The sequence below is a fragment of the Prionailurus viverrinus genome, chromosome C1 (assembly GCF_022837055.1).
Source record: "Prionailurus viverrinus isolate Anna chromosome C1, UM_Priviv_1.0, whole genome shotgun sequence".
Lineage (NCBI taxonomy): Eukaryota > Metazoa > Chordata > Mammalia > Carnivora > Felidae > Prionailurus > Prionailurus viverrinus.
In genome coordinates this window covers 54,665,409-54,809,587 of record NC_062568.1, presented here as the reverse complement: position 1 = coordinate 54,809,587, position 144,179 = coordinate 54,665,409, and the positions used below count along the sequence as shown (strand labels likewise).

The 144,179-nt window shown below is 41.0% G+C and overlaps 1 protein-coding gene across 1 annotated transcript; it reads right to left on the bottom strand.

Moving 5' to 3' along the window:
• Nucleotides 1-83,800: 83,800 nt before the first annotated feature.
• On the bottom strand, nucleotides 83,801-143,966 carry SP3 (Sp3 transcription factor). The gene is made up of 7 exons (XM_047870984.1): nucleotides 143,803-143,966; nucleotides 143,024-143,178; nucleotides 142,344-142,466; nucleotides 133,043-134,402; nucleotides 93,597-93,789; nucleotides 88,038-88,234; nucleotides 83,801-85,571 (listed from the first exon to the last, which is right to left on the bottom strand). The coding sequence occupies exons 1-7, from the start codon at nucleotides 143,807-143,809 to the stop codon at nucleotides 85,255-85,257; spliced, it is 2,352 nt and encodes a 783-aa protein (XP_047726940.1). The 5' UTR covers nucleotides 143,810-143,966; the 3' UTR covers nucleotides 83,801-85,254.
• Nucleotides 143,967-144,179: the final 213 nt, after the last annotated feature.

Sequence of the window (144,179 nt, the reverse complement as noted above, 5' to 3'; positions counted from 1 at the left end):
TTGTCAACCAAATTTGTCTCATTTAATGTCATTAAATAAAAAGTGGGGTTTTTAAAATGAAAACCCCCCTGATTGCTACAGATTTATGTCACTGATTTTAATATAACCAATCCAGTACTATCACGAGGGGAAACAGAGATAATATGCAAGAACAAAAGTGAGTAGGGGTTCTTTAATTCTTTTCAGTTAGATATTTGTACATTAATCTATAAAGGACAAAAAGATAGGATTTAAAACATTTTTTTTCATTTGAAAGGTTATTTCTATTTAACTCTCCTTTGTATTTTTTATTGACCACCTCCTTTATGCATTTTATTTCCTAGCTTTGATGTGCCTCCCCTAGCCATGTATTCCAAGAAGCATTTTCTGTTTGATTGCATAATTATTGCACTAAAACCCCTGCGAAAGTCTTGTGAGGAAATGCACTCAGATTAACTCAGATTTATGTAAGATCACAGTGCTCAAAAGTGGCCAACTAAGAATTAGAACCTCTGTTTTCTCCTTCCGAGTTTATAGATCTTTCTACCACATCACTACTACCAAGCTTTAAAAACACTCTGGAAATACACAGAACATACTTAGGAGACTAAGCATCTCCTTTGATTTGTGGTTTGGGGCCCAGTTGGTGAAGAGTGATATTTATTATCTCTTGGAGGTAACCTCTCTTTCTTGAGTCCATATTAATCTCCTCTGGAAGCTTTAATTCAGCAGTTAAAAAAATAGAAATTGCAAGGGTGCCTACAGCCCCCCAATGAGTACTAAATGGGCTAAACCTTCTTGTCCCTTCTCTTCCTCTGCTCAACTTTTTACCATTTCATGAATAAATTGGCCTAACTCAGTTTTGCTAACATGTAATATGAGAAAAGGCCAGCAGTTAATTAGGGATAAGCCTGTGAAAACTTGAGGGGAAGCTACATGTTTCAATTATATTAATGAACACACATTTGCAATCAAATCAAATGGATACGCATTGTGTCAAGTTTTTATAAGAAGAGAATTGCATTTCACATGCATGAAAGCAACTCTCTTGTAACTTACAAAATACGTGACTAAAAATAAGCACACAGGAGAACCATTAAAATACTTATTATTTGAGTTAAATTAGAATTCTATGAGGATGGCTTCATCAAATGATTTGCGTTATTTTAATTTCCTTTCACAATCAACCAGATTCAAATTACCCTACCTGCTGGTTACATGGTTAACCAAATGCTCCTTAAACATCAAACCCCATTTTTTTTATAACATTCGTCACTGATTTTTTTAAAGGTTTAATATTAGCTTGAAGCTAGCCTCTAAACATCCTCTGATTTTTAAAGTTGTCAACTCTTTCCCATAATATTTCCTAGAAAAAGAAACAGATCTCTGAGAGGCAAGAGCTTCATCTTTCAAAATGTTTTATGATTTAACAGTTGTCCTTGGAATTGAAAAAGATGATGCTAGACTCAGTTAAAAGTCAATACCTGTTCTTTAAAGTGTGCTAACTACGATGTGGAGCCTGACACTCAAAGTGTGCATGCAGTTCTAGTTTTTCAGCAGCCAGAAATTGACCATGGGTAAGGAACCACTTCACGAATTCAGTTTTATCATCCATCCCGTAAGTAGCTGTATTTCTTCAAGTGTCTTTGATACTTAAGAGCATTAATAGTGACTAATTGCAACATTCTCGGGATTTCCTGGAGCATTTCCTCTAGCACATGCATCGGAACCATGTTCTTCTGTAATGGGAAAATAAATTGAAAAAAGTACGTATGGCCGATGATTTCATTTAAAGCCAGGAAGAATTAGAGGTGGACCAGAATCTCGACTTTCTACCTTCCAAAGTCCAACCAGTACACCAGCAAGTAAGAGCAAGAGTTTATGTTACACAAGAGTTCTCAAAACGCTGTATGTTAACTGAATTTTTGTAAAGCGAGTCTCACTTTAAATACAATAGAGGATCTTGTTATGTAAGGGAATGTATTGTAAATAACTTGGTAGAGTAGAAAATTCTTTTGGAAAGGGACAAATTATACACTTAATGTATCTTTCACAAGGAAATAGAGTAAAACGGTACACCAGAACCTATTTCGGATTTCTTAAAGTAAGAAAAATATGCAACTAAGTCTCTGTATAAATGGGAGGTGAATTTTTTCACCACAAACATTCATAAACCACCAGAATTAGACACCAACAGAGTGGCAGATAGAAAGGAAAGGCTCACCTCTAGCAGCAGCATCTCCTTACCACCACAGGAGCTCAAGGTAGGCAAGAGAACCTCATTTGCCACTATTTCCAAAGCCCCCTATGTCCTTATTGTAAGCAACCCAACCCTCAAGCAACCAGGAGACTGATATTTTGAGGAAGATGCAACCAAATTAGAGGTGATTATCCAGTGTTGAGAGTGGGTTTCTTTGCCTAACAATCCCTACTTACTCTCTTGGATAAATACCTATTAAACCAACCATTGTGTCATTCTGTAAGGTCTGGCTTCCATTTTCATGCTTGATTCACCATTATGTCATCCTTAAAAAGAAAGTGGAGAGAGAGAACTGAAGAGAGACTCAAGTGTTGTTTAGGAGAAATACACCAATTATACCCTAGAGACTGACTCTTTTTAGTTGCCGATTTTATTCCAATATATCAATCATTTATCAAAACTTGCACTCTATATGTACAAGACACTGTGCCAGACTCTTTAGAGATACAAAATGTGTAAGGTAAATTGGAAAGGTTCAAATAGCGCGATGAAATGTTAGAAGACAAAGATAACCTTCTACTAGTGAGATGCGGGAAGAGAGAAAAAGGATGGAATTCAAGATGGCTTCATGAAGAAAGTGACACTTGAGAAATGGGTAGGGTCTGGACACGTGAACATGAAGGAAAGAAAACCTGAATGTAAAGAACCTTGTAGAATACTTTCCAATGTATTATTTCATGAAACCCTTACCTCACCTCCATGAAGATAAGCTGTGTGACTGAGACTCACTAGAAGTCCCCAATCCCTTTCTTTTTACCTTGCAGCTATGTTAGAACCAAGTTACTCAGTCTGGTCAATGAGATGTAGACAGGAGATATGCCTGGGAATCAGATGCCATGTAGTCCTCCACATTTTCTCCTTACTTATCAGGCAGCCAAATGCAAATAATCCCCAGAAAACGCGAAGGAGGCCTCAGACCATTGGGATATCACAAATGAAATGTACCTATGGGAACCTGTGTCATTACTTATGCTAGAATTCTCACCACACGCGTGCGCGCGCGCGCACACACACACACACACACACACACACACACAGTTGCTGCCTCTGACAATGGCTTTAGGCTTTTGCAAGAGCAGGAAATAAATCTTTATTGTGTGAAGCAATCAGGGTTTGGGGAGTGTTTGCTATAGCAGCTAGCATTAAGTGGCCCGATTAATACAGGGAGTTCCTACAACCTTCATCTTATAAGGGAGAAAAACAAAGTTCACAGAGGGAAGAGCATACACAAGAATGCAAGAAGCTAGAAAAGCATGGTAGAATAGCAGAGATAGTCCAAGTTCACAGCCCTTCATAATCAGACCCCACCCAGTTTTCCAGCAGCCCCTCTAGAACTTGCCATGTTCCCAACATGCCATGCTTGTGCTATACCACTCTGCTTATGCTGTCCTTTCCTTCAAGAATTCCCTTTCCTATCTGTGTATTTCAAACATCTACTAGTATTTCAAAGTCCAGCATAAAAGTCACCTCAGTGATTGAACCTCAATAGCACCCTCCTTATTGCAATGGGATGTGGTATAGATAGCGAGGGACTGGAGCCAGAGGAAGGGTTCACCTCTGACTAACATGACCCTACACAAATAATCCAAACTTCCTGAGTCTTTTTCCTCTTCTCTAAAATGAATTTAACCACCTCTATTTTGCAGGACCATTGTGAAGACAAGGTGAGACGGTGAATGAAAGAGTGCCACTGGTACACAGAAAATGTGAAACAATATTTGCTCCATTGATTCTCTAGCCCTTTTATGATTCTATTCATTCATATCTTTCCATGAAGATTGAACTCCAGAATAGTCAGAGCCTCATTTGACTCATCTTCAGAGCCTTCATCTAATATTTAGTAGATGTTTTAGTTAAACTGAAGTAGAGCTACATTTCACACACACACACACACACACACACACACACACACGAGGAGTTTAAATCCACAAAGGTTTTTTCCTTTGTAAAAATCCAGAGATGAGAATCGAGGGCTACTAAGGCCATTTCACAAATGAGTCAGGATCCCATGCTCCTTCTAGCTTTACTGCCTGCCACCATAAGGATGTGACCCTTGCTAGCCTTGTCTAAGATGGCAATTGGGCTCTAGGCAACATACTTATACTCCAAGTAGCACAAAGGAGAGAACGCGGCTCTCCCTAAATGGACACCTCCTGAAAGCTGCACAGTCACTTCTGCTTACCTATCACTGGTCAAAATGTAGTTGTGTGGCCCCACCCCATTGCATGGGAGGCTGGGAAATGTAGTCTTTAGTCTATGCTTCCATATGCCTAAGAATATTCAAAAGCTCTGTTATTGCCAAAGAAGACAGGATTTGTTACTGGTGGGACAACTAGTAATATCTGCTATATTAAATATACAACCATACTTTGGAAAGTTGATTATAGCAGTGATATCAAATATGGAACCAAGGGGCAAAAGCCAAGAACAAGGAGAATTAGGATATTATAACAGTAATACTTACCAAAGCTATCTCCTGCTGGGTGTTTACTTTGTGTCAGCCACTGTGGTAAGCTCTTTACTCACATTGGCTCATTTGCCACTACAATTTTTCAAAGCAGCATTAGAGTTCAGATTTTAGCAAAACATTTATCCTAATTTGGGATTGTTAGGTGCCTTAAAACAGCAATCATGATAGCTCATGATTGTGTGGATTAGAAACATGGGCCAGGCTCAGCTGAGGCAGATGGTCTCATCTGGAAGGTTCTGGACAGCTTCACTCACATGTCTGGAACCTGGGCTAACCTGAGACTGTGGACCTGAGTTCCTAAATGTGATCTCTCCAGAATGTCAGTGGTAGAGCAATAGAACTCATCAAATGACAGCTCAGTGCTCCCAGAGAATGCTTCAAGAGACAGGAAGGAGAATCTGCCACTTTCTTAAGATGTGGGCCCTGAAACTACCACGACACTCTATAATATTCTATTGGTCAAAGTAATCCCACAGCGTGTCCAAATTCCAGGGGAGGGAGCAAAGATCCCACTTCTCAGTGGAAGGTATGTGAAAGTATTTACAGCCATCTTTAATCTTCCACATTACCTTGCACTTGATCAGTAGCCAATAAATATTTATTGAATTGTTCACAGATTTGGCTCAGTTCTAGACAGCACAGTAAGAAGAGACGTTGAGTGGAGGAGAAGGAGTTCCAAAATGAATCCACATATTTGGGGCACAGGATCAGATTCTACATGAGGCAAATGAAAGTGGAGTTCATTCCAAAACATGAGGGAAGAGAGGTAGCCATTTGTCCCCATTTCCTATACTCCACCAATAGAATGAATTGGTTGATTGCTTTTTTGAATTAACTGGGAATGTCTCTGAGATTCAAGCTGATCACTCCCTCCAGTCCTACAGACAAGAAAACAAAGCCAGACAAGAATGAGTTATTGCCTAAATACAAGCTTCTTTGGCAAGTCTTGGATGAAGGGGGTAAAAGGCAGTTGCTGGAAAATGCCCCAGGGAGAGCTCTCAAGAAAAGCAGTACCTGACAGGTATCTTTTCTAAAATGTTTAGCAACTCCCTTTACAAATGAGGCAACACTGAAATCTTGATGAGGCAGTTCTTTCCTGCCAGCGACATTTTTACTGACAGCATGGTTCCAGCAAGTTGGGAAAGTCATCTCATTGTCATTCAGGACAAGTGGGGCCCCAAATAAAGGGTTGGGTTTACAGTTGGTCTCAACGTTTTCCATCGGAGGCTGGGTCTAACTGATCTTATATGAACCCTCGAGCATCCTGGACAACCCACATAAAACCAAGTAATTGCAGTGACGACTCCCATTCATCAAAATCAGACGGGAGTAAGTTCTGCTTGTCCTGATAATGACTTGAAAATGATAAGTTAGTGAAATGAGCACTTAGAAAGACTTTTCCTTTTCACCCCAACTAATTGGCCACTTCATTTGTAAAGGAGCCGTGGCTTTCTTTTAACTAGTTTTTCATTTCAGCCACTACAAGACTGCCTAGACCAGAAATCTTCCTAGGGTGCAGCTAGACCACACTTGTGTTAAGCTCTTTAGAAATGAGTTTCACATCCATTCCTGCCATGCCATGCAAATCCTTTAAAGGCTGTGAAAGTAAACACTAAACAGATCCAATCCTGTCAGAAGAATAAAAATGGGCTTAAAGGAATTCAGCCTGTGTATCTAATGAAAATCAGTAGTAACCTTTCCAGAAATATGATATATTGAATAATGTTTCTACCGTTTTCACTTGAATCCTTAAGGGAAACCTCTGTGGTACACTCACTGAAGGAAAATCAGTATTTGGTGGCTTTTGCTTAGCCAGTCTGAAAAGCCTGAAAGTTTCTGCATGTTTACAGGGAAGATGGGGTGTTGTGGGCATATGTGGGAAGGACCGATGCAGATTTAGCAAGTCAGCTAATAGCTGGGCAAATCGGACTTTTACCATAATGGTGCTATATGTTCAAGCATGTGGCGGACCTAGATTGACTGACCTGTGAGTAACCTCCTTTGACTATGTAAACGGGATCAAGCGAGTGACTTCACTGGTCCTGAATCAGTGATTAGAAGTAGTTATCCAGCCTCCACTTGTATGTAACCAACTCCTTTGAAAAAATCTCCAACTTCACCTTTTCGCACTCATAGAGAGTTTCCTTAACCCAAGTTCTGTCTTTATGGCAAGTGCCAAACTTCAGAGGACTGTCACTTGAACCAGCCAGCTATAATCTTCTCAGATTCTTGGGGGACGAAGAACTCAGACCATGAACGCTTCGCTACCAAGGCAAGCAGACCAACTAATACATCCATCGCTCCGTCAGCATTGCTCTCACCAAAGCACCAAAGCGTGACCTGGTTGCCCATACTCTCAACAGTGTTCAGGCTCACAAGAGATTCTTCCACAGTGTAGCAAGACCTGCCAGACCAGACAACATTGTGCAGAATAGCATGATGGTCAAGTGAACGGATTTGACTTTAATTTGCATGGAACGGAGCCCAGCCCTGCTACTCTCTAGCTATGGTAACTTGGGGCAAGTTATCCTTTATGTCTGGCTTCTGCATCTGTGAAATGAAGAGCCTAATGGATAGGAGGATTATGAGAAACCATAGGATCTGCACATGAAGGGCTCAAGAAATATGAGCCATCATTGTTATTTCAGTTGCCAAGTAATGTTCTTCACTTTGGCTGCCGGAAGGGGTGGGCCAGGGAGGTCCTGACTGCAAAATGCTCTTTCCTTGTCTAATTCCACTCAGTGACTAAATTCAGACCCTGATATAAAAGCAGAACTCGTTTTGCAGACAGTAAACATGAAATTATCTTTTTTCGATCACATGGTTTTTTTTCTCATTGAGGTAGAAAATAATTCTTTACAAAAATAACTTAATTAAACACACACACACACACACACACACACACACACACATTAAAATCTGCCCTGCTGGGCATCCATGTGCCCATACTTAGTAGAGAAAAAAAGAAACCTGAAACAAAAAAGGGGGAGGGGATCTCGTGAGATCGAGTCCACTGCAAACCATGATTGACAAACATGTTCAACCAAACTGGTGTCGAGGACAGGCATCGGAGTACAGTTTTAACACTTCTGTTGGCAGACAGGCTAAACAGGTCTTAATTCATCGGCATTCTTTGGTTGGAGCTTGAATTGAATATAGATTCAAACCGATTGCTCAGGCTAGTTCAGCTCTCCTGAAGCTTTTTGTTCTCACCTACATCTGTCAGAGAAAATGGTCCATATTTACCTCATGGAGAATTCCTCTTTTAGGATGTAAGCATGTCAAAACTTTGAGTGCGTCAGGATCTTTCAAAATCTCTAGGTACTGCACTTCCTAGGGGACAGCTGGAAGCCGCAAACATTCACAGCCTGACTGATTTTAACCCTTCACACTGAGAAGGCGATGTCGCGTTATAAATCGGGGGAGATTTCCACTCACCGTCTCACACTCCACGAGAAATATTTACCATCCCCATCAGCTGCTGCTAGCCTTTGAGCCGCTCTGTGAAAGGTGTGAAGGAGGGGGGCAAGGGGAACCGAAATTCAGCTGCCAACCTCTGTAGCAGAAAAGATTTATCCCTTGGAAAATGTAGGCTATCACTGTAGAGATCCACCCCTTAATGGCTTTCAACTCTGCAGAAATTGTTGTCAGGGAGACTGAAGCGGGTGCTTGTCATGCAGAGACCATCTTGTCGGCATGTTCACCCAGACCGGACGACTCGCTCTAAGGTATTGGTTTCCACATCCCATTTACCCGGGCTCCACCATAACCAATATGCAATCGAACATACAAAAGACCTGATCTTGCCCATTATTGATAGATTCACAAAGTGGGCCAGATGAGCCTCACAATCAACTCTCGGGGAAAATGCAGACATCTCTCCCTGGATGTGGGATTGTCGGCACAAAACGCTGTGAATTGTTCCATAGTCTTATGCTCCCTTTCTCTGAAGCCCTATAGCACTCATTATCCGCACCACACAATTTAGCGCTTGATTATATACTGCCTTGTATTGTTCCCTAATTGTTTCTCCACCCAGATAAGAGGTGGAGTTTCTTGAAGACATAATTTTTTCCCTAACATGATTTCTATAATTGCCAGTAGCTACTTCCCTTATAGCTCTGTCTAGTAATTTTTCTTCCTTCATCATGTGTACCTCAAATCTACTGAGATGAGGGGAAGTAAAAACCTCAACCACCCCCCCCCCACCAAAAAAAAATATTAGAAAAATAAGAAGTATCTGCACATATAAGCACAGCAAAACAATGGATATGTAGAAGAAAATATCACTAAGGTAAGAAATTGAGTAAACACTTGTTTCATGGGTTAGCAACCCCCCAGCCTGGTTTGAGCACACTTAAAAAAAACCTCTTCACTCTTCTGCGTCCCCCATCCTTTTCAACATGGAGAGGACAGTTTCTAAAATAATAACAATGACAACATACAGAAACACTGATCCAACTCGACTCTGAATTAAAGTTAGCATCGTATAATCCACACCCATGACTTCCGGAATTGATTGTTTGAAATGTAACTAGGACTTCTGTTTCTAGAAGGAATATATTATATCTCCCTCATTACAGCAAATAAAAAACCATCTCCAATAGTTTTAGAAAACCAGATGGTTTTCTTTTACCCAGACGCTTCTTGAAGGGCAGAATCAAGCTCATTGTGAATTCCTCTTTACACATGCAGTATGGGTCTTTAAAAAGGGGGAAATTAGGGGCACCTGGGTGGCTGAGTTGGTGAAGTATCCAACTCTTGATTTCGCCTTAGGTCGTGATCCCAGGGTTGTGAGATTGAGCCCCATCTTGGGCTTCACGCTGAGCATGGAGTCTGCTTACGATATCTCTCTTCCTCTCCTTCTGCCCCTCCCTTGTTCATGTGCTCCTCTCTCTATCTCTCAAAAGAATGAATGAATGAATAAATAAATAAATATAAAAGGGGGGAATGGTTCTTCACAGAACTGTTATGTAACAACTAGAAAAGATAAAATCCAATGCCACATGGATTCCCTGACCTTCCTTAAAATTCTCTACTCACAAGGGTGCCTGGATGGCTCAGTCGGTTAAGTGTCCGACTTCAGCCTAGGTGAATACAAGCCCCGCGTCGGGCTCTGTGCTGACAGCTCAGAGTCTGGAGCCTGCTTTGGATTCTGTCTCCCTCTCTCTCTGCCCCTCCTCTGCTCTCTCTCTCTCTCTCTCTCTCTCTCAAAATTAAACATTAAAAAAATTTTTTTTAATTCTCTATACTCACAAAGGATTTGTAGACTGGCAGGCAGGTCCTTCGAGAATAATACCCAGGTCCCCCTCACTTAGGAACCACATGTTTATATAGTGCAGAAAAAGCAATTTTGAAAACACTTCAGAAAAAATTTCTACAACCTCCTCTAAACCTCTGGTTTATCAACCAGCTGCATTAGAAAATGATTCTGCATCCTAGATGATTTGTGTTCCAACATGATGTGTCCAGGCTGTTCTGCCCCATCACCCCCAACCCCTCAGCTAGCACTAGGGAGTACAAAATGAGAATGCAAGGCCCCGTATTAAAAACGTTATTGAGAATTTCAAGATGGCGACAGCAGATCATTAAACCAAGAGCAGTGCCCCTTGTGACTGACTTCGGGGAAGAACACGGAGAGGTCTGGCAAGCCCATTTTCAGTCCTTCCTGGCTCAACATCTTCTTCTATTTCTTCAGTGTATTTCTTTGTTTTCTTGTTTACCATCTATATTCCCCACTGGAATGTAAGCATCATAGATCTTGTCTATCTTATCCAGCACTGTATCTCTAGCATCCATGCTGGCACACAGCAGACATTCAGTTATCAGGGAGAAGGGGACAGTGAGAAGGGAGGGCAGGAGGGAGGGAGGAGGAAAAGAAAGAGGAGGGAGGGAAAGACCACTGATTGTAGTTCATCCCCAGCTCTCCGACAGCCACTCATCTATTTTTAGTTGCCTTATTTCCCCTTGTACTTCTTGGGATCTCAGATCTATCCTGATAGGTAGGGATCAAAGAAAAACCTGGAGGGAGATAACAGAATATAATTAACATTACTAAGCACTTGCTAAAAGATCCTCATCTGTGCGGGTCCTGTAATACATAGACTCTCCTTTGTTTCAGCTAGAATCTTCTGGGTGAGAGAAGCAGACACCCATGATATCTGCCGTGGGACCCGGGTTGGACAGGGACAGCACCTGGAGTGAGAATGCCTGCTCTCCTGTGCTCGCTGGCTCTCTTTCTCTTGCACTCTGTTTCTCTTGCTCAGTCTCTCTCCCAGCACTTCTGCTTCAGCTGAAGCTTTTCTCTCTTACCCCCCAGCCTCCCAGATCACCCACAAATGCTTGCCCTGATAACCCCAGCTTTCACATGTTCTCTTGGGCCCTGACTCTACCTCATGACTTTTCAGCTGAAAAAGCCCACCTCTGGCCACTCATCCCAATATTCCAAATAGGCCAAATTCCCAAGAGAGTACCTGAGTGGTACAGCGGTAACAGGTAGCTGGCCAGGCCTGTGGATGCGCTGCCCTTGAATCAGACATCACTGATATCATGTGATATATAACTTGGCTGCCCAGGGCGTGTGAGCAGTGTAATTCCCGTTAAGTGAGTCTAGGGGTGGGATGACACCTTACATGTTTGTTTTACATGTCCTTGCAATAGCCCTGATGAGGTAATCATTGTTACCCCCATTCTGTCGGTATAGAGCTTGAAGACCAGAGAGGCTAAAGCATTTGCTCAGTTCCTACCAACGATAAGCATCATGGTCAGAAGTCAGGTACAGCTGAGCCTGCAAAGCCCCTACGAGGAAGCTGCCTCCAAACAGAGAGGAAGCCAGCAGAGGTGGCCCAGAATGCATGTTACCCACTCTAAAATTCAGAACTTCTCCTTCACACGCAAATCCCAAAAAGCTGACCTATCTGTAAGACTGCTGTAACTAAGTACTGCAGACTAGGTGACTTACCAACAGGAATCTATTGTCTCATCGTTCTGGCAGCTGGAAGTCCACAATCAAGGCATCAGCTGGGAAGCTCCTCCCTGAGGGAGCCTGTTCCATGGCTGCCTCCTTGGCTTGTGGTTAGTCATCTTCATGTTCACGTGGTGTCCTCCCTCTATTGTATCTGTGTCCAAATGTCCCTTAATAACTTCATTTTAGCCTCTGTGAAGTCCCAATCTCCCAATAAGGTCACATTCTAGGACTGGGGGTTAGGGCTTCATCATGTGAATTTTTGTGGCACACAATTCGGCCTCTAGCAGTGAGTGAATTGGAACACTCACAGAGCTCCTGCTCATTACACTGTTTCTCATGTTCTCAGAATCGGGGCCAGAGACAGCCAGGGACAGCAAAGGCACACACAGCACTCACATGCCACCGCCGTTATCAGGACTGACCCTGGCGTTGCTGGGGACTGCCTTCTTTAGTGCCTTGGAAGGACGAGGTCCACTCTTGCTTTCCTTCCACCAAGGATCTCCTGCCAGCCTGTTTTCCAGAAATAGCTGCATCCAACTGACCTCAGTGAGGCCTCCTTCCCATCTCACCACCCAAGTCTCCTCCTCCACAGCTTTCAGAGAAGGGCCTGACGGGAGCCAACCTCCAGTCACTAGTTGAGCCCCTCGCACAACAGAGGAGGCTCCTATATGCTTGTTGCGCCACAGATCAGGCAGGATCCTACTTTTTAGCAAATATCATCTACCCTGTTCAATAGGATAAGCAGATTTATCGTAAAACACAACTTCAGGAAACAGCCACCTACAAGGTGTGAATGCTGAGTGCAGCAATGAGGTTAGACCATGCGAGTCAGGGCGTGGTCCCCCACACCAGTAACACACATGCGGGGAGCCGTAAACACGAGCATAGATTGGCTAGTATCACCCTAAGTGGTTAACACAAGGGTTTGGACTTCAGGCTTAGCTCAAATTCCGGTTCTGCCACTGACCCTACAGCAGCGGGCAAAGTTTTTAACCTCTCTGAACTTCAGTGTCTTTATCTAGAAAACAGGTACAATTACACCTACTTTGCAAAGTTAGGGTAAGGATGAAATGAGGTGACGTGTACAAAATGCTAACACAGCCCTGGGCAGTGAAGACATGTTCAAACCGTGGCAGTTAATGTTATCATCACTCCAAACTTTTGCTTAACAAATTTAACTTGTTATTAAATTTCATCTTAATTTTAAAATTGGTATGAAATTTAACCCTAATAACAGGGATACCTCCTACCACCTCCTAATTTAATTGGCTTCAGGTGCATAGAGACTACCAATTAAATGCGAACAAGAAATCCAATGGATGGGTTTGTAAGTCGGTAGACTTACAATAGTATTTGTCAATCTCGCAAACACAGATAATAATTCTGATTTGACAAACAACCCCCAAGCATCTGTCATTTACCTGGCATATTTTAAGATAATGGTAAAATATTTTTATTTTTTATGGCTGAATAGTACTCTACTATGGGTGTAGAGCACATTTTCTTTACCCGTTCATCTGTTGATGGACACTTAGGTTGTTTGCGCAAAAACCTTCTTGTTTACAAAAGGTTTCCACGTACATCAGCACATGTGATGCTCACAAAGGCTGGCACCATCTCCGTTTCCATCCTACAAATAAGAATATGGAGGCGGAAAGGTCATGTGCCTTGCTTGTCTGAAGGTCAAACCAAGGTTACATGCATTTAACATCTTCGGGCCGGCACTACACTTTCTCTTGTTGCAACAACCAGGAACGGTCCCGGGAAGCCTGCTGGGTGAGGGCAGCTTGGGAGAAGACGAGGAAAAAGAGAGAAAAGAAAATTGTTTTGCATGAAAAACAAATAGGACTTTAATGAAGGAGAGAAGAGAGCACGTGGCAGAGCAACATGAGCACGTAGATAAAAGCGGACATTTCTTTAGAAATGGGAATCTCTGGAATGAAAATGTTTAAAGATCTTCACATTTCTTTGATGCAAACCTCCTCTGCATTCCTAAAAGTTTAGAAATATCTGCTATATACCCAAAAATCCTTGTGTGCAGAGGTTTTGGTAGAAACCTAAGTAAAGGAACTGAAACATGACTTCAAGGTTGACAATAACCCAAGAGAATACATGCTCAGGCAAGTGGGAGGCGACCAGACACGGAAGGGTTCAGCTCAGAGCAGAGGTGACGAGAAAAATGAACCACACCCAGGATGCCCAGAGAGGTTGTCAGCCTGCACGGGGGACTTGTGATGGTACTCAACCCAACGTCACCCGAAATTCAGGGGACAAGCAAAGGCTAGTATGGATAACAAAGTGATTTGGTACTTTGAGGAAAGGTAGAGTCTAAGACACCTTTTTGCTTGTTATTCGGGAGAAGTTTTCAGTTTGGAGTTCTACTGGCTAGGAATGAGAATAAGAAGATAATTTAAACAGAATGCCCCGTGGCTACACTTCCAAAGAATCTTCAAAGCCCTCAGACTCCTTTGCAAGGGAGACATCAGGCAGATGGCTCTCATGACCAAGTTAATTCTGGGCACTACTAACAGCTGCCCGCGGAACCCTGCGGCCAAAATGTTTGCAAATACACATAAATTTGGAACTGAAATAACTGAAGCATTGGCTTCCAAACCTCCTTCAGCAATATCCTTCTGCTCAAACAAAACCTTCCGCGGACCACACAGGGGAAGGAAGCTGGAAATACGAAGTCCCCTAAGCAAAACCTGGGAAGCACTCTTTAAAAACCCAAGACATTGGAAGTGAGGAGGAGGAAACACATCTTTCCTGAGAAAGTTTGTATTATGTTAATGTTCAGTTACAACAGACAAGGTAAATTCTCAACAATATTGTTTCAACTGATCTGTGGTGGAAAAACATCAGAATGCAGAGGGAGCAGGATATTGGTGGGGACTGAGGGAACCTTCTGGGGTGAAGGTAATATTCTAAGTGTTGATGGGCGTGTGGGTTACTTTTGTCAAAATGCAACAAATAGGTCCTTTAGATGCGTGTATTTCAGAGATGTAAGGGTCATATCCAGTTGGCGGGGAGGGGGGAGACTAGCAAATATTGGACTCTAATTAACGATATGCATGTTGAAGCATTGAAAGGAAAGTGTACAGATGTCTGCACCTTACTTTAAATTCATCAAAAATAAAACAAGATGGCTTGATGGATGGGTAGAAGGATAGATAAATGAATAGACTGGTGACAGGGCACATGTCTTTGTCAAGGTAGATAGGAAAATGTTAACAGTCGAATCTGGGCAGTTGAGCATACAGCAGGTTTCAACTTTGCTGTATACTTGAGATTTTTCCTAACAAAACGCTGGAGAAAGAGTCCTTATCTTTTGGAGATATGTATTGAAATACCTGCGGATAAAATTATACAATGTCTGGTTTGCTTCAAAATAATATGGAAGAACAAGTGTGAGGACAATAGAGGAAATAAGATTGGCTAAGAGATCTTCGTTGTTGAAGTGGGTAACGGGAACATGGGCTTGTCTTAGTTCCAGCTGCTATAACAGAATCCCATAAACTGGGTGGTTTAAACAACAAACCTTTCTTTCTCACAGTGCTGGAGGCTGGGGAGAGCCCTCTTCTGGTTTGCAGGCATCGTCTTCTCTTGTGTCTTCATAGGGTAGAGAGAGAAAGAGGAAGCAAGTTCTCTCCAGTCTTTTCCTATCAGGGCACTAATCCTATCAGGAGGCTCTGCCCTCATGACCTAATCACCCCCAAAGGCCCCCCTCCACACACCATCTCATTGGGTTTTAGAGTCTCCGTGTGTGCATTTGAGGTGGGGGGTGGGGGAGACCCAAACATTCATTCCACAGCAGGAGTTAATTTTACTCTTCTTTCTCTCTACTTTTTGTGCATATGCTTGAAAGCCCCGTAATAAGAAATTTTTAGAAGTGAAAAAAAAAAAAAATACTGCGTTACATATTCTTTCATTTTTTATTTTTTTATTTTTTGAGAGAGAGAGAGAGAGAGAGAAAGAGAGCGTGATCGAGGGAGGGGCAGAGAGAGAGGGAGACAAAGGATCTGAAGCAGGCTCGGCGCTGACAGCAGTGAGCCCGACGCCGGCCTTGAACCCACGAAACTGTGAGATCATGACCTGAGGCCAAACCAAGGGTCAGAAGCTCAACCAACTGGGCCATGCAGGCAACCCCTCCCAATTTCTACTTTTAAAATATGATAAAATATTGTGTTAAAAACTTAAGATGCAATAAATAATACATTCTACCCCTTATGTACCCTATAGTAACAGGTTCCCATTTAAAAGGTTGAAATAGCAATTGTCCTCTCTTATCAAATTCATTTAACTGAAATTGTGCATAACTTGGAAAAGGCCCAGATCCCACTCTAAAAGCGTTTCTCCGTACGAAGCGCCAAGAAAGAATTCCAAGTCGTTACACTGTATCTAGCTCTGGTTCCTGACATGGTGACCCCGTAACGGAGATAATAAGAAGGCTACTATTTCGGATGTGGCTGCTGCGCCCAGCTACGTAAGACATACCCAGGCCCAGGGAGTCCAGGGGCTTGCCCACACAGGGACTCAGGTTTTTTGCCTCCTGGGTCACTGCTCCCAATTTTTCCATACCGCCTTTCCAGCAAAACGCTTGAACTCTCTTACCAACAAGGAAAAAAAAAAATCACACTTTTGAAATTCATCAAAATGGAATTTCTCCTATATGTGCCCTATGCAATAAAGCTTGATTCAAAGAAACGCCCCCACATTCTGATGTTTAGCCAAACCACCTCAGGCTTTACAACGGGGCCAGAAATATGACAAAGCCCGGCTGCGTTCCAAGATCTTCCGACCTTCCTGCTCACCATCAAAAAGCAAAGCTCCTTCTCCCCCACTCCTTCCTCTCGGCGCTCTCTCCCCCACCTCAGACTTTCTTGTGGTATTTCAAAACACTTCCTTATGAACCTGGATAAAACACGAACAACCAAGGATATGGAAAACTGGAACCTTGTTTCCTGAACAATTTGAAACCTAAAAATAAATTAGCGCTTGTGTGTTCTGCTTGAGTTTTGGATGAAAGCCCAAGACGCTGTCTTTTGCACCTGAACTGGTTTGCCCATACCTGCACGAGGGAACCGCCCTGCCCTTGGTGGAAATAGGATGGGTTATTGTTCTGTGTGTTTTAGGCTTTTTGGTCGTATTCAAGAGCATTCCCCTGAGGGCAAGAGATGGACCTGGGTGATGGATCACACAGAACAAAGGAAATGTGTGGAGGGAGCGATCAGCCAGATGGACCAGATGCTACAGCAGGCACTAGGTAGCCAGTGGGCTCAGTAAAGCCTGATCAGCACGCAGGTATGACGGCCAGAGGGCGTGTAAAAGAGCGAAATGGCCACGTGGAACTGTCAGAGGGGCTGATACAGGTGAGTCAGGCTGTGGGAGAGGATGGAGCTCACTGTCAGCCAGGGCTGCATAGCGACCCTGTGAGAGAGGGCTCCGGAGCCAGCCCACCATGAGTGTAAAACTTGTCTCCTCCACTTCCCAGCTGGGTGACCTTGGCTAAGGAACCTGACTTCTCCAGGTGTCAGTTTCCCCCGCTTCCAAAGTGGAGATGATCTCAGCCAACATTGATTGATGAAGCGTCTTCCACAAGCCAGCTCCTGTTCTGAGAGCTCTATATTTAGCCTTCTGAACAACTATATGTGTCCGTATATTACTATCCCTGTTGGAAGGAGCTAAGTAAATTTGTAAAGGTCATAGGGCTGTCAAGTGATGGGGCCCCACCACAGGCCAGGGAACTGGACTGCAAAACCCGCCAGTTAAACCAGTTAGCTCTCTCACCTCCCTTTTGCGGTCACTGGGCAACAGTGACCATTCATAAGACCCACTGCACCCCCAAAAGTGTTATAAAGCAATAGCTGAAGGAGTAGGCCTGTTCACCTAAGATTGCAACAACTTGCCAATAGCTAAGGTAGATGTAAATCAAACTGGGAAGAGAGAAGAGGGCTGGGGCCCCAGAGAGGACACCTAGAGGCAGACCACCACAGCGACTACCAAGAAACACCAAAAGCAGCTGCCCGGGGGCAGGCAAGATGGCCTGAGGAGAGCCACAGGAAGTGCCCTCTGCAGGGAGCCGGTTATGGTCAAGATATGACTGGCAATCCCGGAAGTGATCCCTACCTCAAAATACGTAAAATCTAAGGTATTTGGTTCAGCTCCTAACCTGGAGAAGGCAGGACAGGACAATCATTACAAATACCACCTAGAAGGGGGTGGAGAGGGGAGGGCTGGGAAAAGCCGAGGCCATTTCTATCCCAGGGTAAAACTCAGAACAGTGCTCAACTGCTATTTCTTTTTTTTTTTTTTAACGTTTATTTATTTTTGAGACAGAGAGAGACAGAGCATGCACGGGGGAGGGACAGAGAGAGAGGGAGACACAGCATCGGAAGCAGGCTCCAGGCTCTGAGCCATCAGCCCAGAGCCCGACGCGGGGCTCGAACTCACGGACCGCGAGATCGTGACCTGAGCTGAAGTCGGACGCTTAACCGACTGAGCCACCCAGGCGCCCCTCAACTGCTATTTCTTGAGTCTGTGTTCCTATCCGCATATTTGTTACTTGTGTCATCTCCATGGACACACTAACTGTAAAAAGTTCTTAAAAATGAAAAACACTGTGCACTTATTTCAGTGAGAACAAGGAAGGAGGGTTGATGGAAACGACGCAGCCGCCTTTGAAGACAGCTCCAGGAGAGGGAGAATTTGGAAATGAGACACAAGTGGGCCAAATCCCAAGGGCTTATAAGACAGAAACAAGAAACATGTGGAAGCCTGTTAAAGGCTGCAGAGATGGACCTCGGGGTAGCCAGAAGGAGGGCTGGGCTCTCCCACTCTTCAACCCGGCAGGGACTCCCTCCAGGCCTTTGACGGAAACAGCAGCCACATGCTACCTGCCAACCACAAGCCCACTGGAGCCCGGGGAGAGGTCTGAGCCTGCTCTGTTCCCACCAAGTCCCCTGGTAGTCTATACAGAGTCAGCCTCTGATGGGTCTTCATCTCTCTGTCTCTGTCCTTCTGAGAGACGCAGGAAGGAAAGGGGAAGCATGTCTGCATCTCTTCAAGACTAAGAGAGGTTGAACTGGGGGCTGAGCCTGGGAAAGCTACCCACAAAGGGAGCCCACAGAGGATGGGTCACCCTGACCGCCCTGCAGGCAAGAAACTTCCCCCTCTGGCACTCGAGCCCAAACCAGCTGACTCTCCTTCTGCCCCCGGGGGGTGTGCATGTGGTCAACATGCCACCCACCGCCCCTTCATCAGGAGAGACTCAGGGCCCATGTCTTCGTGCAGACCCATCAGCCTTCTGCGCACGGACGACCTCCTTCAATGCACCCCGGGGTACCTGTAGGCTAAAGAACAGAAGACGGGGTGACAAGACATCCCCACTGGGGGGTAGATGGAACAAATCAGTTGAAGACCTTTGAGGTGATAGTTAGAGGCCCCCCAGCCATGCTGACCGCACTCCGTGCAAGCGGGCCCAGGACCGTCCTGATCTTCAGAGTGGAACAAGACAGACTTCCTCTTTGCTCAGATCAATCACCTCGCACAGCTTGGCTGCACTACTGATTATTAAAAGACTCTGCTCCCACCAGATGAGAAGGATCCCAAACAATAGAGAGACAAAAAGAAAAGAAAAATGTGTCATGCTACATCCAGACCACGTGGAGAAGTCAGCCTGTATGACTTCCGTTTACTTAGCAAAGGTCACAAAACACCATTTTACAAAGGATAACAACTATACCAAAGTTATATGTTTCAATGTCTGGAATGAAGTATAAAGAAAAAGACGAAACGGAATAAAATATAAATTATGTTCTGTCTTGTTTGCATCTAAAGATCATCATTTTTGTGTAAAAAACACTGTTTTGTAGGGTGCCTGGGTGGCTTACCTGGTTAAGCGTCTGACTTTTGATTTCGGCCCAGGTCATGAGCTCACAGTTCTTGGGATCAAGCCCTGCATCAGGCTCTGTGCTGAGCATGGAGCCTGCTTAGGATTCTTTCTCTCCCTCTCCCTCTGCTCCCCCCCAAAATAAATAAGCATTTTAAAAAGAAGAGGTTTATTACAAAATAATAATAAAAATAAAACTGTTTTATAGGTGGCTTCTTTCAGTTCTTCAAACATGCAGAATTCATTCCTGCCTCTGAGCCCTCACACATGCTGTTCTCTTTACCAGAACTCCATGCTTTGCGTGACTTCTCTCTTTTATCCTTCAGGCCTCAGCCTGAGTGTCCTCTCTTCAGTAAGGCCTTGGCTAACTATCCCATCTAAATTAGGACCCCTCCCCTTATTGCCTGTCCTAGTACCCTGTTTCTTTCAAGGGCTTATCAGATTTGGAATCATCTATCAGTTTACTTTTATCTTTCCTACTGGAATATAAGTATTACAGACCCAACACAGAGCACATTGTAGGGCACGTAAGAGTGCTTGGTGAAAATGTACTTACATGAATGGAGGGAAGAACAAAATGTAGGATTTGGTGTAAAAGTGGGCCTGCCGGTGTGTGGGGGTTAAAGCCAGGAGCCCGCCCTCACCTCGGAGGCTGTTCTTAATACCCCCTCTCCCAGCCCAGCCTTGTCCCAGCCAATTCAGTTTCAAGCCACTAAACCGCCCTCCTCTACATACGGCCCATCAATGCCCTCACCTGCAGGAGTCTCAGTCACAAAGGAGGTACGAGGCTTAGTTTCCTGTACCCACTGGCTTCCCAGTGGGCGGCCCCCTCTACCAAACCTTTCCAAAGGCCAAAAGGGCACCCAGACAGCCATTGGTATGAGCTGAAGGTCAAGTACAGGACTGGACTTGCAATAAGGCAATATTCCCTGTCCACATGAGACAGCTTAAATTCATGCTCAAAATATCTCACTATTAGAATTTAACCTGTTTTTTAAATAGACTTTCCTTTTTAGAACAGTTTCAGATTAACAGAAAATTGACGAGAGTACAGAGAATTCCCATATACCCCCATACCTAGTTCTCCCTAATATTAACATCCCTCATTAATATGTACCTTTGTTACAATTAATGAATCAGTGCTGACACATTATTTTTGACTGAAATCCACATTTTACTAGATTTCCTCACTTTTAACCCAATGTCCTTTTTCTGTTCCAGGATCTCATCCAGGCATCACATTACATTTAGCCATTGTGTCTCCTTAGGCTTCTCTTGGTTCTGACAGCTTTTCAGACTTTCTTTGTTATTTTTTAAAAATTTTTTAGGGTTTGTTTATTTTTGAGAGAGAGAAAGAGAGAGAGACAGAGCACGAGTTGGGGAGGGGCAGAGGGAGAGGGAGACACAGAATCTGAAGCAGGCTCCACGCTCCAAGCTGTCTGCCCGATGCGGGGCTTGAACCCACGAGCTGTGAGATCATGACCGGAGCCGAAGTGGGACACTAAACCGACTGAGCCCCCCCAGGTACCCCTCGACTTTCTTTGTTATTGATGACTTGACCAGTTTTGCATGGTTTGGGCAATCACTCTATAGAATGCTCTTCTAACCGGGATTTTGGAGGTTTGGGATGAAGGTCATAGAGGTAAAGTGTCACTGTCATCACATGAGATCAAGAGTACATACCGTCAACATGACTTATCACAGTAGATGTGGGCCTTGAGTATCTGGCTAAGGTAGTATTTGCCAGATCTCACCACTACACCCCCATCCACACTGTACTCTTTGGAAAGAAGTCACTGCCTCCATTTAAGGGATGGGAAGCTGTGTGTGCCCCCTCGAGAGGGAGGTATCTACATAAATCATTTGGGATTCTTCTGCACAAGACATTCGTGCCTTCTCCTTCGTTTATTTATTTGCTCAGTCAGTGGAACCAGTATGGACTCTGGGATATTTATTTTACACTTCGGGTTATAATCCAATTCTATTTTATTTTGTCACTTAAATTGGTCCACCTTTGGCCACCCAGAGTTCTTCCAGTTGGCTCCTGTCTCCCTTTGACATACCTCCAATCAAGTGGAGTTTGGTTTTGTTTGTTTTAAGCACTTTCCTACTTTTCAGAACTACAAGATGTGACCTATTTCTTAAATCACGCCAGTAGCAGACCCTGACGTAAGGTAACCCCAGAAGTAGGCAATTAAAAGGCTGCCCCTGCCTTTTATCGATGGACGGAGATATTTCTAGCCTGCATGGCTCCCTGGTGTTCACTTTTATGAAGCTCTTGCTTTGCCTCTCACCCAGACGTCATTTGTCAAGTGCCAAGGGGCACAGAAAGCCATGGGACAGGGGAGGTGGGAGGCCACAGTAGGGGGATGCCAACAGCAGAGTCTGAAAGACTGGGATTAGCTGTGGCCTCCACACTAGCTGAGTTACTTTAGAGTGGGTCACTCACATCTCTGAGCCCTGGCTTCCTCATACGTTCCTTGCAGGACTTTGTGACAACGGAAGGTAATTCATACGAATGCCTAGCACAGAACTGGGCCCAAAGTTGTTGCTAATAAATAAATAAATAAATAAATACATGGTTAGCCTCATAGAAGAAAGATTGGGAGAGCCAGTCCACTCTACAGGGATTTCAGGGTTGCAAGCAAGAACAACCTGCTTGCTCGGGCCTCTCCAGCCAGCTGGGGCTCCATCAGTTCAAAACCAAGCAAATGACTCATGAATTCTAATCCATTCTTCCAGTCTCAGCTTCCCTCCTTCATGCTGGGAGGCCAAATTACAGTATTTTATTATTTTGCTTCTTTACTGTGTATTTTATTTATCTCTGTTGTGCTGCCTAGTTTTTGGCATTTTTTCAAAAGCTCGACATGTTCCTACCTGCTATTTGTATTCTCGGTAAAACCACCAATCGTTATAATGTACCTCTCCCAACCTTCAGGAGGATTTCTATGCGGCGCGTTTGCCACACTGCTAGCTTCATTAATCTGGAACTGGATGCTGGGACTCCATGTACTGTTTCGATTTATATGTTCTCTCAGTATGTTTGTCATTTTCGTGAATCAGAGACTCTGCTCCTGGGTAAGTGGCTGCTCATGGTGGCCCCCACCAACCAACCCCCAACTGAATAATAGAACAGGGGTTGATAGAATAAAGGTAGGATATATCGGACTTCTAAACTGACCTGAAATCAGAAAGGTCAACAGTGCTATAGCCAGATGTCCTCTGAGTACAGGGCTCCCGGTCACGGTGCAAGTTGGTATCTGGCTTTCCTTCACTGAATGCCAAGAGCTCAGGGCCACCTATGTCTTGTCCACTGCTGTATTCCCACAGTGTAGCACAATGCCTGACACATAGCGGGTGTCCAATGAATATTTACTGAATGAATGAATGGGTTTTCCAGAAAAGTAGGCACTCCTGCTTTTCTTTCATTTCCTGGTAGGTGCAGAAGTGCTCTTCTCCTTAGTTCTTTTTTTTTTTTTTTTTTTTTTTTTTTGGGACAGAGAGAGACAGAGCATGGACAGGGGAGGGGCAGAGAGAGAGGGAGACACAGAATCGGAAACAGGCTCCAGGCTCTGAGCCATCAGCCCAGAGCCCGACGCGGGGCTCGAACTCACGGACCGCGAGATCGTGACCTGGCTGAAGTCGGACGCTTAACCGACTGCGCCACCCAGGCGCCCCTCTTCTCCTTAGTTCAAAGATTGGCTCCATTTGACGTGGCCTGCCGTGTTGTGTTCTAAACTGTAATCTGAGTCAGAGACCGAGAGACCCCTGGAAGGGAAAGGAGAGAACAAAGGTGAACTTGGATAAGAATGCTGCTACAGACCAAATGTTTGTGTCTTTTTCAAAACTCATGTCGGAACCTAATTCCCCGTGTGTGGATATTTGGAGGTGGGGCCTTTGGGAGGTGATTAGGTCACAAGCACGGAGCTCCCATGAAGGGAACAGTGGCCTTAGAAAAGACCCCGGAGAGCTCTCCCGCCCCTGCTACCACGTGAGGACACAGGGAGAAGACAGCAGTCTTCTGTTATAGCAGCCCAAGCAGACTAAGACAAATGCCCTCTCACCCCCTCCAGGGAACTTCCCCAACCATCAGTACCAAACATACCCTTCCAGGCCCAGCCCACCCAGCACCAAGGTGGCTCTCTTCCACGACACCTTCCCGGGCCCACTGACCCAGCAACTTGAAACCTGTAGCATGAGCCCACGAGGCTCATCCACACGGCAGACACACACTCTGAGGACCCTTCCCTTACTGTACAGTCTCTCGGGCGCCAATCCTATATGGCGCCTGTACTTTTTACCTGTTCGCAGCTCACCTTCCCAGCTACCCTATAAATTCCTCGACAGTAGAGACGCGTCTTATATTTTTTGTTAGTTCTGTCTGTCCTGGCACCACCTCCAGCACATGGAAGGTTCTTTCTAAAGTCACCCACCTCCAAGGCACCAGCCTTAATCACTTCATCACTTCATCAAAAGGGAGGAAAAGGGAGGACGCGGAAAGGAGGTCAGAGAAAGGAAAGAGGGAGAGGGTGGGGCAAGGCAAAGAACATGAGCTAACCAAAATAAAAATAATTGAGCCAAAACACGCTCCGACAGTAGGTTAGGTTACATTTCACCGAAGCATCAAGCGGATTAAAACAAACAAACAAACAAACAAACAAACAGTGATGGGGCACCTGGGTGGCTCAGTCAGTTGAGCGTCTGACTCTTGATTTCAGCTCAGGTCATGATCTCACGGCTCATGAGATCAAACCCCGTGTCGAGCTCTGCTCTGGCAAAGCCTGCTTGGGATTCTCTCTCTGCCCCTCCCCTGCTCTAAATAAATAAATAAATAAATAAATAAATAAAAAACAAGCAAACTAAAAAAAAAAAAGACCCAGTGCTGCTAAGGCAGAAGAGGCAAGTACGGCGAGCCCGCTTGCCAATCCCCCCACTGCCTTCCTCCTTCAGGTTCCACTGCTGAGAAGAACCCCCTTTCCACAGCTCTGGCAGTCTGCGCTGTGCCTCACTGTGTTGAGTTCAATACTGTGTGCAATCAGCAGATGCTTACCACCTGGAAATCGTAGACCCATAGGTTTGCCAAGCTGGAAAAGCCCAGGCTAGGTTGCAATTCTGAACCTCATGTCCAGTGTCCCCTTCCAAAATAGAGAAGACCCCCCGGAAGCGGTATGAAAAATCTAGTATAAGCCATGTGAACTTTGCTGAGAAAATGTGTAAATTTCATCAGATTCTTAAAGGGGTCATGCTGTCAAAAAGTCACAGATCATCACCCTGGGCTAAGTTACAGACCAGGAAGCTCTGACCCCGAAAAGGTCAGCAAATACCCCCAAGGAAATAGAGCCAAGGTGGTAAAAGAACCTGAATTACGAGCCAATTCTCCTGACTTCTGGCTGCCACTTTTTCTCCTGCACTTACTCTCTTCCTTTTTTCGTTATAAAGAGATTTCCTTTGTGACACTATTTGCTCTAACGGGATTTGACCTGCGGTGTTCTGGATGCTTCACTCTGTTACATTGTAAGCACTTTCTATTTGCCTGCTTTCCTTCACCCTAATGATGCCCACAGAGATGTAATTTTCTCACTTCTCTTTTTCTATTATCACCTTATCTGGCCTTTGCCCACTCTCTTTTCTGCTACACATGGCATGTCTCTGGGTGCCCTTTTGTCCTCCCATCTTGATTTTATGAGAAGTATTTATTTCCATGTTTTCTGTATTTGCCTGGATGTATTCTTACAGAGCTGATAGTAAGACTCTTCTGTCTCAGCAGGAAACGATTGCTCATGGCAATTACGCCTGCTGTCTTCCTTTTCATTTTCCTCCAGCTCTTGATGAAATTGTGTTTCCAGAAACCCTATGAATTCTTTCTCAGACTCTTACATAACTCAGTATATTCAGCCATTTCTTTCTCATCCACATTTTTTGTTTGTTTGGTCGGTTGGGTATTTGGCTCATATTCTCTCCAAATAATTTGGTGCCTATTGTATCTTCGGTTTCTCTCACACTGTAGATGGTCTCCTGCATCTGAATGGACGGCTCGAGACTCAGGCACATTCGGTTGGTATTTGTATCATTAACTGCAGAATGAGTCTGTGAACCTTCCAGGTGCCGTGCTGCTTGTGACTCTGTTTTATTGATGTGTTGTTTGGGGGGGGACTGTTTGTTCGCTCTTCTGTGGGGAAGGGACATTCATTTTGGGTCCGGTCTTAGGGCTAAAGTTTAGAATGTGTTCCTTTGTTCAAAGTTTATGTTCTTTATATCTTTATAGAGTTTGCCCCTTAGGCAAAGCTCAGTGTGTGTGTGTGTGTGTGTGTGTGTGTGTTCTGGGAATGATTCTAGAGGATATTTCATTGGATTTGAAACAGAGGCTCCAACATCTTCTCCATGAATCGATCAACACTTGAGGATAACTTCTCAATTCCACTTCCCTCAACCCCACCCGACCCAGTCCCATCCCCTTGCCCTGCCGCACTCTCAAGATTAGGGTTCCATCCCGGGAAAGAACGCCAGCAAAATTAAGGCAGAAACCCCTGACAGGCCCTTACACACCACTCTGGGGTTCAGAGGAAGCCAGTAGCATCATGGGAAGGGGCTGGGGATGAGGCAGGAGGTAACACAAGAGAAGATAATCCAAAAGTAACTCGGATTCCTGGGATCCTTTCTTTGGGCCATGAGGTTCACTGATAGTGAATGTTACTTAGGAACAAACGAGGCCTCTATCTGTTGAGACAGGGAAGGAGAAAATTCATCCCAAACCCCACCGAATAAGCAAGGGAGTGGAGGAGAGGTGGGTAATACTGAACCTTGGCTGCATTTCCTGGTTAGTTCAGAAGAGAGGGCAGCGCGGGTTCTACGAGGAGGGCATGATGATCCCTTGGAAAGGAGTTGGGAGAGGCAGAGGCAGCGAGGCAGGGCCTAACATCCTCAGAGCTTTCATTATGGCAACTGCTCCCATCCACCTCATTCCCCTCCGTGCGTGGTACCCCCGTGAACTTTGAACCCTGCTAGGGGTGCCATCAAAGTTGGATCGATGTGTAAACTATATTTTTGCTGTAACAGGGAATACATACTGGCAATGTCTGCCCGATAGAATCTTGAGCTGAATGGGTCACAGTATGCAGCCTGGGGTCTGGTACAAGTTCCTGCCAACAGAAGGAAACAGGTTTAGTGTAATGTCAAGCCAACCTGAAAAAGAGACTCCACATTCAATGCAGCTCACTAAACCTTTGCCCTTATGAATTTACAAGATCGTGTACCCTGCCGGTTAGCAATTCTATGCAAACAGAGCCAGCAAATAAATGATGTGATGACTATTGAAAACTTTTTTCAACGTTCTTATTTTTTTTCCTTTGAAGAGGTGTTGACCTGCAAATGCACTGACAAAAAAAAAAAAAAAATTCAAGTATTCAGAAGGTTGCCAGGCATTCAGAAAGAATCGGTGAAAAGGATGATCTGATTTTAGAAAGCTAGAAATTAAAAAATAAAAATAATACCTATACATTCTCTTCCTCCCTGTGAAGATACCCAAAATGTCACCAATAGAAATTTGAGAGGCAGTAGAATGGAACAAACACTGGCATCAGAAAATGAAGACTTTGACCCAAGTCTGCCTTTCACATGGCCTATGTCCCTCCCTGGGCAAGTCACTGAAATCAGGTTTTCAGCTACTTTTTCCATACAATGGAAAAGTTGAACCTCATCGTTGTTAGCAAGGCCCAATTCAAGAAAACGAGACACATCAATGGACTAAATGTGTTCCTTTGTTCACTCAAAATGCAAATTACTTTATTGATCCCCATGGCAAAAAAATAAAAAGAATCTTCTATCAATTACTTTATGGGTAGGAGACTATGAATGATAATATAACTATGCCTTTATTTAAAAGGTTGGCATCTGGACACTTTTAAAGAAGAGACAATAAAGACACTATTTTCTAATCTTTCAATCCTTACAGCTGTCCAGATTGCATCAGAACATTCACAAAATGCATTCACAGCCACTATCAAATTTCTTCCTCCAAGACACCATGAGAGAAAAGTGGAATTATCACCCCCCATTTTACACGCGGGAAAACTAAAGCTCAAAATAACTTTCTAAGGACAGTGAATTGGAAGCAGAGTTGAAGCTAGAGTTAGTTCATTACAAGGGTGTCTAGTTTGGCTCAGTCGGTTAAGTGCCCAACTTCAGCTCGGGTTATGATCTCACGGTTCGTGAGTTCAAGCCCTGCATTGGGTTCTGTGCTGACAGCTCAGAGCCTGGAGCCTGCTTCAGATTTTGTGTCTCCCCCCCCCCCCTCTCTGCCCCTCCCCTACTTGTGCTCTCTCTCTCTCTCTCTCTCTCTCAAAAAACATTTTTAGAGTTCGTTCATTACATACAATGCATAGTACAATGTGATTTTCTTATACTGTATAATGAAATGTGTCAACATTTAGAAGATCGACAGAGCTCGGTGAACCATTATGGTCCAAATGAACAATGAATAACATAAAGCCATGCACGGGTAAGTGATCCATGCAAAGTACAAGATAGATCAACGGGTTGCAATATAACAGAATATGAAAATTTCATCGATCTGTTTTCAAACTTCATATTGGAATTAACCATCTAGAACCACCACTTGTTGAGCTTGAGAGTAGTATCAAGAATGAATTCCCACAATTATCTGAAACAGTTACGACAGTTCTGCTTCCTTTTCCAACCGTATCTGTGGGAAGCTGGGTTTTTTGTCTATACGTCAACTTCAAACAAAACAACACACCCCAGCAGATTAGATGCCAAAACAGATGTGAGAATCCAGTGGTCTTCTAATAAACTAGATATTAAAGGCATCTATAAAAATATAAAGTGATGGCACTCTTCTATGTTTTGTTTCCGAAAATAGAACTTAAAAAAAAATTTAGAATGTTACTTGTGTTAACAGGCAATGAGACGATTGCTCTTATTTTTTCATGAATTATTAAATAAATATTTTAATCTTTTCTCAGTTTTAACTTCTAGCATGGCAAATGTGAGTAGATACAATCTCTACAAACAAAATCTCTCTGGGGTTCTCAATAACTTTTAATAATATAAAGGGATCCGGAGACCAAAAAGTACAGAGAAGGAAGGCCCCTCCCTATATGATGATAGAAGAATCACTTCACCAGGAAGATACAACAATCTCAAACCTGCATGCACTTAAAAAAAAAAAAAATGGCCTCAAAATACATAAAGCATAGAGATTGGCAAATCTACCATCATAAAGGAAGATCTAATTGTATCTCTCTCAATTATTGTTAGGTCAAGCAAGATTGCATGGGTCCAAAGATTGCATCAGTTGGGTCCTGGCAGCAAGATGATGCCATACTGATATGAAATGAAGAGAGAGAGTTTAATTAAATATTCACAAGGTATGGGCAAGGTTCACCAAAGATGGACGAAGAAGCACATCCAGGGCTAGCCACAGGGCAACGGGGGCTAAACGGCCGAGAAGAAGACTTGGTCACCAACACCAGTGAGAGCTGTGGCTGAAGGAGAGGGTGTCTGACAAGCTCTGAGACCTCTGACAGAGGACTGTGTCTTTGCCAAAATGGCTCAGCAGGAGGAAGCTGAAGAGTTATTATTCTGACCTTTCTCTCTGCATCTTCCCACTCTCCTCCCCATATCTCCACTGGCTGAGCCCAAAGAAGCCCAGGGTGGGGAGTTTTTGATAGAGTTCATACAGGTCAGCCTCCCACAGCACAAATCAGGGTGAGGAAACGTAGAAAGTAAATCCGAAGGGGCCAAAGGAGAAGATTCAACACGGAGATCACTGACCTGAACATCATGTACAGGTCAGTGTGCCAGATGACAGCAGAACCCAGGCTCCAACATTTAGAGAATATGTACTCTTCCAAAGCACAAAACATGGACCGTTTACAAAAACTGACCACAATTCTAGGCCAACAGGCAAGTCTCAGCAAATTTCAAAAAAATCCATGTCAAACAGAACCTGTCCTTAACCACAAAACAATTCAATGGGGTTGTGGTGGTGGGGGCGGGGGGGGATTAGAAGCCAATAACAAAAAGATGAGGAGGAAACCCACATATTTGGAAATTTTAAGAAGAAACATTTAGAAACTCAAGAAAAACATCATGGACATTTAGATACATTCAAAAATTGACGATAACCAATTTATGTAAAGAAGCCAAATGTCCACCGATGGATAAATGGATAAAGAAGATGTGGTGTATGTGTGTGTGTGTGTGTACATATATATATATATATATATGGAGTATTATTCAGCAATCCATATATATATGGATATATACTCAGCGATATACATACATATATATATATATACATATATAGAGTATTATTCTGCAATCAAAAAGAATGAAATCTTGCCATTTGCAACAACCTGGATGGAACTAGAGGGTATTATGGTAAGCAAAATAAGTCAGAGAAAGACAAATATCATGATTTCACTCATATGTGGAATTTAAGAAACAGAACAGATAAACATAAGGGAAGAGAAGCAAAAATAAGATAAAAAAAAGAGAGGGAGGCAAACCATAAGAGATTCTTAAATACAGAGAACTGAAGGTTGCTGGAGGGACGGGGGGCATGGGTTAAATGGACCAGGGGCATTAAGGAGGGCACTTGTCAGGATGAGCACCTGGCTGTTGTATGTAAGTGATGGATCACTAAATCCTACTCCTGAAGACATTATTGAACTGTATATTAACTGACTTGGATTTAAATTTAAAAAAAAAAGAAATATGATAGTGTCACAAATACAGACCACATATCTAATTTAAAAATTGCAGTAGCAGGGGTGCCTGGGTGGCCCAGTCGGTTGGGCATCCGACTTCGGCTCAGGTCATGATCTCGCGGTCTGTGAGTTCGAGCCCCGCATCGGGCTCTGGGCTGACAGCTCAGAGCCTGGAGCCTGTTTCGGATTCTGTGTCTCCCTCGCCCTCTGACCCTCCCATGCTCAGGCTCTGTCTCTCTCTGTCTCAAAAATAAATAAATGTTAAAAAAAAAAAAATTAAGGGGCGCCTGGGTGGCGCAGTCGGTTAAGCGTCCGACTTCAGCCAGGTCACGATCTCGCGGTCCGTGAGTTCGAGCCCCGCGTCAGGCTCTGGGCTGATGGCTCGGAGCCTGGAGCCTGTTTCCGATTCTGTGTCTCCCTCTCTCTCTGCCCCTCCCCCGTTCATGCTCTGTCTCTCTCTGTCCCAAAAATAAATAAAACGTTGAAAAAAAAAATTAAAAAAAAATTGCAGTAGCCATATTATAAAAGTAAAAAGAAATAGATGAAATGAATTTTATTTTACCCAACATATCCAAAATATCATTTAAACATTAAATATTAGAATTATTAATAAGGTGCTTCTAAAAAAATTAATGATAATGAAAATACTACACACCAAACCTTGCAGATATAGCAAAAATTGTACTCAGAGAGAAATGTATATCCTAAAATGCATAAGTTAGATAATTTAGAAACTAAGAACTAATGAGCTAAGTAAGCATCCAATTCAGGGCATTAAAAGAAAAACCAAAGAAGATGATAAAAATATAAACACCCAAGTGAATGAAATAGAAAACAAAAGTAAAAGGCAGACGATCCACAAAGCCAAGTGTTGGTGGTATGATAAGATTGAAAAGCAACAAAACAAACTCTTTGTGAAATCGGGCTCTTACAAAAGATGAGCAAGCAAGATGACACAAATAAACTCTCATCCCTGCGTCCCCCTTGGTGGCCTCAGTCCGCACATCTCTAACCTGCAGCCATCAGGTGCTGTGCTTTCTGTGCGCTGGCAGGGTGGGCGGGTGTATTTGAAGTCGCAGCCTAAACGAGCCAAGGACACAACCGATCGGGCCTGTGGAGTTTCCACCCGCCGTGTCCCGGCTGAGCCATAGCTGCTCCGGGTCCGCAGGGCAAGCTGCTTGCCAGCTGAAAGAGCCGGCGAAGAGCCAAGGGGCTGCCGAGCACCTGAAGCGGAAGCAGACAGGGAGCGAAGCTGCTGGGGGAAAAACACAGGATGCCGACTGGGGAGGCTCAACAGGGAAAAGGCAAATCAGAGGCGAGTCAGTATTTCACCGTCGGCCAGCGCTGCATTTGCTGCTCGTGAGGCGTGTGAACACCCCCATGGGGGGTGGGGGGGGGGGATGTGGGGTCCTGGGGGGCTCTCCGTGGCTACCGGAAATCTTTTGTTCATGCTGGTTGGGGAATTGTCTTTGGTGTTCGTATTCTCCGTTTTTCCTCCAACGTCTTCTAATACCTTTTCTGCAGGGACCGCAGAATCTCGCGGACCCCGGTCATGTGTATAACAGAGGCCCATCCACGCGTGCTAAGTCAAGATGTGTAGGCCAGAAAGAAAACACTCGCCCAAATCGGCCGAACCCAAAGTTTTATAGGCATGGAAGGCCGTGAGAAGGAAAAGGAATTGCGAGTCAGGTACACAGAGTCATTTGCAGCTTCATGATCTCTGAAGGGAAGCGGCATTTCTAAACCGTAGGTGTGCAACTGAGGTTGGCTAGGACAGGTGCTGTTACACAGGGTACATTATCGCCAACTGGTCACCCATTGTAAATGAGTAATATCAACACTCTGCCTTGGAAATCTATTTGTTCTTAATGTACCTGAAACCACGGCCAAATAAACTCTTAAAATGGCAACACGGTGATTCATTTTCTCACACCCAAAGCCAGTTCAAGTCCTTTTGACTCTTGAAATGATCAGTCATTAATCTGCTAAAATGTTCCATGTAGTTGGAGAGAAAGCCCTGAATTCCAGTTTATCGGAAATTCAATTCAGAGTTCAATTAAAAACATCAGTATTCTTCATTCAGAGAAACACTTTCATTTCCGATTTTAGTTAAAGGAACAGCCTGAGAAATTGTATGTTTTGTTGCTTTACACACCCATTAAAAAGCAGAAATAGGGGCGCCTGGGTGGCTCAGTCAGTTAAGCCTCCCACTTCAGCTCAGGTCATGATCTCATGGTTCGTGGGTTCCAGCACCACCTCCGGCTTTGTGCTGACAGCCTGGAGCCTGCTTTGGATTCTATGTCTCCCTCTCTCTCTCTCTCTCTCTCTCTCTCTGCTCCTCCCCGCCTCACACTCTCTCTCCGTCCCTCAAATAAATAAATAAAATTAAAAAAAAAAAAAAAAAGAACAGAGACAAGTGATTGATACTATTACTTCTGGCAATGACTTTACAACTCTCACCCTGTTTATTAATAATCACCATACGTAAGTGAAATGTGCGTCTTTATTTATTTAATCGTTAAGGAAAGAGACCTCGTTTGTTACCCAGTCATGTCTTCAACATGATAGAGCTCAGACTTGAAAAAGAATTTTCTGGTTTCAGTATCTGGGTATGATGAGATATCCGTGGACCATTATAGTCTTTCCAGATTTTTTGATCTTTCATCTGGAGTGTTTCTGTGTGTATGTAATGCCATCTCCTTGCTTTTTAATTCTATGACATGGAAATCAGAGACAATCTTTATAATCTCCAAGTGCCCAGTGAATATACTGCATAATGGTTTGACCGACTGCTCCAAGGTCTGTATTATACAGGCAGTTGTACTCCTACCATCTATCAAACCAAGGATGTAGCTAAGGTAATAAACCTCCAGCTAAAGCTTATTACACAGGACTGTAATTCTTCTCAATTCTTCTTAAGAATTACCGTAAGCAAAATACGAATGTTTCCTTGTCGCAGCCTATTTGTCCTCCTTTGCAAACCGAGCATTATTTTCATTAAAAATTGTCATGTAATTCCGTGATAAGGCTTACTGCAAATAGTTTAGAAATACACGTGCAGGCCTGCACTTAGGGTACCTGGGGCTCATCTTATTTAAATAAAAACATGGCCTCTGTGCAAGAGCAATGCTGAATTTTCACCCAAAATTGCATAAGCCTAGCATGTAAATGATGTGTAAATGAAGTGCTCCCTGAACGGGCATTAAGCGAGCATTAAGAGGGAAGACCATAACAGTCCATCATTTCAATGGTCCCAGCCCAAAGGTGCTTGAGTCGCTTTGACACAACAGAGTGTGACAGCTTCATAGGCATTGTTTCAGGCCGCTGAGTCCAAACTCAGTGGAAAAGAGGGAATAAAACTAGGCCCAACGAGTCACTGATGGCTGGACCCCAGCTCTTCGCCCCAGCCAGCACAGTCCATCAGTTTTCTAGATTGGGCTCACCAACTTGATCCATGGGAAGGAGGATTTTATGTAGCTTTGCTTTAAGTAAACGATGACCAGTTGTTGTAGAAATAGCCCAATCAGTTAACTTTTTATTTGAATCCAAACTCTGGGCAGTGCTTGTGGGGTGCTCCCCAAAAGGATAAGAAGTGTTCCCTGGAACAGCTTGGAGGGTGCAGTCTCTCGGGAGTCCCTGCTCCAGTCTTTGCCTCACAGGTTGACGGTGTGCAGGGTGAAAGCCTAATGATCGTATTTTGCTATGAGTGTTCAGGATAAAAACAGGCTGCCTTTTGCCAGCCAAGGATTAATAGTCATACATCTTTCCCCATTAAAAGAATCCCCATATGACAATCCAACCTCAGTAATAATGCATCCATTCATACAGGAAAATAGATCCAATGCCGTCGTCATAGGATCACCACACATCCCAGTACCTACTACTAAGCCTCGAACATGGTAGGTACTCAAATCTATATTACTCAAGTCAACCTTGGGTTATTTCTCAATTATCAAGGATGAGTATTTAGCCTTCATCCACAAACTTTCATCCAACCCCCTAGACCCACATTTGCCCCATGTCCAGCTGGAGGTGGGCGTGAAATCTGTGTCATAGAACCCAGTATCATCAGTCAGTTTGTGAGCAAATTACCCATCATTTGACCTCATTAGTATCATTCTCCACTCCTATCAACAACCCACAGAATAGTTTATTTCTCAGTTATATTGTTGAAGGAATATGTTTTAGGTCTAATAAGGAAATTAAATATCTAGGTATCCACATCAAAGAATATATACCCAGAAAATAAAGGAATAAATATATGTATATGCCTACACAGCATTCATATATATATATATAACACACACACAGCATAGCAATCCAACCTCATATATTATTTTCCAAATCATCTTTTCAAGAGCAAATCTTCATTTTCATCATTTTTAAGACATTTCTTTTTAATGCATGACTACGATAATGTAATTTAACCTTTTCTTTTTTTTTTAACGTTTATTTATTTTTGGGACAGAGAGAGACAGAGCATGAACGGGGGAGGGGCAGAGAGAGAGGGAGACACAGAATTGGAAACAGGCTCCAGGCTCCGAGCCATCAGCCCAGAGCCTGACGCGGGGCTCGAACTCACGGACCGCGAGATCGTGACCTGGCTGAAGTCGGACGCTTAACCGACTGCGCCACCCAGGCGCCCCATCCTTTTCTTAATATTTAGGATTGACTTTAGAAATTCAAGTTAATGTTCTCTCCTGTAACACAGTGGTGCTCTCAGGGCCTATTAATGTACCTAGGACTCCCTTTTTTGCTATACTGAAAGGCTTCAATTTGGGGAGAGGAGTGTCTAGTTGGGGTTACTTCTTCACCTGCTCAAGGATCTCTGTCTCCTCAGACCAGAGAACCAGAGATGATCCTTCTCCTTGCTGTCAGGCATCTGCCTCCAACACTTTTCTTTCCTCCTCATTCCCACCCCCACCACTTTATGCTTCTAAAATGCCTGTGAGAATGGTTCATTCACTCATTTCTTCATTCTACAAGTATTTACTGAAGTTCTACAATGTGCCAGGCACCGTCCTAGGGATAGCATAGAACCTGGTTCTTGTAGAACCCACAGCCTGTGAGTGCACAGAGACATTAGTCAAGGGATCACAGAAATAAATGCAACATCACCTCTTAGGAATGAGGGAGCTATGGTGCAAGAGGCCCTGAGAGTACCAGGGAGGCCAGAGAAGGCTTCCTTGAGCAAGTGATGGTTGAGCTGATCTGAAGAGTTAATGTCACAAGGAAGGGCCTCGGGAGCATTCCTAGCAGAGGGAACACATGCAAAGCTCTGTGGTTGAAGAGAATGAAGACAGCCCGTGACACAGGACCCCCGTGGCTACACCCAGGCCTTTTGGTATCCATTCTACGAGCAAAGGATGTATAAGTGGGTGGGGGTGGGGGGCAGGTGACAACCAATTTTGCAATTTGAAAACACTACTTTGGCTGTGAGGGGAGGACAGTTTGGATGTGGGCAATCGTGTGTAGTATATCCAACAGGAGAGCGTGGCACCGTCCAGGGATGGTGGCTTGGACAGAAGCGGGGGCTCTCAGTGAGGGCGCTGGAGACATCCGTGGACTTGGGTGGGAAAACAAGCAAGTTCGGAGTGAAATGCAGTACTTCCTTCCACGATGAACGTCAACGCCAAACCACAGCAGTGTCAGCAGCACCTGTGACTCCAGCCAAGAGGAACCTCGGGCACTTTCAGATCACATCACAGTTGCTGCAGACAAATCGAGCTATCCCTTACGCTCATCACTACTGGAAAATTACTGTAGCTGTTGGGCTTGCCACAAGATCGGAGGACCCAAGGCATTTATAAAGAAGCCCATACATGATTGTGACTCAACTTTTAAACATATTTTGATAACAATATTTTTAAGATGGGTTTCCTTTGTAATCCTCTGTATTTTATTTAATGAACTTAAGTCTCATTCTGAAAAGGAGCCCAGAGGCCTTACCAGACTGCCAAAGGTTTCCGGTGCACAAAGTAAGTGAAGAGCTCCCGTGGGTGAAGGGGGTAGACCGTCTGAGAGCTATTTAGGAGGTCAGTGTGGCATGACCCGGATGGGTTGACCGAGGATGGAGAAAGGCACCTTACCATTCCTAGCGCTCTGGTTCCCGCGAGGGGGTGGGCGGTGAAGGTCTAGTGTTTCACTCAAGACAGAAGATACCAGGAGCTCGCAAGCACATCTGTGGATAAAGTGCAAGGGATTTTGTTAATGGGCTTGAGGGACATCTAGTTTGGCCACCTTTCTCACTTTGTAAATCTCAGCAGACTCACAGCTAACTGAGAAATATTGGTAAATTGGGTAGGTGTCACCATACATACAAATATAAAAATATAAATAGGAATAGTTATCAAGAAAATTATAAGTTTCACAAACCACAAGAGACTCTTAAATGTAGAGAACAAACTGAGGGTTGCTGGCGGGGTGTCGGGTGGGGAGATGGGCTAAGTGGGTGATGGGCATTAAGGGGGACACTTGTTGGGATGAGCACTGGGTGTTACAAGTAAGTGATGAACCACTAAATTCTATTCGTGAAATCATTATTACAGTATATGTTAACTAACTTGGATTTAAATTAAAAAAAGGAGAAGAAAATAACAAGTTTCTATTCAAGCAAAACACTTTCCAGTTACAAAGTATTTTTAATACTCACAAATGAAACAGTTACCAAAAAATCTGCCAATTCCTCTCTAACACTGTTTTCCAGAGGATTGACTCTCTTTTTCCTGGAAGACAGTTTTCATTAAAACCTATAGTCAAGCGATGGATGCTGTCTCCCAACATCTTCCTTCCTTGGATCCCAATCTCCATTCTGTTTGTTTAAGACCCAAACTTCCATCGCCGCTCCTTCAAAAAAAATCAGAAACAGCATCAACCCAAATATCCTCATTATTTCTATTTCTACACACGAGCAACATATTGGCTTTGCCAAAACAATTAAACAAACTTAAATTATGACTCACTAGCCAGAGAGTTCTCTGATGACTTCATCCAAGCCTCCTGCCAGCTATCCCATCAGGCGTCTGTTGAATCCTGGACAAGAGGAGGGTTGCAAACAGAGGAGTTTCAATTCGGTGTCCGTCTCCATTCCTGTTTACCTTCAAAATCGCGTACACCTTCTAAACACTAATGCGTTCAGAAAGAGTTTTAAATACGAAAGCCAGACCATGCCAGTCTGATTTGCCCTTGGCTCTGCAGAACTTGAGAGGGGTGTTCTCATTGTCTATTCTTTTCTTTTTTTTTTTTTTTTAATTTTTTTTTTTTTGTTTTCAACGTTTATTTATTTTTGGGACAGAGAGAGACAGAGCATGAACGGGGGAGGGGCAGAGAGCGAGGGAGACACAGAATCGGAAGCAGGCTCCAGGCTCTGAGCCATCAGCCCAGAGCCTGACGCGGGGCTCGAACTCACGGACCGCGAGATCATGACCCGGCTGAAGTCGGACGCTTAACCGACTGCGCCACCCAGGCGCCCCACATTGTCTACTCTTTTCCCTTTCACCCGTGGAAAGAACATGTCAGGCAAGAATCCCTTCAAAAGCCTGTAGACGGGGCTTGAGAAAAAGTGGTTTTCCTTGCCCTTGTCATTCTCAGGTGTCCGTGCACACCGTGCCAGGGTTATGACACTTGTACCGATTCTTTTTCTTTTCATTTTCTTTTACCCACGTACCAGGCCGCAACTCTTTCCCACAGAAGAATCTCAAAGAAATCAAAACCGTGGGGATTTTACGTGCCCTTCCCCAACAAGCACACTGTGACTATGATTCACACTATGCTGAGTGAGATCCATTTCCGTTGTCCTGCTCTCAAATTTCCAGACCTTCATACAAAATGTAAAGATTTGATTTGATTTGATTAGTGCACCTATTTAGCGTTCAATCATTACCTTTGATCATGGGCTCGAGACAAAAAACAATTATTTTCAAGGGCATTAACTGCTACTCTAGGCTGCTCCTTGAGAGACCCAGTTCTTCTCTGTACTATAGAGCATTTCGACAAAAACTTTTGCATCCAACTGGTGAGTTTTTAAAGAAAATTCCAGATTAAAGTCTGCTTGGAAGACTGGACTTCCTGGCAGTTGGCTGAGGTTAGGCAGGTGGCTGGCCACATTTCTCAAACTTTATTTTTCCGATTTCCTATTACACAAATGATATAGAGTAAATTGTTGAAGGAAGAGAGAAGTTCGAAGAAAATAGTGTAGTGAGCTTGTATCTTCCTCACACAGAGACTGTGACCTACGTTCTAGGGTAGAGGAGGCGTATTTGTTCAGCTTGTTTATCTAAGAAAGCAAAACGAAATCTGCATGTGTTAGAACTTTTTGAATGGTTCACTGCAAAGCTTGGAAACACAAACCAGCGAAAAAGAAAAAGTATCTCTCGTCTGATACCAGACCCCAAGAAGAGGGCCTCACCAATAATTGAATCGGGACCCCCAACACTGTCAAAGATCTCTTTCTCTTCCTTCTCTCCTCCTTTCTATCTGCTTCTCTCTGCTGGCTCACATCATTCTCACAAATCACCTTTACCTTCCAGGCTAGAACCAGAGCTACTTCGGTTCATATATATATATATGATGCTGGGAGTTTGCATATATATATATATATATATATATATATATGGAAAATAATATATATGTGTATATATATATATATATATATATATGCAAACTCCCAGCATCAAAGCAAGACAGTGAAGAACCTCTTCTTCCCTCTGACCGGCTTCTGTTTTCCTAAATGCTGCAGAAAGACACCGGTCAGTCTAGTTCTGGACACAAGCCCCTTGTCAGACCAATCATGTTGCCAGGGAATATGGTCTTGTGATTGGCCCAGCTCCCGCCAGCTTCCTGTCCGGTGACAAGCACAATGCCAGGGAGGTGAGGTCAAATTTAAAAAGTGCAACTCCCTTTCAAATCATATATTAGGCTAGGAACTTCCCGAAATACAGTCTCAGAAGGAAAAGAAAATGGTAAGTAAACAAAATAATGCCGTTTATACGGCAATCGTGACTCCACAGTCTTTACCAGGAAGATTTTGCCCTGGGGTGACACTTAAGATGCCAGAGATCGGCGTAAGTTATTTTATACCAAAGCCCTTATTTCCTCCAAAATAAAATTATAATTGTGTGAATCATTTTTTTTTTCAACGTTTATTTATTTTTGGGACAGAGAGAGACAGAGCATGAACGGGGGAGGGGCAGAGAGAGAGGGAGACACAGAATCGGAAACAGGCTCCAGGCTCTGGGCCATCAGCCCAGAGCCTGACGCGGGGCTCGAACTCACGGACCATGAGATCGTGACCTGGCTGAAGTCGGACGCTTAACCGACTGCGCCACCCAGGCGCCCCTGTGTGAATCACTAATAATGATGCAACATGGAAAAGAATAATTCTAGGGCATAGGGAAATGGGGAGATGTTGGTCAGAGGGGACAGACTTTCAGTTATGCAGTTTCAATTATGAATAGGTTCCAGAGAGCTAATGTACAGCATTGTGACTAGTTAACAATAAGGTACCGTGTACCTGAAATTTGCTAAGAGAGTAGATCTTTTTTTTTTTTTTTAATTTTTTTAACGTTTATTTATTTTTGAGACAGAGAGAGACAGAGCATGAACGGGGTGGGTCAGAGAGAGAGGGAGACACAGAATCGGAAACAGGCTCCAGGCTCGGAGCTGTCAGCCCGGAGCCCGACGCGGGGCTCGAACTCACTGGATGCGAGATCGTGACCTGAGCTGAAGTGGGACGCCCAGCCCACTGAGCCACCCAGGCGCCCCAACTAAGAGAGTAGATCTTAAATGTTCTCACCATGCACACACACAAAGGTAACTATGTGAGGTGATGGATGTGTGAATTAGCTTGATTATGGTGATCATTTTATAATATATGCATATATCAAAACATCATGTTGTACACCTTAACTGTATTCAGTTTTATTTATCAATTATACCTCAAGAAATCTAGAAAAAATCAATTAATTTAATTCCTTTTTAGGTTTTTACACACACACACACACACACAGAGGAATAAATTCTATAGTAACATTAGGTGAAGATTTTTTTTTTTTAATTTCTAGCATTCTCTGATATTCAAGTAGGTCTTTCAAAAGGTAAAACAAAACATTGAAGGGTTCTTTTTCTCATCAGTTATAACAGGCTACATTAATAATTTTAGAGTGCCATTAATAATCTTTCCACATAAAAATAAATGCTTTAAAATTGTCCTAATTCAGCAACGTCAGCAGTGCCCAGGACATGAAATGAAAGTACCATAAACAAGTGTTATTAGTGGAAATGGCTATTTCCTTCAGCGCACAGACATAACAGGGCAACAGTAGGAGCCAGCGGGAAGGCGATTTTTCCACTCGGTGTCGACACCACAACCAACAGACGCACAGGACTCTGAACCGGAGGACCAGGAGGCTAGTGGCCATTAGCACCAGCCAGTGACCTCAGCCCTCCGGACCATCCTCTCCCCGGCTACACAAATGATAGGATTGGGGCAGACAAACTTTAAGATGCTTTCCGGTTCTGAAATATTATAATTCCAACCGAATCAGTTAGCATAAGTGGGATGTAAAGGAGCCATTTGTTTAATGGCTTGGAGGAAAGCCAGCTGTCAGCCTCTCCTTTCCGAAATGTTTACGCCCCTTGCCACCGTCTGGGCACAAGGCAAGCACATTGCAGTCCTTGTCCTCAGGGAGTCCGCAGTCTTGGGGTGCAGAGGGGAGCCCGGTGTGTACACAGATCACTAGAACGCAATGTCCCGAGGGCTCTGGGGGAGTAGCAGGCAAGGGGCGGGGGAGGAAGTGACTAACCCACCCTGGGAGATGCCTAACAGAGGAGATGCTGTTCAACGTGAGCCTGGAAAGGTGAGTTCAATAGATCGTCTGTGCAGATGGCCACGTTTGAGGGAAGAAAATCTGGGCAGGGGAGAAAGCAAGTGCCCAAGGAGCCCAGAATGTTCTGAGAAAGGAAATCTGGAGAGTAGACAGGTAGGGGGACCTCCCTTGTCGATGGGAAGACCCCCTGAAGGGCTTCCCGCAGGAGTTAGGCACGTTCAGATCTGCCTCACAGAAAGCTCCCTGGTAGCAATGTGGAGGGTGAGTTAAGGAAAAGGAGCCTGAGGACAGGGACACCGGGCCATTGGGGATCTCCTGCATCAACAGCTGAGCCAGCTGAGAGGATCTGGGTTAAGGCAGTGGCGGGGATGGCTTTGGGGGGTGCGGTGGGGCAGGGAGAGACAGGACAGGTGCTGCCTAGGAAGGACAAGCTTCCCCGGGGCCCACGAACCCCCTAATTTTTACCATGTTGGGGAAGAAAAATTTTTCTTGGACCTTCTTAATTTCACTACACAGGGGCCCCTGAATTGAACTAACAAAGGACAAATTAACAGGAGAAAAGTCACAGGACTTTTGTTAGGATTCACGTGCACAGGAGAGAAGAACTGAAACTCACAAAAGCAGTCAGACCCAGCGATCATGTGCCACTTTAACAAAGGCAAGCGGGGTTGTGCTTCAGAGGCAGACACATCATGGGGGAGTAACCAGAAAACATAGAGGTGAACTAATGGGAGATGAGTTATTTTCCTAAGTTCTGTTTATGCAAACTTAATTCAGTGTCAGCTCCCCGTCTTGCTCTTCCTTTCCTGGTGGGAGGAGAGGGTACCTTCAAAAAGGGAAATTTATGCCCTGCTTTTAGGCAGATTTTAAAGGAAGGCAGAGAATTCTTCCTGCCATCTGTTGATTCTCAACTGCCTCCAGCTCAGAATAACCCTTACACCGAATCGGCACATTTTGGGGTGGCATTTTCTGCTCCCTTTCAACTGCTTGTGTGGCTCAGAGTTTAACCTCACTGAGCCTCACTTTCCTCACCTCCAAAATGAGGATAAAACTTTGCAGATCTGCAGCTAAAATAAAATGACACAATCCACTTGAACCACTCAAGATAACACTAAGTGTTCAACAAGCATAAATCATCATCATTTTTGTTATCACACACCACTATCCGGTTCCCCGGGATGGCACGGGGCCAGGACGGCCGGGCCCACCCAACCTTGCCGTGAGATCAGTGCAGGCTGGGGCTCAGTGGACAGGGGAACCCAGAGTCATCAAAAGTAGAAAAAGCCAGAAAATGAGGGAATAAGTATGTTTGGGGTACCGAGGGTCAAAGCTACAAAAGCCAGAATCCGTCATCTAGGTTAAAACCTGGCCCTAGCGTGGAGGCAGAATGGAGAGCCAAAGGCAAGAAAGGCAGGGAGATGTGGGGACTAAGTAGGAAGCCGAAAGCAAGGTTTCGAGAAAGGAAAGAAGGTCCAGAACAGGACTGAAGAGCCCAGAGCCCAGAGCCCAGGGTGTGAGTGGCCCAGATGGGTCAGAATGGCTTAAAAGACAGGCTGGATGGGAGCAGATATCCCTGACCACCACCCACTAGTGACCTTGAGGATACCTCCCAACAAAAGAACAACCTTGTTGTGAAGAATCTCTCCACCCTCCAGAAAAAGAACAATTAAACCTCCCCCCCGAAACCTTCCAGGTAAAAGGAAAAACATTCAGTCCTCATTGCCTTCCTACTCAACACTGACACTATGAGGGAAGAGATCATTGAACAAAATAGGAACTTTTCATTGATTTGCAAAGCCTTGTTCTTAATGTTTTTCCTGTTTTAATCCTTTCCCCTGACACTGAGGTAAACACAGTCATCATGTCCGTTTTACAGAGGAGTAAGGTGAGGCTTAGACTTGGTGAGTGACCGGGGTGAGGTCATCCAGCCAGTGAGATCCTGGCTGTGCAGTGTAGGAGCACCCCCTGAACCACCTGCCCCCACTGGGGCAAAACGCCAGGTTGTGGAGAAGCAAGGGGCAGTGACGGAGAGGAGATAAAAGCCCAAGTCTCTTCCTCTGAGACTGGAGGGAATGCGGGGAAGGTTAAATAATGGGCTAAGGAAGTTAACAGCCTTTATTTTCTCTGAATAGCCAGGCTTGGTTTGTGTAGAAAAGTTGGGAGTGGAGTGATGGTGGGGGAGCATGAGGCCTTCTGGAAGGAGCCCATTGTGGTGTGGCCTGTGGGGAAGGCATATACTAGAACCTTGCTATTTATCATGTGACCCCGATTCAGCAGCAGGAGCACCTGGGAGGGGACTCTGCCCCCCCCCACCCCACACACACACTCAGATTTACTGAGAATCTGCATGTTAACCGGACCCCCCCTGGTGATGCCCTTGATGTGCACCTTGAAGGGAAAGGAGCACTGTTCTGGAAGGCAAAATACCCAAGCCCAAAGCTTCAATTTGAGCCCCAAAGTCAAGGGTCTACGGCCGCAATGCGATTTTGATTCTCTTCAAAACATAAATCTCTGGAAGAGACAGAAAGGTTTGAGCCTGGGTCAGCAATTCTGGGCATGGTCTAGGTATCAAAGTCCAGAAGACAGGTGGAATGGGATGATTCCACAATGTTCCCTGAAAGGAGCAGAAAGCAGAACTGAATGCATAGCCTTGTGCAGGAGAGTGTTCCTGTCACATATTCTGTGGCCTAGGGGGCAGTGTGTCCCATCCCACCCCCACCATCCATCCAGTCATTATTGAACGGCCCCTATGAGCCAAGCACCATCCCAGCTGCAGGGAAAAACCACAGCAAATAAAATAGGCAAAGATCAGTCCTTCCAAGAAGCTTTCATTCTACTAGGAAAAGAAAATAAATTAAGTGAAAATACACTGCATGCTAGATGGTGTAAGTACGACAGAGGAATATAAAGCAGAATAGGATACGGATGATATCAGTGGTAGTTTGCACTTTTAGATAGTGGGGCACAGGTAGATCCCCCTGAGAATGTGCCATCAAGACCCAAAGAAGATGAGTGTGCAAGCTAGACAGTTATCTGGGGGAGGAGCATTGCAGACAGAATGAACAGCCAGTGCAAGGGTCCTGGGGCAGGAGTGTGCTTGGCTTGCTTAAGAAACAACGAGCCATCTGTGGTCAGAGAGGAATAAACAAGACCAGTAGGAGAACTGCTCAGAGAATCAGCACAGACGCAGATCCTGTAAACCCTACAGAACCCAAAAGTTTTGCTTTTGCCACTGGTGACATGGCACCTCACAGTGAGGCGTGATGTGGCCCGGCTTATGCTGTAGGATCGCTCTGGTGGCTGTATTGAGGAGAGGCAGAAGCAGGGAGAGCAGTGAGGAGGCTGCTGATAGAGTCAAGCCGAGAGAGGACGGGGACCCGGAGTCAGGTGGCAGCCGTGGCAGCGATGAGGAGAGGCTGGGTTCTGGATATTGAGAGAAGGTAGAGCCAAGAGGATTTCCTGTGGGAGGACTCCAGGGTGTTTGGCCCGAGTAACTGGAAAGACGCAGTTGCCCTCATCTGAAACGGGGAAGGCTGCAGGCAGAGCAGGCCAAACAAAAAAATCTGGAGCAATAGAGCACGGTGCGCAGCGCTCGGGGAAAACATGTGTCATGTCCTCGTCTCGTGTGTTCTAAGAGCAAGTGGTGTTTTAGCTTTAGTTGGAAAAAGTGGTTAGGTGGTCCCTCCTCCCCCACTTAAAAGGATAAACGAAAATATCAAATTACCAAGACTTTGCCAAATGTCAACAGTGAGCTGGCACCAAACGTATCTGGGCCAGTACATCGCCCTGAGCACAAACAGTGAAGATCCAGCTCATTGCGATGGAAACCGAGGGCTGGACGTAACCACGAAATCTGGTTACCACTAGCGGCCATGCTTCCTGGCTCGCCCCTGGCTCCCATCTAGATTCTCTCAGAATGAACCCTTTAATGAATGCTACTTGGTTCTCGGCTTCTTCAGTCACCACTGAGCAGGGCCTTTCTCTGCCTACAGGGCCACCAGCAGGGCCAGGAGAAGACCTGTCCAGGTCACCATGTGGCCACACCTGATTCACATTTGGAGACCTCTCTTTTCCTTCCAGCTTCGTTGAGATCTAATGGACCTATAACATTGTATAAGTTTAAGGCCTACAATGCGATGATTTCACACACATATCTCCATTGTGAAATATTTACCACAATAAGGTTAGTTAACACATCCTTCACCTAGAACAGTTACCATCTTGTTGTTGCTGTCATTGTGGTAAGAACAGTAAAGTTCTACTCTCGTAGATACATCTCATGCTATACATTGTACATCCCTGGAGCTTAGTCATCTCATAACTTAAAGTTTGTGCCCATTGACCAGCATCTCCCCATGTCCTCCACCTCCTGGCCCCTGGCAACCACCATTCCACTCTGTTTCCGTAGGTTGATGGTTTTAGATCCCGCATACGAAGGAGATCATATATTTGTCTTTCTTTCCCTGTCTGATTTATATCACTCAGCCTCAAGTTCCAGCCATGTGGTAAATAGCAAGATTTCCTTCTTTTCTATGGCTAAATAATATTCCGTTGTGTATATATATATGCCACACTTTTTTTTTTTAACGTTTTTATTTATTTTTGGGACAGAGAGAGACAGAGCATGAACTGGGGAGGGGGAGAGAGAGAGGGAGACACAGAATCGGAAGCAGGCTCCAGGCTCCGAGCCATCAGCCCAGAGCCCGATGCGGGGCTCGAACTCACGAACTGTGAGATCGTGACCTGAGCTGAAGTCGGACGCTTAACCGACTGAGCCACGCAGGCGCCCCAATATGCCACACTTTCTTTATCAACTGATCCATCATTGAACCCTCAGGTTGTTTAGATGTCTTTGCTATTGTGAATAACGCTCAGTGGACGTGGGAGTGCACACATATCTTCAAGACAGTGAGTTCATCTCCTTTAGATATACACCCAAAAGTGGAATTGCTGGATCACTGGGTAGTTCCATTTTTAATTTTTTGAGGACATGTCATACTATTTACCGTAGCAGCTGCACCGGTTTGCATTTCCACCAACAGAGCGCGCCTGGGTCCTCCCTCTCCACATCCTCGCCAGCATTTGTTAGCTCTTATTTTTTTGATAGTAGCCATTCTAACAGGTATGTGAGGTGATATTTCACTATGGTTTCAATTTGCATTACCCTGGTGATCAATGACATGGAGCGCTTTTTCATGTATTTGTTGGTCATACGTATGTACTCTTTAGAAAAACGTCTATTCGAGTCCTCTGCTCGTTTAAAAAACTTTTCTAATGCTTATTTATTTTTAAGAGAGACAGAGTGTGAGCGGGGGAGGGGCAGAGAGAGAGAGAGAGAGAGAGGGAGACACAGAACCCGAAGCAGGCTCCAGGCTCCGAGCTGCCAGCACAGAGCCCGATGCAGGGCTCAAACTCACAGACTGTGAGATCATGACCTGAGCCGAAGTCGGATGCTCAACTGACTGAGTCACCCAGGCGCTCCCTCTGCTCATTTTTAATTGATTGAGCAATTAAAAATTGTTTGTTTTGTTGTCGTTGTCGTTGTTGTTTTGCTGGTGCACTGTTCCTTATATATTTTGGGTATTAACCCCTTATCAGATATAAGGTATGCAAATATTTTCTCCCATTCGGTAGGTTGCCTTTTCATCTTTTTGATTGCTTCCGTTGCTGTGCAGAAGCTTCTTAGATTGATGTGTCACACTTGTTGATTTTTGCTTTTGTGCCTGTGCTTTTGCTATCCTGTCCAACAAATCATTGCCAAGACTGATGTCAAGGATCTTTTCCCCTATGTTTCCTTCTAGGAGTTTTACAGTCTCCATTCTTATGGGTAAGTCCTTAATCCATTTTGAGTTAATTTTTGTGAGTGGAGCCAATAGAGGTCCAGTTTCATTCTTTTACATGTAGATACCCAGTTTTCCCAACACTGGGAAAATTGAAGAGATTATACCTTCCCCATTGAGTATTCTTGGCAGTTGGAAATCTCTTCATTAAACATTTATGAAAATCAGGGGTGCCTGGGTGGTTCAGTCGGTTAAGCATCAGACTTCAGCTCAGGTCATGATCTCACAGTTCGTGGGTTCAAGCCCCGCATTGGGCTCTGTGCTGACAGCTCAGAGCCTGGAGCCTGCTTCAGATTCTGTGTCTCCCTCTCTCTGTCTGCCCTTCCCCCACTTTCTCTCTCTCTCTCTCTCTCAAAAATAAATAAACATTAAAAAAAAATAAATAAAGGGGCACCTGGGTGGCCCAGTCGGTTGAGTGTCTGACTTCAGCTCAGGTCATGATCTTGTGGTCGGTGAGCTCGAGCCCCACATCTGGCTCTGTGCTAACAGCTCAGAGCCTGGAGCCTGCTTCAGATTCTGTGTCTCCCACTCTCTCTGCCCCCTCACCCCCTCTCAAAAATAAATAAACATTAAAAAATATTTTTAAAAATAAGAAGCGATCATGTTCATTGTCAGTTTAACTGAATGTTACAGAGGACTTTCCTTAGTAGAAATGAACAGCAAATGGGTTTATTCAGCAAAAGAAACCAACAAAGATTTGCTAAATGGCTAATTATGTTTTTCAAAACCTAGATTCACTGACAGCAAATTCACCAGGTACCAGCAATGCATTACCACTAAAATAGTAGGAGGAAATATATAGACTCTTTGCTGAATAATCACCAAACAGGGGCACCTGGTAGCTGAGTCGGTTGAGCATCTGATAGCTCACAGTTCATGGGTTCAAGCCCCATGTCAGGCTCTGTGCTGACAGTGTGGAACCTGCCTTGGATTCTGTGTCTCCCTCTCTCTGACCCTCCCCACTTGCTCTCTCTCTCTCTCTCTCTCAAAAATAAACATAAAAAGAAATTTTTAGTAAGAATCCACCGAACAACCAAAACAACCAAATGATAGAATGTCTCCATCACTGCTTTATTTTTTTATCCAAGGATAATGTAAACTACATTGAAATTACCGTAACATTTAAGATTTGCCAAAGCTTTCCGGCTAGAAATACACAACCATAAATTAGATGAACTCACACACTTTGTACTTCTGTGTGTTCTTGTGGGATTTCAGTTGCGCACAGAGTACCCGATTTCTTCGGAGAGTTATCTAGTTCAGGATTTCATCTCTGCTCTTGTACTTAAGTTTCTCCTCTATGTCTTTACTTTGGGGGGGGGGGGGAGGGGAAATGAGAGGTCCACAGAGTGTCATGTCATGTGGATATGCAATCAATATTAACCCAAGATAATGTAAACGATGTGTTCTTCATACAAACAGGTGTCTGTTACTCTTCATACTCTGAAGAAGCATTCACACACAAAAACACAAAAGACAAATGCTGTAATGCCTTACAAAATAACTATGTGAGTTTCCAGGAGTATTCACCAAAACAATACCATCTGAATTATTCTAGCCTGGATCCCTGCTGTTTTAACACACACACACACAACCAGTTTATGTCACCTGCCAAGCAGCCTGTTTGATGCCTGCCAGGGAACGTCTGGGAATACTCTACTGTATTTGTAAGTGCACATTCCTACTGCTTGCCCATCCCCCCCTTCTCTTCTATATTATCAGACACGATGCTAAGCTGTCCATTGATATGTCATACCTCCAGCATCGCCAGCAACCCAAGCTGCATGCATGCCTTGTGAAGCCTCACGATTCTTTGCAGTGCACAGAAGACCTCTCAAGACTCAGTCCCCTTGCAGTTGGGCATGGCCATGTGACCGTCCTGACAGACGGGCTATGAGAAGAAGGGAGTGTCATTTCTGGGCTCTCGCAGGGCTATGAGAAAGCAACATTTCCAGATGGCACGGCTACATGGTGGGGGGCCCCTGTTTATCATGGTTTTGAGCCCCCTGCCGACTTGTGGGGAACATGTAACAGGAGCTAGAAACGAACATTGCTGTGTTGTTTAACACTGAGTTTGACATCACTTGTTTCTGCGGTCTCCTGATGAACCTAATAACTTTAGCTGGCGTTGCTTCTGAGCCATCTGAACCAGCTATTTCTCTTATCAATGTTCTGCCCATTCTCCAGCAGATCCTACTTCCCCACCCTGGGGAAGGACACACAAATTTAATTGCACAGATCCAGAATTCCTCCACGAGGTGACTTCTCCCTCACGAAGCACCCCTTCTTCTGGCCTACCTTAGCACACCTCCCTTGGTCTTCCCAGTCACATTCATGGGCATTCCAGGAAGACAACTGCCGGTAATCCCTGTGCAGCCAGGTCGTACTTCCCACACCCTGCTCCCAGGAAGCTCCCGTCCAGCCACCAGCTAGCTCGCTCCGGGTACGATCCTGGCCTTCCGGGTCCTCGCCAATCCACTCAAAGAATTCAGTTCACGGCTCGGTTTTTCTTTAAAATTTTCTTTAAAATTTTTTTTAATGTTTATTTGTGAGAGAGAGACAGGCAGACAGAGTGTGAGCGGGGGAGGGGCAGAGAGAGGGAGACACAGAATCCGAAGCAGGCTCCAGGCTCCGAGCTGTCAGCACAGTGCCCGACGCGGGGCTCAAACTCACAAACCTTGAGATCACGACCTGAGCTGAAGTCGGACGCTCAACCGACTGAGCCACCCAGGCGCCCCGTTGGTTTCTCTAAACAGCAGACCAAGAATTGCTTCAGGACTTTCCAGAGATGCTACTTTCTCCCTCTGTTCACACACGAACCCTCATATTTCTGCATTTTCTCTCTTTTCTACCATGGAAGGAATCAGCCAGTTTCTACTGAGAGCCAGAAGCCCGAATCTGAAATGTAGGCCTGAGGCCACAGGGATGATCTCATATATCGTATTGTCCATTCCAGCTCAGGCAATTCCCATGCAGATGCTTCCAGCTAGAGCTCCTCCGTGCTCCACTTCTGATTTCCAGAGTTTCCTTGTCTGTTAAGCCTGCCCCCTCCTGTTATTTTTAGATCTGATTTTACTCCTTCAAGAGGGCCAGGGATGGGGAAGGGAGAAACTTTTTTTTTTCTTTTTAATTAAAAGCAGATGACAAAGACAACTCAGTCACGGAAAATAATAGGAGTCACACTGTCTCTCCGGCTCCCAATCGTGCATTTCCGCCATCAGCCTCGACTGAACAGAGCTGCAACAATGCTAATCGAGTCTCCCCTGCCTCTTCTGGAAGATACACATTATCTAAACAGATGTCTACTGGGATTCCATTAGAAAGCTGCATATGCCATTCTTTCTTTCCATTCCTGCTCACAGAATGATTGCAATTTGGAGCTGGAGGGGGACTTCTATGACTACCTCCATATTCCCCAGGAAGAGCCCCGGGCCAAGGGAGGTTAAGGGATGCGACTGGGAAGGTGTGGCGTGCTCAGGTCCCTCCATTCCCACCCTCCAAACACTGAGCCCGTCTGTTGAATCCATGGTTCTCCGCCGCCCTAATAACCAAAATAGACCGAGAGCTCCTTCAGGTGGGACCCCTGCTTTCCGTATTCTCTTCCTAAGTTCTCAGGTAACTGTACCAGGCAGATCAACGTTCATGGACAAGCACTGGGTTTTCACACAGTCTTCCGTAAACGCTTGTTGCTGCTTACTTCCTTTCCAACGACTGTGCTTTTTTTTTCCTCTCTCTCTCAACCGAACGCAGCCTTGTGCATATTCTGTGAGCCTGGACATTTGTTCGTTCGATTCCAGTTTTTCTTAGAAGACTTCATTTGGATTCAGTTTCAAAGTCACATTATTAAATGTGTGCACAGTTAAAATGTTCTATTACCATATACAATAATTCAGTAGGCCTGGTCTCTGTGCTCGGGTAACTTACATAGAACAGAACATAGCACGTGTTCTGGTCATGGCATAGAACTTCGTTTTGCATTGTCAAACTCTTGCCTTTCTTCCTTGTTTCCCAAAGAAGAGGGCCATGGGGTGGGAGTGACCAGATGAAATCACTTACAGGTTATCCATGAGACTAGGCCACAGAAGGTCTGATAAAGACGACTTCTGATCATATCATACGGCAGGGAGGAAAAGCATGTGTTCTAGAATTTCCGTCTACCTCCCCAGGAAAATGAGAACTCTTGACTGTAAAAGATAGAAACCCAAGCTAGCTTGAGCAAAAAGACGAACTTATTTGAAGTGTCCCCTCCCCATCCGGGAAAAGCAAGAATGCCACTGAACATCAGAGACAGCTGGGACCAGGGACTCACAAACCCCCAGCATGCTCTCTTTTCTCTGCATCGGTCTCTGAGGCAGCATTATTTCTGATGTTCCACGCTGATGTTGTCCTTGTAGGGAAACCCTGAGCTCTTCCTCAACCATCAGGGAAAGATTAGCTCCCTCTCCCCAGTTCCTGTTGCAAAACTCCCAGGGAATGATTCAGTTGGTCTGACAAGGATGAGGTCCTTACTCCCATCCCTGAATATTGGGGGCTTTGCTCAGAAGAGGGGAAATCGTAGAGGGCTCTTCGGTCACCCTAATTCACATTTACCACGATATGCAGCAACGGGCAAGTTTCTTAACATCTCTGAGCCTCGGTTTCTCATTATAAAAGGACAAGTTGGGAGGGGGCACAAAAGTAATACCTTCTTCAAAGAGCTGTTGATTTCACATGGATAAGCAGTATTAATGGCTGGTGCAGTGTCTGGTCCATATGAAGCATCAATAAATGTTCATTTTTCCTTCAAGGTGAGTCTTAAAGTCAAGGAAGGAGTGAGCACATTAAAATGGAGAGGAAAAATTTTTGGAGCACAGGGAACCAAATGAGAAATGCTATACAATTCAGAGTAAGAGGCACTATAGGAGTTGTTAAAAGGAGGGTAATTGAGCCTTAAATCATTCCCACCCATAAATCACCCACAAGATCCGTGTTCTAGAAAAAGGGGGAGGGGGGGGTAACATTAGCTGTTGGGAACCTGGAATGTCAAGTTGACCAATGAATATGTAGCTTGTGAGACATTCTTTGCCATCGAGGGGAAGATTATTTGAGTCAAGTAACATTTTAGGGCCAACATAAAAAGAATTGTAAAAGATTTGGAGTTTGATGAACTCTGAGGAGCAAAAGCTGCATTTGCTCATATTCCCTTTATAACTTTCTGGAGTCCAGCCAATGAATATAGCCAGCTGTGCAGTAGGATAACTTGAATTTACTACAAGTTCTACAAAAAGATTCCCTATGTTGTCTTCCCTCATACATTTCATCCTTAAGTTTTATGAGAAGATAAAATAGACTTCATATTACACATTTCTTCCATAAGATTACTACATCAATGAGGCACTGAAATCAATAGATTGTAAAATTTCCAGTTTTCCCAAAGCTTTCCCAAAGAGTTTAATACATCTCAGATCTGGCTTTTTTTTTTTTTTTTTTTTGCATTTGAATCAATTTGACTCCCACAAACATCTGTTCTTGATAAAATAATATGAAACTTAACGTCTTCATGGTGGCACAGAATCAAACTCTACCTCCTCTCCTCACTCCTCATCCCGTTCTTCCATAGTCCCCATGTCATCTGCTCTCCCAGTTTGTAAATGACCATGATGTCTTGCTCTCCAGCATTCACCTGCCCCTGGTTTCCATTTTCCTAGACACACGTGGGCGACCAAAAGTGGTGGCCACAACTCCTCATCACCTGTGGTTCGTGGCATCTTATACAGCTGAATCTTAACACTTTCCAGGTTCATTCCACTCCCTTGAGTTTGACTCAGCCCAGATCCTGGCTCTAAGACCCACTCCCTCAGTGAAGGCTTCTCTTAACTCTCCCAGCACATGGCACATTCTCCTCTAAGCTCTTACTTACACCCTCAATACTTATCAGTACTTTAAGCAAAGGCTGCTTAGTATTGCAATTTAATTTTTACATGCCTATGTCTGGGACCTTGTTGTATACTTGTTCCCTGGTACCAAGCCCAATGCCGATACATAGAGGCTCCATAAATACATGCATGAATGAATAAATGAATGAATGAGTTGATGGAATGCATTTCTACACAGCTTGGCATTTTTAATCTTTGGGAATTGAGGTCTACGTCAGACTTAAGTCTAAAGACAGCAGATTTTAGCTCAATCTTGTCAGTTACTCTTATCACAAATTACGTTATGGATCTGGGAGACACTAGGATCAGCAGATGGAGATAGCATTAAACAGGGAGCTATTAGGGATAGCATGGAGCTGTGGCCAAGCACAGAGGTGGGACTGGGGACTAGGGATGGGCAATCATCCCAAACTCTGGTTCAGGAACCGAGTAACCTGCATTCCATCCAGGTCAACCACTGAAAAGCGGGTTCTGTGAACCAGGGCAAGTCATTGATTCTTTCTGAGCTCAAGAAAGTTCATATACATCTACCAAGGTGTATACAAAGTCCCCCTGTGTCAGCAGAACAAATGACTACAGGGCTCAAGAAACATCTATTTGAAGGAAAGCAAGCCCAAAAAAGAGCTTTCATCATTTGCCTACTATTTCAGAAGAAATGTTCAGGAGCACGGGTGTTTAGGAGACCATCCTTTATGGGCTAAAATGACTAGAAGCAGCCTCCGTAAGTCACTGGAGAATTGGAAATACACTCTCGTCCTCTTGAATGTTCTTCAAGACTCAGTGAGAGGTAGATAGGTCCAAACAGAAAGGATGAAGGCTCTTCCCATCCCCTCCCCTTGACCCTTCCTGAACACAGTTGAGCACTACTAGCATTTTCATAAACATCTGACTGCTTAACAACTTGGTCAACAGTGGGACTGGGTCCCTGGGCACTGAATGATGGTGACAAAGGGCTGAGGAAGAGGAGGAGGGGAGGGAAGGAAGAGGGAGAGGAGAGAAGGAGAGCCAACCTCCTTGAGACGTTCCCATATGCCAAGCTCTGGGCCTCGGTCACTTTCTTACCTCACCTCACAAAGCAGCTCTCTGTTGCAGCGGGCAACCTAAAGCCAAGGCCTTAGGAACTTGCCCATGGTCACATCTCTGAGTAGCAGAGGCACTCACCAGTCAAAATGCACAGGCTGCAAGGGACCAAGGGTGTCAAGGGACAGAAAAGAGACCCTGAGAGGGCAGATGGAGGATGCTTGAGGCTTGCTGGGGCCAGATCTGTGGCTTGTGAGACACTTTAAACATCAACTCACCATCTGGTTTAATCCAGGTGTGACATTGTCCATCATGGGAAAGCAATGGGGGGGGCGGGGGGTGAGGAGTCATGCTCTGGTGGAGCCCGAGCAGCTACAGTGAGGGAGAGAGCATGGCACAGGAGCTTGGGGGCAGGGGCGACCTACCCATGGGCATAGAAGGATTTCCACAATCAGTACACACATTAGTGTGTACCAATAAAACATGAGTCCTAGTTTAACCCCGTGCAGACACAGAGCATAAGGTTTCCTTATGTGTAGAGTAGGAGATTAAAAAAAATTTTAAAGCCCTTTGGCAACCTCTTTAACCCATCTCTAATGAGGTCCCAGATGTCTCAACAGGGCCACAAACCCAGCACATCTAACTGCATCTGTGAGGACATGGTTCCCCCTCTCTCTACCAGAAGGCCATCCTGGGAGCTCTGTTTGGAAGCTAAGGCAATTAATTGTCGTGCATGAACCTGGTGGGTAGAGTGATAGGGAGAGAAGAGGAGAGATTCCTAAAGCATTTCCCAAATTTATCTCAACTTTCACATTTGTGCTGGGAAAAACACACCCAATATATAACCAACGGGGATAGCTCATTACTTCAATGTTCCAAGTTTTCAATCCGCTAGGCAACTTCTGAGAAAATGTCATCCCCCAGTGAGGGAGGGAGGAAGGGAAGGAGAGGGAGGGAGAGGGAAGGGGAGGGAAGGAGGAGGCCCACAGGAAGGTCTGAGGATTGCTACAGAGCTAGAGTCTCAGGAGAACACAGTGAAAACAAATCGCAAGTTTGCCGTTTCAGTGATGTTAACCAAATCATGGAATAAAAATTTGTAATGAAAAATATGGGCTGATATATACATATTGTTTATGCAATACTCTGGCAATCATTCTGCAGAGATGTAAGGAAATCAGAGCACAAAAGGAGGGACATCCATCGCCCACACCTATGCCAGGCGAAAGGGGAAGGGACCTCTGGTTTAAATTTTAAGCCAAACATAGGGCACCTGGATGGTTCAGTCGGTTACGCGTCCGACTTCGGCTCAGGTCATGATCCGGTGGTTTGTGGGTTCGAGCCCTGTGTTGTGCTCTGTGCTGACAGTTCAGAGTCTGAAGCCTGCTTTGGATTCTGTGTCTCTCTCTCCCCATCTCTGCCCCTCCCCTGCTCACTCTCTGTCTCTCTCTCTCAAAAATAAAATTGATAACATTTTTTAATAAAATAAAATAAATAAATTTTAAACCAAACATCAAACCATTAGTCAATAGTGACAGGGTAACAGTGAAAACGGAGCTGTCTGGATGTAGAATCCACGTAAAAGTGAAATGTTAACACTGCAAAGATCCCAGTCATTGGCCCAGCTTTCACAGTGGTAACAACACCGAGAGAGTTCTCACTATGTGCAGGCACCTGTCCAGATGCTATTTGGTGTAACCCACTCAGCAACCCCATATGCAAAGTGCCAACCCCACACCCCGGTCTCCAAGGGAGGATCTAAAAGGTCGTGCAAGTAAGTGTAAGAGTCAAGGTTTGACTCCAGGCAGCCTGACTCCAGGAGTCCCCTTTGTTTATAATACTATAAACATTTCTTTATGTCCCTGTCCCCTATGCTTATAATATTAAACACCAACATTTACTGGGTACTTAGTATGTTCCAGGCACTGTCCTAAGTGGTTATGAGATGGTATTCTCATCCTTTGTTTTTAAGTGAAAAAACTGAGGCACAGAGAAGAGCTATACATGACCCCAGATCTCAGAGTATGTTGTACAACCAGGGCTCAGAACTAAGTAGCCTGGTTCTGGGACTCATGGCCCTGGCCAGTGGATAATTGCCTAAGAAACACACACATCCGGGTTGAGGGAAAGCGTTCACTGAGATCTTAAAAGCATGAGAGAATCCCACTGCCTGAAATCCGATCAATTTTCCACCTGGCTGCCCACATTAGGGACACAGAATCATGGGAACAAGATGAAAAACACACCTCTTGATATTTTTGCCGTGCGGGCTTGGACCCCAGTTTAACAAACGTGGCTTTGCCCTTGGTACCACCCTCTTGGCACCCGTGGGATGGTTCTCCACCCAGGTCAGGGCACCCTTGAACTCTTCATTTTCTCAAAAAGATAGCCCTTCTGTTTAACTTCCCAGGTACATGAATCTGCCCCAACTAGTCCCACACGTAAGTGGACTCCAGCCCTCATCAGTGAACCTATTCACAGACTGACTGCCCGACCTACTCCAGCCCAAACCCCCATTGGATGAAGTCACATTTGTAGAAAGAAAACTTACTCTAGGTTCGGTTCTTGCATTTAGATGGGCCACCAGAAAGCCAAATATCTGGGCTTTGTTATCCTCCCCCCGCCCCTTGAAGAATTTCTTCCCTTGAGTTGCATTTGGATATTTTGCTGTCAACATTTACCAAAAATCTTTTTGTGAAGCCATTAGATGAAACTCCTATAGCATCTGCCATAGGAAAAAAATTGAGGATATTTTCCACTGTATCACCCGGTCCCCATAGGAAAGACCCCATAACAAACTTGCTCTTTTTCAAGCTCAAAAAAGGTTTACTCATCTTGAGGAAATAGTATGTTTTGTCACTTCTGAACATGAACATCGTGTCTTAATGGCCCATCCTTTTTTCTTTTTTGAATTTCTTTTTTCAACGTTTATTTATTTTTGGGACAGAGAGAGACAGAGCATGAACGGGGGAGGGGCAGAGAGAGAGGGAGACACAGAATCGGAAACAGGCTCCAGGCTCTGAGCCATCAGCCCAGAGCCCGACGCGGGGCTCAAACTCACGGACCGTGAGATCGTGACCTGGATGAAGTCGGACGCTTAACCGACTGTGCCACCCAGGCGCCCCCCATCCCTCTTTCTATCTCCCTCTCACTTCTTAAAGCTTCTAGGAAGCTCAGAGTCAAACTTGAAATTGAAGGTATGGGCCTTCTTAGTCTCTACAAGAGGCCATAAAACTTGTAATCTTACCATCTCATAGGAAAAAAAATTAAGGTAGGTGTATATTTATTTCCTTATTTATACGTTCTATGCATGTACCTGATTATATATTATTAGCTGATATTTTTTTTTAACGTTTATTTATTTTTGAGACAGAGAGAAACAGAGCATGAATGGGGGAGGGGCAGAGAGAGAGGGAGACACAGAATCCAAAACAGGCTCCAGGCTCTGATCGGTCAGCACAGAGCCCGACGCAGGACTCGAACTCACGGACCGCGAGATCATGACCTGAGCTGAAGTCGGCCGCTTAACCGACTGAGCCACCCAGGCGCCCCTAATATTTTAAAGCACAATATACACAGAGGGCAAAGTTCACTGTTCATGACTAAGGATATAAATTCATATTTTAAAATGTCTTCTAATAATTTCAAAATCGTTTTGGCCTTTTCTCTCAGACCTCGCTAGATTGGGCTGTCATCACACTTGCTCTTAGTGAAGCTGAGACAGAGCTTGCCCAGGCAGCCTGGGAAGTATCAGCAGATGATACTAGCATGAGAGGCAAACCAGCAGTTTCTTTGCAGGGATATTTTGAAGGTACTATCCTCCTTTTGCGAGGAGACACTTAAGCATGGGTAATATAAACCAGAATCCGCGTAACTGGACGCAGGTGCACGGCAAGATGCCACAGGTTGCCAACGGCAACCCAGCCAGCCAGCAAGGAGGCTTTGCAGCATCTCTGGGTGTGGAGAGTCTGCCCAGAGCTCCGCAGACACCGTCCGGGAGTGTCACGGGCTGGCCGAGGGAAGCATGTGACAGGCGCGCATTAAACGGGACGAGATCTCAATGGCTCTCATTTTAAGACGAAAAGTCTCTAACTAAACACTCTGATATGGGTTCTTGCCACACTACAGTTGATCTGATGTACAGATCACGTCCCCTCGGAATCCATCTATCTCTGTCCTCTATCTCGGTTTGCCTTATCCTGGTCCTGACCTCCTAGTCATGTGCTCTCCTCTCGGTCACTCTATTTATGGAGTGGGAACGTACCTTCCTCCACGTCATGAGCCGGATGGATAGAAGAAACAAAGAGAAGGCTTCTTCTCAGTGTCCATATCGTTCACTTCAGCTAATGGTGTATTTGGGATTCTTTCATGTAAAAGGAGTCTCGGGGGTGAGTCAGGCAGCTCCGTGAAATTATCTGGGACTCAGCGGCCTGCAGTCACTCCTAAGAGTGGTCTTCCTGTGTGTCCTCTTCACAGCAGCTAGAGCTGCAACCACCATGTCCGTTCTCCAGGCTGACAGCAACAGGACGGAGGGGTGGGGCACCCCCAGCAGAAGGGCTCCATGCCGCTTGCCCTCGCACAGCCTCACCCAGGCAGGAGGTAGAGTGAGAGGGCCGTGAGGGTGGGTGAGAAACAGTAAAAGTCAGGGAGGGGCGCCTCGGTGGCTCAGTCTGTTAAGCATCCTGCTTCTGGTTTGCGCTCTGGTCACGATCTCATGGTTTGGGAGTTTGAGCCCCGTGTCCAGAATCTCCCCATTTGGGATTCTCTTTCTTTCCTTCTCTCTCTCTGCCCCTCCCCTGCTCATGCTTGCTCTCTCTCTCTCTCAAAATAAATAAATAAACTTTAAAGATAATAAGTAAATAAATATGTGTCAGGGAGAATGGAGATTGGGAGAATGACAAGCAGTTTTTGCCACATCTGCTTTAAGATTCGAGATCTTTCAGGGGCTCCTGGGTGGCTCAGTTGGTTGAGTGTCTGACTCTTGATTTGGACTCAGGTCATGATCTCAGTTCGTGAGTTGGAGCCCTGCATTGACAGCACGGAGCTGCTTGGGATTCTGTCTCTCTCTGCCCCTCCCCTGCTTGCTCTCTATATCTCTCAATATAAATTAAAAAAAAATTTTAAATAAAGTTTAAAAAAATTAAGGTTTTCATTAGCTAAGTAGGACTCAATATTAGAATGGCATTCAGGAGAATCCTCATTCTAGACCATCACCCTGAACCTAATTTGGATCTTTTTTTGCCCCCCATTCAAAGACCCAGTATCAATTACCACTCAAAGGTATTTAATTTTTTTTTAATGTTTATTTTTGAGACAGAGAGAGACAGAGCATGAATGGGGAGGGTCAGAGAGAGAGGAAGACACAGAATCCGAAGCAGGCTCCAGGCTCCGAGCTGTCAGCACAGAGCCCGACGAGAGGCTCCAACTCACAGACCGTGAGATCATGACCTGAGCCGAAGTCGGACGCTCAACCGGCTGAGCCACCCAGGCGCCCTGCCACTCAAAGGTATTTAAAGTAAGAATCATCCCAGGAATACATTGTCCACTGTAGAAGTATGTGAATGCATAGTTAACACAGATGTACAGAAAGGCAAACATTTTTTTGTCTAATAGAAACCACAATGGGTATCTTCTCAGACACAGTTGCACATCAGGTTTTGCAAACTGGATCCTCCTTCAGTTAACTATTTAGTGAAAGTTGCAGTGAACTGGGGTGGGGGAGACCTCCATCTTATAACCTGAATGATCATATTCTAACACCTCTGTGTCTGGATTTGAAACGTTGGCTTAGACTGTCCTAAGTTAGTGCCAGCTCTCCGGCGATTGTGGCAGACTAAAACGCGGCCTCTGACGCAAACCCGAAATGCAAGTGTCCCGATGGGCGTGGGCTCCTGTTTGAAGTCTCAGCCGCCGCGTGTCTCCCAGAGACCCCAGTGGCGAGATGGTCCCTGGGATTTTGCTGCTTTCCCCTCGAACTGACTTCAAGAGCCAGACATATGAGCAGATGCTGAGTGACAGTCTGCTGTTGTTGAACACGAGTCAGGGACAGAATTCATTGTGCAACGATGCACATCTCTCATCTTTCAGATGCCAAAAGTATAAAAATACCCCAATGGGTCACTCACCAGAATAACATAGGCAGTGTTCCATTCATGAGCTCACACTGTGCCAGTGACATCACAGGAAGGCCTGTGCAGTTTACAACGAATCAACCAGAGACCCTAAAATAGGCTCTCCCTTCCTGGGCCTCGCCCCTCCCACCAAACCTGGGGTGCTTGCTGGCTCGAGTTTACAGGAAAAGTCCAGGAACCTGGAGAGTTTCCCTGAGCTGAAGAGTAAAACATGTTGGGGATGGGGGTTGAATTTAACTGTGTACCTTATGAGTAATGAAATTGCCACAGCAAAAGGTGTGGTTTCCAGAAGGCTGACAGGCCGTGAGCACATTCACTCACCCGCCAGCATTAACTCCAGTGCATGAGGAAGGGAGGGAGTCTCTTCCTCTGTTGTGTATTTGCCCCCTCTCCGAACTGTAAGTGAAAAAGGAAAACTATAAAACCAAGAGGCTGCATGTCCCCTGAGACATTTAGATGTAAGCTGGACCAAGCACTGCCCGTGTATCACAGGCCACAATTTCACCCTGGCAGGGAAGTGAACTAAGTGACTTAATGGGTATTTTCCATCTCTAATTTCCATGATTAAAAGAAAGAGGTTGAGAGGGGTACATGTGGAGCCTATTGTGAGTTTGCCAATGAATCCTAATTTAGATCAAAGAGAGTCTATGTGACACTGAACCATAAACACCCTAGTGTGCGTTACTTCAAGGAAGTTGTTAGTGCGTCCCCGATGGCTATTATGTGATATAGTTGCACTCTATAGCCTGCACCCTTTAATTACTAATATAGAAGAAAATCCCATATGAGAGGAAGGAATGTAAATGAGACCTCTGCTCTTTTGAACATTTTATGCATTTGCCAAATGAAAATTTGCTGTGGACTTTGGTTTTCCCTGATCGCTGTTGGTAGTGATCATTTGGCTCATGGGATTAAATCCGAATTTCCAAAAACGATTTCTGATCAGTGCACAGGTTTTAGATCTTTATGGATGCTTTGCACTGAGACATGGATCATCAGAACCAGATTGGGAACGACGTCTTTGAAGTTTTCAAAGGTAGGGAAGAAGCCCTCTTCCGTTCTCATCTTTCCTCATGCTGAGCGTTGCTCAGTGCGGGTCGAGGGGTACAGCTGAGAGAGGGACCTGTGGAGGCCAGAGCCTTGGTATCACCCCCGACTCGTGCACTATCCCCAACATGTGACGGTAGCTCCTGTGTAGAGCGGATCGTGCTTTAGGGACACGGGTCTGGTTGTTGCGCGCGACCACGCCTGCTGACGTAGGGTTTGCTCAGGCTAAGATTTAAAAGCACAATTTTAAGAGAAGGATGACCCCAAGGTTGCACTCGAACAGCGCGATTTTAAAGATATTTCCTTCTCTAGGATTCTTCTACCCTTAGCCTATGGGCACAAAAAGAGGATCGACAACAACTCGGCACTTAAATGCGGGGCTGAGTGTAGGACCAGGCCTTGTACCAAAGCGAAGACGCTCATTAGACACAACAACGACTGAAGATATTAACCATCCCGGGCGATTTGCCGTGACCAACACTGCATCGCGTTCAGTAAAGCAAACTCCTGCTTTGCCATCTGTCTCATACTACAAAGAGATAATGATAATAAAATCGTTGCTTCATGAGTACACCAGGTAGAGGATATTTCTCTGGTAGACCACATCGGTGTTCTTCTCCGAAGGATGCCATATTCTCAATGAGGCAGAGAACACAGGGGAGAGTGCGTGATTATGCACAAACGGGATGCCTAAAATCAAAAACCAATGCAGCATATGTCAGTATTTAAAGCCCCATCAAAGAAACATCCAACTTTTCAGCTGTAACCCAAATACAAATTTTCCTTACCCTGTCAATTAGCAGATTACACAACTTCTGTAGCAGGAAGACCATTCTGCCAGCAGAGCCGTAGTGTTTGGAATGGGTCCAGGTCAGACAGATGGTGTGGAAAAAGGATGCAATGAGACGTTCCCGATTGGCAGAGTCAACGGTTCTTCCGTGCGGCAAACAGAACCATCGAAGGGCGGAGCCACAAGGTAAAGTGTGTTTCCCACACAGCGGGAGAAGCACGCAGGCGGCCAGAATCACCAGGGTCATCAGTGACTAGCACAACAATGGGCTGGCTTCGGGGAAGCGGCTAGAGAAGAAAAATAGGCAAAACATTACATAAACGGAAAACTTGCTTCTTTGGCACGTAAAAAGCACCGCCCTCCTCCCCCAACCCTGAGCCAAAGGGGCATAAAAAGCAGAGCTATATCTTCTCCAAAACACAACGGTTAAATTAGTACAAGAAAGCGTTCTTGCTGTCTTTGGAATGCTGGCTATACTATAAACAATCAAATGATGTACCCACGAGGGGAAGACAAAGGATATTTGCTATATTGTTATTAAATTCCACCTGCACATGTCACACTCTGTTTGCAAAACTGGCTCGCTTACCGACAGCACCCATCCAGCTGCACAGAAAAGCTTGATTCAGGAGCTGACTATTGAAGTTACTATGCATAGTAATAACAATAACAGCCCACTGAATTCCAAAAGTGAGCTCTCAAATGTAATCACTCCTTGAGGATTTTTTTTTTTAATTTTTAAGAATTTAAATTCCCTTTCATTAAGATCAAAGAAGCAAGGCTATTTCATTAACTTAAATATCTTTAGGTCAGTAAAAGTGTCTTTGTAGCTATCTCTTTATTTTTTTTTTTAATTTTTTTAATGTTTATTTATTTTTGAGACAGAGAGAGACACAGCATGAACAGGGGAGGGGCAGAGAGAGAGGGAGACACAGAATCGGAAACAGGCCCCAGGCTCTGAGCGGTCAGCACAGAGCCCAACGCGGGGCTCGAACCCACGGACTGTGAGATCATGACCTGAGGCGAAGTCGGACGCTTAACCGACCGAGCCACCCAGGTGCCCTTGTAGCTATCTCTTTAATAGCAACCGGCCATCGTAAGCACCATCAGTGCACTTAATCCTCTACACAACCCTGCAAAGTGGAATGATTCTCATCATTTTAGAGGTAAGAAATTAAAGACCCAAGAAAGGAGCCTGGACACCCTCTGGCCGTAGCTCGAAGTGCTGCTATTCCAATACCTGGGGTCTGGCTCAAAACCCTGTTTCTCCATTCCCCTATGGTGCCCCCCAAGGAGGAAGTGAATGTTTGTTGCAAGTTCCAAGTCAAACTTCTGTCTCCAAATGGAGAAGTACCTGGCGATGATGTGTGGATGAATTGGCCCAATGCAAAAGAGCCGGTTGGATGTATGGTGCTAATTTTGATTCTCGCTACCTCTGGGCCTTCACTAGAAATCACTTCACCGTGAAGTGATTTGTGCCCAAACACAAGTTGGAGTCTTACTTTTAGGCAGCTCTTCCTGAAGGGGATCCTGCATGACCAGGAACCTAATTCCACCCTGCCACCTGTCTTCTGCTAAGAGACAGAGAGATAGGCAACTCCTAAGGTAGTCATGGTACGTCTGATCTTCACAGCGCCCTTCTCCACCAAACCCGGATTCTTTTCCTTCTATTTTTGCCCACTCACTTATAGAGGCTCAGGTCTCTATGTCGCAATCGCGTAGAGAGGAAAACACGGAGGTCATTATCCGAGGCTGCTGGGCTAAGTTCTTTTCAGCTGCACTGGCAAAAGCAGACTCTGCCTTCGTACAGAGGCTGGGTTTTCTTTGACATGATCTTGTTGGAACAAAATGGGAGAGAACTCACATGTCATGCTCTGTCTATAATAGCCCCTGATTAGAGAGAATATAGACCTGGCAACACGTTTGATGCTATAGAGATTTCAGAACCAAAGCAAGGTCGACCTGCCAAGCCTGGCGTGAAATTTTATGACCACTGTTTTACTTCAGAACAACTATAAGAAAGATGATTCAATGATTAAAACAGCAAGTAACTTGGTCGTCAGGTTCAAGTTTTCAACCCAGGTCCCTGCCCTATATCCACACCCTGTGAAGAGAAGGGGGGAAAAAAAGCACAAAAGGCTCATAGAAGTAACAATTGCCTATTTTAATGTTGGCAACGGATAAATGACAATTATGTTGTTAATTGATAGTTATTCCAATGAGTTGTCATCCATGTAGATTGTTCAGATTAGCAATGTTATTTTTGCATTGTGATTAAACCACTGAGTTGCTGCATAAAGGCTGTTGTATTCCATAGTAGACACATTCTAATAACCCAGAAGAGAAAAAGGGCCAAGCCCCTTAAAAGAGGCAGTTGATTTTTTAAAAAGGCTGGGAGATATAAAATCTCGTTAAGATGTGATTTTTAGCCAAATGCTAGATTAATGAAATGCACTGTTTAATTAAGGAAGTTTCTATACAAATGAAGTATTAATAAGACAAAAGGCAGTAAAAAAAGGGAGCAACACCCAAAGAGGTTTAGAACAAATTCACACCCCAAGACTAAATAGCAGTCACCGACTCTGTACCTTTAAAAAACAAAACAAAACAAAACAAACAACTCTACATCTTGCTTAATTGTTTCTGTGGCTTTCCAATGTTGCAAACAATTTTGAAATTTGAAGTTTTTCTACTCTATAGGAGCTTTAAGTTATAGCCGCTGATCAGTAACATTAAAAAAAGTGATCTCATCAGCCAGGTCACGATCTCGCGGTCCGTGAGTTCGAGCCCCGCGTCAGGCTCTGGGCTGATGGCTCAGAGCCTGGAGCCTGTTTCCGATTCTGTGTCTCCCTCTCTCTCTGCCCCTCCCCCGTCCATGCTCTGTCTCTCTCTGTCCCAAAAATAAATAAACTTTGAAAAAATAAAAATTAAAAAAAAAAAGGGGGCGCCTGGGTGGCGCAGTCGGTTAAGCGTCTGACTTTGGCTAAGGTCATGATCTCATGGTTCTTGAGTTCAAGCCCCGCATGGAGCTATGTGCTGACAGCTCAGAGCCTGGATCCTGCTTTGGATTTTTTGTCTCTCTCTCTCTTTCTGCCCCTCTCCCCCTCACACATTTTCTCTCTCTCTCTCTCTTTCAAATTAAATAAACGTAAAAAAAAAATGATGATGGAGGCATATCAAAAGGCATGGAAGAGCTTCCAATAGCCAAAGATGAACCATTTGAAAAACAAAATAAATAATGACATTATTGGATTGTATAATGACAGTATAGAATAAAATAAATGTCCATAAATGTCCAAGAATAAAATAAATGTACAACGTGACTAGTCAGGTTGTAATTTATAGAATAAAATAAATGTCCATGTCATGGACATTTATTGGTAATGATACCAATAAGTAATTGAATAAATATATCAATGGAGAAGAAACAGCTTTTTTTTTAAATTTTTTTTTTTTTTCAACGTTTATTTATTTTTGGGACAGAGAGAGACAGAGCATGAATGGGGGAGGGGCAGAGAGAGAGGGAGACACAGAATCGGAAACAGGCTCCAGGCTCTGAGCCATCAGCCCAGAGCCCGACGCGGGGCTCGAACTCACGGACCGCGAGATCGTGACCTGGCTGAAGTCGGACGCTTAACCGACTGCGCCACCCAGGCACCCCAAGAAAACAATTTTGTAACTATAAATGGTGACAGATGTTAACTAGACTTAAAGTGGTGATCATTTTACAATATATACAAAGCAAATCATTATGTTGTACACCTCAAATGAATATGTTATATGTCAATCATACCTGAATCAAATTTTTCAAAAATTAAGATAGCTTTTTTAAAGTTAAAAAAAAATTTTTTTGATATAGAGGTTAAAAGTCAAGGGTCATTTAAGATTACTGAATAATGGCGCAGGGGGAGAAGAGTAGCCAGGGCCTGAAAATAGGAGCTCCTGGATCAAGCTATGACTGAAGCTAACCACGCCAAGACTTTTTGGTTGTTTCTGGACAAGGATGCAAATAAATTTATTCTACAGAACAATAAATTTAAATAAGTACAGCAACGTTGGGAAGAAAGCAAAAGAGAAGTGTACAACAGGAGAGCAGGTAAAAGTTGCATTCTACAAAATGTTAAAATAGTGTCACTAATATTTTTAAAAAATTGAAATGTTTAGGGGCGCCTGGGTGGCTCAGTCGGTTGAGCTTCCGACTTCAGCTCAGGTCACGATCTCGCGGTCCGTGAGTTCGAGCCCCGCGTCGGGCTCTGGGCTGATGGCTCAGAGCCTGGAGCCTGTTTCCGATTCTGTGTCTCCCTCTCTCTCTGCCCCTCCCCCGTTCATGCTCTGTCTCTCTCTGTCCCAAAAATAAATAAACGTTAAAAAAAAAATGGAAAAAAAATGGAAATGTTTATAAATACGCTTCCTCAGCTTGCCCAACACTTCTGAATATCACTTCAGGTTATCAACTGAATTCACATTTTGCCTAGCGATACTGCCTACCTGGTGTGCCTGAGAAATGCAAGAAAACTCAGCCTGAAACATCTTTCTATTGGCCATGCCACAGGACATGAAATTCACGGTGTCCATTTCCTTTGGAGTTAATGCCCTAAAGATCTCTACTAAAATGGAAATCCTGTGGTCCAACATATAAAGGCCATCCAGGTTCTATCTGGAAGAGTAATAGTTTATCAACAATTAGCAACTTAGCACCAATTTATTAACCAGATTAAGCACTGCCCCCTCAGAGGGTCTGGGAGGAACGGAGCAGAGGATGAGGAAATTTTTTTAATGTTTACTTATTTTTGAGAGAGTGAGAGAGACAGAGTGTGAGCGGGGGAGGGGCAGAGAGTGAGGGAAACAGAATCTGAAGCGGGCTCCAGGCTCTGAGCGGTCAGCACAGAGCCCGACACGGGGCTCGAACTCACGAACCATGAGATCATGGCCTGAGCCGAAGTCGGATGCTTAACCGACTGAGCCACCCAGGTGCCCCGAGGATGAGTACTTTTTAATGAAAGAACCAAGAGGGAGGAAGAATTTGAAGTCTAAGAGGGAAGATCTGGATAATGTGCTGACACTGGAGGTCCAGCTTGAAGGTAGCAGGCGGAGAGAGGAGAGAGGAGCACAGACAAAAGGAATAGGGAAAGAAGAATGGCACAGTGCCAAGAACAAACCTGCCAAAGATGCCTGTCTGCAGCCACCTCTTGCAGTACTAATAGAATCATTGTTCAAAGGGTACATTAGATTATGGCTGCCATATACAGTTGTGCTGGCTGTTCCCAGGCAAGGGGGCGAGTCAGGATTGAAATCCAGCCCAAGATGCTCTTGCCAAGCCATGAGTCCTGGAGGGGGGGGCGGGGGGGGGGGCTGCATCTGCTGAGAGGGAGGCCTTTCCTGTCGTTGCAGTGGCGGCCTTGCATCAAAATAATTGTCAAGCCCTTTTCCCCAGGGGGGGGACGAGAACGTGTTGATACTTTCCTGGTGGCACAATCTCCTTCCACTTCCGGGGAATGTGCCAATAGACCTTGTTGCCTTTCACATCCACTGTGCTCCCAGGCCACTCCCACCCAGTCGCCCTTCTAACACTCAGATGTGTTTTGGAGGTGGTTGCAGGCAGAGGGCAGGGGGCTCTGGCGGGAAAGAACTTTGTAGCCGGTATCAAGTTATTTTCAAAGGCAGAACTACTGGACCAAAGTCTGTGCCGGAAACGTGTTGTGTACTCGTCTATCGTTCGAGCTGTTCAGGGAAGGACAGTGACAGAAGCTTCCATGCTACTTGCATCCTCAACAAAAATCGCAAATTAAACATCTTCATCCACTCTTTTTTCTGCTACCTTATGGGCTGCAAAAAACACTTGAGTCAAAATTAGGGCAATCACCATGCCCTGTGAGTTATTTCTCCCTACTGTTCTCAGGACAGTGTTAAAGTGCACGGCTGCTTCTGATATATTTTGACAAGGAGAAAGTGGCAAGTTAGCTCATTATCTCTTTAGAGCAGTGCAGAGACGCTCGGAGAAAATCCCATCTGGCCTTAGAGTATCTTACCTGATGAGCAGAACCAGCAAATGCTCGCTTTTGTTTTGCCCAAACTCTTTTCTGCAGCTTTTTCTCAGGCCAGTAGTTGAAGCCAGGCTCCCTTTGGACCAGAAGTCATCTGCTGTCCCCTCAGGATTGTGGCCACTTCTGTAGAGCACCACGCACCCATGGTGAGCCCAGATGAGAGCCCAAATTTCACTAGTGAAGGAAGTTTAAGCGATCATCATTAGCATTTATTTCCTGGTTTTTCCTATCCATATTCCCAATCAGTGACGTAATGAAGATACAGGAGGCAGCCACGTAAGAGCTTTTATCTGAGACACCATCTGCCCTGAAGCTCTTCCTCCCTGAGAGTCTGCTGCTGCCCAAAATATTTGCATAGGGCTATGTTCCTGCTGAATGCAAGCATGTTGCTGTAGGACAGTACATTAATGGCCCTTTCCGCAATCACACGTCCATTATTTATTGACCGCCTACTATATTTAATCAGGTCTTCTGCTAAGCCCTGAGGAAACAGCGGTGACCGAAATAGACATGGGGAGTGTCATGTCCAATTTGCCATTCTTACCTAGCCAACCCTTTCCACCTTCAGTTTTTGTCACTCCGCCGGGAAGCCCTCCCTGAGCCCTAACCCTGATTTAACTGACCCTCTTCTAGTCTCCCCTCACGTTCTGTGCACACCCCCGTGGCACTTAATGCTAAAAGGGAACCCCCAGTCCCCAGGATTTCAAACAGGGGCAAAGGTTAGTTTACATCTCAAAATCTCCTTTCATTTTCATTTCAGTTGTAAAGGACCACATAAAATAACTCTTAAAACGTCACCCTTAAGTGCCACTGAAAGGAGGGGAAAATTGATATTCATTGCACAAAATCTGGAAAAAATAAATTCTATATTGCTCATAATGGCAAATGTGGTTGTGGGTCATGAATCTGGTCTAACTCACTAAAATCCATAAAAATAGTTACAACTTGTTCATAAAACACCTCTTGCGAGACTTTCCATAAGAAACTTCAGAAGGTAATGAAACATCGGATAATGGGGAGTGCTAATTGACTCTGGCAAAGCCCTGAGAGGCTCTGCTTCATCTTCATTAGGTGCGCCATGAATACTGCCCCCACAGACAGGTGACTTCTTCACCCAAGTTTCCAAGAACCAATGGCCAAAAGAGCCAGAGCCCTTCCTACCATGAGACCTCTAACCTAGATTTTACTTTTGAGTTTAACATGGTACCTTCTCGTGTCTTCCTGCACATTCCTGGGTCATCAGATAGAGTGATTTTGGTAAATAGATCCTATAATTGAGAATTAAGATCATTAAGGTCTCCCAGGCATGTCCCATGTTCAAAATTTCAAATTGAAACCAGGCCTATAATTCATAGTGAAAGATGGAAAACCAAAGGGAAACTAAAGTAGAAAAGAGAAAAAATTCTCAAACAGGCTGAGAATACCCTTTCATGTCTAGCTTCTCTCATAAAATATGGAGTCTTGGGGAAATCACAGTATCTTGGATTCAGAAAACCATTTTTACTCTTCTTCTTCTTTGCATTTAAAAATAAAAAAATCCATGATAGTCTTGGCCCACTTCCTCAGGTTTTCCAGACCCATGAGCCATTCTGCATCACCATGGCGTTTATTATAATCTTGAGCTCTTGACAAAAGTAGAGGCAATTTTCCATCACGGTGAAACATTTGCTAAGTACTGACAAACACAATTTGCACATCTCCAAATGGAGCTAATTTTGACACGATAAAATAAAATAAGATTACTGCATATTTAGGCTTCATAATGACCCATTTGATTTCACAAAATAATTCAAAGGGAGGTAGGGGAAATCCACCAATTACTAACCGTCAAAAACATATTAAGTGGCATCATGGCCAGTGTAAAGTTATTAAGTTAATCTACGGAAACTTCTGTTCTCCCCCCAGCCAATCTTCTGTTCAATATTGACTCTCTTGACAGTATCCTTTAATGCCTAGGAACTGCTTTAATAATCTTGAAACAGGAAAAAATAATTAGCATGTATTTGTAACAAAAGGTGTATAGACATTGATGCTGTAATTATAGATCATAATAGAGGATATAACTCAACATCCTAGAAGACAGCTTGCCTGAACACACGTGGGAGATGATTTGGGGATGTGTGCAGGGATGGTGCAATTGGGTACTCGGAAAATAATTTAGGCGGCAAGCAATGTGGTCTGCTTACCCAAACCACAGAGCGAATGTAATTAAAAGGGGGAATGGAAAATATTGTGGGTTTGCCCCCAAAAAATTGGGTAGGGACTTTTTCTGACTATAATCTTCTCTTGTTGCAAACGTCAGCAGAAGGAAGTAGTGATGTGAAGAACGTGAAACAATGGCAGATCTGTCCAGGCTATTCCTCTTAACTGCTTGGTATGCAGACAAACAGTGAGGAAGACAGAGGGAAGTCTGGATGGTAAGGCTGGTAAATTTAGATACTTCATCCCCTTTGATAAAAACTCTGTACCAGTCCCCTTTAGTCTTCAGCTGAATTCAATTGCAAGAAAAAGAAACAAAGAGAAAGGAGATAGAGAAACTCGGGGTTAACATGAAAAGAGAAAGACCTGTTCAAACAAAAACATGGCTCGCTTCTTCTGTCTTTTCTGCTACCGCCAGGTTCCTGTAAAAGTATTAGAGAAGCTCTACAATAGAGTACTGGGGAAGGCACCATGTTCTCTCTCATACAGTATTTATTTATACTTTATTCTACTTGGAATTTCTTTCTTCAGGAAGTTCAGATTTTACTTGAGGCTTTCCCATAGCACAATGTCTTGAAGAAAAGAACTAGGTCAGCGTAACTGGGTTGGATGTTACGATCTGACACCACCAGCGCCGGGCTTGAGACCAGAGGCATCGGTCATTTTTCTTTCGTTAAAGTCAGGCTCCCCGAGGGGAGGTAGTGAGCTGGGGGAAGAGCACGAGAATCAAGAGAGGACCCTGGTGCCAGGAGCTGGGGAGATGGGCTAGGCTCCAGCTGAGGGAGCCAGACAGTGAGTTGATTATACATACAGATGTGCAGAGCAGTTCTTTGCTTTGAGCGCAGAATGCCTCTTGCCACCAATTTATTTCTCCCTGGGATGGAAATTGAGACTAATCCACTCTCCATCTTACTCAGTGGGTCCCATCTCCTCTCCCAACGGACACTTTGCACCCTCCCGTGGTGCGGCAAAGATACAATAGGAACATCTCAGATGGAAGGACCAGAATGCAGGGTCCACTTAATCATCAGGCACGGTAGGCACAGTACCTAGGCTCAGAATACATTTAGGGGTCCATGCAGATGTTTTTAATTTGTTTTAAAATCAGGAGAATAATGAATCCAGCAATCACGCTCCTAGGTATATACCCCCTAAAGTTGAAACAGGCATTCGAATATTTACACGTGAATATTCACTGACGCCAGTAGAAAGGTTAAACAACCGAATTCCCACCAGTGGACGAATGGATGACCAAAATGTGATCTATCCATACAACGACGCAATACTATTCGGTCGCGAAAATATTCAGTCACGTAACTGATCATGTTCCATTGTGGATGAACCTCCAAGATGTGGTGTTAAGTGAAAGGAGCCAGATACAAAAGGTGACATGCCGTAGAATTCCACTTAACGTGAAATATCCAGAAGAGGTAAATCCATGGAGACAGAAAGCAGATTAGAGGTTCTCAAGGGACTGGGTGAAGGAGGTTATGGAGAGTAACTACTTAATAGGTGCAGGGTTTCTTTTTCAGGTAGCGCTTTGGAACCAGACAGAGGTGGTAGTTGTACAACATTGTCACGAAATTAAATGCCGTTGCATCGTACATCTTAACATAGTTCATTGTATGTTATGTGAATGTTATCTTGATAGAAAAAAGAAAGAAATGAATCCAACCTGGATCATATTTACCTTTGTACCAAGGTTATCATAAAATACAAACTTGTAGAAAATTCGTGCAGGGGCCCCCAACGCAAAAGTGCCTGCAGCATACCGAAGCCATAAAGCAGCCTTGACAGAACGCACAAAGCCCAGGCGCAAGCCAGAAGGAACATGAACTATCTGAGGAAGTGAGAGAAGCCACAGTGGCTGGAGCACAGCAAATGAGGGACAGACTCCTTGAGGAAGATGGTCAAGTCAGCAGGGGATCAACCACGGGAAAGACTCAGGATGCTATTGGAAATGCCAATAAAGAGTTTTAAGGAGACTGGTTTTTGTTTGTTTGTTTTTTTTAATCCCTCTGGGCTGCTATTTTGGAGAGTAGACTAGTTAGGGAGTCAAGAAGGGTGGTTACTTTGGTGGAGTCCAAATAAGAGGACATTGCCATAATCTGGATTAAGACAAAAAAATAATGGCTGTTGGCAGGAGAGGTGTAGAGAGACGCATGGCTTTGGAACATTTGAAATATCAACAGGACCGATATGGGGGATGAGAAGGAGAAGGTGGTCAAGGCTCGTTTTCGCTTTTCTGGCATGAGCATCTAGATGCATATGATGATGCTATTCATTAAGAAAGATACTGGGGCACCTGGGTGGCTCAGTCAGTTAAGCGCCCGACTTCGGCTCGGGTCATGATCTTGCAGTTCACGGGTTCGATCCCCGTGTCGGGCTCTGTGCTGCCAGCTCAGAGCCTGGAGCCTTGCTTCGGATTCTGTGTCTCCCTCTCTCTCTGCCCCGCCCCTGCTCATGCTCTCTCTCTCTCTCTCAAAAATAAATTAAGACATTAAAAAAATAAAAAAAAAAAAGATAGATACTGATGGTCCAGGATTAGGGGCAGACATTCAGCAATTGCATTTTAAACATACAAATTTCGAAGTGCCTGTGAAACTTCCAACAGGGAGGACAAAAGGGTAGTTCAATATGTTGGGTGCAATTCAAGTGGGGAGCAGAGCAGGGACAGAGAACTTGGTGATGTCCATGTGCAGAGTGAAAGGAAATCCCCAGAATGAATGAGATCAAAACGAGGAGAGTAAGAGTGCAAAATGAGGAGAGAATTCAACTCAGGTCAGGACTTGAGAAAACCCAACACTTAAGTGTCAGAAGAAAAGCTAGGAAAGGAGCTGAGTGGAAAGAAGTATAAGGAAACTCAGGAGGGCCATGGATGTCACGGAAAGATACTGTTTCTTTTTTTTTTTTTTAATTTTTTTTTTCAACTTTTATTTATTTTTGGGACAGAGAGAGACAGAGCACGAACGGGGGAGGGGCAGAGAGAGAGGGAGACACAGAAACGGAAACAGGCTCCAGGCTCTGAGCCATCAGCCCAGAGCCCGACGCGGGGCTCGAACTCACGGACCACGAGATCGTGACCTGAGCTGAAGTCGGACGCTTAACCGACTGCGCCACCCAGGCGCCCCAAGATACTGTTTCAAGAAGAGGAGGACACACAACTGACCCCAACACTTTGGAGGTCAAGCAGAATGTGAATGTTTAAATGTTACATGGTTGTGCTGTGCAGGTCATTCTCGGCCTTTTCGAAAGCTTGTTGTTAGTGGATGGGACAGAAACCAGACGAGAGTAAACTGAGAAGAGGGTGGGAGAGGGGCATCCGGGTGGCTCAGCTGGTTGAGCATCCGGCTTCAGCTCAGGTCACCATCTCATGGTTCATGAGTTCAAACCCCGAATTGGGCTCTGCGCTGACAGTGCAGAGCCTGCTTGGGATTCTCTGTCTCTCTGTCTCTCAAAATAAATAAACTTAAGAAAATTTTTTTAAATAAGAGGGTAGGAGAAGAGGGGGCGGACAGAATGTGGAACAGCTCTTTCAGGAAGTTGACTGTGAAGCTGGAGGAGCAGGTGATCGTGAGACAAGCCAAAGCACGACTTCGCTCACCCTCACTGCCCATTTGGCAAGAGGGGAATGAAGGCACAGCAGAGACTGCTAATTCTTAGAGACCAGGGACGAGCATCAGAGGCCCTTCTGCAGCTGGAGGCTTGACTGCCCAACAACTTGACAGGAGCCGCACCACGACCCTGCTGATTTTGTGACTTTGCAAAGGACAGCGTTCTCCGCCCTTTCAGAGCAAAACCACAGAGAAACTGAAGTTGGGCAGCTTTCTCGCCAGCAGCTCTCAAGTTGTGGGGGGAAATCCTCAAGAACACGAAGGCATGATCACAGTGGGCCCGAGTCCAGAATGCCATCTTCAAATAATATTAAGACTCTGTACAAACAGCAAGCCAGAGGGCACGTCGGGGAGGGGCAGAGGGAGAGAGAATCTTAATCAGGCTCCAGACCCAGCACACAGCCCGACACGGGGCTTGATCTCACAGCCCTGGGATCGTGACCTGAGGTAAAATCAGGAGTTGGATGCTCAGCCGACTGAGCCAAGCAGGCGTCCCCCGAACACATTGTTAGGAGGACACCCAGCACCAGTGCTGAAGACGGAGCCCCGCCCCGAGATCCCCTTGCACGTTCCTCCTCACTGTTACTTCCTTCCACCGCGCCTCTCCCCGCTGTGTCGTCAGTTTAAATTCTGGGACACAAGAAACATCAGTACTGTCCCTTCATCCTTTGCCAACCGCAGAAGGAACCAGCCCAGCAGAGAGAAGCCCAGATGATACAAGCCTCCTGGTTCTGGGTGGTTTACACCTACTGCCCCTGCCGATGTATAGCATCAGGCAAATGATGCTTTCACAGGGCAGAATGTTACTTTTTCCTTCCTCAAGAACTGCGATTAGAGAGTTGGCTGTGTGCGTATGTTGCTGCCTTAGAGTCTCTAGTTTCTGTTTCACGGTTGACTACTGTCTCCAGTGTTCGGGTAGATTCGAGAAGACTTGAACCAGAAAGACAGACCCCCACAAGCAACTTTTCTGGGTTTTTTTTCCCCACCCTGAATGTGGCCTATCAAGTAAGCTTTGAGGTTCACACTAGAGCCTGAGCAAGTAAGTCTCTATGTTCTTTCTTTGAACATCATAAAATGTTTATTAGGTGTCCTCATGCATATAACCCTGTGCCAAGCAGACAGAGGGCCTACACTCTGGCTCTTACATACTTGAGGTACGATGTTCCAGATGTCACATCTGTGGACACTTAGCAGGGTTATGCTGGAGCTCCTGGAGGGTAATGTTTAAGGGGGAAAAAAAAGCTAGCCCTCCCCTAACTTTGAAATAAAGGGAATATGTTGCTATAATGTTAAAGAGTACAGGAAACTAGATTAACAAGATAGAATTTTTTTTTTTTTTTAAGTCAGAAAGGCAATCGTAGTCAGAATGTCATCAGCCTATTCGCCTTCAGGACAGAAACTACGAATTGATCATCTTTTTATCCCAAGTGCCAAGCTCATAGCACAAAGATCCAATGTGAGAAAGAAAAGTAAATGATAGTCGGAAACAGGGCAGAGATGTCTGTTATCAGCATTTCAGGTTAATACTAAGCTGCCAATGCAGTAAGATAGATTTTTTTTTCTTAAAAATGTTTGTTGTGTTTTTTTTTTTTTTTTGAGAGAGAGAGAGTGTATGAGCGCAAGTGGGGGGAGGGGCAGAGAGAGAGAATCCCAAGCAGGCTCCGCACAGTCAGCACAGAGCCCGACGTGGGACTCGAACTCACGAACCAGGAGATCATGACCTGAGCAGAAGCCAAGAGTCGGCCGCTTAACTGACTGAGCCACCAAGGCGCCCTGCCATAAGATATTTTTAAAAGTAGAGGTATCAGAATTGGAAATGAAGAGACAAAACTTTTCTTATTTGAGGACTACATGACTGTCTCCATAAAAATTTTATAAAATCTATAGGCAAACTATTAGACCTAGCAAGAGAATTATGTAGGATTGCTAGACAGAAACAGTTTATAGAAATCAATAGCAAGTATATAGATCAGTAGTGACTAATTTACTCATTTAACTTAAAAAAAAAAAAAAAGGGGGGGGGTGCCTGGGTGGCTCAGTCAGTTAAGCGGCCAACTTCGGCTCAGGTCATGATCTCGCGGTCTGTGAGTTCGAGCCCCGCGTCGGGCTCTGTGCTGACAGCCTGGAGCCTGTTTCAGATTCTGTGTTTCCCTCTCTCTGACCCTCCCCCGTTCATGCTCTGTCTCTGTCTCAAACATAAATAAACGTTAACAAAAAAAAATTTAAAAAAAGAAAAGGTATTCCTATAGCAAAAGAATAAAAAACCAAAAAACAACCAAAGAAACAACATAGAAAAAAATGTAAAAAGATGTGTAAGACCTTTCAAAGAGAAGATCGTCTATAAAAAGAACATTAAAATAGACTTGAATAAGGGAAGATACAGAATGTCCATGGATAAGAAGATACCATTCTTCCTCCAAACTAACATATACACTCAATATACTTCCAATAGAATCCTAACATGATTTTTCAGTGGTACTTGACAGTTTAATCTTAAGCTCACAGAAAAAGCTAGGGATCAAAACAGTCAAAACTATTTTGAAGGACAGGTTAGAGGTGAGCAGAGGCTTGCCCTACCAGATAGCAAGATGTGGAAGCTAGGGCACCTACGTGGCTCAGTAGGTGGAGCGTCCGACTCTTGACCTTGGCTCAGGTGATGATCCCAGGGTCGTGGGATCAAGCCCTGCATCAGGCTCTGCACTGAGCATGAAGGCTGGTTAAAATTCTCCTCCCTCTGTCCCTCTCTCCCGCTTGTGTTCTCTCTCTCTAAAAAAACAACAAAAAAAGATATTAAAGCCATGGTACGGTTGTATGGTGCTCACACAGGGAAGACAGAAAGGACTGGAGGAATAGAGCTACATAAAAATGGAAACTTGATAAATGACAGAAGTAGCATTACAATCAGTGGGGGAAAGTTGGGCCATTCAATAATGTGCCAAGAAGACATCCACATGAAAATAGTAGAGACTTCACACCTAAATGAATAACTTCAAATTGGACTAATAAGCTAAACTGAAAAACAAAATGGTAAAATTTTTAGAGGAAAATATTTTTATAACACCAGAGAATTTCCTCAGAAAGACAGAAAAGCTGCACCTCATAGATTCACTAAAACTCTTACAAAACAGCAACCTATATACACAAAACACCATAATGCTAGGAAGAAAAGCCCCATGTCGGAAAAAGATATTATTAGCCCATTGATCTCTAAAATAATATGTATCTGGAATTTATTAATTTTTTGTGTGTGTTTACTTATTTTTGAGACAGAGAGAAACAGAGCATGAGAGGGGGAGGTGCAGAGAGCAAGGGAGAGGCAGAATCCCAAGAGGCTCCAGGCTCTGAGCTGTCAGCACGGAGCCCGACGTGGGGCTTGAACCCACGAACCATGAGGTCATGACCTGAGCCAAAGTCGGACACTTAACCAACTGAGCCACCCAGGTGCCCAAGAATGTAAAAATCAATGCGAAAATGCAAATAATTAAAAAGGCAGAAGGGCAAAGGATTCAAATAGCTAATTCCCTTCAGAGGAAACATGGATTATAAACTTAATGAAATAGGCTCAACCGCACCAGAATAAAGGGAAATGAGAATCAAAATCATGAATTATTTCACATCCATCATGTGGGAATATATGGTATCTGGGGGTCTGCAAGAGAGGGTTTCCCCAATGTGAAGCTGGCTTATGCAGCTGGCGGGCTGGTCAAAAGGACTACGTGAGCTGGAGTGGGTGTGGGGATGCCGGGAAGAACTGGAGAACAGAGCAGACAAGAGGCCACGGTGCCGTAGCAGCCTATATCCCAGCCCCTGGATGAAGGGCACCACGGAAGGCAGTCAGCTGGGCTTGAGCCTTCTTTACAATATTCCATCCAAGAGGGTGGTCTCCTGTGTAGAGGCCTCGACAGTGAGAGGCTAGGGGGAGTAGCACACCAGGGCAGGGGCTAAATTGCCAGTTAAAGGGTGGAACCAGTAAGAAAAGCACGCATTGTTTCTGTTACTCTTGTCGAATGCTCGCTTATGCCTGCTGATATCAATGTCTTTATATACACGTGGCTTAGGTTTTCCGATGCCTTTTTAACTTTTTACCCTTACTTTTCTCCCAGATGAACTGTAAACCATTTTGTCAAATTCCAAAATAAAATTGCATTGCTTTTCATTGGAAAAAATCTCTGCCAAGGCCAGCAGTTAGAGAGTATGGGAACATGTGAACGCCTATACACTGCTGGTAGGACTGTGATTTGGTATGAACCCAGTGCAGATCAACTTGGCAATATTTAATAAATTTGAAGAATATCCTGTTGGCCAGTGACCGAAGTTCATGATACATACCTCAAACACTCACACAAGTGCACAAGGAAACATGTCAAGTATTTCATTGCAGCATTGTTTATAAGCGAAAAATTTTAAATAACTGAAACATGCGTCGACAAGAAAATGGAGAAACTGTGATATACGCAATGAACTACAGCGTTTTTAAATGAATGCTTTAGAGAAACATGTATTCACATGGATACATCTCAACAACATGAATGAGAAAAACAAGTTCCATAAGGTTAATCTACACTATGATACCATTTATATAAAGTTTCAAAAACATGAAGACAATCCTACATATGCACATATATAATAAGCATGTAACACAGTTCATGGTATCATTCCGATAAACAAAATCGAGAGCAGCAGGTACCTCTGTGGGTAAAGGGAAAGGAATGGAATGAGACAGGGCTGCATAGATTTCACTGTAGCCAGAACTTTTTAAAAAGAAGCAAATGTGTGTAAAATGTAAGATTGTAAAAGCTGGATGGTGGATACACGGGTATTCACTATATTGTTTTCTATATTTTTTTCTGTATGTTTAAATGCTTCATAATAAAAAGGCACAATACAAATAATAGCAATTTTGTTAATGTTTGCTGATAGCTAGCTAGATGAAAGCCAATAGACACATTAATACATGATGGGGATAACTGTTTCCAAATGTAGGAAGAATATTGATTCCTCCAAGGCTTATAGTTACTTAATTCTTAGCTATGTATCAGGCACTGTGAGAAATGGTTTCCATGCATTAACTTATTTAATCTCCTCCATCCCCCTTATGGAGATAATGCTCCTATTATCATTTCACAGATTGGAAAACTGAGGCTGGGAATGGAATGTAGAGTCCAAGGTCACATAGCTAGTAAGCAGCAGAGCCAGGACATAAATCCATATGTGTCTAAGTCTGAAATCTAGGCACTGTGTCTACTGTGAAAAGTTTCACCTGTATTAAATGAGTCAAGATGAAAAGCCACAGAAATTTACCAAGAGCACAAATGGGAAAGATGCAATTTACTGAAGATTTTTAAAGAATCAGGGTGTAAGGACGACTAAGTAATTGGCTACACACAATTAAAAGTGAGGCCCAAACCAAACCTGTGTGCATAATGAAAATATGAAGGGAAGAACATATAGCATGAGAGATTAACTACAAAGCTAACATTGGCAAGAAAGCCATTATTCCTTAACTCCAAATACACAGCCCTTTGATAAGAGTCCTCAAACAGCAGATGGGCTTTTCTGGCCTTTTAATCAGTTCCCTTGGGTACATTTCACTGGCCCTTCAAGGCTCACCCTTTCTGACTCACTCAGGCTCTAAACTAAGTTCTCCCTCATCTAAACCCGACTCATCTGGCACTGATGATGGTCTTTTTTTTGTGGTATTTTCTACAGGACCAAGTCATCAACTAATTCAGACCACTTACGTTATGCAAGAAGGAATTGTATCTTATGTTTTAGTTGGCATTATTTGATAACAAGTAACAGCCTCCCAGACGTAAGAACTAAAGGTGGAAGGCGAGGAACCTCTGTAAGGTTTTAAGGGTATCTTACTGAACCCAAGAGCCCGAAACGTAGACAGGCACAAAACATTGGAACAAAAACTGCGGTTACCAGCAATCAAGGCAGCTGTTCTCATCATCTTTTTATTCTGGGATTGTACAGTCTTGTCTCTTACTCTTTCTGCTTCACATCCATGTCCCAAATGCAACCTCCCAAGACATCGGTTTCCCTGTTCTAGATTCGCAAATCACCTACTTGGCTCCAATTTGACCAGATGTCCACTCCTTGTCCAATCATCTAAACAGCTCCTCCCTGAAGGTGGCAGAAGTAATCCTCAGAAAATAGGTCAAAAGTTGGGCAGCAATCCTAGAAATTATCTGCTACAACATTTCATTTCTGTTGTCTATTAATTGGACGCTTAGACTTTTCTTGGAGAAAATAGGCTGAATTTCTTTGATGGCCTTTTCCAACTTAAGGTTGGAGCCACTGAATGCTAAATTCAATCAAAATGAATCTAAAGATTCTCTGGTTGGTTCCTAGAAATGCTAAAATAGGACAGAATTCTACATCAGGTTGTAATTTCCTTAAGATGACACTTTCTGTGCTTCATTCTTTATTTCCATCCTTTCTGACGGGGCAGTCACTTCACTGACATTGTCCACCAGCAATTTAGATTCTATAGTTCTCTTTTCATATTTTTTTTCCATTAAAAACAAAACTCCCTCTTTCTGAAGAAGAAAAATCAATGCATGAACTACAAACAATGGAAACCCCCAAGTACTGTCCGCTTCACCACAGAAAAATGTCTTCAGATGTGGAAGGAGAAAAAATTATGAGTTGCTGCTCTAAGCCAGAGGCACTACGATAAATGCTTACATTTTAATCCTCACAACAATCGTATGAGGGATACCATTGTTATCCCCTTTTTGTGGATGACGAAAATTAGGTTTTAAGAAGGTAAGAAACCTATCTGTTCTCACGTATCAAGTAGGTAGCTTAATACGGATTTATAAAAGAAACAAAGGAATTAAAACCTGGGGAGTGGGGAAAGACTGAAGGAAACCGAGACCTCTCATTCGGCACCCTTTTAATACCGAAAAACTGCATTTAAATATATAATGATGAAATGATTAAGAATCATGTTACTTAACAGCATATGCAGTTCTTTAAAAATTTCAAATCCAGGGGCACCTGGGTGGCTCAGTTGGTTAAGCGTCTTGACTCTGGGTTTCAGCTCAGGTCACGATCTCATGGTTTGTGGGTTTGAGCCCTGCATCGGGCTCGATGTGCAGAACCTGCTTGGGATTTTCTCTCTCTGCCCCTCCTCTGCTTGTGCTCTCTCTCAAAATAAACTTTAAAAAAAATTTTCAACTCCAGCTTAGAGTTCACTTAAATTTTTATAGTTAATATTTATTAATATAAAAATGTACCCATTTTATGAGAAACTTCAACAATTTTCTCATTCCTTACTCAGCATCTGCCTCCTTTATTCTCTTTACCATCAAATTTAACAGAATAGCTATGCTTGCTGTCTCCATAGCCTCTTCTCCTATGCTTTCAACCAGTCTTTTACCCAATACTCTCACCAACTGCTTAAAAAGATCAGCAGGCAACTCCTTATTGCCAAAACCAACGGTCTTTTCCTGCTTTTCATCCAACTTAACCTCTCTACTACATTTTATGTTCATCACCATCATGACACCGTCTATGGTTTCTGACAACCTCCCTGAAGACTCCTCTTTCTCCCAGTTCCTTAAGTCTGACCGTTTTCCAAGGGTTCAGGCTTTAGCTCAAACAGATCCCCATGCAGTGTTCAAACATCTTGGATTTAAATGAGAGCTCTTGCATTTTTCTCTAAGACCCAGGATTCCAAAAAGATTAGGAACCACTGGTAAAAATTAAATTCTGAACGCCTCTGCAATCTGACCACCTCCTCCAGCTCTTCCACTCCATTCGTCACAAATCCTCGTCATGTGTAACAAATCACACTGTGCCTTTCCTGACGCCATTTCCTCTGCCTTTCCCCAGATCTCTCCATGCAGAATTCTCCCTCCTCTACATTTCTGGAGCACGTTGCATCCGCTGCTGGTATATATTTATCACAATATATACAAATCTGTCCAAAAGACCAAAATCAGTATCTTTGGGTCTTCAACACTTTAGAGAAGGTGATTTCACTAAAATATCAACCAATTCATTTTGTGCTCAGTATCAGACAAAAGACTTGCTACTCATTTATGGCAAAAAGTTTTAAACATAATATTTGGTGAACCAAATAGTTCTTTTACATTAAAAACATTCTTACCAACTTAATTAAAACTAAAAACCAAACGGTTACTAATAGGGTTAAAGCCAAATGCTATTAGTAATAATAACCACAAATTTCAAGCAATTTTGAATACAAGATTTTTAATAAAACAAAAATTTTGAGATCAAAGATGCTTGCTCTATTTAAGTGATTCTAACCCAGGAGTGTTTATCAGAACCACTTACAGAGCTATTACAAAATACATATATAGTCTCCATCCCCAGAAATGTAGATTTAGGTAAAAAATGCAGCAAGACCTGTGGACGTTTTAAAATGCTCCCAGCATTTTCTGATGCAATACTGGCTAAAAACGATTTTCTATGAAGTATGTTTGACATGCCTTCAACTTATGAGTACACATATTTTTACTATTTAAGTATTTCCACTATTTTGAAGTATCTTAAGCATTTTCACTATTTTGCCCAATGTTACTTACAGGGCACTTGACTTTTGCAACATATTCCTTTAAAGCTTTATGTGCTTTTGGGTTAATTGCATTACTTCTCAAAGTCATTAAGTCTCAAAATACAGAAAATAAAATTTTCTTGTGGTATTTTAAGTTGAGGTATACAGAGTACAGACATCTACCCGACTAGGTGACTACGTTCTGATAGTTCTGATAAAGAGGAATTATTTGCATGTAAATATACTGAATATGCACCCTCTAGGCCTTCACGAAAATAAAGCAACTGATGAAATACCTACTAAAGAGTATACTTGCACTAAGAAATATACTCTTACACAATACTAAGATTCTAGAACTAGAAAAAAATAGATCAATATATTCAGCACTTTTAAATACAAAAATAGAAATATTTGAAATGACCTAGGCTGAGGCTGAACACTGACTCTTTTTGCTAGGTAAAGAGCCACAGCTCACGGACATATTCCTAGTGGGCACTCTTTAAAATCTAAAAGTGTAAATAATTTTTAGGACTACTTAACGTTCTTCATTGTATTCATGCTCCAAGAACTGATAAAATATGCTTGGAAACTCATGGATCAAAAGCACTCTATAAACTTACTGTAAAATTTCAATATTATTTAAAAACATCTCTACTATCACACCCTAGAAAGATTTTTAATCCCCTGACTTAATAGGTATTTTGCTCAAGTGAGCAACCTTCTCACATAATCCTCTTCACACATCTTCAGTAATAAAAAAACTTCTAAAAATTAACTGGAGTTTAAAGATTCAAATTCTGATCCTTGTAACTTCAAAATAATTGTACATTCCATTAATTTCTATAATTCAAGTAATAATGCCTATTTCACATCACAAGCTTAAGTCTCACATTTAGGAAAGAAAACTCTGCCTGTGTTTCTATGTGTATCTAGAGTTGTCCTATGCATTCAAAGATATTATTGACAGTGTCAGACTGGGCCTGGAAAACAATGGAAATCTTAATCTTCACCCCCGCTGGAAACACATGGAAAGTAACTGGATTTTTCATTTAAAAATATCCAAAATTCAGTCATAATGTTAACTTTTCCTTTCCTTTTCACTCTGCCCTTATCATGATTAGACCTACACAAACTCAAAACGTAACTTTTTCAACTAACTCGTGCCACGGTTACCAAAGTATGTCTTACATTATCATTTTCAAGAATCTTCATGTAAACTCACATTTTTAATAAATCAAAATATTCTGCACTGCTTTAACTGCGGAAATAAAAACAAGGTTTGCAAAATGGGATTATTACAATTAATGTGAATCAATGTGGACTTAGAATTAAAAGGTTTTTTTTCAAAAGTTTTATTTAATGAGCTCATTTTCAGGAGAAAATCAGTCATCTGCTAGGGCCTCTACTCCTCCCTTTTCAAGTAAACTTCTCCCAATAATTTCAGTGTCTGAGATCAAGAATCTGTGAACAAAAGGTGAAGAAAAATGAACCATACAGATTTTTCTTACCCCATACCACTGCAAATATTTTAAATGCATAGGAATACAACAAACTCAAAAGAAAAAAAATAGTGTTTTATTAACTACCACACTGTTATAATACACTTTAAACGTACAATAAGGTAGCCTTTAAGTTTGAGGTGGTCTTAAGAATAACAAATGAACAGAATTCCAAATTTTGAAATAGGTGAACTGCTGCAGTTATAGGTATACATTTAGGAAAATTGTATAGCTCTTACAAGACCAGCAATGAAACTTTATTTTGTACATTTTTTAATAATTGAAAATATAAACAATAATTAAAAAATAAAAAGAAAATACAGCATAATAAAAAACATACATTTCTCAATTAAATGTACTGGATACATATAAATTTTAAGGGAAGAAGCAAAAAAGGAAAATGGTTGATATTTAAGTGCAGACTGACTACCTAGACAAAAAAAAAAAAAAAAAAAAGACTTAAAAAAATATCATAAACCTCTAGTTTTCTATGACTAATATCCATATGGTTGGAGTATCGTCACTATGGAAGTGATTTTATGTTTGCATATGTTATACTTTACTGGTAATTTACATGATGGCTTTTAAGGCCCTGGCAGACATATGGTTTTTGGAAACAAGATTGGATTTAAAAAAAAAAAAAAAAAAAAAAAAAAAAAATCACTGCTAAGACGCAATACACCTTATTTTTTTTGGTCCTCCAATATTCAAGAAAAGGGATAATTCACTTTAACATTTTCTTACCACCCAAATGCCTCAACCTATACATTTTAAACTTTTTTTTTAAACATTGGTTATATTGCCCAACTTCGTTATTGAAAGAATATTAACAAGACATTATTTTGGCAAATTAAATCTTAAACATGGCTTTTCAACAGGATTTTAAAAGGTGACTATCCCTAGAGTTCCATGTTAAAATGTAGTTTTCAAAATCTTACAAGAGTAATGCTTAAAATATTGTACATAGTTAACCTAATTAAAATAATTAGCTTCAAAATGACAAATTGATAAGCTAAGTAAAGCCTACACTATGTAACATTTGCTTGGAAACTTGATTTGTCAGTTATGCATAATAAAAATTCCAGTCATCAAGAAAATTACAAAAATTTTTTTATCATAACATGATTTCTTTCACCCACCAACTTTTTTTTTATCTTACAATAGATAAATACCAACATGTTCTCATTTTTACACTAAACCACACAGGATTGATGCATTTGGTTAGACTACCATTCGCATTGTTAAATTCAATTTTCTCTTTATATAACTTGGTAAAATTTCATTTCTTCTAGATTCCAAAAGTACCTACAAAACCCATGCAATTTTACCATTTTTAATATACTATGGAATATCATACAAAGTAAGGCATTTCAGTGTCATGTATAACCAAGTTACTGTCAATCCAAAAATTTTTGCACATCAATAAAAAGATATCTAAGAACTTAGGAACAATATTCTTCTCACTACTGTATAAAAATAACCACAATGAATAAGTATTTGTGTAATATTTACTCCATTGTCTCGTTTCCAGAAACTGTGACAAGCTGTAAAGGTATTTCAGTGTTGGTAAGGATATCCTGATTGCTGGTGGTGGAAGTATTAACAGTTCCTATCCCTGAAACAGAACCTTGTTGAATATTTGCAAGGATAAGTGTTGTTCCTCCTGCAGTAATCAAAGCATCGTCTCGTGCAGCTTCCACAGATGCCAGCACTGTACTGCTAGAGTGAATACCTTTTTTATTCTGATGTGTTTTAATATGTTTGGCAAGGTGGTCACTTCTCATAAAGCGTTTTGAACATTCTGGACAAACAAATTTCTTCTCACCTGTTAAAAAGAAATTAGGTTACTTAGTTTTTTAAATTCAACATGAATAGACTGATCATCTGCTGAGAAAGAAAATAAGCCAACACTGACAGAGACAGGAAGCACAGTTCAGTTCCATTAAAAGTATATTTGTTTCGTGAGCGGTCCTTGCAAGATTTCTCACATAGAGTATTCTTCCCTCAAAATAAATCTGTCCTCTTTACTTCTGAATGAAAAGTGATCTTCGAAGTTATAGACTGATATTTGGATACGACTTGAATACCTCAGCTATGCCAATAGTTTCTTTTGAAACATCTGTTAGAAGACACCGTACAGCTAAAAAATGACCATCTGCAAAGAGCACACTGTTTTAAGCTATATTTAAGATATTATTAGCATGTCATATCCACGATACTAAACCTTTTAAATGTGAATTCAAGGAACTACACAGGGTACTTAAGATTAAAGCAAAAACATAGCCTGTGCTCCAATAAGACTGATAATCCCAGGAATAATGGAGATGGCTAGCTGATGTGATTTTAGCTGAAATAGTCAAGAGCAAGCCTGATATGCCATGATGTTATAGTTAATTCAAGACCCTGATGCCTAACTTTATTTCCCCAGTATGAATAAAATCCTTTTTTTAAATACAAAAGACTGACTGAACTTCTATTATGTTGAAGACAACTACAAAAGAGAATTACTGGAGGAAAAGGCAAAAGGCAAATCTAAAAGGAATCCAGAGAGAAATCAAGTAGTAAACAAATCTTGTATTTTGTGATTCTCTTCAAAATTCTTACCTATCTCTTATTTCAGCACCTCCACCTTAAGTAGGTCCTCATCAGACCTCACGCCTGAACTATGCTGCAGTGACACCCTAAGTCATTCCCCCTCTCCTATCCAGTCAGTCAATGGCAGACAAATCTTCCTTAAATACCAAATCGTATCAGTGTGAAACTTCACCATGACACTAAGTGGTACGGAAATATAAGAATAACTTGCAGATTATGAAATAGATTTTCTACTGCCTAACTTAAAAGGACCTCCATAACATAGCTCAATCCTACTTAACAGAAATGTGCTATACAGAATCTCATCTTCACTCATGGCAAATGGTCTCTCACCTCTTCTAGTCACATATCATTCTATTCTTCTGAGAAGGTATTTCCCAAAATTTCTTTTGGAATTAATCCTGAGAGATGCTCCACAGAAAATGGCACAACAATCAAAGGAGGCTGGGAAATGCTACACATACTACATCTCCCAACTTAAGAGATGCACAGTCTTCTTAATGTTCAATTAATGGTCCTAAGAGGTGTTGCCTTGAAGGTAGCTGGACTAAACCCTGTTTAACTCAGTGTTTCTCACATTTATTTGATCACAGACTTTTTTGTCCCCTTTTATGTTATTCCTTTTTATATCCTGATCAAATTCCACAGAGGAAAATTCTGTTACCAGGCCACTTTAAGGTCCCAGCCCACTGCCCAACAATGTCTTACTATCCCATGCAACACTGATCTCTGTCTCTAAGTATACTTGACCTATTTTCTTATTTTGTTTGCTGCAACTTGAAACAGGTTAAGCTCATCTGTCTAACCTGACAAATAAGACAGAAAATAAGTAGCACATGTAATATATATACTACTACATACTTCACAGGTTATTTTATATATTTAAAGACAATGTAGAAGGTGTGAAAGTAGAGTGAGAGCTTATTTGCTTACTCTAACAGAGAACCTGGATTTGAATCCAGATCTAGGACCAACACTTTCATTTCACCATGCTTCTTCCTTCTAAGCTTTATTGTGACTATAACTATGTATTTTTCAATTCTTCAGTGTTGAGCATAGACTGATGAACACCTTGACCATTATATGGTAGCAGGAGAAAACTCTAAGATACATTAAATTAGGATTTAGTTGGAGTCACTCCTAGGCTCATTTCATGTAACAACCCCACAATACCATGAAAAACAATCAAACAGAAGAGTTCTCCCATCAATAATGCCCTGGTTATTCCTCATTGAAATGTTTTTTGCTTACCTCACAGATACTAAAACAAGAAAAGGTAAAATACTTCAATTTATCAGAAAAAAAAAGAATTATTCTTTAGCATGTTGAAGAAAAATAAAGACAGATCAAGAGTAAAAGGAGACAACTAATTTAAAAGGTTAACATAATAAACAAGAATTGCATAAATGTGGCTTAAGACATTAAACAACGTTACAGCAAAACAAAAAAAGCTAACTATATAAAAAAAAAAGCTAACCAAAGTCTGCATAAAATAAAATGTTATTTTACAAGATAAACCATATTGGCTTATTTGGAATTACTGTTCTTAAATTGGTATTACTGAAGATAAAAATTGAATGTAACTAGTCATATTTTAAAAGATTCAGATCAGTAAGATGGGGGGGGGGGGACTTCAAGATACTATGTAGCCCTATAAGTAATTTTTTTTTTTCAGTTAAAAGTAAATATTAGTAACCTGTATGTGTTCTTCTGTGCCTCTGTAATTCATCACTTCGAGTAAATCTTTTACCACAGAACATCCAGTTACAAACAAAAGGACGCTCCCCAGAATGCCAACGCAGATGAGCTCTCAGATGTGAGGTCTTCCCATAGACTTTACCACATCCTGGTATATGACAAATGTGTTGCTTCTTTTTTCCAAGATTGGTACCTCTAAAAAACACACAGAGAATAATATATACTTCTATGGAAATATTCAAGTAAACATTACTACTTCTATATTCCCAAGCTGAATTTCAAATCGAAGACATTAACGCCATGAGGTCAATCAGAAACCAAGACCATTTAAGATCAATTTAAATTAAAAAAAATGTGTGTGTGTGTGTGTGTATATATCAAACATGTAATATCACATTATTAATTTTACTTCAGATTTAATGTGATTGCTGTCCAAATGTAAACATGCTCAAGAATTATATAATTTAAAAGGACATTTCATAAAGACAGATTGTACAAATAAAGCTACTTAAGTATTCTGTCAGAACCATTCACAAATTCAATGCATAGGCCCAATCCATGTCCTAGTGGTATAAGAAACTAAATAGTCTCTTCAAAGTCACAATGTCAGCTAATTTAAAAATTAAATAAACCAAGAAATGACTACATAACCAATCACAGGTACAATAAAAACGATAGGCACCTTAAGCAGACTTTAAATTAACATGACTTAAGCATATTTATTCCTTTATTTGTATAGCCACACCCTGAATATACACGGAGACTTGGGAGAAAATCGTAAAAAAAAAAAATCTAGACAAAGCTACTGTCATAGCTCCCTTAGCACTACAGAAAATAAATATAAATCAAAATTATCTTTATAGTTAAAATTCCTTTCATATTAACCATGCAAAGATACCCCAAATTACACATCAGAGATATAATAAAATACAGTTTCTCCACAGCATAAAATTTGACATTTGTTACATTTCAGTATTTGATACCAAGAACAGGGTTTGGGAGATATGTGCTTAGATGAATGAACACAGGTATTTTAGCCTAAGCAAGAAGAAAACTTTTTTGATTCCAGAACTGATATTCAAATAGTATTAAACACTATAGAAAGTGTTATTTCCCAAGCTTAAAAAAAAAAAAAAAATTGGGCTGGTTACTAAATAAAAAATGAGTTTATAAAAAACATGACACTTTAGACTCACTGTCAAAATCATATAAACTCTGCAATGTTTCTGAGATTAAAAAAAGGTACATTTAAGACCCTCCGCCCCGACTTCCCCTCCTCCCCCAATCTCACAGTCTAGGTATATAGCCTGTAAACTGTCCATAAGCCTGAAAATCCTCCTTTATATATTATACCTAGCGTTTTTCAATTTTTACTGGAAAAATGCATATTTCCCCACATTTATATTTTAATGTACTCACACTCAGTAGCATGTGAAATTGCCATAGGACAAACAGTGCTAAACGGTGCAGTGCTGGCTGTTAGATGCCATAGGTGTTCTGAACAGGGAGACATCAATGTGGGCTCCAGTAGTTAGAGAAGGCTTCGTGGAAGAGGTGGGTAGGATTTAGATAGAAAGGAGGGAAGGCATTCCAGGCAGAGGAATAGCATAAGTAAAGACAAGGAGGAGTCATGCTGTTGTCTTAAGGGCAAGGACGTCATAATCTAACACAATTCTAGTTTCTGCTCCAGTCCACCCCCAATTTCTATAACTCTCTTCCAAGAGCTGAGTTGAGTGAAACAGGTTTTTCTGGCTCACCTGCAATGCCAAAGTATTAACCAAAGCCAAGATTTCATTTAATTTAGTTTTTAAAATTTATTTTATTCTTACACAGCCCTAAGAAAAAAGAGTAATGTTTGTGGTTATTGGTGTACAAACCAATTTCACATATTGTGTTCACCATAGCAATTTCACAGAGAACCCAATTCAGTTCACTCTTGTACTCATGACTTCTTGCCTCTATGCTAAGTGTACCACTCAGGTGAATCCATGTGCTTTTATAAACTCAAAAGTGCTAAATACTAACTAAGCAAAATTTAGCTTGAGAGCACTAACAAAGCACAAGATTGTAACAAATTACAGCAACAAATCTGGGTTCTCAAAGAACCAAAGAGCCCGGGAGAGGTATTTTCAATTGAATTATAAGAAAATGAGAAATACTATTTGAAAATGGGACAGGCATCGGGGGGGGGGGGGGGGGAGATGGGGACAGGATGCACACAAATATATCTAATTTAAGGGAAAAGCCTAACACCCGGGTCCAAATTTCTATTTAAAAAGGAAATTTTATTCAAGATAAGATCTAGATATGTTAGATATGGATTTATGACACGTGATGTGAAGGAAAAGAACTTTCTCAACAAATAAATATAAAGGTAATAATAAAAGATTCAGTCGTAAGTTTTCTTCTTGATTTCCATAATCAAACCACTAACACCTATACCACCTAGAAAAAACAAACAACTTTGAGTTTCTATTCCTAATTGTCTAAACTTGTTCTCAATAGTTTAACAATGCCAAGACAGAGTGACACAATAAATAATGCTGAATTCTCAGTATGGGAATTAAGAAAAGTGAAGTAAATCAAGTACTTTCTTTTGCTTGGAATGGAAGAAATGAGACACCAACTGAAATTGCTGACAGATTTTGCAAAATAACTTAATTTTTAAAATATGGACTGATGTTTAATCCACACAAACCCCACATAACAATAATGCTTTTAGAATTTATTCTACTTTATTAAAATTACCTGCCTCTTCCACTAGAGTAAAAAGTTTCTGAGGGCTGGTTCTGCTTAATAAATATTGGTTAAATGCCCAGATGAATACAATTTTTAAATATTTAACTATATTTTATACCTTGCTCAAGAAGGTAAACAAAATTTTGTTCTCTGAATATTCCACTTGATATATGTGTATTTTTAAGAATGTAGCTGAGGGAAAAAAGGCCAATATTCTAAAATTTTTAAAGTACTGCCCACCTCACCTTTGCAGAACCCTTTAGAATGCCCTGGATTTACTATATGCTATGCTTCTACTAATTAGATGCAACAACTATCAATGATACAATTTTGCCTGTCATGTATATATCAGTTGAAGTTTGTTCAAATGAGCTCTAAGAAACCATAGTTTTTTTTCTTAAGAACTTCCATTTTGATTGCTTAGAATAATTTTAAAAAACGAACTCACAAAAGTTCTAGAAAAAATAAGTCTTTTTTTTTTTTTAAGGTATTTCATAAAGACTGATTCACTAAAACTTTTGTGCATAAAACAAAGTTTGCAAAGTTTTAAGTGGTGGAACTCTTCTTTTACTTGTGTAACAATGCATTATACAAACCACTGACAAAGTTGAAAGGCAATGTAAAACTAGGAAAAAATATCTGCACATATGACGGTTAAACACACGAATTAACAGATTCACAAAAGACAATTCACAAAAGAAATCTTAAAATGGTAAAATAACACACCAAAAAATGTTCAATCTCACAATGTAACAAAAAATATACTAAATGAAATAATAATGAGGAATTATTTTTCATACCAGACTTTAAAAGGTATTAAAAAAATGATGAAATCCATTGTTGGCAAGGGTGTGGGAAAGCAGATACTTTCATACACCACTGGTAGGAGTTTAACTTGAAACAGATAGAAAAGCAGACAATTCCCTTCGATCCAACAATTTCACTTCTGCCAACTTACAGTGATGAAGTAATCAGACAAAGGTGCAAAAATGTATGTGTAATATTAGAATGACAGCAATAAACTCTCAAAAAAGATGTTAAATTCTTACGCATCCATACAACAGTATTAACAGCCATTAAGAACTTGATGTAGACTCTATACAGACTTGGAAATATGGTCACAAAAATTTTCAAAATAAGAGCAGACATGTAAACAGTGAGAATGATTCCACTTTAAAAGATATGTAAAGTCTGAAAGGATATATACAAAAATGTTATAATGGTTATCCTGACATGGGGTAGAAGTTTGGTATTGTTTTAATATTCTTCTAGATTTCTGAATTTTTATGAGCACATATTAGTTTAATAAATACAAATCTAAAGGAAGTTCATTTTCAAGAAAATACGTTAAGTAAAATATAGGCCAGATCTTGACCCTCAATTAGATTGGACTTTCACGAACAAATTTATCTTTAAAGTTCCTCTAAAAAGGAGAGTAAATTTCAGAAAAGTTATTGTCTAACCAAACTTATTTAAATTGGCCAAAACATGTCAAAGAATAAATAATATTTCAAACAAATAATTACCTAGTAAATAAAAATACCTAAGGATCTGATATAGAAGCAAATCCACTCAAGAGGTAGTAAGTACAGTTTAGTGGTTAATGCTCTGGAGTAAGAAACTGGGTCCAAATCCCAGTTGCATGTTGCTCTTAAGAATCATTCAACCTCTCTGCCTCATTTATAAGACTTTCTAACATCTAAAACTCAGTAAGCCCTCAATGTTAGCAGTTATTAGTCATTGTTACCATCATTGTGAATGGGCTGGCCAATGTACAAATCAACTAATGACACCAACTGGAAGGCAGATAGGCTCTATTTCTATTAGCTTAAGCTCATTAACTGTGTTAATAGTATATTTTGTCTATTTATGGCATATTTCTGAGAGAGATGTGTCAAGGCTTTTCACTATGACTAGGGATTTGATTAGTATGTCATTAAGAGTCGTATCACAGTTTCTGCTCTCTGTATATTTCAATGTTATGGGGGGAAAGTATCGTAACTATTAAATCTCCTTTGGTGAAAACTTCATATTATTAATAAACCTACCCCTATTTAACCATGTGATCCTGATCCTTCATTGTCTGACAGTAACACTGCTATCCAAGTTTTCTAGTTAACATTTGCCTAATAAATCTTTTTCCACCCCTTCAACATTCCTGTGCCAATTTATCTGAGATGCTCCCTATAATTAACATAAGGCTGGATTTTGTTTTTAAAATACAATCTGAGTTTCAAGGTCTTAATTATTAAGCTTAATCCATCCACATTTAATATAATCAGTGATCTGTTTTGAGTTTTTCCTGTCATGTTATTCTGTCTTAACATTTATTTTTTTAAAGTACAGAATTAAAATACTACAGTTCCACTTTCTTAAAAAATTCCATCATTAAGGCTTATTATTCATTTCTGTTGAAAATAGAAAATGTTTATGCTTATCAACTATTTCTGAACTTATTTTTATATAACTGCTATTCTCAAGCTAAAAATCAACTCTTTATCTGTATTTAGGCAAATCTCATTGCTGGTTTGCAAATAGGCTAATTTCTCATATGGGCCTGTTAAATGGCATCTGTTACATTTCTTTTTAAGGCAAATTAAGTAACTTTAGTTTTAAAAAAGGCACTTCGATCTGAAAATTCTATCTTACATATTTTGTCCCCTAAGTTTTTCTGCCACACTCATACAGACATACACACAAAATGATCATGTAATGAGAAATTTCCCATAATTAAGTGATACCGCATGCAGTATTTCAAAAATTAGGGTGATGATATTAGCAGTGTTAAAAAAAAAGAGTATGTTTCATGTGTGCATACCTCCCACCACCTTCTTTACAGTTGGGACAGGTGCAAGCTACCCTTCGAAGTCTTTTTCCTTCTTGATGTTGTTGGTCCCCTTCTTCATCTACCACCTGCACTCTTAAGTGTGTTAGATCATTGGTATTCAATGTAGAATCACCACTGAGCTGCCACTCTTCAGGATCAGGTTCTTCTTCCTTGATCCTAATATCTAAAGAAAAAAGCAAATACAGATGAGAAGCAGCCCACTGGCCCAAAAAGCATGAGATGTGAGCCTCTCTAAGGTAAAGTGAATACTATGTAAAAGTCAAAAATCATGTCTATGGAACATAACCATTGGTCCTAAACATAATCATTGGTTCTCATTTCTATCTTACTCTAAATATCAAAGAATTCAGCCAAAAAGAGAATAAAGCCAGCATGAGAGCTTGCTTTTTAAAAGATTTATTAAGAAAAGTAATTTTCATATGTGGAATTTAAGATACAAAACAGATGAACATAAGGGAAGGGAAGCAAAGATAATGTAAAAACAGGGTGGGGGACAAAACATAAGAGACTCTTAAATACAGGGAACAAACAGGGTTGCTGGAGGGGCTGTGGGTGGGGGGATGAGTTAAATGGGTAAGGGGCATTAAAAGGAGGACACTTGTAGTACTAGGTGTTATACACAGGGGATGAATCACTGGAATCTACTCCTGAAATGATTATTGCACTACATATGCTAACTAACTTGGATGTAAATTAGAAAGAAAGAAAGAAAGAAAGAAAGAAAGAAAGAAAGAAAGAAAGAAAGGGAAAGACATTTTTTTTTAAGCACGCTAAGGCTAAATCACAATCTGAAACTTCAATTATATACTCGTTCAGCTAATCAATAAATCCAACAGTCAATTCAGATTGGAGCAAATTCTAAAACCCTTCACAGCCTATATCAATCGTTCCTATCAATAGGCACTATGTGAATGCAAAAGAAGGGATCATTCACTTGAAACTGTTACTCACAAATCTAACCTTTAAATTAAGTCATCATTACTAAAATATCTATAATGGCCACGATGTCACTATAGAAGGAGACAGAAATATGAGAGACAGTTTCTATTTTCAAGGAGTTTTATTACAAACCAGATTGGGAAACAAAATGAGGAGGCAATGGTAAGGAAGAATGGACATGGCAGGAAGTTGTGTCATTTTCTCAGCAGAGCCAAACATCTTTATATCGATAATGATACAATATCATTTTCTACATGAAAAAGAAGAGGTTTTTCATCTCAGAAAACTTTTTTAAAGAAACAATACAGGATTTAAAACAAACACTGAATATAACCATCTTCGGTAAAGAAAATTCTCACAGATTTTTATTCTGATTTATGTAGTAAGTAAACCAAAAATCTTAATGGAAAATTATTATTTTAAATCCAAATTAGTCACTAATAATTGGGGCAAAAATAGCTTTAAAAAAATCAAATGTGTCTTGTAACTGCTGAATTTAAACTAATGAAAACTAGAATGTATAACCAACAACCAAGAAAAACACCTCAAACAGTGTAAAACTAGTTTATTTTATCAGGATAACCACAACAAAGTATGGGGGGGGGGGGGGGGGAGTAGGAAGAAAGGGAAGAAGCATGGCATGGGCAACAGGGTAAAGAGCAGTGCCATTCACCAAAATAGGAAATACTGGAGAAAGACCAAGTAGAATTAAAGAAGGACAGTTAATGAGTTCAAGGTTCAAGACCATGGAGTCTGAACGAGTACAGAAGCAGGACCTATACCTTTGGAGCTCAAAATAGAGGCAAGTGCTGGAGATACAGAAATTATCGGTATATATACAGTGATGGGAGTCTTTCCAAAGAAGTAGGTTAGATCACTCCACGACTATAAAGAGGATGAGAAAAGAAAGTAGCCAGTGAGGAATACAAACATTTAGGGAACAGGCAAAAGAGGAGGAACCTGCAAAGGAAATTAGTATCCAGGAAAATGTGCTACATCAATGAAAGAATGTGTTTCAAGAAAGAAAGGAAGTGGTCAACATCAAATACTGCAAATAAGTTAAGAAAGAAACCAAGAAAGTGGGCAAGAAGTGCGAATGTGTTTAATAACAAGTACAGATAAGTTTTTCAAGAAGTCTGGTTTAAGAGAGAGACAAAAATATGGCAATAGAAGCTTGAGAGGACCAAAGAGGAGAATTAAGGGGAGGGAGTGTTTTGTTTTATGTTTAAAGACACAAAAAACTTGAACATGTTTAAATGCTATGAGAAAGATCTATTACAGAGAGACTGGTTGAAAATACAGGATTTTGAAACCCCTAAAAAGTGAGGAGGGGATGATGACCCATAGAACCTACAAGTTCAGCTGATGGAGCACAGCCACAACTCCCTCTACAAGCACATTTGTTCATCCCATAAGTAATTAGCTGCTATGTGCTGTGAACAATGCTAGACTCCAGATGCAGAGAGAATTCGATGGCTAGAAATTGAAGGAAAATTGGTTTCTATTTGCTCAGTGAAAAGATGAATTACACTATATATAAAATTCCTCCAAATACAAAACATAAATGTGTACTGACTTCTGTTCCTTTATAATCTGATGTCCATCTGTATCACTATGACCAGATACGTAAGTACTTGCACAAATATTGCATAATACTAGCTTTGTAAGTTAAAGAAAAGACACAGTACATGGATACCACATATCCAGAGTAGAGTAAGTTTGAAGTCCACACATGAGGCAGTTTATCAGATGTTTTTAAAGCTGCTCATCTTACATTATTTGTGATGAGGCAGCAGGTAAAAAGGAGGACAAAATACTAATATCAAGGATGGATAAAGCAGTCTAGAGAGACAGAAGACTTGAAGACACCAAAGAGAAGAAAAAAAAGCAATTGATGAGAGAGGGCAAGAATGAAATGCAACTTGACTGAGGGAATGAAGATATTATATAGCATGTTCCTGCCCCCCATTGCTAGTTCTCTTACTGGAACCTACAAAATACGTTTAAACATTGTGTCGTGGACATAAATACTCACAATTTAGTGTCCTTTCTTACTGAATCTGAATACAGCACAAGCAAAAAAACTTCACATGTAAATTGAACCCATCTTGTCCACCAACCAACCTTCTCCTGGCATCTCCTTTAGTTGACAGCATTACAAGTCACCTAATTTTTCGGACTATCAACTCTAGCTGAGTCCTGTCAGTCCATTGCCAGCCTCTCATCTTCCTCTTTTGCTAATCCATCTTCTCCACAGCCTCTAAAATGTTCTTCTTAAATAAAAATCTAATGACATCACCTTCCTGATAACCATACTTACACTAATTCTCTATTTTCTACAGTATGAAGACCACACTCATTAATTAACTTGGTATTCAAGAATGTTCTCAACCTGGCCCCAGCCTGGTCTTCCAAACCTCACTATTAAAAACACTGAAATTCTCAGGGCTCCTGGGTGGCTCAGTGGGTTAAGCATCTGACTCTTGATTTTGGTTCAGGTCATCATCTCACAGCTCGTGGGATCAAGCCCCACACACATCAGTGGGAGCCTGCTTGGGATTCTCTTTCTACCCCTCTTCCACTTGCACTCTCTCCCTCAAAAAAAAAAAAAACAAAAAACAAAAAACAAAAAACAAAACCACACTGAAATTCTCACCATTTTCAGAATACATGCCCTCTCTCAATGTCACTCCCTTGTGTGTGCATCTTGCCTGGACTGTTTTCTATCTCTTTTCCTTTTTCATCGAACTAACCTCTATTTATCCTTAAAGGCTACTTCAAATGTCATCTTTTTTATATATACTTATGGTAGAATTATATTTATTGTCTCATACATCCCTTTAGATATTGAGTGCTTCACTCCAAAGTGCTCAGAAAATACAATCTGACTAAATGAACAAAAACTTCCCTAAGGAGGAACTTCCAATATAGGCAATAATCTACCTGGAGAGACTTTGCCCTCTGCTTCTCTATGCTCCTTCTATCTGCAAATAATACATAAAGAGAAGTGTTTTTTTTATAAGATTAAAAGTCATTTCATAGGGACAGGACCACTAAGTGTTCACTAAAAATAATAGATTAATTGCCCAAAATGTGTTACACCAATTTTTAAATCACTCCACTTGTTCATACGCAATCTGGGGTATTTTAGAATCTTAATGATAAAATTAATTAACCCAATAAATTGGAAATAATTCCCCTTTGCTAACTGCATATCATTTTAATTACAGACACCTTAAAAATAAGTCTCCAGTACTAGGCAGTCAAGGTTACATCTTCCTCAATAGCTGAGTGTAGACGACAGGAAAATATTTTTTACTTGCTCTATTAATGTCTTACATGTAGTACCTAATCATTCTTAGAAATCTATTTGTAAGGCTCAGAGGAAAGGGAAGTAATAATCCATCAAAATAGACCATACAAGTATGAAGAAGTACCCAATATTATTAGGTACCAGGAAAATAAAAAGCAAAATCACAATGAGGTATCATACCACCACAATGGCTAACATTCAAAACAGACCAGGCCAACTGTTGGCAAAGTAGTGGAATAACTAAAACTCTCCCACACTGCTAGTGGGTGTATAAATCGGTTTAATTTTAGAAAACCTTTTGACCATATCTTCTAAAACTAAACCTATGCATACCCTATAACCCAAGCAATTTCACTCCAACAGAAATGCATACGCTAAAAGTTCACCCTAAATGAAACAATTCCAATGTCCACCAGTATTAGAATGGAAAATAAATCACAATATATTCATTCATACAGTTAAATGTGTTAAAACAATGAAAATTAACAACCTATATGCAACAGGAATGAATGTCACAAACATAATTTAAAACAAAAGGCTCACAATTTTTCTCTCTCTGTCTCTCTAGAAATTCTATTTTTATATAAAGCTTAAAACAGGTAAAACTACTCTACGGTGACTGCCTATCTTTAAAAAGGGGTAGTAACTGGGTCTAAGGAGATTGCTGGTTTGTTCATAATGTCCTATATTTTGATCTGGGTAATTTTTCCTAGGTGTTCATTCTATAAAAATTCATCAAGGTACACACATATGATTTTACATTTTTCTGAATGTGTATTATACTTCAATATAAATATTATTCTAAATAAAAATTTTTTTGAGTAATCTATAGATTACTTAGGAATTCTGTGTCAATCAGCTTCTTTTGTTGCGGCTTCATCTCTAGTTCCTTATAATCAACTAACACCTTTCCCCGACATAGGAATTTAAAACAAAACAAAACAAAACAAAACAAAACCTTTAAGAGATGAGTGTGCTCTAAAAATTAAGCCTGTAAACTGAAGTTTAGAATATAATATTATTCACTTAACAAGTATGTGAGAGACAATAATGTGCCAGGCACTGTTGTAGGTTCTAAGGATAAACAGTTAATACAACAGTTACCTTCATCAAGTTTCCTATTTAGTTGCGAGAAGACAGAACAATTAAGTAAATACACAGCATTTTAGGTGATAAAGTGTAATGAGAATGGTAAAGAGAGCAGGAAGTGAAAGGAGTGAAATACTAGCTGTTTTAAATAGAGGGGTCAGAGAAAACTGCCTGGAGGCAAAGGATGAGCAAGGTGGAAGAAAGTATTCTGGGCAGAAGGAAAAGCAAGTTGGATGCATGTTTGGTGTATTCAAGGAAAAGCAAAGAGGCCTGTGTGGGTAGAATGAAATGAATATGGAGAAAGTGTAGTAAGAGATAAGATCACAAAGTAAAAATGTGGAAGAGGAGGAGAGATGATCATATATGATGTTACACATTGCATATTACCTCATAGACCATTATAAGGACTTTACATTTCATTCAGAGTGAGGGAAGCCACCAAGGCATTAGGCGTAGAAGGGTGATATAATTTAAATTACATCTTACTAAAATAAATTCAGTATCACTCTGGATGCTGCATTAAAGAGACTGTTGGGAACAAGGACATAAGTAGGGAAACTAATTAAATTAGGGAGCTAATATATAATTACCAAAACAAAAGATGATAGTGGCCTAAAATTAAGGTGTTATTGAGGAAGTAGTAAGGACTGGCCAGTCAGGTAGAGTCCATGACATTTGCTAACAACCTGTTAATTACTAACAGGTTTTTTTGTGAGGTGTGAGAACAAGAAAGGAGTTAAAGACAATTCTAAGGTTTTTGTGCTGTGTAATAAAAGAGATGGAGCTGCCATTAACTGAGATAGGGTAGACTGGAAGGTGAAAAGACTGTGGGAGAAGGGTGCCAATCAGGCCCCCATTTTTGGATATGAAAGTTTGGAGGTGCCTATGAAATAACCAAATGATGATGCTCATCAGGCAGTTGATGGCTCTGGAGTTCAGGCAAAAGCATGCCCTGCAGATATAAATTTGGACATCCATCAGCATATACAGCTGATTATTGAGAGTGACTTGGAATGGAATACAGACAAAAGGAAACCCTGGGCACTTCGACGTTCACAAGTAGAGGAGACTAAAAGGAACCAGCCAGAGACACGAGGAAACTAGTGTCCAGAAAGCAAGTGAAGCAGTCATTTCAAGAACATAATCATAGGTGTCAGTGCTTGATGAGTCGGGTAAAATGAAGACTGAGAAATGACTTTTGGATGTAAAAATGTGGTAATCACTGGTGATCTTGACAAAAACTGTTGCAGTAGAGAAGTTAGGACACAATCCTGCCTAGAGTAGATTGAAAGAATGAAAGATGAATTGCAAACAAGTACATACGACACTTCCCAAGAGTTATGCTGGGAAAGCAAGCATTCTAAGAATGTCACTGAAGTTCCTAAGCTAGCCAACAAAGGCAGATTTAACATGTCTAGTAGCAAATACATGTATTAACATATACTAACAATATAAAAAATGAATATGCTTAAAAAAACAAATGTGCTTATTTGAAAGGACTTTGGGTACATAAGAAAAAACAAGTTTAAATGCAAAAAAAAAATTGAAGCAATATAAATAGAAATTCTCAAAGAGGGATGCCTGGGTGGCTCAGATGGTTAAGCATCTGACTGTTGATTTTAGTTCAGGTCATGATCTCATGGTTGGTGGGATCAAGCCCCCCGCCAGGCTCTGCACTGACAGCATGAAGCCTGCTTGGGATTCTCTCTCTATTCCCCTCTCTCTCTCTGCCTCTCCCTGCTGGTGCACATGTGCAACGATTTCGCTTTCTCTTTCTCTCAAACATTAAAAAAAAAGAATGTTAAAATAAACAGCACTTTTTTTAAAAGTTTATTTATTTATTTTGAGAGAGAGAGCGGGGGGGGGGGGGAGGAGGGAGAGAGGGAGGGAGGGAGGGAGAGAGAGAGAGAGAGAGAGAGAGAGAGAGAGAGAGAGAGAGAGAGAGAATCCCAAGGGCTAGAACTCACAAACCCCAAGATCATGACCACAGCCAAAATCAGGAGTTGAAGGCTTAACCAACTAAGCCCAGGTGCCCCAATGGCACTATTTTTAAAATTATATTTACTCTCTACCTCAAAATGTTTAAATTTCCTTTTCATCTGGTTTGGTATATGGCAGTATTGTCTCACGTTTATGGTTGTTTTGGCCTACCATAATAAAACAAAATAGGAAGGAAGGGAGGGAGGGAGAAAAAGAGAAAGAGAAAGGAAGGAAGGAGGAAAGAAAGTTTGGCTGCTTTTGTGGATTAGGAAGATAAAGCCAGCCAGTGGTCTCCAAATCTTTGATTGGCACTATTAGTAAAGCTGTGAATATGCACCCCATAAATATTAAGCATATACACTCTAATTGACTATAAAATATTAGAAAACAAATACATGTAAGAGATTAACAATTTTAATTTTATTGTTAATTACAGTAGCTCAATATTAGATAATGCCACAACAAAATATTTAGGGCAAGATTCAATGTTATCAATAGCAGAGAGAAAGTGACTACTCTGCCATTTTCTTGGGTGTTCAGTGATAACTTCATTTTCTTTGCTAGTCAATGCATGGCTTCTTTACGTGGATATTAAAGACACTTGTCCACTTTAAAGGTTATTTAGTTAAAATCAAAAAATATAAATTCATTCAATTCAAGGATATATAAATAGCAATATGCAGCATCGTGCTAAAAGCATGTAAAAAGAGAGAGAGAGTGAGCAGGCATATCATATGTAACACAAACAGAGCTGACATGGAATCAATGAAGGCACCAGTGGTAATCTGTATGTATAATCAATATTAGTCAGGCATTAGTAACCCAGGACATGCATAGATTTCTATTAAAAATATTACCAGAAAATGCTAAACGCTTCCTCCTAAGACTATTTATCAACAGAGCTAATAGAATATTTAAGATACATTCTTAACTGGTTTATCAAGTCTGGAATATGCATATTTAATTTAAATAAATAATACTAGATAAATATGAATTATCATACTATTGATAAAATGAGATATTCTCCTTTATCAATAGTATATCATTGGGATTTTTGTTGTTCTTATCAAAGGCTTTCATATTCTGCCTTCAATTTTTTAAGCTCTGATGAAATTATTTCATTTGATTCTAAAGTTTTATTTACATTTTCCCTTTAATCAGTTTCACCTGCCATAAAAAAAAAAAATCACCTGAACAGAATTATAGGATAATCCTACAAGATCTCATATATTATTTTAATTAGATTTTCACATTCATAATTATTCAGATTCCTAAGGATATGTGAGAGCTACCAAGTCTCTTTTTCCAATTTTTCTTTCAAGGAGCTAGTTCTAAACTCCAGACATTGATTCCTAGAAATATAACTGTGCTAGTCTAATCAAAAGAAATGAACACTTTAGGGGAAAGTTTTAAAACCAAACTTTATTCCTTTACCTATTTTAAACAAAATATATGTACATATATTATCTGTGCTTTAACATGAAGCAATCTCTTTCCCACAAATCCTATCTCTCTAAACCTAGATTATTCTTCTATGACTGCTCCCTTCCCCCTACTTAAAATTAATCTTTCATCTCTACTAATCTTTTTCAAATCCTCCTTCTCTTTTTTATAGCAGTTTTCAGAATCATCTTCAAAGCTTTTCTACCCAAGTAAAGATTATACAATAGGATTATTCATCCTAGTAAATATAGACAATAGAAGCTTTTATCAGATACACACACACACAAATGTAAACATAATTAGAAATAACTGATTTTCTAATATGCCTTATAGAAGACTTCACTTTATAACCATACCACAAATATATGAGAAAAAGGCTATGTGACTTGCAATTAATATACTGTAAACAGTAAAATATTAAGTCTCTGTTAAAGGGAGCAGCATTCTATCAAATAACACTTAAGATTTACTCCTTGTTCAGACACTACTGTAAGCACTTAATATATATTCCTCTACTTAATAGATAAGAAAACAAACATTAGTAGTTTCAAGTAGTTAGAAGTCACATAATCAAAAATGGGTAGAGTCAGAACACAAGGAAAAAAAATTATGCAAAACATACTCCAACTATTGCTAAAAATCAGTTCTCTACCAGGGTTAGTTCCCAGGAAAAGTAGCCTAAGTAAGTTAGCTTCCCTACATATGAATATATGTCTTTAACTGTAGTTTGATCAAATGAAATTAATGTGACTTTTAAAATCTGGGGAGGATAAAGAAAATGTTGTATACACCTACAATGGAATACTGTACAGCCTTACAAAAAAAAAAAGAAAAGAAAAGGAAATCCTGTCACATGCTACAATATGGATAAACTTGAAAACATTATATGCTAAGTGAAATAAGCCATTCACAGAAGAACAAATGCTGTATGATTCTACTAATATGAAGTATCTAAAGTAGTCAAAATCACAGAAACAAAGTAGAAAGGTGGTTGCTAAGCACTAGGGAGAAGGAAGATGGGAAATGGATACAGTTTCAGTTTTACAAGAGGAAGAGCTCTAGAGATCTGTCCCATGAAGGTTGAGTGTTAACTACAGAACTAGACACTTAAACATGGTTAAGATGGTACATTTAATGTGATGTGCTTTTTACAATAAAAAAAAATCTGGAAAAATCTTCCCTGTTGCTTCCCACCATAGAGGACTTCATTTGAGGATCCTCACAGATAAAATCTTCAATGTCACAGATAACAAGTTCAGAATAACTGTAAAGGATACACATCAATATAAGACAGTACTGCAGACAGTATAAGGCTCCTCCCTTCCCCCATAAGTTTTACAGACTAGTTTTCCTCTCTCCCTCAGATAAGAAGAGACTTTAAAGTTACTCTGAAGTTTAAAAAAAAAAAAAAAAAGATAAAAGTTGTTCTCTACCACATTCCCAGGTTAAAATACCAAAAAGGATGACAGTTTCCAATAATCCTTGACTGCTAAGGAACAGCAAGAAAGTGATCTGTTACAAGTGGTTATCACAACTCTATTCATGCCCTAATAGTACCAAACATTCATTCTAAGAGTAGATTCAGTTTTCGGAGACAACTGAAGATGAACTGAAGTGACATATTATGACTATATTAAATACTTAAACTGGGAGATAAAACATTATGTTATGTGACCATAACACAAGCTGGATCTTATAGAAGTTAATTAACATTCTTACCACCTAATTTCTAAATATTCTATCCCTGGAAACAACTTCCTAGTCTAAGTATATGATGACAAAATTACACTTAAAAAAACTCTTTTTCCTTAGTAAAAAAGCAAGAGTGGAAATCTACAAAAACAGCAATCAAAAAGTTATGTATGATTCTTTAACCTCACCTCACACAATCCTATTCTCAGTTTTCATGCCAGCTACCCAATAAACTTCTTCCATGTTCAGATATATACATGTTTCATTACTCATCAAGAATGCAAGCAAAAAAAAAAAAAAACAACAAAAAAAAACACCTCTACATTGATTTCATTACTAAGTCATTCTCATTTCATGTTGCAAGAACTCTCTTCTAAAATACATGGTTTGCAATCCTCTCTTAAAATATCTCTTTACCAATACTGAGTTGCATGTTAACTAAAATTTTTAAAAATATATTTCTTTAAAAAATAGTCATTACAGATTTCAGTTATGCTTTTTAGATACTACGTATTATCATAACTTCTTGAAATACAATGGCAATGGAATACAGCACAATATAAACTCATTTTCTCAAATTTAAATAAGGTAGGCTCTTTTCATTAAGTTTTAATTATAAAAACTTAAAATTAAACACTGGAGAAGAGTATTATCTACTACTTCAATGTTTATTTGTATACCACTTTATTTTTTTTTTAATGTTTTTATTTATTTTTGCAACAGAGAGAGACAGAACATGAGCAGGGGAGGGCCAAAGAGAGAGGGAGACACAGAATCGGAAGCAGGCTCCAGGCTCTGAGCTGTCAGCACAGAGCCTGATGCGGGGCTCGAACCCACAGACTGTGAGATCATGACCTGAGCTGAAGTCGGACGCTTAACCGACAAGCCACCCAGGCGCCCCTACTTTATTTTTGTTAATGTTTATTTATTTTTGAGAGAGAGAGCACACGCACACAAGAGAGGGAGGGACATGGGGGGTGGGGGTGGGGGACACAGGATCCAAAGCGGGCTCTGCACTGACAGCAGAAAGCCCATTTGCAGGGCTTGAACTCACGAATCATGAGATCACAATCTGAGCCGAGGTTGGACACTCAACCAACTGAGGCTCCTGGGTGCCCTTCGAATCACTTTAAAAATACACTGAAAACTTCTAAAATTCAAAACCTTCAAGGCATGAGTTGTTTAGGATGGTAGTTTACAAGATAACCACAGGGTACCATATTTTGAATGGAAATCTCTCCAGAAATAATTACACACTTACCTACTTTCTTTAGCAGAACCTGAAAATATTATTTAATCTTTAATGACTGCAATTCATTATTAAAATAATTTGGTACTGGGCAAGCCCTAGGACACTGCACTAAGTCCAGAATTCCATTTTTTTATTTCATATATCTACTTTTTTTTTTTTTTGCCTTCTTCCCAACTCTAGTGATATCAACCCTAGCTCCCAAGCTACACACCCATTATCCTTTCTAATGTGTATCTTCTAACCCAACTTGAAACTGGAAATCAGCCAAGTTTGTTAAAAATTGTATCTGAATACTGGAAAAATTAGGCCTAAAGAATCTGAGGCTTCTCCTAAGGCTTCTCCTGAAGTATTCCTAAGGCACTACCTGAAGGTAGTGGTATACTGTTGCAGCTTAAGGGCTTTCAAACTGTCTGTAAAGGACACTATAAAATGTAAATCTGTCAGTAGAGAAAATGAATACGTAGGGTCCCAGGTCCTCATGTAAATCAGAGCAACTCCATGAGGTCAGTTTTACATACTGAGGTTCTGATAGCCATATTGCTACCACTATATGACTAGGAAAAATAATAGTTTGGGGTTTTTTCCCCTGCCTCATTTAAAAAAAATTTCTCCATTTAAACAAAAGATTCCTTTTCCTCAATGTCTCAAAAATGCCTGTTTTTCCCCCTAAGGATTATTCAACAACACTTTCTGTGGATTTTCAACAATCTTAACTTGAGTTGCTATCATCAGGAATAGGAAACCACACCACCTATGTACAACTTTGAACAATTATGTTTAGTTGTATGTTAAAAGTTTGTTTTTCTATCTTTTCCTTTGTCTTCTACCTAACATCATCTCTTTGCCATACCACCTACATAAGAGGGGCACCTTGTCGTTCTTGGGCTTGGCTATCACAAGGAAAATAAACCGAAAAGCCGCACCTCAGCAGTTTTAGAATTTATCCATTTTCCTTTGCCCTTAGATTCCAATGTCTTCAATCCAAACATTTAATGAGCACCTACTGTCACTAAAATTATAATCTAACCCATCAATCAGGACTAGTAAGGTTGTGTTACAGTAATAAACAATCCCAAATCTCAATGGCTTGACACAACAAAATTATTTATTTCTCACTAATTTTACATATCCAATTCAGATTTGCAGGGGGGATCGGCTGGCTCATCAGTCCCTCATGAACCTAAATGCTACCTGACACACACTTCCAAGACTGCCTTGATGAACAAGGTAAAAAGGAATGTGGTAAACCACATTCTGCTTTTAAATTTCAATTCAGTTTATTGGCCATAATTCACATGGCCACACCTGACTTCAAAAATGACAGGAAACATCAAGAGAACAGAATTGGACTATTTATGAAGAATCCTGACTCCCAAGTCCCCTTCGTGGTCAAACATTTAATTTATTCTCCTTCCGACAAGAGGAATACACCTGTCCCCTACCTGTAGAACACAACCTGAAAATTCCATCTAGTAATAGCATTAAGCTCAAAGACCAGGATCTGTTGATGGTATGGAAATAATCTATCAGATCCAGATGTGGCCCCTCTTCACAGAAACCTATTTACTAAAACAAGTTATCTACCTCTCCCTACACATAAAAAATACACAATGATACATGTAAATATAAGTATAACCATAAAAATGAGGTAAGAATGAGGTTAAGTATAACCATAGAAAACTACTCTCACTCAAAAGAAAGGGAACAGGAGACACAACAGTCAGTGGTTCATAGTAATTCATAAACCTCGCTGAACAGACGGGGTGGGGGCAGGGTATACTCTGATCACTAGGAGGAGTTTCTCAGCAGTGTTCTCTATGCCTCTTAGCTCTACCCTCCAGGACGTTCTTCCTTGTCTATTATCCTGCTTACCACAAATGAAGTGGACACAGAATGTGCCTCCCCAACTAAGCAGAATCCTCAGTCTGCTGGTCCAAGGTTAAGGGGCAGGGACTAAGAATATTAAATCTCAATCAGTTACAATTTTTTCACACTTTTTTCATGCTTGTGGCTTCTTCAGCTATACAACTCCCTGAAAAACTTAGAAGGCTTTCTTATATGTTTGATTCTAGCCATTTCCAAGTGCCAGTATCTAGACCACAGATTTTTTTTCTAGATACAGCTTAGACTGACTAGATTTGCTGGCTTTCTTGTCACATGAAAACTGTGTCTCTCTACTTAATTGTGAGTACTTAGGGCTTACCTTTACCTGGCTTTAGTAAGGAAGCCATACTTTCATCTCTTTTCCCTAACCAAAATGAATTAGTAGGCCGTTACTCTGAGTCACCTTAATGCATTCAGATATTTTAACAATGGATGATGGTCATCACCTTGTTTGGATCCTTGCCATAAGACTTTTAATTATTTTCTCAAAAGGCTTCTCAGTTTCATCTCTTACTGACTGAATGTGAGAACCAGTTGCTTCTTCCAATCCTACAAATCCCCAAATAGCTTCTCATTCCTACATACAAACCAGCCAATCATTTTCTAGCTCATTTCCTTCTTATATCTTGTCAAATGGAGCCAACAGCAGTTAAAATACAATTTGTTTTCCAGCTTCATCCCCTAAAGCTACAAATGCATTAGGTATATTACTTGTCCTCAAGTTATTGCAAACAACTCTGCACAGCATCTTCCCAGCCTCCAATATCAGTTTCCTTGCTGCCTGATCCTTGAACCACATCTGAAGATTTTTTGTTAGAGCACCCTACAGTATTAATTTTGATTTTAGTCAGAGTAGGCTACACAACACAGGTGCTGCCCAACAGAAACATAATGCAAGTCACTTACGTAATTCTAAATTTTCTAGATGCCACATAAAAAAACTTAAAAACAGTGAATTTTAATAATATGTCATTTAACCCAATATATTCAAAATAATTACACTTCAACCTATAAACAGTACAGAAATTGACCTATTTTACATTCTTATTTTCTTGCATACTAAAATGTTCAAAATCCAGTTTGTATCTTACACTTAATCATATCTGAGTTCAATCCAGCCACAATTTAAGTGCTTCACTGCATCAGACAGCTAGTGCCTACCATATTGAACCATGCAGGGCAAAATTAGGTTGCAGGAGCAATAGCAAGCAAGCCCTGAAACCTCAGTGGTTTATCTTTTTATTCATGTCCATCATAGGTCAGCTGAGGGTGTACTGCATGCTTTCCACACTTAGGGGTCAAGGCTAGCAGAGTAGTCACTATGGTCTGTTTCATTGGCCAAAGTAAGCTATAGGGCTACACCCAAGTTGGGTGTGCCCAGAAAGAAAACCAGAAACAATAGGTAGATAGCACTAATGACTACCATCTCCATTTTTTAAATCACATTTTAAAACTTACAAATTACATCTTCAAGGAATTGGAATTCCACATTTTTCTTTTTTCCCAATATACACCCACTTCAAAATGCAAAACGATAAAATGGTAAACTACTTCTACTACTAGCCAGTTAAAACAGGAACTCTAGAATACGTATAGTTTCTTCACTATGGAACGTAATTTTTTCTTCAAAAAGGATTCTGAAGATTTGGTAAAAGCAATTGAAAAGATGAGACTAGAACTCAAAATACTCCTTTTACTTCAATTGTGGCAAACAAGTACTTTAAATCTTCTTTAACTTCTCATGCCAACCCTAAGTGATTACTGCTGCTGAAACAAGTCCAGGCTGAAGAAAAATGGTAGGGGAAAAGCCACATTCCTCAAAAGTAGGGTGAAAGAAAAATAAAGAGAGAAATAATGTTACTCAAAATTAAGGATATTTTTCAAAAAGATTTCCTTATGGTCCTTATCAGTTAACTTTCTGCCATTTAACACTATAACATAAAAACCAATTGCCTACTTATTTATCCAAATTATAAGGTAATACTTCAAAGCCTGATGTTTTATTTTCACAGGTTTAAGGTGAAACCCCCTTCCTCTTATAAATAAATGCTTATATTCTATTCCACCTTCATTTAACAAAGAAAGAATTTTAGCATATTAGAGGACCCAAGATAATAGCTGGATTTGATGAAATGCTGGGAATTAAAGAGTATCCTAGTGAGTTACATGTAGTAGGCAATAAAAAAGTTATCACAAGAAAGGGCTTAGGTAAATAAGAAAGCAAATTTTCCTCAGGAAATAAATGCACTGGTATATATGTGGACTGGTTTCATACAGCATTTAATTCCTCCTTACAGAATCTTTTCAAGTCTGGTGTTCTAACTTACTAAAAGACTAGGATAAAATAAGCTCTTTCAAATAAAGCAGAGGTGATAACAGAACCAATAAGCAATCCATGGAGATGCATTTCTGAGAAAAAACAATCCGACAAGTCAAATCTCAACCAACAAAACATCCAAAACCAAATCTATGGAGTCCAAACTAAATTTTCTGACGCCAGACATTAGAACAAATGCCTGTCCTTCTGCTACCCAAAGAAATTATTACCCACTAAAACTTTATAATCCTACAAGATTATCCTAGAAATGGTAGAAAATATAGCTTTTTCTATATGTTTTATTGATGCTACCAAGGCAGCTAACTGTAGTCTCCATCCCTAAAAATCTCCTGAAAATCTTTCTAAGTCTCTTGTCCAGTTTACCTACTCTCATGACTTCATGTCCATCACCTCTACAGAATTTCAGTCCTCTATGTCTACTACCAACAGTCATTTCAACCTAGAACTACAAATTCAATCCATTAAAACTGCTTTCCCTTTGCTTCCCCTTTGCTTCCCCTAGATCAGTTTCCCTTCCCAACTGTCAATGATTATGACCTTTTTTAAAACAAAAGACTAATCTTTTATTCCCAACAGCTAATCACCCAAATCGTGTGGATTTGTCTTTTGAAATGTCTAACATTCTTACTTCCTTACTTTATTCCTGCATAACTGAAATAGCTTCCTACCTTCTCTAGTGCTAATGTCTTCCCATTCCAATCTATTCTTGAAGTACGCCAAGAACTGATCAATTCATGTTATTCATCTATTCAAAAACCTTCAACCTTTTAACTTTCAGTTAAAAATATTAAAATCCTCACCAGTAGTATAGTCAGTGCTCCCCAGTCTTACCCAAACGTGTCCTATCAGCCACCAGTCCCCAAACAACATCCCAGCCTTCTCTTCAGCTATTACAGTATTTCCCAAAGTGTTCCTTATAATTAACCCAACAAAATACGAATCTTTAGAGATACATAATCTAAAAAAGAAAAAGGATGCTACTTCATTTCCTTAAACAGTGAAGAGGTTTATTTTCCACAGGATTTCTCAGAAACTTTACATGTTAAAGAGAATTATCATAACTTGTTTAATAATATCTAATAACATCTCACAAACCATTTTTTTGGGAAATGCTAGGCTGTCTCCTGGATAGGCTGCCTCTATGCTCTTAATGCTTTTTGCCTTGTTGGTATATATCTTCCTTTCATTTCTCTACCTATACAAATTTAGATTCCTCTACAGAAGTTCTGGAGGTTCTCTGTTCTCTGTAAGTCTTCCCAGACAACTGGAGACCTCTTTGAACTTCTACACAATTATCTGTAACATACAATTATAACATCACACTGATTTATACTGTCAATTGTACATAGGTTTATATAGTTGATTACTGTTCCACGTGTCTGATTTAAATACCCCCAACAAATCTGTAAGCTTCTTGGAAATATGAAAATATGCATCCTTCTCTTAACCACATAATATCAAAATTAAGGGCTATCTGACTTACTTGACGAAAGACAGTTGCACTCTAAGAAACCTGTTCAACTCCTCTCTTCTCTCAAACTCTTGGGCCTTAGTTACTATCCCTTTGCCAGAATTTAAACAGCAAAAGCATTTATAAAAAATCTATCTAGTTTTTCCTTTCATGTGTAAGAAAAATCAAGAATATTTCATTGTAGTTTAGTATAACTGGATAGTGTCTAAAATTTATCACTTATCTTCATATTAAAGGTGATAAAGCAGGGAAACAGTCTCAACAGTCAAAATCCATCTTCCAGGTTTTCATAGAACCATACAACCTCTTGACACTTGTGACACAACCATGTCCAAGCTATTATTATGAACAAGGCTCACTAACCAAAACAACACAGGGGATTTTAGACACCAAAATTAAAGTCCAATCTTACAAATTTCTTTTTTAAAACCTCAGCAATCCATAATGTCCCCTAATAAAAAACAGGAGAGAACAAGACCTACATTTCCAGAAGCTTTTTGGAATAGAAACTTCAAATATATACAAAATTAGAACAACATAATAAACCCCAATGTACCCATCATGCAGCTTCAACAATCAACTCTGGGACAATTCTGTTTATCCATACCCACATGGTCTCCATGTTATTTTGAAACAAATCCCAGATATAACATTTCATCCACAAACTGTTCAGTATGCATTGCTCAAAGATAAAGAAGTTACATTTTTAAAATCTCTCATCACATTATTCTTAGAATATACAAAACTTAACAGAGTTAAAAAAAAAAAAAGACTTCAGGTGAAGTCATTTAATTCTTCTAAATTCCCTCACATTCAGGCAAGACTAAATCTAAAATTCCTTTTGCTTCTATTGGCTTTTTTCTCCACAGGTTTATAGGTTGGTTTCTGAAACAGAATTCTAAACGTAAAGAGTCTGTTAAAAGCTACAAATTTCGCACAATTACACAACTCAAAGTGGTATGAAATAAACAGGTACCACGCATCCCATACATCGGAACAAAGTTAACTGTTTCAGAAGCAAGCAGGTAAAATTTGCCTTATATATTACCAGACAAATCTATGTTTTTTCTGTATCCATTACTGATATTTGTTCATTTATTCATTCTCAAAAAAAAAAAGAGGGGCGCCTGGGTGGCTCAGTCGGCTAAGCCTCTGACTTCAGCTCAGGTCATGATCTCACAGTCCATGAGTTCAAGCTCTGCGTCGGGCGCTGTGCTGACAGCTCAGAGCCTGGAGCCTACTTCAGATTCAGCCCCTCTCTGCCCCTCCCCTGCTCATGCTCTGTCTCAAAAATAAAAACATTTTTAAAAAATTTTTTAAAAAAAGAAAGAAAAAGAAAAAAGCAGACGTAAAAATGAGTGAGAAATGACTACTGAATTCCAAAAGGAGACAAACATGTAACTATAATACAGAACAAGGGAAATAGATGCTATTAAACAAGCAGTAATTTAAAGGAGGCAGGAGGCTCTAACGGCTATGGGACAAGGTAGCATCTAAGCTAAGACTTTAAAGATGTCAATCGGAAGGTTACTTCTCTCTGCTCCCAAAGTACTATCAGTTCAATGTTAGTACATCATTTGCCACTTTATATTACAATCTTCTACATGTCTGCTAACCCAATGGTTCCCAAAGGGAAGAAGAGGAGTCCTGCCCTCCCGAGGACATTTGACAATGTCTGAAGCCATTTTTTATTGTCATGACTGTAAGGTAGGGAGTGCTACTGGCATCTAGTAGGTAGAAGTGAAGGATGCTGCTAAACATCCTAAAATACACAGGACATCCCCCACAACAAACAATCAGCAGACCCAAAATATCAATGATGTGGCTATTGGGAGACCCTGGTTTAACCTGTTAGACTGTGAAAACTTTAGTGCATCTTTGTATCTCCAGCATCTGGCAAAGCAGGAATTCTGTAATTATCAGCAGACTCAACAGACCTCAATTTAAAGGTAATGGAATACAATTTTATGTATCAATTATACCTTAATACAGTTGAAAGAAAATAAAGGCAAAAGAAAAGCCAGTGAAGATTTCAAGGAAACCAACAGCATGGCCTGTCTTTAGGGAAGAGAACTTATGCAAAGAACATATTGGTACAACTTCCAGTATCCTCCAAAATTGTAAATGCATACATTGTAGGGGGTGCCTGGGTAGCTCAGGTGGTTAAGTATTGATTCTTGATTTTGGTTCAGGTCTTGATTTCAAGGTCTTAAGACGGAGCCCCACCACAGGCTCCGCGCTGGACATGGAGTCTGGTTAAGACTCTCTCTCTCCCTCTGTGCCCCTGCCCCGCTCACGAATGCTCTCTCAAAAAAAAAAAAAAAAAAAAAAAAAAAAAAAAAAAATTAAATACATGCACTGTAACCTCTAATCCAGGAATTTTGCTCCTAGATATTTATCTTTCAGATATGTTTACTTTCTCTAAGGGAAAAAAGAGTACATGTATATAAGGATATTCACCACAGTATTAGCTGAAATATGACTGAAAATAAATACCCATCAATAAGAATATTATTAAATAAATGACAAGATACTCATTCAATACAACACTGTTGTTGCCATTGCTAAGAATGAGAGAGCTTTACACTTAAGATCCAACAAAAAAAAATTTTTTTTAATTTTTTAACGTTTATTTATTTTTGAGACAGAGACAGACACAGCATGAGTGGGGGAGGGGCAGAGAGAGAGGGAGACACAGAATCCAAAGCAGGCTCCAGGCTCTGAGCCATCAGCCCAGAGCCCAATGCGGGGCTCGAACTCACGGACCGCGAGATCGTGACCTGAGCTGAAGTCGGATGCTTAACCGACTGAGCCACCCAGGCGCCCCCCAACAAAAAAATTTTTAATGCAGAAGAATGAGGGTGTGTAGCATGATACAATTCTAAGAAAGGCATAGAACATATAGGTAAGGTATGTTAATGTCTGTACATGTATCCTTCCACTAGAAACATTTCATGCATTAAAAAATCCATACTTCATGTATCATACATTATATAATACATACATTATATACTATATCATACACAATGTATATGTTAAAAATATTATACTAGTGTCATCTATACTTCATTAATAAACTTTAAAAAAAAAACCTGGTGGTGATGGCTATCTCTAGGATAGGGAACTGGGTGGTTAAGATAAGGAGGGAAGAAAACTAACTTTTAATACTTATCCTTTTATACTTTCTGATTTTGTGCCTTGTGCAGGTATCATTTATTCAAGAACTAAATACATTTTTTTAAAAGAATTTTAAATGCACTGGGGGAAGACTGAGGCATGGAAAAAGATTAAATGTTATAAACAAGAGCCTAGCTATAACAGTAAAAGCCAGACTACCGATATGAGAATGGAGAACAGATCACAAAAATATGGCAGACATGAAACCAAAAGGACTTAGAACTTTCTACAAGGAAACAGAGAAGAATTAATCATGCACCAGCATCCAAACTGCTGGAGAAAAAAAAACAATTGTGCTAATTACTTAAGTAGGCACCCAGTCACCCCTGCAATTCTACATTTCATCAGTAATTTTGCTTTCCAATTCTCTCAGATGACCATTTTATATCTTCTTCCTTCTTAAATTTCTATCACCTGACCTCCTCGCCCATCTCAGCTTGTGTCTTATTACAAAGGGAAATTAGAAGCAGAATGACAAGAATTACCTTATCTTCCCACCACATATCTGCATCTGTAAGGCTCTATCTTATGTCCTTCCTGTCAAAACATGTGATTATCCCTACTTTTATCAGCGGCCAACCCCTACACCTGTGTCCTGTATTTCATCTTGCTTGCCCTCTTAAAAATTTTCCTCTATTATACCTTCTTTCTGCATCAATTTCTCACTCTTCATTGACACAGGCACATGAAAAACCCTACCTCGACCTCAAGTCCATCTCCAGCTACCACCAATTTCAAAATTCCTCTTAACAACAACAACAAAAACCTTAAAATATTAGTCTGTAATTACTACTGCTACTTCCTCTTCCCTTAAATCTCCTTTTATGTCATTCTATTCAGCCCTCCTCACCACTTGTCACCAACAACCAGAATACCATTTCTCTATCATCTTACAAACCTTCCACAATATCTGAAAAGAACACTCTCCCCCATTCTTAAGCAGTTTATTCACTTGACTTCTTGGATATTACTCTCTTCTTGGAAGTTACTATTTCCTTTGCTGGCATCTCCTCTAATTCTCACCCCCTGAATGCTGAAATCATAGGACTCAGTTCCAAGCATTTCCCTCAATTTTGGCTGTTTTAAGTTTCAGTTACTGAATTTCTATTCGGTTCTTTTACAAATTTACTATGTCATTTTGTTATAGTCTCTAACTCTGTTAAAAAGTGCTTAAGCTTGGGGGTGCCTGGGTGGCTTAGTCAGCGATCTTGTAGTTTGTGAGTTCAAGCCCCATGTCAGGCTCTGTGCTGACAGCACAGAACCTGGAGCCTGCTTCCGGTTTGTGTCTCCCTCTTTCTCTTCCTCTCCCCTGCTTGCAATCTCTCAAAAATAAACACACATTAAAAAATTAAAAAAAAAAAAACCCTTAACTTTAAAAAAAGTGCTCAAGTTTGGCTTTTATCTCCTAGACCACAGTAAACAGCTTGTGTTAGTCTATGTTTGATAATTGTAGTATCTAGAGTTCAAATAAGTCTTACTTCTGTTGTCTGACAGGTCTCACTAATGCTGTCTCATCTTCTCATATGCCTGGTTACCTTTGATTCTGTGTTAGACATAACATTTAAAAAATCTAGAAAAATAATTTGAGGCTCCGAATTATACTACTTTCCAAACTCTTCTTTACCTATATTCTCTACTAAGTTATTAATTTTCAAAACACGTGCACTTGAAAATCACTTGGGAACTTATTTAAAATAGATCTTTCCTGGGGCGCCTGGGTGGCTCAGTCGGTTGAGTGTCCAACTCTTGATTTTAGCTCAGGTCATGGTTTCACAGTTTGTGAGTCTGAGCCCAGTGTTGGGCTCTGCGCAGAACCTGCTTGGGATTCTCTGTCTCCCTCTCTCTCTGTCCCTCCCCTGCTCACATGCTTTCTCTCTCTCTCAAGATAAATAAATTTTAAAACAAAATAAAACAGATCTTTCCTAAGCCTCATGCATGGCAATTAAATTAGAATTGGGAGGAAGTAAACACAAGTTGCTGGCATTTTTTAAAAGTTCCCTGTGAGAGCCTACCATGCAGCCAAATATTGAAAAGCAATGAGCCAAAAGATTTCATCTGGTCACATCTATCTACATTAATGACTCCCAAAGTCTTATCTCTAGCCCATCCACTGTTTATTGAACCATCCACTTGGGATATCTAAATAAGCATTTCATATTTAACAACACCAAAATAGAAGGCCTAATTCTCCATTTACTCCACCTTTCCCCACTTTCCTTATTACTAGCCTAGCCAAATTCAGTATCCTCTTTTGCCTATATTATGGCACTAGCTTTGTGCTTAAACTAGCCATTGCAATTCCCACCCCACCCCCGATCCCCATCTGCCACAGAGACCTGCCAGAGTGATCTTTTTAAAACATAAATAAAATGAGGTCATTTCCATACTCAAAACCCTCCAATGTTTTCCTATTAAAAAATAAATAAATAAAAATCCAAATACCTTACCATGGCCTATATCCTCTGGCCCCTGCCTTCTTCTAATCTCATCTTCCAACACCTCTCATTCACTAAGCTCCAACCCCCTCAGTTCATTCTCCCATCCAGGAACATTCACTCCTCTAGATCTCAGTATGACAGGCTCCTTTCTTAATGTTCAGACCTGTACTTCAATTCTATTTCCTTATAAGGAGATTATTTCCTAAATATCCTACCTAAAATAACCACCAATCTCCATGGGGTTTTTTCATGCTCTCTACTATTCCATAACCCTATGTTATTTTCTTCATAACACTAATTATCTAAAATTACTGTTTACTTTTTTTTTCATCCACTAAAACACAAAATTCATAAGAGTGAGGACTTTGTCTCTTTACTATAGCAAGGAACTTAAAAAAACATTACCTGGAATACTTTAGCATACCCTCAAACATTTGATGACTGAATGAATGATGATGGATTACTCTCATCTAGGTTGCTGGGAGGATGATGTTACTATTCATCAGAGGAGAATTTATGAGATTTATGAAAAGCACCACATGTCAAGTACGCTCATAAAATAAAATTGGATACAAAAACTATCCCAAGAGGGGCGCCTGGGTGGCTCAGTTGGTTAAGCGGCTGACTTCGGCTCAGGTCATGATCTCGCGGTCCGTGAGTTCGAGCCCCGCGTCAGGCTCTGTGCTGATAGCTCAGTGCCTGGAGCCTGTTTCAGATTCTGTGTTTCCCTCTATCTGACCCTCCCCTGTTCATGCTCTGTCTCTCCCTGTCTCGAAAATAAATAAAACGTTAAAAAAAAAATTAAAAAAAGAACAAAAACTATCCCAAGAACCACTAAAATGACCAAGTATTTTAGAGACTGGCTTTAATAAAGTAATTCTCTTAGATTAAAAGTAATAGGGCACTATAGATCAGTGTATCAATGAAAGCATACTAATGAAAATCACACATTAGGTGATTTCCATTTTGCTGGGTCTAAGAATTCTAACTTGCATTATTACTAGTGGCTACATTATGGAAAAAATTTGGCTAATAACAAATTGAATATACTACTTAAAAAAATGAGAAAAATAACTTAAAAACAGATCCAGAGATCATTTGTTAAAGATGCATCTAATGAGTTGAATTAGTTGACCTCTCTAAGATTCCAAGATTTAAACTGCATAGCTACATCAGAACAATACTGCTATTATATTTACCAATGTTAGATAGATATTTGAGACTTCTGTATCATCCTCAAAGAATTATTCATGGATGCATGAGCACTCTATTTCCATAGACTCTAAAAAAACAAGTGTTACCAAAAACATACATTAAAAATGATTTTACTTTGGAAGGCATATAATGTACTCCAGATAAGAATTATGAATTGAAATTTCCAATGTCTTGCAGAAACTCGAATTATACTGGATGATTTGTAAATCAATAGAAATTAAAATCAAAAACTATGCTCCAAAGTTTCTAAATTATTTTGCTCAAAAAAGTGTCCAGTAAAAACTTTCATATACCCAAAATTCACCATGACCAAACTTAAAAGCAAATGGAGAAAAAATTTATGGTATGTAACAAAAGAGTAATGGCCTTAACATATAAAGATGTCTTAAAGGAAAAAAAAAAACAAGATATCTTACAAATCAGTGGGGTAGAAACATGCCAAAAAAAAAAAAAAAAAAAAAAAAAAAGGAAGGCAATTTACCAAACACAATTTGCCCATAAAGAGGCAAATACATTCCAGTTCCCTAATAATAAATGAATGTGTTAGATTCTAGTTATGCCCTCCAAAGCTTTGCCCATTTGATAAAATGATTATCCCAGTATGAATGAAGTATGCAAAAGTATAATGCCGGTGCAAGAGCATTTTTGCAATATATAGAAAAGCCTTAAAGAATTAACATTCTTTAACCCAACAATTCCACTTTTAGTACTTCTGCATGAGTAATCCGAAATGTGAGCCAAGATTTCTATATAATAGGAAAAAATGACGAATAACCTAAACATCCGACAATAGAAAATTAGTTAAATCATGGAACATCCATACAAACATACTTATCTACAAATAATCATGTAGAAAACTGTGGGAAAATGCACATAATATTGTTTGAAAAAGTTACAAAGCTGTTGTGTACATGACCTCAATTTTATCAAGACACTTAATAGTATATAATATGCACAGAAAAACAAGACTGGAATATTAGACAGCAGATTACTAGCAAATAATTTACCAACTTTACTGGCTGTGGGATTACTGTTTTTTTTCTGTTTCCTTTTCAGAGCTGTCCTGAATTTCTGAATCTAGGACTCTTGTTATGTTTCTTCTTTCTGATTTTCTGCTGGACAGATAATTTTCTAATGGATTGATAATTTTCTATCTCCTGGCCTAACTTAGAAGTTAAAAATTACATTTTTATTCTTGTTACTTATATAAAAATTATAAATTTCTACAAAAAGACTAAATCTATTCTCCATAAAGATCATCCTCCTAAAAATGACAAGAACCTTTACCCACACCTAGATTCCTTTATTTTCATACTTAGCATTCCATTTCTTTTTCAACAATATAAACATTAACTACCAAAAATGAATGCTATATATTAAAACATAATTGATAAAATGAGTTCATAATGATATCCCCCCAAAATAAAGAAAATCTTTGATAGGACTAGGACACCAATTCATTCAAAAACAGATAAATTTTTTAAAAATGAATTTAATAGCTTATCTTGCCTTTTTTTTTTTTGAGCAGCAGGCAAAAGTTTATTGGGAATTATAAGATTGGAGAATAAGAACAGTAGGAAAACTCTCTTTACAGAGAGGGGATATTCGAAAGCTAATGCCCTTATCTTGCCTTTTTTGTACAAACCTTTTTTTGGATAACCAAACAGCTAATAAGGGAAAGTTTTTTTATGGGAGAAATCAAAAGTCGTAACACAAAAAGACTCAGAAGATTAGAAAAATCACCATTGTACAAACCTTAACGAAATAATCCAAAAGACGATGAAAAGCTGTTAAAACCATTAGTTGAGAAGCAGAGAGCTGGAGGCACATCAACCAATAAAATAGTCTCTGAATCCTAATTTGAACAAATTAATCCTTAAAAAAAGCCTCTACATTTTTAAAAATTTATTACTGAAGTATAAATTGGCATACAGTGTCATATTAGTTTCAGGTGTACAAAATATTGATTTGACAATTCTATACCTTACTCAATGCTCACCACAATAAGCGTTAGTCACCATCTGTCACTATATGTTATTACAATATTATTGACTATTTTACACTCCCTATGCTGTACTTACATTTCCATGGCTTATTTAGTTTATAACTGGAAATTTGTATCTCTCAATCCCCTTCAACTATTAAAAACACATTTTTTTAACCAACTGGGGAAAGTTAAACATTATAAGGATATTAGGTAATATTAAAAGATTACTAGGAGCACCTGGGTGGCTCAGTCAGTTAAGTGTCCAACTTCAGCTCAGGTCATGATCTCATAGTTCATGGGTTCAAGCCACATGTAGGGCTCTGTGCTGACAGCTCAGAGCCTGGAGCCTGCTTCGGATTCTGTGTCTCCCTCTCTCTCTGCCCCTCCCCTGTTCGTGCTCTGTCTCTGTCACTCAAAAGTAAATGTTAAAAAAATTTAAAAAATTAAAAAAAGATTACTAGAAATTTAGAGTATGGTAAATAATATTGTGCTTATGTTTTTAAACATCCTTATTCATCAGAGCAGTTTTCAAACATCTTAAATCTTTTAAACTCATGATCACTTTTATACTGTCAAGGAGCTTTTGTTTGTATGACAACGTATGTCAAGGAGCTTTTGTTTGTGTGAGTTACATCGATTTGCCAGAGGATGGGGTGAGGGAGAATAGCTGACTATGAAGTGGTACGGGGAACTGGTAGGAGTGATGAAATGATACTGTATCTTGAGTATGGTGGTGATTACACATAAGTGCATGTGGCTATCAAAATGTGCAGAATTATGCACTAAAAAGGATGAATTTCTCATTTAAGTTATGTCTGTATAAAAAATGAGAATGGGAATGCAAACTGGTGCAACTATTCTGGAAAACAGTAGGGAGGTTCCTTAAAAAACTAAAAATAGAACTACCCTACGACCCAGCAATTGCACTACTAGGCATTTATCCAAGGGATACAGGTGTGCTGTTTCGAAGGGACACCCCCATGTTTATAGCAGCACTATCAACAATAGCCAAAGTATGGAAAGAGCCCAACATCTATCGATGGATGAATGGATAAAGAAGATGTGGTCTATATATACAATGGAGTATTACTCGGCAATGAAAAAGAATGAAATCTTGCCATTTGCAACTACATGGACGGAACTAGAGGGTATTATGCTAAGCGAAATTAATCAGTCAAGAGAAAGACGAGTATCATATGACTTCACTCATATGAGGACTTTAAGGTACAAAACAGATGAACATAAGGGAAGGGAAGCAAAAATAATATAAAAACAGGAGCACCTAGGTGGTTCAGTCGGTTAAGTGTCTGAGTTCGGATCAGGTCACGATCTCACAGTTTGTGAGTTCGAGCCCCGCATCGGGCTCTGTGCTGACAGCTTAGAGCCTGGAGCCTGCTTCGAATTCTGTATCTCCCTCTCTCTCTGCTCCTCCCCTGCTCATGCTCTGTCTCTCTCTCTCTCTCTCTCTCTCTCTCTCTCTCCCCCCTTCAAAAATAAATAAAAACATTTTAAAAAAAGTTTTTAACAAATAATATAAAAACGGAGGGGACAAAACTTAAGAGACTCTTAAATATAGAAAACAGAGCTGCTGAAGGGATTGGGGGGGGTGGGCTAAATGGGTAAGGGGAATTAAGGAATCTACTGAAATCACTGTTGCACTATATACTAGTTTGGATGCAAATTAAAAGATTAGTTAATCAAAATTTAAAAAATTAAAAAATAAGAAATAGGAAAACATTTAAAATGTTTATGTACTCAAAGGGCCTTTGTTTACATAAGTATAATCTATCAATATTTACCATATTAGGAATCAAAATGGGGAAAACTTAAAGCTGTATTAATTTTAAAATAAACTCATTAGACGTTAACATAAATAACATTTTTATGGAAAATATATTTTCAAAATGTGAGAACAGTATTAAGTCTTTCCAAATCTCTTTAATATCTAGCTTATTAGGAAACAACTAGATCTTTATATAAGCTCCTATGTTCAATCTGTTATCACCCATTGTGTATAGCTTCAGGAAACTCCACTGCACACTATATGCGAAGTGAGAGTAAAAAGGGCAAATAACATATTAGTATTATTATGAAAATACCTTTGATCTCACAGACCCCCCATGAAAAGGGTACCAGGGACTCCCAGACCACATGCTGAGAATCATTCCATTTTGGGTTAAAATTACACAATTCTGAAATTTTACTTTATTTTTTTTTTAATTTTTTTTTAATGTTTATTTATTTTTGAGACAGAGAGAGACAGAGCATGAATGGGGGAGGGGCAGAGAGAGAGGGAGACACAGAATCAGAAGCAGGCTCCAGGCTCTGAGCCATCAGCCCAGAGCCCGACGCGGGGCTCGAACTCACAAACCGTGAGATCGTGACCTGAGCTGAAGTCGGATGCTCAACCGACTGAGCCACCCAGGCGCCCCCTGAAATTTTACTTTAAAATACTCCAGAAGAACAAAATTTTAAACAGCAGAAATAGAGGAAACAAGAATGACAGAACACTGATAAATGTTGAAACTAGGAGGTGGTTACATTAAAGTTCACTATACATTTCTCTGCTTTATGAAATTTCCCACAGCTCTCAAATAAGTTACAAGTATTTTATTGTCAGTTAAACTTCATTTTTTTTATTTTAGAGAGAGAGAGCAGGGGAGAGGAGTAAAGGGGAGGGGAGAGAGAGAGAGGGAGGGAGGGAGGGAGGGAGGGGAAGGGGGGGAGAGAAGCTTAAGTAGGCTTCACGCTCAGTGCACAGCCTGACACAGGGCTCGATCCCATGACCCTGGGGGATCAGGACCTGAGCTAAAATCAAAAGTCAGACATTCAACCAACTAAGCCACCCAGGTGCCCCTAAACTGTTAATTTTTTTTTTAAGCTTTATTTATTTTTGAGAGAGAGAGAGAGAGAGACAGAGCGTGAGTGGGGGAGAGGCAGAGAGAGGGAGACACAGAATGTGAAGCAGGCTCCAGGCTCTGAGCTGTCAGCACAGAGCCTGATGCGGGACTTGAACTCACGAACCACAAGATCATGCCCCGAGCCGAAGTCGGACGCTTAACCGACTGAGCCACCCAGGTGCCCCTAAACTGTTAATTTTTTATCCACTTCTGTGATCACTATTATTTCCGCATTTCCCACTCATTTCCTCTGGAACCATTTTTCTACCTAATCCTTCAGTAGTTAGTTTAGTGAGGTCTTTGAATAGTAAACTCTCAGGCCTTGAATATTTAAAATGTCTTCATTACATCCTAATTCTTGAGAAGTTTAATTGCATATAGAATTCTTGACTGCTGGTTATTTTCTCTGAGTACTACGAAGATATTACTACACCATCTTCTGACATCTGTGTGGCTGATGATAAGTTGGTAGGTCTGCGATTTCTATGTAAGTAATCTGTCTTTTCTGTTAAAATTTATCTTTCTCCGTAATTTTAGTGTAAGTCAGGGGTGAACTTATTTTTGTTTTCCTTAATACCTGAAGTAAAACTTTCATCTGTGGACTGTATTTCTTCAACACAAGAAAATTCCCATCCATTATCTCAACAAATACTACTTCTCATACCATTCAATCTATTCTCTTTTTATAAAATTCCTATGCTGGTGGCTCTCGATCTTTCAACTCTCCTGACTGCTTGTTCATTATTTCTATGCTGTATTGTGGGCAAATTCCTCAGTACACCACCATTCGCTCACTCTTTTCCTAGGTCCAGCCTAAAGATTGCCCTATTTCCTCCTTCCATTCCTCCACAAATTTATTTCACCTAATCTAAAACAATGCTGACAAGACACACCACCACCAGTAAAAAAGAAAAAGCACTATCAATTAAATATTGACATGCCATGGACTGTGATATATACTCCATGTTTCAGAAATATTAAATGTTAAATAATGTGTGTTTTAGAAGCAATGAAGTATGTTTAGCGTTTCTAGGATTTCTGATTATTGGTTTACATATCTACCCTTGTTTTACAACTTCCTTTTTGTCATTAATGATTATAAACATACTGATCTTATTTTATTACTTTTTTTTTTTTAGAGAGAGAGCATGAGCAGTAGAGGCAGAAAGAATCTTAAGTAGGCTCCAAGCCCAAAGCATAGCCCAACAGAGGGCTTGATTGCACAATCCTGAGATCATACATGACTTGAACTGAATCAAGAGTCAAACATTTAACCAATTGAGCCACCCAGGTGCCCCTAAACATATGGATTTTAAATTAAACTCTTCAACAGGCTGTTCTTTCTTTAACCTGACATGAATTAATTTCCTAATTATTGATTTAATTGGCTATCTTTCATAGATTTTTGCATTCACCAAGCATTTTAGAATTTTGGTTTTCAAGTTTATCTTCAGTAAAATTTTTCTCTCTGTATCCCAAGTCTGGAATTGTTGCAAGTGCCTCCACAAATCTCTCTGGCCCCAGCACAGGTCCAGATCTTATATTGGATTTAAGGAAACATTAGGCATATCACAAATCCAGACTCTGAGCTAACAGTTCAGTGTTTCAGACTGGTTCAAATGCTGGTCAGATTGTGTTCCTGTCCTCCTATTCCCTGTAACTTCTTCACATTTCTCTAAGTGTACAGCCTCATTTAAGCCATACCTTGGAGTAACAGAGACCTACACTGTTTTAAACTCCCCTCTAACAAAAGGGAGCTGTACTCCAGCTCTTGGTTTTGGTTTTGTTTGTTTGTTTATTTGAGGGAGAGCACACACATGCAAGGAGGGAAGAAGGGCAGAGAGGAAGAGGGAGAAAATCTTAAGCAACCTTGATGCAGGGCTTGATCCCACGACCCTGGAATCATGACCTGCGCCGAAATCAAGAGTTGGATGCTTAACCAACTGAGCCACCCAGACACCTGCCAGCTGTTGGTTTTAAGCAGTGAATCTGATTCTTGGCTCTTCCTTCCTCATGTGGGGTGACTTTTATCGATATTAATAGATAATTAAATAGGATATAATTCCTGACTTAAATACTTAGCAGGTATGTTCATCCTGTTTAAAAAAAAAAAAAAAGGAACTAAAAATTAAGCAGGATTAAAAAACTGTACAGGCAATATAATTATAATATTAAAAAACATACATGACACCATGTTTTATCTTGAGAAGAGATTAGAGACTTCCACATTCTACATTAAAATTTTCAAAAAGAGGGGTGCATGGGTGGCTCAATCAGTTAAGCATCCAACTCTGGATTTCAGCTTAGGTCATGATCTCACATTACATGAGATCAAGCCCACCATCAGACTCTGCACTGACAGCTCAGAGCTGGCTTGGAATTCTCTCTCTGCCCCTCCACTTCTTGCACGTGTGAGCACTCTCTCAAAATAAAGTAACATTTAAAAAAATTTCCAAAAAGAAAAAACTATTTCCATAATGTTTTTATTTTCCATACCAATCATATACTACACTTTCATAAGCAGATAAAGCAACTTCAATAAGTACAGAAAATACACACAACTGAATGAATAAAAAGTACTGGGGAAATCAGAGTATGAATGATTTTCCCAAGCTTTAAAATAAAAATTTTAGAAATTTCCAAAATTTAGTGAAAGACCATGACATGCATATACAGTATACAGATCACAAACGAAGAGTTCATAATTAGAAACAAAGCAGGGTATACTGAATAATATCTAACTAAAAGATCCTCAGATTGTGTTAAATAAAACACTTTAAGGCCTACATAAAACAGTAGCTAGGTTGATCCTCTATTTGTATAAGAGGGCTAAAAGATTTACCAATTACCTTAAATCATCATGGATCACAGTCATTCATGTTTTTTTCCATTCTTTAGCTCTACAAAGACTGCATTTCCCACCATACATTCTGTTTTTCAAGCAATAGTTTTGGCCTTTTAGCAGCATTTGTCCATTCCTATAATCAGCCAATTCTGACATGTGATTAATTAGATAAAACCAAAAATTATTACTTTCACTTTGTTATAATCACCAATAAAAATATTCCAGAAGATATTTTCCCCTACACTTACCATGAAAAAAATACAATAAGGCTAGTACCTTCCTCCAAAAAATGAAAGAAAAAAAAAAACATACTGATGTAAATTAAATAGCAGAACATCAAATCAGTGTAGTATGGCAAAAAACAAAACAAAACAAAAAAACAGAAAACCCACAAAGGCTAGTTGTAAAAGCCTTGGGCCAGTTTCCTTCTCTACCCAAATGTTAGAAAAGTAACAAGATTATTGCAAGAAAGAATTACATTATGTATCTAAAAACACCTAAATAGTAGTTGACACATTTTTCTCTTTTACCCTTGCCCTTCAACACTTAACTATGAAAAGTTTTAAAAGTCCAACTTTTTGTAATGCTTCCATTTTCTCCCTATAATTTTAAAAAGCACAGCTACCAATTAGTCCACAACTATGCAGTTATCCAAGGGTAATAGGAAATTCCAAACATGAGGCTTTTTGCTCTAAAGAAGTAATGAGAGGTGCCTGGGTGGCTCACTTGGTTAAGCATCTGACTCTTGATTTGGGCTCAAATCATGACCTCAGGGTTTGTGGGATTGAGCCCCACACTAGGCTCTGTGTTGCTGACGGAGCATGCTTGGGATTCTCTCTCTTCCTCTCTTTCTCTGCCCCCCACCCCCCACAACTCACATGCACACACTCTCTAAAAATAAATTAAAAACCTTAAAAAAAAAAAAAAAGAAAGAAGACAGACTTCAAGCTGTATTACAAAGCTGTAATCATCAAGACAGTATGGTACTGGCACAAAAACAGACACTCAGATCAATGGAACAGAACAGAGAACCCAGAAATGGACTCACAAACATATGGCCAACTAATCTTTGACAAAGCAGGAAAGAATATCCAACGGAATAAAGACAGTCTCTTTAGCAAGTGGTGCTGGGAAAACTGGACAGCGACATGCAGAAGAATGAACCTGGACCACTTTCTTACACCATACACAAAAATAAACTCAAAATGGATGAAAGACCTAAATGTAAGACAGGAAGCCATCAAAATCCTCGAGGAGAAAGCAGGCAAAAAACCTCTCTGACCTTGGCCACAGCAACTTCTTACTCAACACATCTCCGGAGGCAAGGGAAACAAACGCAAAAATGTACTGGGGCTCATCAAAATAAAAAGCTTCTGCATAGCAAAAGAAACAATCAGCAGAACTGGAAAGCAACTGACAGAATGGGAGATGTTTGCAGACGACGTGTCAGATGGAGACTTGGTGTCCAGGATCTATGGAGAGCTTGTCAAACTCAACACCCAGGGGACAAATGATCCAGTGAAGAAATGGGCAAGGGACGTGAATGGACACTTCTCCAAAGAAGACATCCAGATGGCCAACCGACACATGAAAAAATGCTCAACATCACTCGTCATCCGGGAAATGCAGATCAAAACCACAATGGGATACCACCTCACACCTGTCAGAATGGCTAACACTGACAACTCAGGCAACAGCAGATGCTGGCAAGGATGCGGAGAAAAAGGATCTCTTTTGCACTGCTGGTGGGAATGCAAACTGGTGCAGGCACTCTGGAAAACAATATGGAGGTTCCTCAAAGGATTAAAAACAGAACTACCCTACGACCCAGCAATTGCACTACTAGGTATCTACCCAAGGGATGCAGGTGTGCTGTTTCAAAGGGGCACATGCACCCCAATGTTTACAGCAGCGCTATCAACAACGGCCAAAGTATGGAAAGAGCCAAGGTGTCCATGATGGATGAAAAGATAAAGAAGATATGGTATATATATACACAATGGAGTTTTACTCGGTGGTCAAAAAAAAGTGGTCTTGCCATCTACAACTACGTGGATGGAACTAGAGGGTATTATGCTAGGTGAAACTGGTTGGTCAGAGGAGGACAGATGTCATGTGACTTCACTCATATGAGGATTTTAAGAGGCAGAGAAGATGAATACAAGAGAAGGGAGGCAGGAATGATATGTGAACAGGTAAGGGGACAAAAACATGGGAGACTCTTAAATGTGAAGAACAGGCAGAGGGTTAGTGGAGGGGTTGTGGGAGGGGTGATGCGCTGAATGGGTAGGGGGCACTGGGGAGTTTACTCCTGAAATCACTGTTGCACTGTATGCTAACTTGGATGTAAATTTAAAAATAAAAAAGAAAGAAAAAGAAAGAAGCAATGATTTCCATAAACCTTTCTTCCTACCTCAAACACCTGACTGAATTTTAAATGTGCCCAGTCTTGAAGGATAAATTTGTATTTATATAACAAAATCTGGTAGAGAACTAAAATTTGAGAGCCTGAGTAAAGGCAGTCTTGGTGTGAACTCTGGGGACATTTTCTGACCAGAAAAAATGTTGGAAAGAGACATAAATCCATACTTTGTCTCTCCCCACTGATTTTCAAATACACAGCAATGGTAGACAAAATAAAACTTCAAAAAACAGAACTTCTCTAAAACAGCATGCATTTCTCAACGGGAAAAAAACAGAAATATAATAAGTGAGTGGGGTTGCAACTTGGGGCATGATGAGCTGCTCTATGTTCAGTCTGGTTTCTAAGGGATAAGAGGCACTAAACATACCCATCATGAGAAGGGGCCCAGAGTCAGATGCACTGCCTTAAACAGGCAGGAGCTGGTCATTTTTGTTAAAGGGAAACTTAAGAAAAACAAAGTCAAAGCAATTCCAGAGCCCCAGTAAAAAATCTGTGTCTTCTCATTTATTGTAAAATTGTTACATACTTAACAAAAACAAAAATTCAAACCAATGATGTAAAAGTATTTGAAGCATTTCATCTGGGCATACTATGCTCTAACACAGATTTAAAAAACCTTATTCTTATTTTCAACTAAAACACATCCTAAAATAATTTATCTTGCTTCTTGCCAATTAAAACTCCAACACACGAAGGGATAGTTTTCCTATCACCAAATCTCCCCCAAATTAAAATTTCCTGGGTTTCACTGCTAAATATGCTGTTGTATACTATGCAGCATTTATTCTCATTCTACTTTCTCAAAAAATTTCCCCATTCCTTTAAAACTGGAACAAAATTCACTTTTAATGGCCTTCTTTTATTTTAGCCTTCTTTTATTTTACCCTTCCTTGCCACCATTCAATAAACTCAATTACCACTTTAAAAAAAAATTTTTTTTCAACGTTTATTTATTTTGGGGACAGAGAGAGACAGAGCATGAACGTGGGAGGGGCAGAGAGAGAGGGAGACACAGAATCGGAAACAGGCTCCAGGCTCTGAGCCATCAGCCCAGAGCCTGACGCGGGGCTCGAACTCACGGACCACGAGATCGTGACCTAGCTGAAGTCGGACGCTTAACCGACTGCGCCACCCAGGCGCCCCTCAATTACCACTTTAAAAAGTCCACTTCATATTTAATTCCTACAGTGTTGTTATTCTGATAGTATTTTAGAAGTAATGTATTTGAAGTATTTGGTGCTTTGTAACACTGATTTATGACCAACATAAATCCACAAAATCACAAATAAATTCCCTAGGGATGTTTTTCTAACATGTACAGATCTCCACAACCTTAACTTTATTCAAGCTTTAAAAACTGATTTAGGGGGCGCCTGGGTGGCACAGTCGGTTAAGTGTCCGACTTCAGCCAGGTCACGATCTCGCGGTCCGGGAGTTCGAGCTCCGTGTCAGGCTCTGGGCTGATGGCTCAGAGCCTGGAGCCTGTTTCCGATTCTGTGTCTCCCTCTCTCTCTGCCCCTCCCCCATTCATGCTCTCTCTCTGTCCCAAAAATAAACGTTGGGGGAAAAAAAAAAAAAAACTGGTTTCGAAAAACTACCAGCTAAATCTTCAGAAGTCTGTCATTCTCAAACTTTTTGGTCTCAGAACTCCTTCTAAACTCTTAAATATTACTGAAGTCTCGAAAACTTTGTTTGTGTAGGTTATATGTTTTGATATTTACCATATTAAAATTTATGACACACTGTAATTGTTTTGTTTAAAAATAGTAAATTATTATGTCAACATAAATTAACATTTTATGAAAAATGATTTTCCAAAAATATAAACAAAAAGTTTAATGAGACACCATGTTTTACATTTTTGTGAATATCTAGGTTAAAAGAAAACAACTAGAGTCTCATACTTGCCTCTACATTCTATCTGTTTGCAACATGTGGTTTGGGCTGAAGCATAGAATATCTAGTCTTACAAAGATACGTGGCTAGAAAAGGAAGAAATAATTTGTCTTTCAGTCAATTGTGGGTATTCTTTGATACTGTATCAAACTTGACAAGTGGCAGTTTCTTATAAGTCAGTGGCAGTGTAAAATCTGAAACCATATTGATAAACTTTCCATACACTTGTTACAGGTGTATCTCAAACTTTGAATGGATCTTTTTACTGCTGCGTGATTTTGTAACATGAACTGGTTATCTGACAACTACTGGTTCACTGAGTTATCACACAGATCTTCCAAATGTTGGCACATTTTGTTATAATACAGTATCAAATCCTATTTATTAATATCATATCCATCTCATCAAAAAAGTAATTATTAACAAGCAATCAAGTTCACAGAAATAAACTTGAGTTTTCCAAAATTCTAATTTTCACTGGAAAACCCAAATTTTATCATTGGTAGCAAATACTGTTAGGCTTTTTTCCTTAAGTGATAGGCTCACTTAAATCTTTTTTTTTTTTTTTTGAGAAAATATTTGCACTTAAATACATGAGTCTCTCATTAACCATAGTTTGTCAGTTGTTCTTTCAAGTAAAAACACTCTTTCACAAAAATAGCATTTAGTTCACCTTGCAACTCACACAACTGCACAATTGGAAAAGAAATTTTTTTAAAGATAATCATCTTGTTTATGGTATGACGTAGAAATTGCTTCATTAAAGCATAGTTCCCATTTTGTCACAAAGAATATTACAAAGACATAGCAGGAACTGCAAATTAAATACGAGACAGCACTTCACATCCACTAAGATGGCTATAATCAAAAAGAGGGGTGCCTGGGTGGCTCAGTCAGTTAAGCATCCGACTTTGGCTCAGGTCATGATCTCACCATTGGTAAGTCCAAGCCCCACATCCAGCTCTGTGCTGACAGCTCGGAGCCTGGAACCCACTTTGGATTCTGTGTCTCCCTCTCTCTTTGTCCCTCCTCCACTCACACTCTGTCACTCTCTCTCTCTCAAAAATAAATAAACATTAAAAAAATAATAAAAAAATGAAAAAAGATAGTAACGGGTGTTGGTAAGAACGTGAAATGGTGCAGCCGCTTTGGAAAAAGTTTGGTAAGCAGCTCTTCAAAATGTGAAACATAGTTACCAAACAATCCAGCAATTCCACTCCTTAGTATATACCCCAAATAAATAAAAACATGTCCACATAAAAACTGTCCTCAAATGTTCACAGCAGCATTATTCACAATAGCCAAAAGGTAGAAACACTGTCTGTCAACAGGTAAATGAGTAAAATGAGGTATATCTATACCATGGAGTATAATTCAGCCACAAAAAGGAATGAAATACTGGCCCAGGCTACAATACAGATGAAACTTGAAATTATTATATTAAATGAAAGAAGTCAGACACAAAGAAGCCACAAAATGCATGATTCCACTTATCTGAAATAATCGGCAAATCCAGAACAGGCAAATCCAAAGCGACAGAAAGTAGATTAACAGTTGCCAGGGGTTAAGAGGAGGGAGGGAATGAGGAGTGACTGCTGATGGGCATGGGTTTTTTTTGTTTTTTTTTTTTGCGGGGTGATGAAAATGCTCTAAAATTAGATGGTGATGATGGCTGTACAAGTGTGATTACATTAAAAAAAAAAAACAACACTGAATTATATACTTTAAAGAGTGAATTGTGAACTTTACGGTATGTGACTTGTACTTCAGTAAAGCTATTTTTTTAAAAAAGACATGCTGCACTCGAGTCAAGATTTAGTAAAAACAACTATTTTGACTGGTTCATCAAGGTCATTCTTCAGTGAAAATAGCATTTTTCTTTAACTGCAAGCACATGGTCATGAAGAATACAACAAGCCTGGAAGTGGTACTACTTTCATTTTTGCCAGGACAGAAGCCATTTTAGCCACCATCAGGGAAATGTCAACATGATGCAAAAGGCAAATAACATCAGTATTATGAAAAGTGGTGTCCTTGACATCAAGGACCTCTGAGAGGATTTCTGGGATCCCCCAGGGATCCATAGACCATGCTTTTATAATGGCTGCTCTAAACCACTGCTTCAGGAGGCTCAAATGCAATTAAAGTCTTGCCAAGTACAGATCTGAGGCTTCAGAACAATTCTGATTTTCTAAGCATGTATGACAAATTTCTTCAAAGAAAAAAAGTAGTATCTATGGTGATGGGAATTACTTCAAAAAATTAAATTCAAGTGTCCTAATGTAAGAGTTTGGAATCTTTGACTCACTCAGGTTATAATAGTAGTACAATCAACACAATAACCCAAATACAAAATAGAAGAGTAAAACTAAGGATTTAGTGCACATCAAAACACTCAATAAAACGTTATCTAAAGAACATTAAAGTAATAAGGATACCATCTCTTTTACAACTGTTTAATTTCTACACAACATTCGAAAAATAGACTTCTGAGATTTCTACCCATACTATCAATAGCCATGTATCTAGCATGGTTAAATTTAATGCTCGGCTACACACCTGTAAGAATAAACTATCACAAAATCAAAGAATTTTAGGTCTGGAAGGCACCCTAGATATAGTCACCTAGTCCAACAACCCCATTTTATGTAATGAGAAAACCAAGTTTGCAAGAGAAAAAGTAACTTGGCCAAAATCACAGCTAGGTAGTAGGGGAGACAGACAGTCTTGGCTCCCAGTGCTATGTTTTCACCATGCCAACCTAATTCCCCAACCAAAAATAATGCATAAAACATTTAACTTACATCACACCAAGCACAACCAAGACACCTTACCTGCCAAATAAAAATTTTGTAATGCCACCAATCAACACCAATCAAAGGTGAAAACAGATATAAAATTGGGGAAAAACTACAAACATACTTGGCATAATGGAGAAATGAATCCTTGACTTCAAAACTTTTCAGTGAAGAACAATCTGGAAGACACTTTGATGTCTACCTTTCATACAAACATAGGGAAATGTATCATCACCTTTAAAGATACCCAGATACTGAAAACACCTTAAACCAAAAAATATCCCTACATGTTAACAAATCACTGATCTATGGCATGACATGACTTAAGACTCACCTGCAGGACTGTCAGCATTCTCTCCTGGGTGTAGCTGTATACCAGTAGAATCTATAGAGTTCACTGTAACTGTCTGTAGATTTGGCAACTGACCAGTGCTTAGACTAACTGGAGTTGAAGTCAAGGCTCCACCTGCTGCAACTTGACCAAGCGTGAGTGTCTGAACAGGCGTCAAAGTTATTTGCTGGGCAGCAGTATTCTGTATTTGTAAATTCTGCAAGTTCTGGACCCCTTGTACTTGAAATGTTTGCCAAGTTATCTGTCCAGAAGGGGTCACTGTCTGTGCCTGAATTAAAAAGGTTCCAGGATTCAGCTGCAACTGAAGATTTTGCAAAGCCTGTTGTGATATATTTTGACCACTGGCTTGCACACCATGGATTGTCTGTGGTGTAATACCTTGCACAATTTGGGCTTGACTGGTTGGCTGCTGAGACTCTTGAAGTTGTAGATGTTGTACAACAGGCTGCGCTGTAGAAACCTGAATATTCTGAGCCTGTGTCTCTTCAGAAACAGGCGACTGGATATAATTTCCCTGAAGATCTGAAGAATGGACTTGCCCACTAGAAGTAGTCAAGCTATTTGTGTTTTGTTGTAATATACCTGTACTATCTATAGTTACAGGCAACTGTGATGAAGAAGATGTTGGCACAAATAAATCTGTATCAGTATTCGTTTCATTAATATCAGGAGAAACCCGCTCACCAGTCCTTTCTGAATTGTCTGAACTATCCATAGCTTGTCCTGTGTTTATCAAATGTCCATCGGCATTAATGCCTGCAGTCATTGTCTGAGAACTGCCCGAGAGTCCCAAAGAATCTAGATCGACACTATTGATTGGTACAAAGGTAATATTTCCTGGCAGACCAAGAGGCACATTCGCAACTACTTGGGTTTGGCCAGGAAAAGATGAACCACCAATTGCAACTCCCTGAACCTGGACTTGACCAGTCTGTGGTATGAGATTCTGGATATTAGCAGGAGGTGTTCCAGAGGCAAGCAAGGTTTGATTAGAGCCAGGAATGATCTGAATTTGACCACTTTCTTGATTTATACCCCCATTATCTGAAGAGCCTGTGAAACCAATCTGAACTTGCTGACCATCTGTTGACTGAATCTGTGGTATTACTTGATATTGAACATTGGACACTGTACCATTTGATGAATCTGATCCTGGTGCAACTGAAAATATTTGCTGATTCTGCAAATTCTGAAGGGGAAGGACATACTGCCCACTCGAAGTAGCAGCACTTGGAATCTGTACTAGATTACCAGCTTCATCTTTTATAGTTGTAGGTGTGGCTGACAAAACCTCCCATCGGTTTGGTGCTCCTCCTAACTGTGCAGAAGCCAAATCGCCTGTCTGGATAAAGAAAACAAAAAATGTTATGCGATATATGTCTGTGAAATATTTGAATCAATCCTCAAAAAAATCTTAAAAACTGACATAAATCCTACTACCTGAAATTAAAAGTTCTCTTAGTAACACAGTAGACTTCAAATACTGAGACAGTACTATATAAACCATAATATTTACTATTATTTCCAATTTTGTTAATTATTACAAAGATAACCCATGCTATTTGAGCAGGAAAAAAATTCAGAGTGTTCTTTGTTTTATGACCACAAACTGGTCTTCTATTCCCTCACCTATGATCTCTAATCCATACAGTTAAATAAAAATACAGGTGGCTAGAAAAGATTATGAACCGCTCAAACCAAACATTATCACAAACACTGAGGAGTTCAAAAAATATATATACTAAAATACGTATCACTAAATCAGTACATTATATTTGTGTACAAAAAGGAAACATAACCAGTACAGTGTTATCAAATCACCTAAATAAGAAAAATTAAGATTTGTGTATTACTGCTATAAACCTTAAGTCAAGCTATTAAAGCTCCCCTTTTATGGCACATATTAATGTCCTCCAGAGTAAACTCTTGGCTAGGACTATTCCATTAGCAAGCCATCATATTCTTTACTTTTCCCATGAACTACAAAAAAAATATGAGACCTTAAAATTTTTTAATGAGGAAAGATTATTGCCCTGTGACCACATGGCAAAGTCACTCCACCTGAAAGGTTTTTCCAGAATCTAAAAGCTGGAGGATACAGACATGATTTTATCTACTACTCTATTTATGTTTGCAGGAAAATGACAGACATATACATTGTGTATTCTGTTACGTAACAGAATTTAGTAAACATCCTCATATTTTACAGATTGAGCAACACAGGAAAGCAGAAAGCAATAAAATCTTACACATCAACATCAAAGGGCAAAATTTTTTAAGAAAATAAAGGTAATGTCTCACATTGGAGCCGTTCTTTTAAGGCCAAGTACTATGATAGTGATTTATGAGATTATTATCATCTACTCCTTACAGCAATTTTGTTAGGTAGGTGTTATCACTATTCTCATTTCACAAATGAAAAACTGAGAAATATCACACAGCTATCAAATGGCCAAGATAGGATTTAAAACTAGGCCAAGTCTAACTACAGAACCTAGGCCTTTAATTCATACCAAACTTGTCTCCCACTAAGATCAAGGGTAAAGACACAGAGAATAAGACCTTATATGAATTATCCTCAAAATAAAGTCATTCCTATGCCACTTCCTTCTCCATCTATATGTGAATTCCTATGACTATGCTTATCACTAGACAATGAAAACATAAGCAAATCTAGTCCAGCATTCTCAACCTAGGACCCATGCTTGGGCTTCAAGGGATCTCTGAATCCTCTAAAATAACACAGCAACTTTTTGAGAAAGTACAACTGGGGAGCAGAAGGATAATCTAGGGTTACACTGTATTCTCAAAGGAGGTCTATGACCATAAAAAACAGTTAAGACATATACTGTTCTCTCAGTATAAACCAGTCCACAAAACTTAATGCAAATATTGTAGAACCAGATTTTAAAAGTTTCTTAAAGAAACTCACTACCTAATTCTAATGCAGACGCATAGTTGAAAAGCATGTATTTCAATGGATGAACCACAGTTTAATAACTCAATTCAAGACATTTGAGCATATGTGCCAAGTTGAAATAAGCATGAGTAAGCACATGAAACACACACTCTCTATTTTAAATGGTTCACAGTTTATCCAAGCAGACACAGAAATACATGCTACTACTATGTGAATATAGGTGTGCACTAGCCATAGAAGGGGAACATAGAAGATTGGGGGGGGGGGGGGGGGGAGGTATCACACGAGATATTTAAAGTACTCTTAGAATAAATTTATGATTTCACTGTAGGCATCTAGGAAAGAGAGATAGGGGCATTAATAAAGGCATAAAAAAATATTCACAAACAAAAGGAAATTCTAAAGAATGGACAGTTTGTGGAGTTCAAGAGAATCCAGAAAAGGCTCATATTCATAGAGAAAAGTAATGGGGAACAAGACATTTTTATCAAGGCCTGTAGTTAATGGCTTTGTAGATCCTGCTAAGGAGTTTGGACTTTATCCTGCAGATAATAAATGAAAGCTATAAAAGGTTTTTAAGCAAGTGATGCAATCAGGATCTGTGTTTTATAAAGATAAACTAAGGCCCAGTGAAGGAGACTGAAAGAAAGGCGGAAGAGACTAAAGACAGATAAACTGTGGGACCCAGTACAAATGTGTAAGCTTCAACTAAAATAATCATCTTTTAAATACAAACATTTAAACTTATCAAACTTAAATTACTAAAATGAAGACCAGTCATTAAAGTTGCATGTCATTCTTCAACTTCTATCTGGTATAGGAATTATAAGCTTAAGTCATCGTTCTCAATATCTGAGTAATAATTCATGTTTCATTTCAGTCTCTTGGCATCTTAAATAATCTAAAGACATTTACATCTAGACTTTATACTGAAATCTACACTAAAATATGTCTAATATCCAACCTTTATCTTCCTAAGGTTGTTATTCACCTCTGAATTTTGACCAGCATTAAATTTACAATTATTCAACTTATATCAAAGAATACAGTATCTCAGGTACAGATTGTTTTATCATACTGGCATTTTATCTTTTTTCATTCTTTAAAAAAAGTCAAATTTATGGCATCTGAAGTATTTTTTTTTTTTACAAAATAGTAGTAAAGGCAAATAATCAACCATCAGTGAACAGCTTTTTAGTCAAGAAATTCCTTGAAAATAAATATAACTACTCAAATGACAAATCTGACTAAGTACTATCCAAGGATCCAGAAGTTAAATAAAATAAATTGTGGTACCACTTTTCCCAAAAATGCAGGTCATTAATTGAAGGGAAATCCCCAAATGTTAAGTAACACAGCATGATGCATCTGAACTTTTTGAATAAACCTAAGGAGAAATGCATACATAAGAAATATTTATGAAGCACAAACCCAGAGGGAAGAAAAACAGCAACAAATAATTTAAGCAAGAGACAGGCAAAAGGGATCTTTTAAACGAAATAAATTTAGTTTTAAAAAATTTACCAATATTAATTTTTTTAATAGAACTGGAGGAAAAACACTGAATCAGAAAACTATTAGACTTTCATGGTTTAAGCCACAATTATGTTTGGAGGAGGTAAGTATATTACATTATAAAGAAAAGAACTGACTTCTAGCTAAAACTGTGGGATTGTGTGTGATTTAAAGCAGGACTCAATTTTCTTATGTTAAAAATGGGGGTGGGGGCGCCTGGGTGGCGCAGTCGGTTGGTTAAGCGTCCGACTTCAGCCAGGTCACGATCTCGCGGTCCGTGAGTTCAAGCCCCGCGTCGGGCTCTGGGCTGATGGCTCAGAGCCTGGAGCCTGTTTCTGATTCTGTGTCTCCCTCTCTCTCTGCCCCTCCCCCGTTCATGCTCTGTCTCTCTCTGTCCCAAAAATAAATAAATAAATGTTGAAAAAAAAATTAAAAAAAAAAAATGGGGGGGGGGGCACCTGGGTGGCTCAGTCGGTTAAGCATTCAGTTAAGCCTTCGACTTCAGCTCAGGCCATCATCTTGCAGCTGTTGAGTTCAAGCCCTGCGTTGGGCTCTGTGCTGACAACCTGGAGCCTGCTTCAGATTTTGTCTCCCTCTCTCTCTGCCCCTCCCCCACTGGTGCTGTCTGTCTGTCTGTCTGTCTCTCTCTCTCTCAAAAATAAATAAACATAAAAAAATTTTTTTTTATGGGAAAACTGGGACACCTGAATGGCTCAGTTGGTTAGGCAACTCACTCTTGATTTTGACTCCGGTCAGGATCTCACCGATCTGGAGTTCAAACCCTGCTTCAGGCTCTGCGCTGACAGGGCACAGAGCCTGCTTGGATTCTCCCTCTCTCTTTGCCCCTCCCCCTCCTGTTTGAGCGAGAGAGCCCACACGCCCGCTCTCTCAAAATAAGTTTTAAAAACTTAAAAAAAAAAAAGGGGGAAAATTATTACCTCACAGGATCTTAAGAATCAAAATAAAGCATTATGCTTTATAAACTATAAACCACTATGCTATAAACCACTATGCTATAAAGCACTATCCTAAAATCCTATCATTATGATTACTCAGATTATGAGGACACAGCATGATTTGAATGCCTAGTACAATCCCTGGCATAAAGATCAGCAAATATTTATTGAATGAATAGTTAAAAGTATTTACTTTAAAATCACTGCAAAGAAAATGACAGAAAGAATGGATCAATAAAACTGACCTTGAGATATTAAAGTCTTCCATGAAAAACTCCCAATTTTAAACCAATTTCTTTCCATAATTCAACAGTAAGTCCCCCCAAACTTTCAAAACTATAGAGCCTTTACTAAGCCCATTCATTTGTAAGAGAAATTTCATTAGCAGCACCCCACTCAAAGAGATGACGATTCATAAAATCAAGAGACCGAAGTAAAAACATGTGATGTTAAGCTATTGGAAACACTAATGTTAGGCTTATTGGAAACACTACAGAAACAAAAGAAGAGAGACCTAAAAACACATAACCCAGGCAAGAACTAGCATTTGGTTTAGGTTCAAGATAACTCTCAAGAAAAATCCACCAGTGTTTGTCTCAGTAACTCTTCATATTCTTATCAGACAACTAACAAACACCAAGCTGACATGGAAGTTGGCATTATCGTAAAAAGTTGTAACTTGAAGGTACTCTTAGGTCTCCCTCTGTACATAAACACATAATCACACCGTAAAAAGGACCAAAACCAAGAGTAGCCCTAGGACGTTGCTATAGCAATTCATTACAAGGGCTTTCTCCAGTGCAACCAGGCATAAAAATGGAGGGGGGAGGAGCAGTTGAATGGGGGGAAAAAAAAAAAGAGGCTATCTTCTCAGATAATACCTGTGGAAGGGGGGAAAAATGCATAGCACTTATTGCATAGCATTTGGAAAGGATTATTAACTTCTCAGTTCCCACAAATGGCTTTGTGAAAGCCAGAACCCGGCAAGGACAAAGTGTTACTGGAAACAAAAACAAGTGTGAAGCTAAGGTGGAAAGAAACTAAGAACGACTCAAGTTTCTTAAAATCTTCAAGGAACACTAAAGAACTCAAACCAACTTCAAATAAAAACAATTACCCAATTAACTGATCACAACTTGAAGTACAAATGAAATAAGCAAATAAATAATCCAGAAACTCACATGAATACAGATTGGACAAATTAATGTGACATAAAGGTCTACTTCTTATATTTCTTGATTTATTTTTAAACAACTTTTAATAATAAAGTACAAAAAGGGCTTTGACATCAAACCAACTTTGGGAGTCCATGCTGTGGAACATTACAGTTGAGAATGCCTTATGATTAGACCTATTCAACACTGGTCTGAAGGTAACCAAACATTCTTGGCCAGGATCCAGAAAGAACCCCTAACATATTATAACAAATTCTAAATTCAAAATACTTAAACAAAACTTAAAACAAATCTCCAGTGTAGCTCACTGGCTTTTCAATGCCCTTTTAATCTTAAAATACCAAACTCAACTAGCATAAAGTTGAATTTTATGTGTACATTTCCACTTGATTTCATACACAATACTATATGCAAAGTGTTACCCTGGATTAGATCCTGGAACAGACAATGGGCATTAGTGGGGAAAAAAGTAAAATGAGAATGAAGTCTGTAATTTAGTTAATAATACTGTATTATTGTTACTTTCCTAGTTTTGACAAACATGGTTATATTAACATTAGGGGAGGCTGGGTGAAGGGTATAATGTAACTCCCAGTTCTATCTTTGCAACTTTTCTATAAATATAAAATTATTGCAAAATAAAATTTTAAAAAAGCACAGCTACAAAAGCTCTTAACAGGCCTCTCATGATTCCCAGTAATTTGAGTGATTACAGTTAGATTACCTAAGCACATTTTTAAGTAGAAAAAAATGCCCATAAAAATTGCTTAAATTTTTTCATTTTCTGAGATGTACATGTCTGAAATTCATTTTTAAAATGGAAAACTAATTTTCCCACTTGCTAAGGCAAACATACTCAAGCCAGTCTTGCTAATTCTACTCGGTGAAAAAAATTTATGCATGCATACCAAACATACAAAGAAAAAAGTGCTCCTACTGATTCTAGTTCACGTTCATCTGGCGGGAAATGTGATGTCAGTAGAGATTTGGTAACTGAGAGGAGGAGTCAAAGAGGCAAGGAAACAAGCTCCCTACAAGTATATGGCCACAGGAGGATGAGACTAGAGACAGTGTTCTACTCCCAGGGCTGAGATTCCCATCTACAAGTACATATACATATACATATTTTTCACCCATAACTTCCTCCTTCACTCCTCCCCTCCCCCTCCCCTAACAGTGAGCTATATACACTTGCTAAGTTGTGGTTACAAGTTTTTGTTCTAATTGAAAATATTTTAAAAGATAAGTAGAAGCAATCTGCTTCACAATTTTACTTGTACAGTGGTTTTTTTAAGATAAACCATTTGTTTTGGCTCTATGGGCCTAGAGGAATAATTCGTTAAAAAATGCTTACCAATCCATAAGTTTAAAAGTAACAATGCCTCTCACAAATATAATTTTATGCTTTTACATTTTAATCAGCTTACAAAAGCACAAAACCTAAAATACTTTCTAAGACATTAAAACTACTCATATACCTCTACAATATAATTTGAAGCACTAAAAATACAAATACAATATTTAACAATATAGCTTAACATTAGCTTCACTTTTAGTGCCTAGACATACTAAGAATTTCCTGCAGACTATGCCAAATATCAAACTTTTCTGTCTATAGTGACTATTCAAAATATCTCTACACAAACCAATTCCCATAATCCACCTCAAAAAAAAAAAAAAAAACTGGGAGAAGTTTTAATTACTTAACAAGTGAACACATCCACATGTTTAACACAACAGCGACGATTCAAACAGATAAAATTCACAACTGATTGTCTTAAAAATTTTGTCTCGCTAATTTGTATTAAGCACTCATGAAACACACTGACCAGCTCCACCCTCTGCCCCCAAACTAAAAACACTACGAACAGGATCCCATCACATTGTATCAGACCGGTAATCATAACAAAATGGAAATACAGCTCTGCCAATCACATTCAACTGTACGTACAGTATACGTTAGTATGCATGTAAATGCAATTCCTTAGAGGTACTTTTGTTTCTAACACTGGTATTCCATATTCAATTTCAAAAGCCAAAGTATCGTCTAAGTAACTTCGCGGATTTCAACCGTCGCGAATTAAATGTTTCACTTACTCCACTTACGAAAAATCACAAATTTAAGTCATCTGCAAAAACTAAAATTCATCAATTTAGAATGGCCACTAAAAAAAAAAGCACTCACAAAGTATTCACTGCTGCATACAGAAAGGTAATTCAAAGACTAAACCTTCATTCCTTTTTTGGTTTCTTTTTAGCAATTTAAGATTTAAATCAGTAAGAACTAGTAAGTTGCAGCAGAAAAAGCTCCAGGTTCAAAAACACTAGAAACTAAAGACACTGCCTCTGTAGTTGATACTATCTATGGCCGATAGGCTGTGCTTGAAAATTTTGTAGTGTTCAGCGAAGGAGTTTTCAGCACTGATATGAAATGCTCAAACATCCATTTTGGAGTCCTCCACCCCCGCCCTCTCTGACTTCATTTTGTAGTGAATTTGGATCGAGGCGCCACAGTGACAATTTAGAGAAAGCCGGGGCTGGCCTCTGATCCACAGAGGCATGCTAAGGAACCCGAAAGGGCGCCCCGGCTGCGCGATCCGTCCGTATCGCGGAAGACGCGGGCGCCCGGGAGGCCTTTTGGGCAGGCGGGCGCGCCGCAGGCCCGGGATGGCGGGCCCAGGGCCTTGGCGGGGGCGGGCCGCGCGCGCGAGACTTACCGCTCCGGCGGCGGCGGGGGCCCCGGCTGCGGCAGCCGCCTCCTCCTCGTCGTCGCCCGGCGATGGCGGCCCTATCTTGCTGCAGGTAGCGGCCAGCAGGGCGAGCGGTGACGGCTGAGTGTCCTACCCCCGATGGGCGGGTTCAGAGAGGGAGACAGGGGGAGGGGGTGGCGGTTAGGGCCGGGCCGCCGCTCGCACAGGAAGTGCGCCTCGGTCCTCGCAGGCTGCGCCCGGGCGAGCGCCAGCCCGCGCTCTCCTCCTCCTCCTCGACTCCGGCTCGAGTCCTCCCGCTCGCACGCACACCAGCTCCACCGTCCGCGGGAAGGCGGGCGGCAGGCTGCGCGCCGGGCCTCCACCTTCCGCCCGGAACCCACCCCCGGGAGGGCGCACACGCTCTCACGCTCGCGCGCGCGCACACACACACACACACACACACACACACACACACACGCGGGCGCGCGCGCGCGCACACACACACACACACACACACACACACACACAAACACTCACAAAAAGGCGGCGGGAGGGGGAGCGCGGGCGGGGTCGGAGCGTTGGCGCCTCGGGCGGGCAGCTCCCGGGGCGGGGGGAGGGGAGGAGAGAGGCGCGGAGGGAGGGGAGAGGCGAGGGGAGGAGAAAGCGGCGCTAGGGGGGAGCCGGGCCGGGGCTCAGCCGCTCCTCACCTGGGCCGCCGCCGCCGCCGCCGCCACCGCGCCGTTTCCGTGCTGCTGCTGCTGCTGCTGCAGATACTCGCCGTGGCCGCCGCCGCTGCCGCCGCCGCCGCCGCTGTCCACGTCCAAGGCAGCCATTTCCTCTTGTTTCACGGGCTTTTCGGGAGCTGCAGGCACAGCGCGGGGGGGGTGGGGGTGGGGAGGAAGGCGGGTGGAGGAGAGGGAGGGGGCCCGCGGGCCGAGGCGAAATTACTCCGAAAGCCCGGACCGAGTCCCCTTCCCCTCCCCCACCCGCCCCCCGGCGGCGGCGGCGGCGGATCCCTCCTCCTCTCCTGCTGCTGCCCCCGCCCGCCGCTGCCTGTAACCCTCCTCCTCCTCCTCTTTCCCTCCTCCTCCTCCTCCCCGCGCTGCCCCTGCCCCCTCTCCTCTCCTCTCCTCCCCTTTCCCTTCGCGCCGCTCGCTCTCACTCGCGCTCGCTCCTCTCGCACCGTCAGTCACTCACACACGCCCGCCCGCCGCCCGCGCCCGCACACGGGGGGATGCGCTCCCGGCGGACCGGGCCGCCCGCCCCAGGGCCCGGCAGGGACACGGCGTTGCTGGGGCTTAAGGGGTGGACGGTGGCTGGCCGGGAGGGGAGGGAGGCGGAAGGGAGTGCGGCTTTCTGCCTCTCACAGACACTCGGTCGCACACACGGGGCCGGGAGCCGGCGGCGGCGGCCCCGGGCTGGCTGTGGTCGGCGGCGGCGGCAGCGGCGGCGGCAGCAAGGGTTGCTCTCTCTCGGCTTTACGTACCGGTCATAGTGTGTTTAGGGCACCTCAGGCGGGGCTCCCCGCCGCCTTACACATGGTGAGGAGCGAAGGCGGCGGCGGCGGGAGAGGATGCGGGAAGCGGCGGCGGACACGGCCGGAGCGGTCCGGGGATTTTTTTTTCCTATTTTGATTGACTGTGCGGGAAACACAAAAGGTGGAGCCTCCAGCCCAAAAGGGGGGAAGAGGGTGACAGCCCGCCCGGAAGTCCCGCCTCTCTTCTCCGCGCTCATTCGCCGCCACGCTCTTGGTCGGCAGTGCTCATTGGTCCGGATGCCCGTCAGTCGCTCGGTCAGCCGGCGCGCTTCCTGTTTGCCCCCGGGTGGAAAGAGAGAGACAATAAGCGGCCGTGGCGGCGTAGG

What these genes read in the sequence shown, in the direction of transcription:
- SP3 (XM_047870984.1), bottom strand. An exon ending in CCCCCGCCGCCGCCGGAGCG is followed by an intron (nt 134,403 to 142,343) that starts GTAAGTCTCGCG and finishes TTCTTTATCCAG; the next exon opens with ACAGGCGATTTGGCTTCTGC. An exon ending in TGTAAAGAAGGTGGTGGGAG is followed by an intron (nt 88,235 to 93,596) that starts GTATGCACACAT and finishes TGTGTTTTTTAG; the next exon opens with AGGTACCAATCTTGGAAAAA.